The 107,830-nt window shown below is 46.5% G+C and overlaps 2 protein-coding genes and 2 non-coding genes across 9 annotated transcripts; 2 read left to right on the top strand and 2 right to left on the bottom strand.

Annotated features, from left to right (window-relative positions):
• Nucleotides 1–850: 850 nt before the first annotated feature.
• RIPOR1 (RHO family interacting cell polarization regulator 1) lies at nt 851–26,691 on the top strand. Of its 4 annotated transcripts, none has more exons than XM_066242318.1 (22): nt 851–1,041; nt 18,447–18,561; nt 18,680–18,823; nt 18,991–19,069; nt 19,815–19,838; nt 19,934–19,987; nt 20,118–20,270; nt 20,372–20,435; nt 20,527–20,570; nt 20,649–20,774; nt 21,203–21,351; nt 21,426–21,555; nt 21,637–23,199; nt 23,284–23,405; nt 24,237–24,369; nt 24,624–24,759; nt 24,867–25,028; nt 25,288–25,446; nt 25,586–25,782; nt 25,873–25,956; nt 26,049–26,139; nt 26,282–26,691. In XM_066242318.1, exons 2-22 carry the CDS (start codon nt 18,470–18,472, stop codon nt 26,377–26,379), a joined length of 3,804 nt encoding a protein of 1,267 aa, XP_066098415.1. In that variant the 5' UTR covers nt 851–1,041; nt 18,447–18,469; the 3' UTR covers nt 26,380–26,691. The 4 variants fall into 4 exon arrangements, with proteins under 4 accessions (XP_066098415.1, XP_066098414.1, XP_066098413.1 ...); XM_066242317.1 differs by lacking the exon at nt 851–1,041 and adding an exon at nt 10,027–10,155; XM_066242316.1 differs by lacking the exon at nt 851–1,041 and adding an exon at nt 17,375–17,581 and having other exon boundaries at nt 23,287–23,405.
• Nucleotides 26,692–38,372: 11,681 nt separating this feature from the next.
• TRNAA-UGC (transfer RNA alanine (anticodon UGC)) lies at nt 38,373–38,448 on the bottom strand. The gene has a single exon. It is a non-coding gene; the product is annotated as a tRNA-Ala (tRNA).
• Nucleotides 38,449–43,446: 4,998 nt separating this feature from the next.
• CTCF (CCCTC-binding factor) lies at nt 43,447–99,780 on the top strand. 3 transcript variants are annotated; one of them, XM_066242500.1, is made up of 13 exons: nt 43,447–43,653; nt 48,280–48,396; nt 49,924–50,036; nt 74,382–75,171; nt 75,464–75,634; nt 78,852–78,985; nt 84,275–84,395; nt 84,988–85,137; nt 90,018–90,178; nt 91,091–91,273; nt 92,022–92,157; nt 96,404–96,565; nt 98,292–99,780. In XM_066242500.1, exons 4-13 carry the CDS (start codon nt 74,391–74,393, stop codon nt 98,468–98,470), a joined length of 2,178 nt encoding a protein of 725 aa, XP_066098597.1. In that variant the 5' UTR covers nt 43,447–43,653; nt 48,280–48,396; nt 49,924–50,036; nt 74,382–74,390; the 3' UTR covers nt 98,471–99,780. The 3 variants fall into 3 exon arrangements, with proteins under 3 accessions (XP_066098597.1, XP_066098595.1, XP_066098596.1); XM_066242498.1 differs by having other exon boundaries at nt 43,449–43,653; nt 98,286–99,780; XM_066242499.1 differs by lacking the exon at nt 49,924–50,036 and having other exon boundaries at nt 43,449–43,653; nt 98,286–99,780.
• TRNAG-ACC (transfer RNA glycine (anticodon ACC)) lies at nt 53,127–53,202 on the bottom strand. The gene has a single exon. It is a non-coding gene; the product is annotated as a tRNA-Gly (tRNA).
• Nucleotides 99,781–107,830: the final 8,050 nt, after the last annotated feature.

Raw genomic sequence — 107,830 nt, forward strand, 5'->3', positions numbered from 1 at the left:
GATTGAGGCGCCATGGTCCCTGGCCCTACAGTGCTCACAGCCATTGAGCAAGTCATCTCACTTTGCTAAGTGACAAGAAAGAAGTTGGGAGGTGGGGAGTGAGACCACTGGAGGGATCCCAGAGGAGTTCTTGATACATAGGGTGGCATTGTCCAGACACAAAGAAGTACAGGCTAAATTTCAGGCCTGGAACAGAGGAAGCAAAGCTGTTTGGAAGACGCGAGAAGGGTGCAGTTTTGGGAACAGAAGCACAGGAAAAAGCCGGATGAGTTCTTTCTCCTCTCCCACTTGGGGTGATTTGTTTGCTTGGCGAATTTGAGGAGGTGCATCTCCCAAGTGTCAGGCAGCCTGTTTGGTGCTTTCTGTTTATTTACAGAGCAATTCAATTCCCCAGTGTTTACTGGGCTCCCCGAGCAAATGAACTGGACCCAAGTATGGAGCAGGCTCTAGAGGGCATAGCGAGAGCTAAGGCCCAAAGGTGGGACCCCGCTAAGCAGTCTCAGGGAAGAGTCAGGAGTCCCCTAGGGCTGGAGCAGGGCGAGATAGCTGAGGCCTGAAGGAACACCAAGCTTCTCTTCAGATTTCTGTCTGATGGGGAGCAGGCTAAGTCCTGCCGAGATCTGTGCTCTGAGAAGCGGAGGCCGGATGGGGGAGGTCCCACCTCAGCACATTCTCTTCTGTGTGATGTTGAAGATAATTAACCTGGGGACCCTAACAGCTGTCACCACCACCCTTTAGGAATTCTGGCCCTCCCTGCATGCACACTCCTGCTGCACAGCTCTGTGGGAGAAAAGGAATCTCAGTAATCCTTTCAACAGATGTGCTGGCCTGAGTCACCTGCATACCAGTCCCCTTTCTGAGAGAGTCTCTACCAGCATCCTAGGTTCTCAAGAGCCTGGGCTCATGGGGGCCTTCCCTACAGACCAAGAGCCTGCCAAAGAGCCTGCCAACGCTCTGCCAGTCAAGGTCCTTCAGGCTCTCAAGGATCCTGACTCAACTCACAATGGCATCTGAGGGAACAGGTGAACCCTGGAGGGGAAGGTAAGAGTCTTGGGCCCCACCCCAGCCTGGCCGCTGGTTCACTGAGGGCACGGCCTTGCTCTCTCTACACCCAGTAACTTTTGAGATCCAGGATACCTGAGCCTAGGAATCAGGCACAGAGTGACTCAGCCTGGATCTGGCCTTGAGGTGTGGAACCCTGAACAGGAGCAGGTGGCCCTTGCAGAAGGCCAAGCAGACAAAGTCTGTGACGAGAGAAGCATAGGGTATTATGAGAGTGAAGAAGAGGTTTCTGCCCTACGCTGGGGTCCAGGGAAGGTATCCCACAGAAGTGGTGTCTGAGCTAATACCTAAGTGGTAGGCAGGAGTTAGCCAGGTGAAGGAAAAAAGAAAAAGATGCACCAAACAGCCTGTGCAAAGACGTGAAGGCTTGGGAAAGCAGAGTGTATTCCGGGAACAAAGAAGTTCAGTCTGGCTGGAGGTGGGACCTCCTAGGGGAGAACTGGCCAGAGATGAAGGGCCAAGGGGAAAGTGAGAAGGGACAGAGGCCACCCAGCTGCCTATGGGCAATGGACCAGGCCAGGTGAAACCCAGAACTCTAAGAGGCCAGACAGAAGGTACAGGTAGTACCCTGGCCAAGGGTAGGATGGCAGGGCTAAGGAGGAAAGAGACGACCTGGTGGCTGATGGGGTTTCAGCAGAAAAGCCACTCAGACTAACATGAAGCTTCTGGAGAGAAAGCAGTTCTAAGGAGAGAAATAGGGTCAACTTTACACAATGAGTTTGGGTGCCCAAGGGTCATCTTCAGGGGGGAATGGAGGGAGAGATAGTGGGCGGAGACTCAAGTATCCCAGTGTGGACAGAAACAAGGCCCTGGAAGTTGTCAACATGGCCTGGAGAAAAGTATCAAGGTTGGGGGAAGGGGGCCCAACATCCTGAGGAGCCCACAAGGGGCATGAAGAGAGCCAGAGAAGCAGCCCAAATCCAAGGGGAGCAGTCAGAGAAGCCAGAGGGAGTTTCAGAAGAAGGACTGTTCTGCCTCTGTGTCCCACAGTTCTGGAACAGGTCAAAGGAGGGGAGGACTGAGAAGTGGAGGGTCCTGGAGCATTTACAAAGAGGCTTCCGAGTGTGGAGGAGGTTTTACTGGTGGTGATAGGGTTCCCAGAGACCATGATCCGCAACCAAGTATGAATTTAGGCAGGGCTGTCACACAGGGCTGAACAGGATGTGCACGCTTCAGTGACCATCCATTAAGGGAAAAATCCTAGGAAAGCAGCTCATCCCACTACTTGGGGTCAGGGAGCACCCCCTGGAGCTGGAGGTATTTTGTGAAGCCTGTAACTGCAGTGTGGACACTTCCCACACGGTGGCGCCAAAGACCAGTGCTGTACTTGGGCCTGGTTGGGGCAAAGCTGGGGTCAATTTGGGAATCCCCTGCCCTGGAGTCACAGCCCGATGGGTGGAGGATATTGACAGGTGCCCGTGGATAGGACCCTCCCCGCCATGAGGCCCTCCAAATCTCTGCCAGAACAGTTCTCCAAGCGGTAGGAACTCAGAAAAAAACGCCACACCACACACTGCAGCCTTTGTCAGAGGGCCCCCTCCCTCCTGCCTGAAAGAATCCCAGGAGAGCAGCTCATCCCATGATCTGGGAGGGACGTCCATGTCCCTCCCACTTGTCCCTTAGGAGAAGGGAGTCAGGAAGGAAGGAAGGACGCCTGGCCCAGCCGGCGGGACACAGTCACCCCACCCGAGCACCGCCTGCTCACAGGTTCCCCTGGAGGCTGAAGCCGGATCAGCGTGGCCAATGACCAACACAACCCAGCCTGGGGCAGAGTCCCTAGGGAAGTCACCTGCTTAGTCTGGCAACCCTGGACTAGAAACACACCTACCAGGTGCAGGGGTCAGCCTGGAAATGCCTGCATAAGTAATGGCAACATTATCTTTGGAAACGGTGACATGTTCATTGCAAACCATTCCCTGTATAAGTAAATACAAAGAAGAAAATAAAACCGGGTGAAATTACAATGCCCAGAGATGGTGGCCAATGCCAGGCAGGGAGGAGCCTCCTGACAGCTCTCAGGGCCAATGGGTGCAGGTTTGACCTGAGAAGACTCCTGCTACCGAGCAGGCAGCTGTTCTGGCATGCTCTCCACTCCTCTGTGTCTGCTGTCTTTCTCTACTCAGATATAAAGCCCCACACACCTCTATCTTACCTAACCTGACCCTGCCACCTCTCAGACCTCCTTTCTTTCTACTGCAGCCCACGTGACTCAAATAGAGCAAGCTCAACTTTGAGGTATTGGCCCTGCTGTTCCCTTTCTCTGGGTTATTCGATGACTGTTTCCTTCTTGTAATTCAGGTCTCAGCTCCAATGTCACTGTCTCAAAGAGGCCTTCCCTGACCACCGTGACTAAAGTAGCTCCTTAGCCCCATTACTCCACATCTCATCACCTGTTAAATTTTCTGGACAACTCTTCCTCTCCCTAAAGTCATCTTACTAATTTTTTTTTTTTTTCATTTTTCTGAAGCTGGAAACAGGGAGAGACAGTCAGACAGACTCCCGCATGCGCCCGACCGGGATCCACCCGGCACGCCCACCATGGGGCGAGGCTCTGCCTACCAGGGGGCGATGCTCTGCCCATCCTGGGCGTCGCCATGTTGCGACCAGAGCCACTCTAGCGCCTGAGGCAGAGGCCACAGAGCCATCCCCAGCGCCCGGGCCATCTTTGCTCCAATGGAGCCTTGGCTGCGGGAGGGGAAGAGAGAGACAGAGAGGAAAGCGCGGCGGAGGGGTGGAGAAGCAAATGGGCGCTTCTCCTGTGTGCCCTGGCCGGGAATCGAACCCAGGTCCTCCGCACGCTAGGCCGACGCTCTACCGCTGAGCCAACCGGCCAGGGCATCTTACTAATATTTTAACTTGATTATTATCTGTCTCCTTTGGCTGGGGTGTAAACTCCTGAAGAGCAGACACCTTGCCCGTCTGGTTTACCTCTGTGACCCCCAGCATGCACAATGATGTCTGGCACATAGTAGGTGCTCAGTCCATGCCTGACATTCATTTTCATTACCCATAGAGCATCTCAGAATATACACAAAACTCCTTCAGCCCTCCAACTCCCATTGATGATCACAAGGACTGTGTCATCCCTTGATCTCCGATTAAACAAGCCATTAATCAACATCCTCAGGTACAGATCTTTCCTTGCCTGTACAACTCTTTGGAATAAATTTCTTGTGAAGTGAAACTGAATGGTGAAAAGAGAGTTTACACTTGACCCTGAAAACACTACTCTTAAACACTCAAATCAATTCCCACTTTCTTGACAGTGTCCACTCACGTCCACCACTGTCTACCTCCGAGGCAAAAAAAAAATGTGTCTCCTATTGTTGTTACGTTTGCATTGTGTTGGTTATTAATGAGATGAGATGCCTCTTAAAATTGCAATTTTAATGAGTGAATGGATGGGTACAGTTAGTACATCCAAAAAAAGTGGCTCCAGGAACCACAAGGTGACAGTGGTAAAGCCAGGATGTGGGGCAGCATCCCTGGCCCTGGCCCTTTGACACATACACAATGGGAAGGAGAGTCCAGGCTGGGGTGGAAGGAGGGTGGAGGTTGGTGGCAGGCACAGACATACCCACATGTCCCATGCTCACCCCTCTTGCACTGCATCTACTTCCAGCACTCACTAAAGCGCTCTAGCAGGCATGACACTTTGGTCCTCTCTCACTGGACCTCTTGGTAAGCCAGTTGACCATTGCCCCCTCCAAAAGCTGTCTCTAACTTCTTCCCTCTACCCACATGTCCTGCTGCCTTCTGGACACTTCTTCTCAGATGGATGGTGCCCAGATCTCTCAGACACACCACTTGCCAAACCACGTCACCTGCCCACGTCACCTGCCCCTAACTTGATTCTCAAGCGCCAGCATCCACCCACCACCCAGGCCCTAAACCCTGGCATTGTCTGGGTTGCCTTCTTCTCCCGATCTCATACCCTATCAGTCACTCAGCCCTCTATTCTGCCTCCTGAGCATTTCTAGAATGTCTCCTTCTCTCCATCCCCTCTCCAAGGCCACCAGAACCTCAGCTGGAAAATGATAGTGGCCTCCTTTCTGCCTCTACCTGTCCCCTCTGTGCACTGCTTGAGTGACCCTTGCAAAGCACAGATATGACCACAAAACTGCCCAGCTTAAAGCCCAGGCTCCCCATCACCGAGGGTAAAATCCATGTTGCCCAGCCAATTCCCAGGGCCTCTCACAACTGGGCACCACCCCCAGCACAGATTCACACAATTCTCCAGCCATATTAAGCTTCTGCTTCTGCCGGCAAGCAAGGCTGCTTCTCCTCCGTGCTTTGAACTCTGCTGCACGCTCTGCCCCAGACACTCCTCCAAGAACCTACCCTCTGCCTGCCTAGGTAGCCCCAACAACTGCCATGTTAAGGGCCTCTGCTTATAAAACCCTTCCTAACCAGCATAGGTTCACGCTCTCTCACACACACAAACACACACACACAGTCATGATCACACACACACTCACATGGGTGACACAGGAGGTGCAGAGACTCCGGGGTGTACCTGCCCTTACTGACAGTAAGCCCCCATGGGCAGGGACTAGGTGGCCTCACCTCTGTCCCCTGACCCCTGACCCCCAGGACCAAGCACACAGCAGGTTCTTCAAATGCTTGTGAATACCTGGTGAGGAATGAATGCTGCACACTCTGTAGGAGGCATGAGGCTTCATTTGTCCCCTCACAGAAAGCTGGGGGGTGAAGTCGCATATCAGAAGGCTATAGCCATGGGGCCTGTGGGGTAGGGTGAGAAAGGCCTCCATTTTTCTGGGATTTGGGACTTGAACTGCATTACTTCCCAAACTAGAACTAGCTGTGCCCTATGTGAGGGCCTGGGCTTCGCTGGGGTTCTCACCACCCCCTGCCATCCAATAGAGGAATTTTTCTCAGGCCAGAGCCTATCCCTTCAGGAACATGAACTGCTAGAGGTAGGAATGGCGATGCCTGGGGGTCTGCCCCAGCTCCCAGCCCAGCACCAAGCAGAGCACGTGTTGTTCAGGGAACGATGCAGAGCCCAACTGTTCAGGGCTCGGTGAGCTGAGGATTTCAGACACCACCCCTTCCTAATGACAAGACCATGGAAAGGCCCTGCCTTCTCAGAGCCTCGGGTGACTGTTCTGTGAAACGGGTTTCAGCGGCGTCCTTACTCACTTGGCTCACTGATTGGTGGGGAGAGGCCTGAAAGGCTTCCAGCACCCTGTGGCCTTCAGATACTGTCCCTCATTCAAGGGAAGGCAGAGAGGGCCAGGTGAGGGCTCAGGTGTTCCATCTGCTTACTGCAGCCACATCCATGTCTGGCCCTGGTGGTCAGAGGTTAGGGAGCCAGGCCTGGTCACAGAGAAGGACAATAGACAGGTATGGGTGCTCAGAGGGGGTGAGTGGGAAGCCAGAGGACACAGGTTTCTTGGAGGAGGTGACATTTGAACTGTTTTCCAAAAAGATAAGGGAGAGGGTGGTGCCAGGCTGAGAGGAGGCTAGGAGAAGAGGCAGAGGCCAGAGAGTGGGGCCCAGGTCCATGTTGGTGTTGTGGAACCACGCACCCAAGGCTGACAGCGTGGGTGGAAGATGAGGAGCTGAGATAATTGTAGGCCAGATCTCCTGGCCCAGTACAGAACCTGGACTATCCTGAGGGGGCGCTGGGGAGTCAATGTGAACTGATATATAGTTTAAAAGAGAGGTAGTCAACCTTTTTATACCTACCGCCCACTTTTGTATCTCTGTTAGTAGGAAAATTTTCTAACCGCCTACCAGTTCCACAGTAATGGTGATTTATAAAGTAGGGAAGTAACTTTACTTTATAAAATTTATAAAGCAGAGTTATAGCAAGTTAAAGCATATAATAATAATTACTTACCAAGTACTTTATGTCAGATTTTCGCTAAGTTTGGCAGAATAAGTCTTTATAAAACAACTTACTATAGTTAAATCTATCTTTTTATTTATATTTTGGTTACTCCACTACCGCCCTGAAAGCTGGGATGCCCACTAGTGGGTGGTAGGGACCAGGTTGACTACCACTGGTTTAAAAGATCACTCGAGCCTGACCAGGCAGTGGCACAGTGGATAGAGCATCGGACTGGGATGTGGAAGGACCTAGGTTTGAGACCCCAAGGTCACCAACTTGAGCGCGGGCTCATCTGGCTTAAGCAAAAAGCTCACCAGCTTGGACCCAAGGTCTCTGGCTCGAGCAAGGGGTTACTCGGACTGCTAAAGGCCCGCCGGGGTCATGGCACAATATGAGAAAGCAATCAATGAACAACTAAGGTGTCGCCACGAAAAACTAATGATTGATGCTTCTCATCTCTCTGTTCCTGTCTGTCTGTCCCTGTCTATCCCTCTCTCTGACTCTCTCTCTGTCCCTGTAAAAACAAACAAACAAAAAAAAACAACAAGATCACTCAAGCTGTTTGTTGGGCAGAGAACAACTGTAGAACACAAAGAAGGAAGAAGGGAGACCAGAAAAGATGGTGGCCCAGGCCCAGGTACTAGTTGTGACAATCCAGAGACGTGGCCAGACACAGGACAGAGTGACCAATTGACTATGAAAGGTGAGAGAATCATCCATTAAAAATAGGAATTTTCGGGAAGTGGAATTCCGGAATTCCAGGCTGAGAAAGAGTTCCTCAGACAGTGCCTTGGTGCATCATCACAATCAGTGCTCCCTCATCAGAGCCCTGAGCAATGGCTGGGGACAGCTATGCCACTGCCACCCCAGGGACCAGCATACTGCACAGTCCTGCAAGCTCAGTTGGTGTTTGGTAAATGAATTAGTAAACAACAGAGTACTGGGAGTGGGAGTGGGGGGCAGGAAACTGAAACATTAAGGAGGTAGAATCAACAGGACTACGAGGCTGAAGGAACATGGGGGTTGGAGAGGAGGACATCAAGGGTTCATGCATTTATTCATTCAACTCGCTCATTCAAAAAATATTTCTTTTTTTTTTTTTTGTATTTTTCTGAAGCTGGAAACGGGGAGAGACAGTCAGACAGACTCCCGCATGCGCCTGACCGGGATCCACCCGGCACGCCCACCAGGGGCGATGCTCTGCCCACCAGGGGGCGATGCTCTGCCCCTCCGGGGTGTCGCTCTGCCGTGACCAGAGCCACTCTAGCGCCTGGGGCAGAGGCCAAGGAGCCATCCCCAGCACCCGGGCCATCTTTTGCTCCAATGGAGCCTCAGCTGCGGGAGGGGAAGAGAGAGACAGAGAGGAAGGAGAGGGGGAGGGGTGAAGAAGCAAACGGGCGCTTCTCTTGTGTGCCCTGGCCGGGAATCGAACCCCGGTCCCCCGCATGCCAGGCCGACGCTCTACCGCTGAGCCAACCGGCCAAGGCCTCAAAAAATATTTCTTGAACTCTCACTATGAGCCAGAAACAGTGGTGACAAGGACTTCAATGGCTCTTTCCCTCACAGAGCTTAGAGATCCACAGTGAGGTAGGTTTAGGCACAGGAGCACACCTGGCATGCACGCTGCCTGGTGGTGATGAGTGACATGAAGACATGAGTCCACAAGACATGGGGTAACAAAGAGAGGCTGTCTTCAGAGAAGGTGGTCAGATGATGCCCTTGCTGAGATGACTTTAGCAATGGGCAGGGACCAATGGGCGTCAGTTTTGAGAGCTCAGGAGAGGTCCAGCGTGTGGCTCAGGTGGAAACTTGGGTGGACAGCAGTGCTTTGTAGAGACAAAGGAAAAAGAGTGCCTCAGGGGAAGGTCCTGAGATCTGGAGGTTCAGCCAGGAGCTCTGGAGCAGGAGAAGGCTCTGGGCACACAAGAAGGCTTTGGATGGTCAGCAGTGGATGGATGAAAGAAAGTCCCGAGACTGAGTTATATCTTAGGGTGGGGGTGATAAAGAACCCAGGCCCTGGAAGCAATCCCCAAGCTTAAGGACAACAGAGAAGGGATTGCTGCCAAGGGAGACAAAGACAGCTGGGAGAAAGGGAGGTGTGTCTTTGGTGAGGAAGAGGATGTTCAGGACTGGGGGCCGCTGTGCCCCCTTTCCAACCTCTCAGGAGTATACTCAGGAACTTCTTCAAGTCCCTCACACCACTTCTGGGTATGTCTGTACTACCACTAAAGGTGAAGGACTACAGTAGTAAAGCCTGAAGGGTCCAGGGGCCCAGAGCTTTTGGGGTTGAAGAGAGCCAGTGGTGTTTTATTGATGGGAGGGGTGGGGGAGTGGAGCTGGCCTTTTACACCAGTGTGGGGTCAGCTCTCAGCCCACCTCAGCCCACTCTAGTGGAGGGTCAGTCAGTGTTCCAGACCCCTCACTGGAAACAACTGGACTCTGGCCCCCTTGGCCAACATGTGACCCAAGCCCAGATAACTCACCCATGCTAAGAGTAAGACCTAAGACTCCCCAGAAGTCATACCCAGTGAGTGGTCCATGCATGGCCTGGATAAGAACCCAGACGATAGCAGGAAGTGCATCCTGCCCCCACAGCAGGGAAACCGAGGTTGGCCCGGAAGGCAAGACTGAGGGGCAGCATCTGGACGCAGAAGGGGTCCGATGTCTGGGATTCAGGCTTCCGTGTTCTCTTCCCAGAAACTGGCCCTTATTTCTTCCTCCAACCCACCCAACCCAGCAGTAGCCACTCTTGCAGGACCTGTTTCAGGCTGTCACAGATTGGACGGGGTGGGAGGGTTAAAGGTCTTTAGAGGCCATGGAATCTGAGGAGAGGTCCGGGAAGCGAGGCTCTCCGACGAACCTGATTTTGGAGTCTGGGTGGGAAGTAATGGGTCTGCCTTTGCAACGTTCCCAGAAAGCCACCCTGTTCCTGCCGATCCCGAGCGCTCCCGCCGCCCTTGCGTCCTCCAGGGTCCCGCCTACCAGCAAGCTGGTGGACTCCGCGGGCCACCAGCTGCCCCGTTACCCAAGAGGGCGGGGCGAGCCGTGGGCGCCTCCAGGGGTGCTGGAGCTGCGGGAGCGCAGGGGGTGGGGCCCAGCGGGCCGGGGGAGGAGCGGGTCGGCTGGGCACTGGGAGGGTCCGGCGCCGGCGGCGGCGACAGCGGCAGCTGCGGCACAACCAGGCCGGGAAGGGAAGAGCGCACCGAGAGCGCGAGGTCCGCGAAGCCCAGCTCAGCCATGTGAGTGTCCCCGCCGTTTCCGGGAGCCCCGGGCCGGGAGCGGGGCTGGAGCGGCGATTCTGATACCTTCCCCGCCAGCGCCGCCCCGTACGTCCCGGATCTGTTGCCCTGGTTGCGGCCCTGTCCCACATCACCCCATACCCAAGACCCGGGCCGCGCGGGGTCATTCCTCCCTCCCCCTGGGCTCGGAGGACGCAGCTTCGCCCCACAAAAGCCGCCGCCTCCGGGTCTGCCGCGCCCAGCGCTGCCTCCTTCCAACCCACAGCAAGGCCCAGGCGGCCGGTGCCCCGGGGCTCTGGAGTGGGCCAGGCCTGAGGGCGGGCCCTCGGCGCCAGCCTGGGCCCTGGCACAGTCGCTTTCCCGGAGCCCCCGCTGCCTTCGCCTCTGGGGAGGCTGAGCCAGGAGTGGGGAGGGGGCAACAAGCGGTGCAAGTTGGCCTCCGAGATGAGCTCATCTTCCCGGCCCCACCAGCTGGCCTAATCTGCTTTGGGGCCCTGCCCGAGGTGTCCGAGCCTGGCCTGGGGGCCCGGCTCTTCACCCGAATCTGGTGCGGCTGAAGCCGGAGGGGATCGCTTTTGCGCGCGCGGGGGTGGTGGTGGTGGTGGGGGAGAACAGACCCTGTCTCTAGAATTGGGAAGCTGGTGTAAAGTCTCTGCAAGCAGCCAGGCCTGGACACCCTGCAGAACTGGTTTGGGGAAGAGGCTGCTCACCGGGGCTAAGTGGTCTCAGCACCCTCGGTCCTTCTCTCCCCAGTGAGACAGTGGAACGTCTGGGATTGACCCTTCCCCGCCAGTTCTACTGGGTTGCTCTCAGTGGGGTGTCCAGGCTGGCCAGCCGAGCACCTATTCTGTACAGCCTAATATAACAATAATGGTGCCATGGGCGCCGTTGGCAGGGGCCTGCAGCTTCCACCACCGGCACAGCCTTCTAAGGAGGGTTCTAACAAGCTGGCAGTTGCAGAAACAGGCACAGAGAGTTTAACTAATATTCTCAAGGTCACACAGCTGGTTTGGGGAGAGATGGGAATTAGACCCAGATCTGAATTCTTGCCAGTGCACTATCCACCTCTGTTGCATGGTGGGGGGCTGAGAATCAGAGAGTGAGGTACAAAGTACTACAGCAAGACACTAGGAAACCAGACTTAGCGCTCACTTTAACCCTCAGTCTGGGTCCTAGGTCCTGGTAAGACAACAGTCAGGGATTTGAGTGGGGGTGGGGAGAACACTCAAGGCGCCAGGATGGTTCCTCTGGGGTGGGAAAGCAGGCGGGAAGGGTGCGGCTGAGTCAAGGCAACCCTTCGCAGTGGCTGGGACTCACGCCCCTGGCCTGGCGCAGGGGAGACTGCTAGTCTTCCAGCTCAAGCCTGCCGGCTGGAGAATGTGACCAGCTGACTAGGGAGGGGGCCGGCAGGAAGTGAGGCCACCCAACTGCCTCCGCCTGGTTCCGGGGTGGGGGTGGGGGTCCCAGGCCACGCTGGGGCCCCCTCCCTCCCTGCTCCAGCAGTTTAGCATGACGTCAGCAAAATGGTTTGGGGCATTGCTATGGAGACAGGGACAGGCTTAGGAAGGACCCCATTCTCCCTTGCAGCCCCCCTTACCCTGGTTATTTTTAGCTTCTGTTTACTTCAATCTGGGCTGCCCAGGCTGGGCAGTGGGGTGGAGCTGGACTGGGACTCCCAGCCAGGCGATTGGCTTGGCATACCATTGAGCTGGGCTGTGCAGGTGGTGGGACCTCCTGCCTCACAACTGCACCAGTTTTGATGTGTAGAGGATAGTGGGAGCTGCAGGGTCTGGAGTCATGGTGGTGGCCAGAGTTGCACTGCACCAAGCTGGCTGTGCAGCAGGCCCCAGTCACCTCTGGGACCTGGGATCTTACCCGTGCCCAGAACAGACCTCAGGGCTGGCAAGTCCAGAGTCCACTGGCTCTTTTGCACCAGCCCCCACCAGTTCAGGTGGGCCCTCTCCCAAAGTTCAAGCGGTTCAGTTCGTTCCTCCCCTACAGCAGGTGAGATACTGCCTCTTCATCCCCTGAAATGGTCACTCAGATGGATATTCCAATGATCACTTGGGAGGAACATGGGCCAACAGTAATACATCCTGGTCCCTGTGGGACTGGAGGGTTGGTGGCAGCAAAGCCCCAGTCAGAGAGAGAAAATTGATGGAACAGTCAGCTTACTCTGAGTCCAGCTCACCCACTCAGTTCCAGAATTCGAGGGAATCCCCACCTTGCCCTATCCCCAGGGAGCAGAATCTTGCTGATATAATCCAAGTGGGGAAGGGACAGGGAACCTTGTATGTGAGGCAGCAGAGTTAGGGTGGACCAGACTTGAAATCTACCCCTGCAACAGCTCAGGACCTGTCTGGACAGCCCAGTTCACTCAGCTCCCTACCTCCTTCATCGCCCTGGTGCAGGCCCAGAGGGTACAGCAGTGAGCCAAGCAAGCAGGCTCCAGCCCCCAGAGTTCACAGTCTGGTTGGAAGACAGACCCTAAAGAAGAACTGATAACCTAGTTATGTGGCCTCAGGAATAGATCAGAAGGAGGAAGCTCTGAGACACCAAAAAGAGGGAACTAACCCTGGGGAAGGCTTCCTGGAGGAAGATGTTATAGGGTAAGATTTGAAAAAGGAGAGGGAGCTGGTCAGGATGAGAGTAGTCAGAAGAGGGTATAGGAGCAATGGGGGCTGTTGCTCTAATGCTGAAGAGACTTGCAGGTATTTAGAGAGGGTCAGTAGCTGGAACAGAAAGACCATGGAGGGAGGAGGGATTGGAGGTATATGAGGGAAGGGACAGAGTCTTCTTGGTCATGTTAGAGAGTCTTGACTTTATCTTTGGGGCAGGAGGTTTACTCATGGATGTTTCACAAAGTCAGAATAGGGATATTAAAGATTTAGAGTCCTGCGGTCGGCCTCCTAGCTCTGAATCCTGGCTCTGCCATTTACCAGCTGTGTAATTTTGGGCAGATTAATAACTGTCGATAACAGCAGTTAATATTTGTTCTATGTTTACAGTACAGTAGTGTGTCCACCCCAACTTTCCTACCCCACATACAATTCTCCCTTGCCCAAACACTCTCTGTAGACTAGAGGGAAGTATCTCATTTTATTCTTCCAACAGGAATGTTATTATTATTATCCTTATTTAACAGGTGAGTATCTGAAGACCAAAAAGATGAAGGACTGTCTTGACCAAGGTCACACAGCCAGTTAGCCTCAGTTTTCTCATCTGTGAAATGGGGCTAATAGGACTTACCCCATAGAGTTGTTCCCAGAATCAAATGAAATGATGTCTGTTAATTAAGCAGAGTGTCTGAACTATAGAAAGCACTCAAAAAAGCACAGTTTGGGGCATTGTCAGGTGACTGGAATTTTAAGAAGAGCAGTATTGTTGTTGAATAAAGAATGAATCACTGTGGGGTAAGAGTGGAGACAGGGAGCTGCAGTAGGATTCTAGGTGAGAGTTGGATGGTAACGGCTTGGACCTGAATTCTACCTGTCGGGGGTGGAAGAGAGGGGACAGGATCCAGAGATGGCAGGAGTGGGTGGCTTGGTGGGTGTGTAGGGTAACAGAAACTGAGGCTTTTAGGATAACTCCTAGTTTCTGTCTCAGAGAACGTGGGGCTGACATGGAGAGGTTAAGACTGGGGAGAGTCTGGTAGATTAAGACTGGGGAGAGTCTGGTTTGAAGAGGAAAGTGGTAAATTCATTTTGAGGACTACCAAGTCAGCATGCCTAACAGCCCATTCTGCATTGTCATTCAGCTTCTGGGAGGCAATAGGCAGGCAGTTGGATATACAGGCCTAGTGCTCAGAAGAGCACTTTGGGCAAGGACGAGATAAGGAAGATGGCAACTTTTGGATAGCATTGAACTATGAGACATGTATACCACCTATAGGCGGGGAGAATGAGCTCCATTTGAGAATGGGGAGAAAGACAGATCCTCTGAAAGTAAGATGTGCAGCCAGAGAGATAGGTGGTAAATTAGGGTCATGTTGCCTCTTAAAATTCAAGGGAAGGAAGGGCTTAAGGAAGAGGAAGATTCACAAAGTGAAAAGCCTTACGGAGATCAAGTAGGATAAGGACTAAATATTGGACCCTAGATTCAGCAGCAGGGAGGCACTGGTGACCTCGTCCGGACCAGTGAGGGGACTGGTGGGTGCAGAAGGTGCTCAGGGATGGGAAGAGGAGTGGGTGGGTGTGAGGAGGAAATGGAGATACACATCTCTTCCAGGAACTTGGCTCTGAAAGGGGGTGAGAGGTGGGGTCACTAGAAAGAGACACAGGGTCCACAGAGGGGTTCATTTCTTTTTGTAGTTATTTATTTAAAGTCAAATTTAATCTGCATACCTAAAGGGCATGTGTCCTCAGGGGTACAGCTCGATATATTTTTACAAAGGAGCACAACCATATAGGGTTAAGAAATAGAACCCAGACTAGGAAATAGAACATCACCAACACTCTGGAAGCCCCCTTGTGTCCCTTCACAGTCATTATTCCCAAGGGTAACTACTATTCTGATTTCTATCACCATAGATGAATTTTGCTCCATTTTTGAACTTTGCCTCAAAGCAATCACACACATATCCTCTCTTGTGATCTTGCTTTTTTCACTCAACATTACATCATGCCTGTAAGATTCATCCCTATTGCTGCCTGTAGTTTGTATGTTTATTCTTTTTGCTGTAGAGCATCCCATTATCAACTGATGGACATTTGGGTTGTTTCCAGGATTGTTGTCATGTTTTATGTGGGAGTGACTTGCAATTGTCTGAAGCTTGTGAAGAAAGTCTGAAACACTCATTTTCTTTTCTTTCTTTTTTTTGTGGCAGACACAGAGAGAGTCAGAGAGAGGGACAGATAGGGACAGACAGACAGGAAGGGAGAGAGATGAGAAACATCTGTTCTTCATTGCAGTTCCTTAGTTGTTCATTGATTTATTTCTCATATGTGCCTTGACCATGGGGCTACAGCAGACTGAGTGACCCCTTGCTCGAGCCAGCGACCTTGGGCTCAAGCTGGTGAGCCTTGTTCAAACCAGATGAGCCCGCGCTCAAGCTGGCGACCTTGGGGTCTCAAACCTGGGTCCTCCACATCCCAGTCCGATGCTCTACCCACTGTGCCACAGCCTGGTCAGGTGAAAAACTCATTTTCTATGCGAAGGGAGAGAGATGACTAGGATTTCCCCAGTGGGAAAGGAGAGCCCAGCTGAGGTTGAGAATTGCTCTGTCGTTCCAGCCCAGCTGCTAGGCCAAGCCCTCTGGCAGCTTCTGCCAGTCTGTGTGCAGGTGCAGAGAAAGCAGGGAGTTAGGTTGCCCCGGATTGGTTTCTGCCAGGTAGGAGAGAAGCACAGAGTGCTGGGGATATTCACAGCAGGCCAGTGAGGGAGTCATGGCTGTGGCTTCAGGCTGGGGGGAAGGGAATGCAGGGAAGGTAGGGGAGAGAAGGTAGGAGGGAGCTGGCAGAGAGAAAGGAAGCAGAGGCAGATTGTGAGATCTGTGCAGGGTGGTGTCTGTGCAATTCTGTGCTGCATCTCCAGGGACTGGCACATGATAAAGTCATGTGAGTCTTCTTCCTGGGATGGGGGGGAGCACCCAGAGTTGTCACTCAATGAATAGTTGAGTAAATGAGCTGAGAGCCCAAGAAGTCTCAGGTAGAAGGCAGTTGAGGTGGGGGTGATGGAGAGAGCCTGAAGGTTGTAGTCAATGTGGTTGTGATTTAGGAAAGGGGCATTCCAGAGTCAGGTGATAAGGCTGGGGTGTTCCCATGGAGGGGGTAGCTGAAGAATGCAGAGAGGCCAATGTTGGGCAGGCAATTCACTGAATGCATATTTGCTGGTGTAGGGTGCATAGCACCCAGTTTTCAAGGAGGAAGGAGAGGACAGCATTTCTTAAACTGGGGTCTTTGGACATCTGGCTTCTTAATCTATAGGGAGGCTGGTGGGCTTGTTGGAAATGCAGACCTTGGGGTCCACTCCCAGCATCTTGGGGAGAGGAAGCCCACTGCAAAAGAACTGAGCTTCAAGGAGGCAGAGTGTTTATGAGGAGAGAGAGCACCCAGCCAGCGCCTCCAAAGGCATGGATGTCCAGTGGACCCTAGGCATGGTGGACTCTATCCTGGCTGGAGGTGGAAAGGAAAGGGCTGACACCAAGGGATTCATCCCATGGGAGCTGGAGACCAGAAGGATGGAACTTGGCACTAGGATGCAGCTTCTATTAGAAAGGAGGCTCGGCCCTGGCCGGTTGGCTCAGCGGTAGAGCGTCGGCCTAGCGTGCGGAGGACCCGGGTTCGATTCCCGGCCAGGGCACACAGGAGAAGCGCCCATTTGCTTCTCCACCCCTCCGCCGCGCTTTCCTCTCTGTCTCTCTCTTCCCCTCCCGCAGCCAAGGCTCCATTGGAGCAAAGATGGCCCGGGCGCTGGGGATGGCTCTGTGGCCTCTGCCTCAGGCGCTGGAGTGGCTCTGGTCGCAACATGGCGACGCCCAGGATGGGCAGAGCATCGCCCCCTGGTGGGCAGAGCGTCGCCCCTGGTGGGCGTGCCGGGTGGATCCCGGTCGGGCGCATGCGGGAGTCTGTCTGACTGTCTCTCCCTGTTTCCAGCTTCAGAAAAATGAAAAAAAAAAAAAAAAAAAAAAGAAAAAAAAGAAAGGAGGCTCTAGCTGGGCAGCAAGTGCTCTTCCCTGGGGCCTGAGTGGGAGGGAGCGTGCCCAGAATGAGTATGCCCTCTGTGGATGTAGGGCTGAGGGCCACATGCATAGGGCTGTGGGACTCTCTTCACTCAGTTCTTTCTCTGCTTCCTTTTCGGGGCAGCAACACAGCCTTATCCCACACTCTTAGTTCCATTCCCTTCTCAGCCTCTCAGATCCCTCATGCTCAGGGCCTGACTCTATGCCCTCCATTGGAATAGCCCCTCCGCCCAGCACCCATTCTCTAACCCTCACACTCAGAACTCCAACTCACAGCCTTCTGTGTGCCCAGCCCTTTTGCAGCACTCCTCAACAGCCACTCTATGAGCAGCACCCTATGCGAAACTGCACCCAGTCTAGCCTCCACTCAGTGTCTTCATTCTTTTCATCCCTCTATATTCACGGCTCAACTCCCTTTACCTACACTCCTAATCCCAGCCGAGAAGATCTCCATCAATCTCTTTTCGGAGGGGAACCCCCAGTCACCCCTCCCAGAGGCGGGGTAGGCCGAGTCCCCCGCGCCCCCCTGGTCCGCCCGTCCCGCCCCATCCCGGCGGGCTGAGTCAGGCGGCAGGAACTGGGCGGGGGGCGGCGCCGGGAGGAGCTGAAGCCCGAGCCAGAGTCGCTGGGAGGGAGCGCGGAGCCCAGCCAGGAGGGCACCGAGTGGCCCTGGGCCGGCTGGGACACGAGTGGGCAAGCGAGGGGGTAGAGGATTGTCCGGACCTACCATGAACACCAAGAAGAAAGGTAGGACCCTGCCTGGGGCTGCGAAGGCTCCGGGCTGGCTCCAGGGGCTGCGGACTGGATTCTCGGGGCCAGGGACGCGTGTTTCTCCGGAGCGGGGTGGGGGGGTCAGTAGAGAATCTCTTCCTGGGGTAGGGATCTGTGGAGTGGAGACTCTCTTCCCGCTGAGGGCGCGGGCGAAGGCGTCTGTGACTCAGTTTCCAAGTCGGAGTCGCAGGAAAATATAGGGGGCGGGGCACTTCTCGGCACTGCCCCCCACTCTGGGAATCCCCCGGCTCTGGGCGCCGGGAGAGCTCCGGCGTCTGGGCGCCTGGGAACCGGTGGGGGCTGGAAGGGAGCAGCTCATCCGGAGCGGGCGGGTCGCGGGAACCAAACCCGCTCCGGCCTGGCCTGTCGGGCAGCTCCGCTGGGCTCACAGCGCGCACCCCGCCCCACCAGGTGACCTCCAGCGGCCCGACAGGGTGCGGGTGCGGAGCTCCTGGTCCACTTTTGGGGGGAGCTCAGGGGCAGGACTGGGGAGCCTGCCCCGCCCCCGGGTAAACAGGGGCTTCCGCACATTCTTCGCGCGCCCCGCCCCTTTCCTGCCCCTTCCCAGCCCCGGGAGGGTCCCCCGCGCGACCCCCCCTTCCTGCCCCGTGAGGCAGGCGGAGCCTGCACCTCTGCAGGAAATGGGGGCCGAGCCGAGGCCACGCTGAGTCCGAGGCCAAGACGCCCGCAGCAGCCCTGTCATTAGCGCCGTGGCCAGCGAGGCTGTCGGACTCCCCGGCGTCAGGCTGTGTCCGGCGGGGCTATGATACGGAGGACGGGCCGTGGGGAGGGGGCTTCAAGGGCCTGACTGGCGCTGGACACCCGCCCTCGCCACCCCCAGGGAGCCCCGCGCGGACTCATTCCATGATGTCCCTGTCCGTGCGGCCGCAGCGCCGCCTGCTCAGCGCCCGGGTCAATAGGAGCCAGTCCTTCGGCAACCACGAGCGGGGGCCCAGGTACGCAGAAGAGGGAGGCTGATGAGGTTAAAACAGTCTGACTGGTTTGGAGCTGGGTGTGCAGTGAGGGTTTGGGGAACTCCTTCTAGCCCCTTTCTGAGTGCAGCCTCTTCTTCAGAAGCTTCCCGGCCTTCAGCCCCCGGGGCCCCCCCTGGAAGCCTCCAGCGCTCTCCCGAGTGCCCGGGATGTTTTCCGTGGCTCCCAAGGCCCCTCAGCCAGAGCGGCTGGACCTGGTGTACGCTGCACTCAAGCGGGGCCTGACGTAAGCAACTCCCTCCCAACGCCTTGTCCCCGATCCCTCCCCTAAACCCCATCCTCTTTCGGCTGCTGGAGCCCTTCCCCAGCCTACACCCTCTCCACACTGTCTGTACCCTGGGCGGCTGGAGGCTGTAGAAGTAAGCTAATTCATGTTGTCACCCCTTTTCTCAGGGCCTATTTGGAAGTACACCAGCAGGAGCAGGAGAAACTCCAAGGGCAGATAAAGGAATCTAAGAGGAATTCCCGCCTGGTGAGTGAAAGGTTGGCAAGGATGGCCTGGACTACTGATGCTTTTTGCCCTTGTGATGTGTGTGTGTGTGTGTGTGTGTGTGTGTGTGTGTGTGTGTGTGTGTGTAGGCAGGGACAACCTTGAGTGACAGTTTGACAGTTTTCTGGGGTGATTTAGTCCAATTGTGACTAGAAAAGTGGTATCAGGAAAGGCTGGGGAGGTTTCTATCCCCACACTCCCCAGGCTGTGTAAACTTTCTGCCTCTGACCCTGAGCCTGCCCTTGGGAGCTTCCAGTGGGATGGGTGGACCCCACAGACATGAACAGGAGCTTGTATCTTAGTGATACTGAGGGAGAGCCATGGGTCTTCCTGGGTTTCCCAAAGGAGGAAACATTTCTTCTGGTTCTTGAAGTATGAGTATTAGTTCCCTGGTAGAGGGAACCATGCATAAGAAGGCACAGAGCTCTCTTCCAAGGGGTTGCAAGGTTGCAAAAAAAGGAGTGGGTTAGGGGAGGGAGGGACCCCAGGTAAAAGGTGGGAGGAGGGGTACTGGAGGTGTGTTAGGGACCAGATCTATGTCACCAATACCCACCAAAGCCCAGGCATGTGGGAAGGTAGGTCAATTGCTTTGACTGGAGTAGCTGTGGACTGGTGTGAGGCTGAGGAAGGCTTAAATGAGAGAGGAGCTAGATGTGTCTGGGTGAGCAAGTGCCTTGCTGGAATACTTCCCATACCTCCTAAGTACCCCCCTCATCTTCCCCTGCAGGGCTTCCTGTATGATTTAGACAAGGTGAGTGTATAGAGAATGGTGTTGGAAGAGGTTGGCTCATGGGGAGGGTAGAGTTCCCTGAGCCTCAGGCTCCTCCTGACACACCTCTCCCCCAGCAAGTCAAGTCCATTGAACGCTTCCTGCGACGGCTGGAATTCCATGCCAGCAAGGTACATATGCAGCATGTGGTGTGGGTACTGGGATTGGATGTCTTAGGGAGATTGGGGGGATGCTAGGCCCTGGGTGGGCAACCCCAGTAGTGAGTCTCAATCGTCCACTGCCACCCACTTACCTGCCCAGATCGATGAACTGTATGAGGCATACTGTGTCCAGCGGCGTCTCCGGGATGGTGCCTACAACATGGTCCGTGCTTACAGCTCTGGGTCCCCAGGGAGCCGTGAGGCCCGGGACAGCCTGGCTGAGGCCACTCGGGGGCATCGAGAGTACACAGAGGTGAGGGATGGGTGCCCAGGAGGCAGAGGCTCAGGGTATGGCAGAGCTAGTGAGGAGGGACTGATTGTTGACCACCTCCTGTCCCCGACCATCCCTCCCAGAGCATGTGTCTGCTGGAGAGTGAGCTGGAGGCGCAGCTGGGCGAGTTCCATCTCCGGATGAAAGGTACGAGTGGTAGGGGGAAGACCTGTAGTGGGGAGAGGGAAGTGCCTGAGGCCCCTCTCTCAATATGGCTCCTCTTTTCCTCCACTTCCAGGGCTGGCTGGCTTCGCTAGGCTGTGTGTGGGTGATCAGTATGAGGTATGAGGATGTGCAGGGAAGAGCTGGGGTGGCAGGGTCACAACACCAAGGGCTGTCTCATCCTGCCTGTTCACCTAGATCTGCATGAAATATGGGCGTCAGCGCTGGAAACTACGGGGCCGCATTGAGGGTAGTGGAAAGCAGGTGTGGGACAGTGAGGAAACCGTCTTTCTTCCTCTGCTCACGGAATACCTGTCCATCAAGGTGATGCCTCTGCTCAGGACCACAGGACACATGACCCTGTGACCCCATGACTCCGTGAACCTCTTATGATCCTTACCCCTGTGATCCCCTCCTGGCTCCATCCATGGCCCTGGGAGTGTGTAATCCCATAATCTTATAACCCTGTGATTTTCTCATAACCTTCTGACCTTGTGCTTTTTGGTCCCCTAAACCCCCATGAGGCTGTGACCCCCATGACCTCAATGACTCTACAAACTTAGACCTCTGTGATCCCTATGCTCCTAGGGTGTTTCAAACCTCTATGGTCCCATTACTCTGAGAACTCCAATCCTTGCAGCCCTATGAACCTGTGACCATTGCAAAACCTCTATGAAAATTCAGACCTTTGTTCTCCCATGATCTCATGAACCCTACACTCTTGTGACCCTTTGATGCATTCTTGGCTATAGGTGACAGAGCTGAAGAGTCTAGCCAACCATGCGGTTGTAGGCAGCGTCCTCTGCGAAACCAAGGACTTGTTTGCTGCCCTGACCCAGGTTGTGGCTGTGGACATCAATGATCTAGGCACCATCAAGCTCAGCCTGGAAGTCACGTGGAGGTTGGTAGGACTGAGGAGCTTGGGGACAGGCCTGGGGGTCAATAGCAGCTGCTAAGAGTCTCTTTCCTCCCCAGCCCCTTTGACAAAGATGACCAGCCTTCAGCTGCTTCTACTGTCAACAAGGCCTCCACAGTCACCAAGCGCTTCTCAACGTATAGCCAGAGCCCACCAGACACACCCTCACTTCGGGAGCAGGCCTTCTATGTAAGTCATAACCCCAGCTCAGGCCCCACATTCACCCAGGGACCTGAAGGTGGTCCTGAAATGCCCTTTCCTCTCTCCCAGAATATGCTGAGGCGGCAGGAGGAGCTAGAGAATGGGACGGCATGGTCCCTGTCATCTGAATCTTCAGACGATTCATCCAGCCCACAGCTCTCGGGCACTGCTCGCCACTCCTCAGCCCCCAGGCCCCTGGTGCAGCAGCCTGAGCCTCTGCCCATCCAAGTTGCCTTCCGTAGGCCTGAGACCCCCACCTCTGGGCCCACGGATAAGGAAGGAGCCATGGCCCCAGCCCTGGCCAATGGGCATGCTCCCTATAGCCGGACTCTGAGCCACATCAGTGAGGCCAGTGTGGATGCTGCCTTGGCTGAGGCTTCAGTAGAGGTTGAGGGCCTAGAAAACCAGGGACCTAACCTGCCTGCACACCCAAATCCCACCCATGGGGAGCACCGTGGTCCTGTCCCTCCTGCCCTGGACCCTGACCATTCTGCCACAAGCCCCACTCTCAGTACAACAGTCCCTGCCCACACATCTACAGACCCTACTGCATCTGTACATCTAAACTCTGTTCACAAGGCCACAGACCCTAGCTCTCCTGACCTGCCAGGAAGGACCACTACCAACAGCAGTGCCGTAAGCCCTACCAGCTGTGCTCCAAGCCTCACTCACACTGCCATGGGCTCTACCCACAAGCCCAAGCCCTCTACCCTCACTGCTACAGACCCTACCCCTAGTGCCATGGGCCCAACCCAGACCACTACAAGTCCCACCCACAGGCCAATGCTTTCTACCCTCACTACTGCAGAGCCTACCCCAGACGCTACAAGCCCAGTCCAGGCGGCCACAATCCCCAGCCACACTGTCACAAACCTGACAAGGATGGTCACAAGCCCCACTGTCAAGCCCATGCTCTCTATCCCTACTACTACAGGTCCTATGCCAAGTGCCCAGGACCCAGCCCAGCCTACCACAGCTCCCACCCACACCACAGCAAGCCCCACCCATACTACCACAAGCCCCACCCATACTACAAGCCCCACCCACACTACCACAAGCCCCACCCACACCACTACAAGCCCTCTTCACACCACTATAAGTTCAGCTACCAATGCTAATGACCCAGTCCAGACCACCAGAAGCCCCACCCACCCTGTCACAAGCCCCACCCTAATAACTGGAAGCCCTTCCACTTTTCCAGACATTGCCACTCTCCCTAGCCCCTCTGCACACACAGACCCCAACCTCCAAGGCCCTGACCCAATGTCCTGTAGCCATCTAGCTTCCTCTCCCTGCACTCAGGCAGACCCCATAGCCCCAAGCACCTCCTACCCAAGTCCTGCCTGCTCCAGTTGGGAACCCCTTACAAGTCCTTCCCCAGACCTCCCAGAACCCATCCATCAGAGCCCAAGCCCCCCTCCCTCACCCTTAGCCCCTGTGCCCCAGCATTCAGACTTTAGCCTGGCCATGGCTGCCCAGGCCCCAGTTCCAGGAACAACTGGAGCAGCTGGAGATAGGAGGCTGGAGGAGGCGCTGGCAGCCCTCATGGCTGCCCTGGATGACTACCGTGGCCAGTTCCCAGAGCTGCAGGGCTTAGAGCAGGAGGTGACCCGACTGGAGAGTCTGCTCATGGTAAGGGGGGCCAGGCTGGGTCGTGGCAGCACAGGAAGGGCAGCCAGGCAATGGCAACAGCTCTGACTCCCTTCACCACCCCAGCAGAGACAAGGCCTGACTCGCAGCCGGGCCTCCAGTCTTAGCATCACTATAGAGCATGCCCTGGAGAGCTTCAGCTTCCTCAACGAGGATGAAGATGAAGACAATGATGGTTCTGGAGACAGGTGAGGGGTCTAAGTGAGATGGGGGCTAGGCGAGTGGGAAGAGGTGAGGGGAGTGCCAGGTGAAAGTAAGGCAGAGGGGAGCAGATGAAGCGGGGCCTGGTGGAGCACATGGAGTGCAGCGAGACTGGAGGTGGGCGGAAGTGGACTCGCTTGTGGGTGCATTTGTGTTCACCCCTCCCATGTATTCCTCATGTGTCCTTGATGTCCATGTTTCTAACCCCATCTATATCCCCAGTGCTTCTGACCCTCCTCCTCCTCCTCCTCCTCCTCCTCCTCCTCCTCCTCCTCCTCCTCCTCCTCATCCCTGCAACATCTGCTTCCCTCGCCAGTCCCCATCAGCTTGTGAACCCTTTCAGGGACTCCCCATTCATCCTGGGCCCTCCAGCATCAACCCTGACCATCCCGAAGAGTTTGGCCCCTCAGCTCTCTGTCCCGGAGCAGCCTTTGCCAATTCCGAGCTGACAGTCATGCTTGGCTCCTCATCCCTCTGCTGCTGTCGGGTCACAGTCCTGTGCCCTGAGCCCCACGGGCCACAACCCCTTGCACTGCACGTTGCACAGACTGTCCCACCTGCAAACCTGTTCCCGCCCATCCCAGCCCCCAGTGGTCCTAGCTGGATGCGGCACAGCGCAGATGGACTCTGAAGACCCCTGCTACCACCTGCTATCCCAGCCCCTTCCTCTTCTGGAAGTTTCCCATGAACTTACCCATTGTCTGTTGTCTGTGCATCGTCTGTTCTTCCCTTTTGGGATGGGGGAACTTAATAAAAATACACTGGTGACCAGATGGTGATGTGTGCTCCTAAGGTGGTTGACCCCATTTTTCTCTCAGGCCCCCAAGCAGCCTGGAGCCTGGGGCTGAGGACAGCCTCGACTCACCCAGTGCCCGTCCCCTCAGCACAGAGTGTCCAGCTCTGGACACTGCCTTGGTCCAGCACCTGTACTACTGCAGCCGCCTCCTACTGGTGAGGCTAATGGCACCCCCCACACACACCTTCCCTTTATATCCTTTTACCTCAGGAAGCCCTCCATTTCCACACCTGCTGAGTTCCACTCCCCAGTGCCCCAGGTCCCTGGCTTCTGGCTCTTACTGATCATCTCGCATACTCTGGCTTCCTCCAATCTCTCCTAATGCATGCTGGGACTTGTAGTCCCTGGGCTCTACCCTCCCCAAGCTCTACCTTTAGGTCTGAGCTACTTGGCCACCCCTATCCTCCAGAAACTGGGCACATTTGGGCCCCTGCGCTGCCAGGAGGCATGGGCCCTGGAGCGGCTGCTGCGGGAGGCCCGAGTGCTTGAGGCAGTATGTGAGCTTAGCAGGCGATGGGAAATCCCTGCTACCTCTGCCCAGGAAGGTAAAGGCCCTGTGGGCTCTGGCTTGGTGTCTGCCCTGAAATTCCTTCCTTGCTCTATCTCACCTACTCCTGGTCTGTTGCTAACAGTTTCCTGCACCTCCTCACAGTGGTGCAGTTCTCGGCCTCTCGGCCAGGCTTCCTGACCTTCTGGGACCAGTGCACAGAGGGACTTAGCCCCTTCATCTGCCCTGTGAAGCGGGTGCTCCTCACCTTCTGCAATCAGTATGGTGCCCGTCTCTCCCTGCGCCAGCCAGGCTTAGCTGAGGCTGGTGAGTGGGCTGCCCGTCCTACCCTTCCTTCTCAGATGCCCAGTGATGGGACCATAGGAAAAGCTAGGTCAGACCACACAGACATTGCTGAACTGAGCATTGGGAAGAAACAGCGAAGGTTTGTGCCTTGGTGCAAGAGGACCCAAATGGGTAGGGTGTGTAGAGGGGGCCCCTGGACCTGTGCCTGGGGTGGGAGCACTCTTCCCTCTAAGGGCCTGGCTCCATCCAAGCCTGAAGCCTGCGGCACTGCTTCCCACAGTGTGTGTCAAGTTCCTGGAGGATGCACTGGGACAAAAGCTGCCCAGGAGGCCTCAGCCAGGCCCTGGAGAGCAGATCACTGTCTTCCAGTTCTGGAGTTATGTGGAAACCTTGGACAGCCCCTCTATGGAGGCCTATGTGACCGAGACTGCTGAGGAGGGTAAGACAGTGATCACAAAGTGGCCGGACACTATGGGTGGGTGTTAAGGTATGGATGAGGACAAAAGTATACAGAAGCCCTCACCCATGGAGGCTCCTTGCCCTGCTACATTGTTCCAAGCCCTTCTTCCTTATTTCAGTGTTACTGGTGCAGAATCTGAACTCAGATGACCAAGCTGTTGTGCTCAAAGCTCTGAGGTTGGCACCTGAGGGCCGGCTGCGAAGGGATGGGCTTCGGGCCCTCAGCTCCCTGCTTGTCCATGGCAACAACAAGGTCATGGCTGCTGTCAGCACCCAGCTCCGGAGCTTGTCGCTGGGCCCTGCCTTCCGGGAAAGGGTGAGAGCTGGGCAGGGCTCCTTTGAAAGCAAAGGCTGGGATCCCAGGTTCCCAGTGTCTGGCTAAGCCTGCCTTCCCACCCTTACCCAGGCCCTACTGTGCTTCCTGGACCAACTCGAGGACGAGGATGTGCAGATGAGAGTAGCTGGCTGCCTGGCCCTAGGCTGCATCAAGGTGATCCCTGCCAACCCACCCACCCACCCGCCCTTTCTCTGGGCTTTTCCCATTGCTCCAGTGGGCCCACCTCATGCTCCCTCCTCTGGTAGGCTCCTGAGGGCATTGAACCCCTGGTATACCTGTGCCAAACGGACACAGAGGTCGTGAGGGAAGCCGCTCGGCAGAGCCTGCAACAGTGTGGTGAGGCTGGGGGATGGGACATCTGGGTCAAGCAGAGTTCTGGGACATTTTGGCTGATGGGAGTAGGGGTGAGATGGCATCAAGGGTGGTAGGACCAGGGTGGGGCTAGGGCCACTCCTGACTTCATCCTTACCCGTTACAGGGGAAGAGGGACAGTCTGCCCATCGACGGCTAGAGGAGTCACTGGACGCCCTGCCCCGAATCTTTGGGCCCAGCAGCATGGCCAGCACAGCATTTTAAACTCCCCTCCCACCAGTTCCCAGTGCGCCTTCCCCCCACTTTCAGGGCTCACCAGGCACTGGCAGGGAGGGTGAGGGCTGGCTCGACACCCCTCCCCACAGATTCCTATCAATGAAAATCTAATATATTCTTCTGTTGCCCATGGGGTTGGTAGTGTCAGTGCCTGCAGTCAAGTGCCTCCCAGCCTCAGCTCAGCACACTTGCCACAGATCAGTGTCCCGGGCCTGGCCATCCTGCCTCCATCACATCCCTTGGTTTTGTATTTTATTTACAGAGTTTTACAGAAAATAAAAAAGCAAAATGCCTTTCCTACATAGCCTGGCCTAGTGTACTCCTGACCCTCTGGCTCCAGCACCCTTTGGCTGTGGCCCTTCCTGACACTAGTGTGCCCACAATCCAACTGTGACAGTGGCATGTGCTTTTGCCCTGGAAATCTGGGTGGATGAGAGCCCAGAGGCTGGAAATGGGCTTGGAAAAGAGGGAGGAAGAAAAGGATGGTGGCATGCTGCTGAGGAAGCCCAGTGTGCTGGCTGGGCATGTCCTGGGCCTGGAAGCTAGGGGCCCAGGGAGAAGCCAAACCGTGGAGCTGGCCTAGAGAAGGCTCAAAGGATGCCAGGCCTGGGAATGGCTCCTTAGCTAACACCCTGCTGCCAGAAGGTAAAGAGGAAGAAGCAACAGGGGAAAAAAAGGCATGGTGGTGGCTGGAGCCCCCGGCCACCAGGGGGCAGCAGAACTCTGTCAGAGAATGCCCGACTTCTAAATCTTTCCTCAGCCCTGGCAGCTTCCTCCAGGGGGCTGAGCACAAGCAGCTCCTTGAGAGCTGGGTACTAACAGAAGAGATCCTTGCAGAGGGGAAGAGCTAGGGGTCGAGGAGGCAGGCAACCCAGATAGGTGCCCTGTGACCATAAGCAGCAAGTCCTTTCTCTCCCTGAGCTGCTTCCTCTCTGTAGTAACAAACCTGACTGAACCCTGTGGTCATGTGTCCCGTCCCGTCCCTGTTTTGCTTTGGGAAGCAGGGCTCCAGGGAGAGGTTTCATCTCCCCCAATGGCTGCCAGGCACTTTAAGTGTATTAATCCTAGAAGGCTAAGAGTTCTGTGGGAGGAATTTGAGGGTGGGGTGGGATTTCAGGATGACAGGCCTGTTCTAAGGAGGACCCAAGGCTGAAGAAGTGGGCCCTCCACCCTTCCTCTCTCCCTCCATGGCTTTCATTACCCAGGGGCAAGAGAGACCGTGCACAAGTAGGGTGGTCCCCACTCTGAGTTCACTCCAGTGACCCAGTGTCTATGGTGGTAGCACAGCAATGTGACACACTGGGGAAAGTGTGCAGCTGCACACCAGCAGAGGCAACGAGGTGCCAACAGTCCCGGGGGTGGGGGTGGGGTTAACCCAGATCCCCAGGGAGACCTGCCCCACAGTTTTAGAGCTGTGTATAAAGAGGTTTGGCGGGCCCTTAACCACCTGCTAGGGAAGCTGGGGGGGGGGGGGACACGACATGGCAACAGGAAGGAACTCAGGAAACACCTGTGTGGATGCAGGTGGCTCATTCCAGAAGGGTGGGGCTGTGGGCAGGCAGACAGCCAGCACACTGGCACAGCTCTGTGCTCCCTCTGTAACTGTGAAGGGTACTGTGGTACGGGTGGTGTACAGTTCAGCTTTTTGGGTGGTAGGCTGGGGTGGCAGAGGGTGGAGAAGGCAAGCAAGTGAAAGAGACCACGCCAGCACCCAAAGCTGGCCACAGCTTGGGCCTACCCCAAGTTCCCTGGCAGGAGGGTTGTATTTTAAGAACCACCTCTAGAAGCCCCTGGGGCCTAAGAGGCCCACTGGTGGGTCAGGACTTGCATCCTGAGCGCAGCCTGTGTGGCGGGGAAAGAGGAAGTAAACACTGGCTGACCAGGTCCTGGGAAAGTGCAGACGGGTGACGGGGCCGGCACAAACTCACACAGCTCAATCCACAGGAGAGGGCAGCCTAGGCAAGAAATGGAGGATGGAAAAATCATCCCAATTGGGGGTCAACTGGGACTGGCACTGAGAATCTGAGTGGCACTACATCACTGCTTGCAAATGCTGGAAATGGATAGGGCCCCTAACTTTCTGCCCCCTCTAAAGAAGGTCCTAAGGCAGGGGTCCCCAAAATCCCTGAGGCCATTTATCTGGCTCCCGCTGCACTTCCAGAAGGGCACCTCTTTCATTGGTGGTCAGTGAGAGGAGCATAATTCCCCTTGAAATACTGGTCAGTTTGTTGATTTAAATTTACTTGTTCTTTATTTTAAATACTGTATTTGTTCCTGTTTTGTTTATTTTACTTTAAAATAAGATATGTGCAGTGTGCATAGAGATTTGTTCATAGTTTTTTTTTTATAGTCTGGCCCTCCAATGGTCTGAGGGACAGTGAACTGGCCCCCTGTGTAAAAAGTTTGGGGACCCCTGTCCTAAGGCCACAACCTAGTATTCAGCCCTAGCCAAAGGTGAGTGTGAGGGTCAGGGTGGGCACTGTGAGCACAGCCAGGTACAGGTAAAGGACTCTCAAAGACAACACAAAGAACCTTAGTCCTTTGCCCCACCAAGCCTATCTAGCTTAGAGCAGTGTGGATCAGCAGTGTGGAGAGGGCAACTCAAGCCCTTTGCATCAGTGACCGGAAGTCAGGCTGGATGGCCTCCTATACCCAGACCTATGCCCAAGTCTGTGAGATGTTCGATGGCAGGGAGAGCCCTTGTCTACCTTCCTGTACAGCCTCCTCTCCCCCAACACAGACTCACAGGTACCCCCCACAGGTCTTCCCACAGGGCAAAGCTGCTCCCAGCACTCCCCCACCTTCTACTCTGCTGTCATGCAGATTCAGGGAGGCATTCATTCCTGCTGTCCCAAACTCCACAGACAGGAGCCTGGTAGCCCGCCCCACTAATGGGAGGATGACGATACACCATCAGAATCAAAGGAAGCAGGGCAGAGAAAGCCTGTGCCCACCTGTCCTGTGTGGCCTATGCAAACCTCTGTGGGGGCAAGAGAAGAAAGTGGGCCTCCAAGGTCTCTGACACACTGAGAAGTGCTCCATCAATCAAGTCCATCAAGGCCACAGCCATCATCGCTGGGGTTCTTCCTGGGAGGAAACTGATAAGCGCGCACTGCCAAAAAAGGAGCCAGACAGACAGTCTAGGAGCCGATTTATTGTGCTGTTTGGTCACTGGAGAATCCCGCACTCTCCTTTTCTCTTGCCCTCTTCCAACCTTACCTTTCCTCCTGTCTCCCACTCTTCTTCCTCGTGTGTTCAAAGCTGCAAACACTGAGAAAAAAAATAACGAAAAAAGGGCATGTTTGTGAAGGCAAAAAAGGCAGATGGGTTGACACATGGGAAGAGGACTGCTTCTTTGTCTCACCCACAGAGCGGGGGTGCTTTTCTCGTGTGTTTCTATGCCTGGTGTGTGGGTACAATTTGCTGAACCTTATGCATACATGGGTTTCCTCCTTTCCTGCCATATACCCCCCACCCCCAACAGCCCTATTCAGGCCATACAGAAGCCTTGATTGCTGGACCTGGTTCTTTTGGGCCTGGGTAACACAGAAGGGTGACCTTGGGAAGGATCCAGAGCCTGTAACACTGCTAAGGAAGAACAATCTATTGTTAAGGAAATAAGACTGTCAGTGGCCTATAAGAAAAGGGCCTCTTCTTTCAGAAGGTTGTAATGAGGTGATAGCCAAGGTTTAAGTTTGATGTCAGCAGTCAAGTCTCACTTGTCTCTGAATACACCCAGGACATATGGACCCTCAATATAGGCTGACTTATAGCAGCTGAATAAGCAGATGAATTGCTATAGCTAACACCTACATTTCTAGCTATTTCCTCTGAATCTCTTTAAAACCTCCTCCACGTCCTACTCAAGCATCATCTTACAAACATCACTCCACAGGACTCCATTCTAAACCCTTTCCTCTATGCTCCTGAAACACTCTCCCATTCCTCATCCATTCCTCTCTCTTCCATCTGTATGCTGAGATTGCATGCAGTGATTTGCATGGCACCCTCCTCTCTGCCAGACCCCCACATCCAACCATAAGGTGACCAATCATTCTCCTTTAGGGAGGACAGTCCTTTTGTAAGATCTATCCTCCCTCAACAAGTGTCCTCCTTTTTGATGCCAGAAGACTAATCTGTAAATGTCCGTATTTGATTGATGTATAGTCGATCCATTGCATGTGATGTGACGTATTTGTATCTAAATTAGTACTTTTTTCTTACAATTATTAAAAATTAGCCTGGCAGGTGCTGTGGCGCAGTGAATAGAGCATCAGACTGCGATGCAGAGGACCCAGGTTTGAGACCCCGAGGTCACCAGCTTAAGCATGGGCTCATCTGGTTTGAGCAAAACTCACCAGCTTGGACCCAAGGTTGCTGGCTCGAGCAATGGGTTACTTGGTCTGCTGTAGCCCCACGGTCAAGGCACATATGAGAAAGCAATCAATGAACAACTAAAGTGCCACAATGAAAAAACTGATGATTGATGCTTCTCATCTCTCTCCGTTCCTGTCTCTCTGTCCCTATCTATCCCTCTCTCTGACTCTCGCTGTCTCTAAAAAAAAAAAAAGGCATGTAAGCATAATTACAATATAAAATATTATAAATGTTTTTATTATGCATTTATATTATAGTGTATTGTTGCAATGAATAAAATGTTTCTTTTATTTACAATATTGTTTTCTTCAATTTATTTTTGTCCTCCTTTTCATTGTAAAAACGTTGGTCACCTTAAATCGCTGACTGACTAGATGCCTCCTTTTGAACAGCATACTCCCAATCACACTCAGCATCTCAAAATCTACTTCTCCTCCAGGGCTCTTGGGGTTATCAACTACCCAGGTACCCAAGCCACACAACTGAGCCTCATTCTTTTTTTTTTTTTTGCATTTTTCTGAAGCTGGAAACAGGGAGAGACAGTCAGACAGACTCCCGCATGCGCCCTACCGGGATCCACCCGGCACGCCCACCAGGGGCGATGCTCTGCCCACCAGGGGGCGATGCTCTGCCCATCCTGGGCGTTGCCATGTTGCGACCAGAGCCACTCTAGCGCCTGGGGCAGAGGCCACAGAGCCATCCCCAGCGCCCGGGCCATCTTTGCTCCAACGGAGCCTTGGCTGCGGGAGGGGAAGAGAGAGACAGAGAGGAAGGCGCGGCGGAGGGGTGGAGAAGCAAATAGGCGCTTCTCCTGTGTGCCCTGGCCGGGAATCGAACCTGGGTCCTCCGCACGCTAGGCCGACGCTCTACCGCTGAGCCAACCGGCCAGGGCCTGAGCCTCATTCTTGACTTTTTCTTCTGCCCTTCATCCAAGCTATCACAATCCTCTCACATAAATAACCTAATTATTTCTGAATTCAGTCCACTTTTCTTTCTTTCTTTTTTTTTTAATTTTATTTATTCATTTTTAGAGAGGAGAGAGAGAGGGAGAAAGAGAGAGAGAGAGGAGGGGGGAGGAGCTGGAAGCATCAACTCCCATATGTGCCTTGACCAGGCAAGCCCAGGGTTTCGAACCGGCAACCTCAGCATTTCCAGGTCGACGCCTTATCCACTGCACCGCCACAGGTCAGGCCAGTCCACTTTTCTTTATCCCCATTGACACCATTCAGATTCAGGACACACTGACCTCTCATGTAGACACTAAAATTTCCCCCTCACAGGATTTCTGCCTCTTTTCCATCCATTCTCCACAGTGCAGAGTGATTTTTTTTTTTAATTATTGATTGGTTTTTAGAGAGGGAGGGAGAAAGAGAAACACTGATTTGTTGTTCCACTTGTTCATATTGTTAGTGGTTGATTCCTGTACCTGCTCTGACTGGGGATCAAACCCACAACCTCAGCATGTCGGGATGACACTAACCAACTGAGCAATCCGGCCAGGGCCTCAGAGTGATTTGTGAAACATAAACCCACCATTACAGTCTCTCTATTGGGAAAATTCCAACCCCCTCAATCAGTTCACAAAGCCCTTGAGTCTGTTCCCTTCAGCCTCACTTCTGCCATCTAACCTCTTGCTCTGTACTGAAGCCTCACTAAGTGCTTGCAGGGCTTGCTTGTCCGATTGTGGTACATTCTACCTCTCATCTTGCCTTGCTAACAATGCCTGTTCATCTGATATACTTCGACCTAGACATCACAGGTTTCCTCTGGAGGCTGCCCCTCCACTCTGCTCTTGTCAAGGGAGCCTGCACTTCTCTAGTATAGTACTAATCACACCCCCCACTGCAATTACTCATTTACTTTGTATCCTCCAATGTACAGGGTGGGGCAAAAGGATTACAGTTGTGAGTACATGAAGCACAGTTTATTCTTATACTATTATTTATTAATTATTATATAATTTTCCATACAAACAACTATAAACCTACTTTTGCCCCACTCTGTATATATCCATAAGTATTTGCTAACTATTCTACTAGGTAACAGGTACCACCAAGTCCCTTATGGAGGCTGGTCCAAGTTTTTTGTTTTACTTGTTTTAAAACAGCTTTATTGAAATTCAGTCCACATACCATGCAATTTATCCATTTAAATCATAGAGTTGAATGATTTTTAGTGTATTCACAGAATTGAGCCATCATCATCACAATCAATTTTAGAGCATTTTCATCAACCCCAAAAGAAATTGCACCACTGCCTGACCTGTGGTGGTGCAGTGGATAAAGTGTTGATTTGAAATGTGAAGTTGCTGGTTTGAAACCCGGGGCTTGCCTGGTCAAGGCACATATGAGAAGCAACTACTACCGAGTTGCTGCTTCCCGCCCTCCCTTCCATCTTTCTCTCTCTAGTTCCTCTCTCTAAAACCAATAAATATCTTTATTTTTAAAATTCCCTTGGCCTCAAAAAAATTAAGTAAATAAAAATTAAAAAAAAAAAAAAGAAAAAGATCCTGCACCACTTAGCTATCGTCCCTGGGCCTTCACAACCTCCTAGCCCCATACTCACACTGAGGTAACCACTAATCTACCTTCTGTCACAGTAGATTCTATTCTGAATATTTCTTTCTTTTTTTTTTTTTGGAATGGCCCTCTTTCAGCATCAGGGTTTTATTTATTTATTTATTTTTATTTTATTTATTCATTTTAGAGAGGAGAGAGAGAGGGAGAGAGAGAGACAGAGAGAGAGAGGAGAGAAAGACGGGGGAGGAGCTGGAAGCATCAACTCCCATATGTGCCTTGGCCAGGCAAGCCCAGGGTTTCGAACTGGCGACCTCAGCATTTCCAGGTCGACACTTTATCCACTGTGCCACCACAGGTCAGACCTAAATATTTCTTATAAATGAAATAAGATTAGGTCTTTCTAACTTACCCAGTTCTAAGATTTACCTGAGAATTGTCCTGGAGATTCAAATTCAGAGCTCTGGGGTGGAGCCAAGAAATCTGTATTTTCTTTTTTTTTTTTAAGTGAGAGGAGGGGTGATAATGAGACAGGCTCCTGCATCCACCCTGGCCAGGAGCCACCCGGTGATCCGTATTGGGCCGATGCTTGAATCAACCGAGCTATTTTTAGTGCTGAGGCTGACACTTAGACCAACTGAGCTATCCTCAGTGCCCAGCTGATGCTCGAACTGATCAAGTCACTGGCTGTGGGAAGGTAAAAGACAGAGAAGGGGGAGAGAGAGAGAGAAGCAGATGATCATTTCAAACCAGGGACATCCATATGCCAGGCCAATTCTCTATCCACTGAGCCAACTGGCCAGGGTAATTTTTTTTTCTTTCTTCTTTTGGAGAGAGCGAGACAGAGAGATAAGAAGGGAAAGAGATGAGAAGCATCGACTCATAATTATGCCACTTTAGTTGTTCATTGATTGCTTCTCATGCATGCCTTGACTGCAGGCTCAAGCCAAGCCAGTGACCCCTTGCTCAAGCTAGCAACCCTGTAATCATTTCAAGGATCCCATGCTCAAGTCAGGAACCCTTGAGCCTATGCTAAAGCTGGATGAGCCTGCACTGAAGCTGGCAACCTTGGGGTTTCAACCCTGGGACTTCAATCCTAGGCTGATGCTCTATTCACTGCGCCACCACTGGTCAGGTGGGAATCTGTTGTTTTTTTTAATGTTAGTATTTATTTATTTATTATTTTTATTTTATTTTTTTACAGAGACAGAGAGAGAGTCAGAGAGAGGGATAGATAGGAACAGACAGACAGGAACGGAGAGATGAGAAGCATCAATCATTAGTTTTTCGTTGCGCATTGAGACACCTTAGTTGTTGATTGATTGCTTTCTCATATGTGCCTTGACTATGGGGCTGCAACAGACCGAGTAACCCCTTGCTCAAGCCAGCGACCTTGGGTCCAAGCTGGTGAGCTTTTGCTCAAACCAGATGAGCCCGCGCTCAAGCTAGCGATCTTGGGGTCTCGAACCTGGGTCCTTGGCATCCCAGTCCGACGCTCTATCCACTGCGCCACCACCTGGTCAGGCGGGAATCTGCTTTTTTTTTGGGGGGGTTGTTTTTGTTTTTTTTGTTTTTTTCTTAAGTTGGAAATGGGGAGGCAGTCAGACAGACTCCCACATGCGCCTGACCGGGATCCATCCGGCACGCCCACCAGGGGGCCATGCTCTGCCCATCCGGGCCGTCGCTCTGTCATGACCAGAGCCATTCTAGCGCCTGGGGCAGAGGCCAAGGAGCCATCCCCAGCGCCCGGGCCATCTTTTGCTCCAATGGAGCCTCAGCTGCGGGAGGGGAAGAGAGAGACAGAGAGGAAGGAGAGGGGGAGGGGTGGAGAAGCAGATGGGCGCCTCTCCTGTGTGCCCTGGCCAGAAATCGAACCCGGGACTTCCACACGCCAGGCTGACGCTCTACCACTGAGCAAACTGGCCAGGGCCAAGCACAGCTCTTTAGAATGCACTTTCACCACCAGGATCCCAGTAAGGAATGGAAGGAAAGCCTGATCAGGAGATAATACAGAGAGGGAGAGCTGTCTGATTGGTGGAGGAGGTAAGTAAACTGAATATACAGGAGTCAGAGGGGACAGTTAGAAAAGAAGCTAAAGGGGCTTGGTCAAGGGGAGGCCTTCTGGAGTAGATGAGGAGTTTGGAATTTACCCCCAGGGCACTGGGAGCCATACTTGGACTTGAAGTTGGGAAATTTTGAGATCACATCTCTACTTTGGAAAGGTCACTTAGGCAGTAGTGTGGAGGCAAGAAGTTGTGATGACTCCAAAGCTGTGATCAGAAGAAGTGATAGGGACCTAGGCCAGGGTAGAGGCAGCGGGGATGGAAAGGTTAGCATGAAGAGATAGATGTTCTGATGCCAGAAAAGACAGGATTTGGTGATTGACAGAATGTGGGAGATAAGAGTGAACCCTAGGTTCTGACCTGGGTAATGAATGGATGGTACCTTTTCTTTCTATTATAACCTTGTTTTTTTAGATTTTTTAAATTTATTAATTTTGGAGAGAGGGGGAAGAGAAAGAGTGGGAGAGTGAGAAAGAGGGGGGAGAAGCAGGAAGCACCTACACATAGTAATTGCTTCTCTCATGTGCCTTGACTGGCAAGCCCAGGGCTCTGAACCGGCAAGTGCAGCATTCCAGGTCTACGCTTTATCCACTACACCACCTCAGGTCAGGCAGATGGTACCTTTTCATCGAAAAGGAGGAGACCTGGAGAAACCAGTTGGGAGGAGACTCATAAGGCCCTTAAGGGTGGCCTGGGAGCAATCCAGGAGAATCTCCAGAAAGAAGCTAGATTATAGCTAGCTGGGGCAAAAAGAGAAGGCTGTAAGCTAGAGGTAGAAGTTTTCTGATAGTCATCCTCGCTTTACTGTGAAGTCTCATATGACTACTGGGATGTCCAGTAACCAATTTGTTCCTTCCACATCTGTAGTCCATTCCTTTTACTTGCCTCTTCATCCTTGACTTTTACCTACTAATGCTCATGAAGTTTAGTGTGGCCTCCCCAGACTAATATAAGACAAAATATAAGGCACTTCAGGGCCAAGGAGATCATCTCTCTCCAATATTATCTATCCTCAAGCACAGACCTGGACTGCAGGTTTTTAGGACATACTCATAGATTGATGTCATCATTCCAAATACCTCTAATATCTGCCTTCCAAGTGCCTGAAATTTCCACCATTAAAGAACTTACTTTGGGTTAAGGCAGTATTGTCCAACTTGTTTCAGGAGCAGAAAACTTTTTTTCTCCCTGAACAAATCACATAAAATATGGAGCAGTAGGGAAGGGTAGGGGAGTAGAGGCTTAGAGCCTATCTGCTGGACTTCCCTTCCCCTCCCCTTCTAAAGCAGTCCCTGAGCTAAAGAATCATCTCCAACCTGACCAGGTGCTGACGCAGTGGATAGGGTGTTGACCTGGGACTCTGAGGACCCAAGTTCGAAACCTTGAGGTCGCCGGTTTGAGTATAGGCTCACCAGCTTGAGTGCGGGGTAGCTGGTTTGAGCATGGGATCATAGACATGACCCCATGGTTGCTGGCTTGAGCCCAAGGTTGCTGGTTTGAGCAAGGGGTGGGTCACTGGCTCGGCTGGAGCCCCCAGTCAAGACATGTATGAGAAAGAATCAATGAACAACTAAAAGAGCCACTACTATGAGTTTATGCTTCTCATCTCTTTCCGTTCCTGTCTGTCTCTCTCGTTTAAAAAGAAAAAAAGAAAAGAAAAAAAAAAGATCTCCAGAGGATGGCTAGAACTCTGACATCTGACAGAGTAAGGACCTCTGAGCAGCCAGTGAAAGAACAGGGAGAAGGTAGGACTAGCAGGTCTGAAACTCACTCCAGCTTTGCCAATAAGTTGTTGGATGACACTGAGCAAGTATTCATTTTCTGAATTTGAGACAAAATTGTGTCCAGCTCTTTCAAATAAAGCCCTGGACATAAAAGGGCAGGCATGAAAAGGTGTTTTGCAAAATGAGATAATTAAAGAATGATCAATGCATGTCTGACAAATGCAGGTAAGTGCACAGACAACAAAAGTAAACTACTTCCCAAATGCAAGATATAAATCTAAGTAAAGTCATTTAACCTTTAGAAAGCAGTAATTTGAGCTAAGAAGTAAAAAATAAATATGGTTTTTATAGGGGTCTGAAGAAAGCAGACATCAATAAGGAAGAAAATTCCTGTGGTCTGGGTAGGAGATGATGTATCAATAGAAGGTCAAGTCTTGACTTTTTTATTATTTTTTAAGATTTTACTTATTGCTTTTAGAGAAATAAAGAGAGAATGGTGGGGAGGAGTGGGAAGCATTAACTCATAGTAGTAGTTGCTTCCCATATGTGCCCTGACCAAGCAAGGCTGGGGTTTCAAACCAGGGATCTTCGCAGTCCTGGTTGACACTTGGTCCACTGCACTACCACAGGTCAGGCAGAAGGGCAGGTCTTTAAAATGTAAGGAGAAAGTGTTGGTTGGCATTGGCAGTTTACATTGAAAGCTTTTCAAATGTCTTAAAAGGTTTAGCATCACTACTCTATACCCGAACCAAATGGTGTGGGATGACTTGCTCTCCCAACACCCTTGGGCCCTTTTATGCCTTGGTTATGAGTGTTTCATCTTATATGCCTTTGCCTTGCTTGTAACACCCAGGTGAAGTGACTTCCTGGGGCATGATTTCCTCCCTTATCTATGAGTCCATTTCTTCCCATTATAACAATTACTGCGTTGATTTTTGTTGTTGTTTTCTAACCAGTCTGATCAGGAAACACATCTTGGGTCTTTTTTTTTTTTTTTGTATTTTTCCGAAGCTGGAAACGGGGAGAGACAGTCAGACTCCAGCATGCGGCCAACCGGGATCCACCCGGCACGCCCACCAGGGGGCGACGCTCTGCCCACCAGGGGGCGATGCTCTGCCCCTCCAGGGCATTGCTCGGTCGCGACCAGAGCCACTCTAGCGCCTGGGGCAGAGGCCAAGGAGCCATCCCCAGTGCCCGGGCCATCCTTGCTCCAATGGAGCCTTGGCTGTGGGAGGGGAAGAGAGAGACAGAGAGGAAGGAGAGGGGGAGGAGTGGAGAAGCAGATGGGCGCTTCTCCTGTGTGCCCTGGCCGGGAATCAAACCCAGGACTTCTGCACGCAAGGCCGACGCTCTACCACTGAGCCAACCAGCCAGGGCCTCTTGGGTCATCTTTGTAGCTCCAGGGCCTACAACAGGGAGTTGAACACAGTAGGTGCTCAATAAATGCTTGCTGAATTGGATTATATCTCACATATCCCCAACAGATACAAAGGCTTTGGGACTATTCAGGTGTAACCTGGGTCTTATCCCCAAAGTGGGCAAGAAGATTCTTGATCATTAATTCATTTCTCCTTAATTTGATTCTCTTGCTTAAATAGTTCCAAAAACCAAAACCAAACACAAAAGATTTTGATTATTGCAAGCTTTAAGGGGCAACTTGTAGGAGCTAAGAAAGATCTTGGAAACAGAATTGTTCTCCTGAGAATTATAGCAGAAAGTACACTTTCTCTAGAAAGAATGGCTCCCAGACCAAGGAAAGCCTAGTCAGTAACTGAGTCTATTAATGAATCTAGAAAGATCATGTATATTAGAAGCAGATTTGGGAGTGAGAGTAGGTAACAAGAAGCATAAAAATAAAAGAAATAATAACAATAATGTACATTTATTGTAAGATTACTGGTGCCTAGGGCTATACAAAAAGCTTTACTTGAGTTGTCTTATTTAATTTCTACCATTGTGTAAAGTACAATTATCATCCTACCTTATAGAGAAGAATACTGCAGTTGAGTTGGTACTAATTCACCTAAGATCATACAGATAATTAGGAGCCAACACAAGACTCTATGCCAGACAATCTGATTCCAGCATCCAGAGAAGGTGATATTAAACATTTAACTAACATCTCTTAATCCAATTAACCATTCATCAAAGCTTTCCAGTAATTTGGCTTCCTAGGAGCCTCTCCAGCCTTCTGCCAGCACAAAAGCTCTGGTCCACTTGCCACTTAGTAAAACAGCACTCTGCTCATCCAAGTTTCTGTGAACCAGCTAAGTCCCTAAGAAAGGAATCCACTCTCAGGATACAGGCTACATTTTTCGTCCTATCTGTGAGACTGAGGGCCAGATCTTGGAATATGGTGACTTCACCAATGCCATGTGGTAAGCTGAGAGCCTTCTACTGATAATGCCCCAAACCCTATGAACCACAAATCTAAGAGACAGTCCATGGTAAAAACACTTCCTTAAATCCCCGAGTGGTTTTCACCAAGTAGTCTGGTGTAGTACTGCAAGGAACAAACCTGTCCTTATTTTTATCATCCTGTTTCACAGGTTCTTAATTGTATTATTTTTCCCTTACAGTTCGTTTCTATCCAGCCTGAACCATCCTTTTGGTGTGGCTTTCTGTTCCTTGGTGATTCCATGAAGTAGGACACATCATAATTTCCTACAAGGTGAAGAAAACATTTCCTGTTGTCCCTTCCTAGTGATCCTCAGCATTTTCTCAGCCATGTATCAGAGGAGCACATGGGATTTTTGTCTTTTCTTTCTTTCTTTCTTTTTGTGGCAGATAGGGAGAGTCTGAGAAAGGGACAGACAGACAGGAAGGAAGATGAAAAACATCAATTTTTCATTACGGTTCCTTAGTTGTTCATTGATTTCTCATATGTGCCTTGACCAGGGGGCTACAGCAGACCAAGTGACCCCTTGCTCGAGCCAGCGACCTTGGGCTCAAGCTGGTGACCTCGGGGTCTTGAACCTGGGTCCTCCACATCCCAATCCGATGCTCTACCCACTGTGCCACCGCCTAGTCAGGCAGGATCTTTGTCTTCAGAAAGCAGGCTCCAAGGCCACTCACACCCCATTCCTGACTTCTAAGTTATGACTCACAAGTCATATAGTTGTAATTATAGTTGATAATAATAAAAATATAGTTTTTTAGTTGCTATCACAAAAATACTATGGCTATGACAAAATACCATGATTGGGCGCTTTATAAACAGCAGAAACTTATTGCTTACAGTTCTGGAGGCTGGGAAGATCAAGGTCAAAGCACCAACAAAGATTAAATCCTGGTGAAGGACCTTTTCCTAGTTTACGGTCAGTGCCTTCTCATGACTTCACATGATGGAAGAGGCTAGGGATCTGTATGAAAACTCTCTTAAAAGGCACTAATCATATTTATGAGGGTTCCTCCCTCATGATTTAAGCACTTACCAAAGGTCCCACCTACTTATATCATCACATCTGGCATTAGAATTTCAACACATGAACTTTGGAGGGACTACAAATATACTGACCATAGCAGTTATAAATATCATAGTAAATAAAGTTGAAGTTTTATTCCACCTAAATACATTGCCTTATATCTGTCCACATTAAAGCCTTAGAGGATGTTCTTTTACTTTAATCTTAAACATAAGAAAGACAGTTTGAAATAAAATCTTAGAAAGTTAATCAGATTATTAAAGGTACTAGAAAGATAAAGAAGCTAAGGATTTATGTGCAAGTCAGCTTTGTTTCTTTTAGTACACCATGCCAAGGAGCTACTTGGGGTAGAAGGCTGAAGAAAATGCAAACATTCCAGAGGTAATTTTCCGCTAAGTTTGTCTTTTCTTTATATTTGAGTCTTAAGGTGTATACATCAGAGACAATAGGATCATTTGGTTCCTAGAAAAGTAGTCACATGTAAATTTTCCCAAGACTTCACACATTTCTAGAATAGTAGCTAATTACATAAGGCAAGTGCCCAAGATGCAGAATCAGACAATTGGGGTCTTGGTGTTTAGAAAGTAAATTCTCTCTTTATGTCTGTACCCAAGTAACTGAATGTTGCTAGAGAAAAACCACACTCTGGGCCAACTGGTTTAGCTTTAAACTCATGATCATAAACTTCAAATGGGTACTCAATGCTGCCAAGGCAGTCCCACTAGGAAAGCTGTGAATTTGCTTTCCCACTCGCCTGCATTTGCATCATCTTCACCTTAGTTACCATTATCACAGTGGAAGCATCCTGTTCCTATTCAAGGTCAATCCTCCCAATTTCTTTATGCCCTCCCTTGGATTTCTATATAGGACTCCTATATAGGTCAAGTAGGCCTTCTCTCTTTTGTATCACTCCCAATGGCAAAAAAACATGCTCTAGAATCCTACCATCTTTTATAACATTTCCTCTTGATCCCATATCCTTCTAATTATCCCTAAACTTCTTTGCTCCCTTCACAGTAAAACTTTTCCCATGTTGTCTGTGTACACTCTCTATTTCCTCACTTTCCCGTTCACTCTTCAACCTATTATAGTCATGTCCATATTTCTTTCTTTTTGTGTGTGTGACAGGGACAGGGAGAGAGATAGAGAAAGGGATAGTGACAGTAGGAAGGAGAGATGAGAAGCATCAATTCTTTGTTGTGGCACTTCAGTTGTTCATTGATTGCTTTCTCATATGTGCCCTAAAGGGGGGTAGGCTACAGCAGAGCAAGTGACCCCTTGCTCAAGCCAGTGACCTTGGGCTTCAAGCCAGCGACTTTGGGCTATGCCAGCAACCACGGGGTCATTTCTATGAGCCCACACTCAAGCCAGCGACCCCATGCTCACGCTGGTGAGCCCGTGCTCAAGCCAGCGACCTTGGGGTCTCAAACCTGGGTCCTCCGCATCACAATCCAATCCTGGTCAGGCTCCACATTTCTGATTTACCAACAGGAATCAGGCCACCACCAATGACATTCTCACGTGATCTCCAACGTGACCAACTCAAACCGTATCTGTAGCTGAAGTATACCTCTAGACACAATTGATCATTCGCCTCCTACCTGAATCCTTCTCTGCTCTTAGATCTCACAAATAAACACTGTGGATTTTCTTCTGCCGTCCTGGCTGCTCCCTCTCTATCCCCATTACCCTATCTCTAAATGCTGGAGTGGCTTGTATTTGGCACCGGAACTTTTCACTCCTTTCTTCAAGTCCGATTAAACCACTAACTTAACTTAAAAGCATCTGGTTTACTTGCCAACATCTAAATATCTAGAGATTTTTACATATTAAAAGTCCAAATTTCTGATTCCCTTTTTAAAAAAAAAATTACAAAAACAGATCTGTCAACATTGGGGAGGCATTCTCATAACGGAACAAATGGAGCAGAAGCTGTTTACTTAACGCTAGGTACGTTTGTTATCCATGTATAAAGGAATTGAAAATTCAATCCTGAGTCAGAGTCCCAAAAGTACCAAAGGCTTTCCTCCGAAGCCACCAGAATATCCAGTCTTCGGTCAACTTGACAGCTGATTAGGTCAAGTCCGCAGGTGCATCCTGGGGAGGGGGAGGGGCGACCATACTGAGCGGCTGAAGGACTCCGCCCACAGAGAATTGTAACAGCCCTCAGGGCAAAGACAAGAAATGCACATTTTGAAACACAGAATTACACCGCGCCAAAAACAGAAAGTCCTTTTCGGCAAAAGACGATTGTTACGATCTTGTAAAAGTATCAAGTCTGGTCTTCCGCTAGCTTCTCCGGGGTGAGGAGGCCAGGGGATTAACAGGAAGCCCTTTTCTAGGGCGGAAAGAGCCCCAAAAGTTGCTGGAAAAAGACAGCTCTTCTCGCTGTCGCTCGCCAGCGCTGAATTGTTTCTGAAATGAAAATACGCAGGGACCAGGCGGGCCTTACTCTTTGGCGGGATGCGGTGCGGCGCGCGGAGGGCGGGTCGGGCCAGGCTAGGGTGGAGACTGGGGCGGGGTCTGGTCCAAGAACCGCCTCAGCCACACCACCTAGCCCCGCACCGGCTTCCTCCGAACACCCTCTACCGCCTTTCCGGGTTCAGGGCGGGAGACTGCGGCTAAGGAACCAGGTTAAGCGGACACAAGATCCCAGGCCTCCCAGGCAGTGACTTCCGCCCACGAAGCCCCACCCAGAAGGAGCCCGGACTTCGCGGCACCCGCGCAGCCCACGCGCGACCGGGCGAGAGCGCGGGAGGGCGCGTGCGACGTGACGTGACTCGAGGCGCATCCCGTTACGCCATCGCGCCCGCTTTTGAAAGTTGGCGCCCGGGGCCGCCTCCCATGCTGCCCTGCGCCAACCCCTCCCCTCACCTTTCCTCCCCCGCCCTCCACTCGTCGCCCGACTGCCCCCCCACCCGTCCCTTCCCTTATCAGCACCCGCGGCCCCGGCAGCGCCGACGCAGGCGCACTGCACCTCGCTGCCGCCATTTTGTGTCCGAGCCTGTGGAGCGATTAAACCGTGCGCGGAGCTGCTTCTTTGGCGGCAGCGGCGGCGCGGTAGCCGGTGCGGGTGCGCAGAGCTGGCCGGGGACGCCTGGTGGCCGGAGCGGTGGAGCGGCGGCGGAGCGGGCGCTGCGGGGGGTGTGGCGCGGAGGTAAGGGGGCCCCGGGTGGAGGAGGTTTCGCGGGCCGCCTCTAGGTGTCACGATGGGGCCGCTCCGGTCGGCGCTGGCTGCAGCCCGGCGCCAGCGCCGCCGCCGGGGGGTGTTTGTCTCCCTCTACCGTCCCTGCTGCGGCGCGGCCGCCGCCATTGCCCGTCGCCACCATGGCCCCGGCCGGCCCCCCCCAACACACACCCGCCCGCTAGGCCTCTCTCTTGGCGGCGCGCTAGGCCTCCGGCGGCGACGGCGACAGAGGCCCGCGCGCCGGCGACTCCATTTTCCTTCCTTTGTCTCTGCCCTCGAGACCGGCTCTTGGCCCGACCGATCGCCCGGCCGCGGCCCGCCCTCTGACCTCCGCCCTTCCCAAGCCGGGTGGCTTCAGCCGAGAGGCGATCTCCGCGCCTCGGCTTCCGCGCTCGTTTTCCTCAAGGGTACCTACTCTGCCTCCGCGTGCGCTGCCGGGTCTCCGTGCAATATGGGTGTCGGGCCCTGGCCAACGCCTCTCGGGCTGCCCATCCTCCAGCTCGCCCGGTCCCCGGAACCTACCCGGCCGCCTTGCGAGGCTGCTCGGCAGTCGCTCCTAGTCCGCGCGCCGCCGCCGCTGGTCTCCGTCTCCACCGAGTGGCGCAGGCGGCGCTGCTGCGAGCAGAGGGACCCCAGAGCTGCCGAGAGCTCCCTCTGCAAGGCTGGCTGAGCTGCTCGCGCCTCGACGCCGCCCGAGCGGGCGGGGGGACGCGCGCTCGCCACCCCCGCCGGGCCCTGCTGCGCCCCTAAACTAGCGCCGGGCTCTTTGCCGGACCCTACCGGTGCGGCCCCCCACGGTGGACTGAAAAGACATGAGTTCTGCACCAAGTAGTTTTTCTGGAGCCAGGGTCGGACACTCCTTGCAGTGAGTGATAGCCTGACATTGTGCGCTGAGAGATCTCAAAGAGAGCAAAACTTAATTTCACACTGATCTCAACTAGCGTGACAGATTGCTGAATTCAGGATTATAGGATGGCCAAGTTAGGGAGACCCTCGAGTTCCCTACTGCTTTAAAATATCCTGACGCTAATATAGCACAGTACTTAGTGTCTGATGCTCTAGGGTTAGGCAAAGGCAGTTCTCCGGGATTCTGCAACCCGATCTAAAGCTCTAGTAGGGCAGAATGAATTTATTCTTGACTCCACTGGTAATTTGCCCATACAGTGAAATCTGAGGGTTGATGTTGTAACTGAATCTTGGGTCACTAGCTGCAGTTGGTTTATAAATATCTACGCCTAATGTAACTACTCTTTGGTAGCAGACTTCCTGTAGCCCTGAGTTCAGAATTAAGTAAACATTCGCGTTGTAATCTTCATGCTTTGAGTTTAGAAGTTAACTCCACATGCCCTATAGGCTGCAAAAGAAGTGAAATAGGGCATGTATATTAAATTTACTCTGTCCTTTAAGCCTTCTGCATCGTTAAAAAGCTTCTGTTGAATTGTCTTTGCCCTTTCCTCAAATAGTCTAGTACCTTAAGATAGTATAGTGCGGCAAGTTACATTAAGTTTATGAGGAAATTAAAACAAACTGATTCTAAGCAGAGTTGTTGGTCCACTGTGTAATCTTAGTCTGTAGGTTTTTGCAGCAATCTGCCTACATAGGAGAGTCTTTCAACATCTGTTTTTGAACTTCGCAAAATGTTCCTTCTCTCCCTCCACAATAAAATGGCACTAGGTGACTAAGTGCAGTAGCATTGATGGGAGTGTCAGGTTTGGGAAAAGAACTACACTTAATTGTCTAATATATTAGTTCATTTGTGTAATTTTTTTGCATTCTTATGATTTTCACTATTTTCCTTTTGAAATTGTGGATGGCAGGTGATATGTTTTACTTAAGTTCCACATGGGTTAAAAATTAAAATCCAGCAGGTCTATAATTGAGCCAGGAGTAAAGCTTGTTTTCCTAGTTAGCATTGTGTTCCACAGTCCATATTTTGCTTCTTGATTCAGTTGTGCCTTATGCAGTCATTAACTTCTTAGTCTTATACATCACTTAATGCTTTTTTGATAGACCTTATCCACTGAGTTGCTATCCTTTGACATTTCCTATATGCTAGGATTCATACTTTGTTTTTATTGGAAAACTAAATCTACATAGAGAATACATTGAGGATATAGGGTTACCCAAAGGAACTTATTATTCAAATCAGTATTACAAGGAAGATTACAACAGAACTGTTTGTCTACATAGGAAAATGCTGCTTATTTAAGAGTAGCTGTAAAAGTTAATTTAGGGATTTGTTCAACATAAAATTTAGGAGCTGTAAAAATTATCCTTAAGATACATTCAGATTCTAAGGTCTTTAGGATTTTGCTTTAAAGAGCACAGAAAAATGAGGGCACCCGCCTCAGACTTCTGGGTGGCTTGGGGGATTCCTTGGGAGTGGTGATGGCCACCTGTGGCTGACAGATGCCCTGAAGAGGAATCCTGTGGCAGACTTGCACCATGGTGCCTGCTGACAGAAATTCACCTCTAGAGACTGGTTTTTTGCTTCAGGGTTGCTGGCTTGCAGTTCACTCCATAACATCTACTTCATTGGCTCTCTACCTTACTTATCTTGGTTCTAGATGACTTCAGCTCTTTTGCCAAAAATCAGGTCCCTCTTCAGACAGCTAAGAATTGTCATAATTTAGTATTTGAGAGAGAACATACAGGTTTAAAAGGAATAATAATGGCAAGTTATGTATAACTTTGAAGATCGTGGTTCATAATTATATATATAGATTTGGCATACCATATATTTTTAAACATCCCTAAACATTCTCTAGTCATTATCTCAGATCTTCCCTGGCAGTGTCTAATTGCATTTTCTCAGAGATTAGTATTTTGTGTGCAGAGGTGTGGCATTGCATATATAGATTGCTGACATATACCTCAAGAATAGTGATTTTTCCACACTTGATCTTCATTTTTAGTTATTCTTAGAATTTTCAGGGGCATAAATTCTTACTCCCTTTGAGGGTGTTAGTGACGGTATATGGACTCCACTGCAAGTGTTTCTTGAACTAAATACACTAGTTCTCTTTGTTATAAGTTGCCTCTCAACAAAGAAGACTTTTCTTCAGCTTCACCTAAAAAAGTATTAGATCATCTTAGTTTTGTGGGCTTTAGTTAATTATGCATTAGAGTCCCTCTTAGTTGTACCTCTTATGCCAAATTCTTTGAAAACTCTTAATTCAAATTTAGCTCTTTCATTTCACTTGAAAGGTACTCCTCCCTTTTCCCTCCCTTGGAGATAAGTTCCACTCTGCCATTGCCTGACAGTTCGTTCATTTGTAATTTAGGAAGAAAATTGTTTTTACTTTTTTTTTTTTTTTTTGTATTTTTCTGAAGTTGGAAACGGGAAGACAGTCAGACTCCCGCGTGCGCCCAACCGGGATCCACCCGGCATGCCCACCAAGGGGCGATGCTCTGCCCATCTGGAGCATTGCTCCGTTATGGCTGGAGCCATTGTAGTGCCTGAGGCAGAGGCCATAGAGTCATCCTCAGTGCCCGGGCCAAATTTGCTGCAATGGAGCCTTGGCTGCGGGAGGGGAAGAGAGAGACAGAGAGGAAGGAGAGGGGGAGGGGTGGAGAAGCAGATGGGCGCTTCTCCTATGTGCCCTGGCTGGGAATCGAACCCAGGATTCCTGCATGCCAGGTCGACACTCTACCACGGAGCCAACCGGCCAGGGCCTGTTTTTACTTTTTAAGAAAGAAAAACTATTTCATTATTTAACTAAAAAGGAAGTGTTTCAATGCTGTGCTTTTGGAATTTTTAGTGGTCAGTGAAAGGCGCCCCCCCCCCATCATTATCGTATTAAATTGAAAATAGTCTTGGCCCTGGCGGGTTGGCTCAGTAGTAGAGCGTTGGCCCGGCCTGTGAAAGTCCTGGGTTGGATTCCCGGCCAGGGCACACAGGAGAAGCTCCCATCTGCTTCTCCACCCTTTCCCCTTTCCTTTCTCTCTGTCTCTCTCTTCCCTTCCTGCAGCCAAGGCTCCGTTGGAGCAAAGTTGGCCCAGGCGCTGAGGATGGCTTCATGGCCTCAGCCTCAGGCGCTAGAATGGCTCCAGCCACAATGGAGCAATGCTCCAGATAGAGCATCACCCCTTGGTGAGTATGCTGGGTGGATTCCAGTCAGGCGCATGCAGGAGTCTGTCTGACTGCCTCCCCACTTCTGACTTCGGAAAAATACAAAGAAAAAAAAGAAAATAATCTTTACTCATGATGTAATCAGTAAAACCACTGCTTGTTAAACATAAGGAATTAAACTGTTAAAGAACTATTACTAATTCTTATTCTATAAGAATTAATTTTTTGGTAGTTAGGATATATATACATGTGCCATTACTTGGTTGCAAGGTCTCAGTGGGGTGCTATTTTGATAATCATGAATCTTTAGCCCTTGATATATTTAGCAAATGTCTAAAAAAAAATAACTGGATGTTTTATTATTGGCTTGATAGATATTTATGGAATAGCCCAATTAGTAAGATGACATATTTTATTTATTCTTAATTTTATCAGTCTTCATCTTGCTCTTAGTTTATTTTTCTTACTATATGTGAATTTGTGTGTATTTAATTTTCATAAAATGATTTGTGCTTTTATTTTAGAATGCTTACGGACCTGGGGCCAAAGAACAAGATGCGCTAGTGGACAGATTGCTGGCCAAGGGCTTGAGAGCTGAGCTCTGTTTTTCCTTTTCAAACTGACTTTGCAGCCACGGAGAGGTAAATACTGTTTCCATATTTTGGTGTTAAATATAGGAGTAATGAAACCTTCTTGGGGTTGGAGGATTTGCTGTACCATTCTTGATTCTAGGAGATGGCAAGAGGGTGGGTGGTTGAAGGTATATGGGTTTTATGGTCGAGAGTCCTCAGTTTGAAACTTTGCACTACCATATGTTAGCTGGATGACACTGAGCAAATTATGTAACCTTTCTGTTCCTACATCCCGTATTTGTGAGAGAGTAACATCAATTACAAAGGCTATTCTCAGGGTTGAGAATGTGGGCAAAGCATTTTGAGCTTGTAAGTAGAAAAACCCCAGGAAATTGTGGTAGCTTCTCTGTAGAAGCCTTTGGAATGTACAGGGTGGGGCAAAAGTAAGTAGATTTACTGTTGTGAATATGCAAAACACAGAATTTATTCTTGTATTATTATTTTATTTATTTTTTAGTGAGAGAGGAAGGGTGAGAGAGAGAGAAACAGGAACATCAAGCTGTTCCTGTATGTACCCTAAGGATTGAACCGGCAACCTCTATGCTTCAGGACAATGCTCTAACCAACTGAGCTATCTGGCCAGGGCTATTGTTTTATTATTTATTAATTATTGTATTACAGTTCATACAAACATCTGTAAACTACTTTTGCCCCACCTTGTATGTTTTGAGTTTTGGTAGATGACCTCAAAAGTGCATTGTGGCAGTTTGTAATTTTGAAGAGGAACAAACAGATGGGATCCTGTTCTTGGGGAATCTGATATCTTGGATAGAAATTGTCTTGAGTTAGCCTAGCTAATGACCCATGTTTGCATCAGAGTGTTAGTTACAGTCTTATCAATAATTTTTTCTTTTAACATTTGAAAGGGTCACTTAAAATTTACTTTAGCCTACAAGTTCTATAAAATATCACAGGGAACTTGAAATAGGCTTTTCATAAATGTCACGGTCTACTAGGCTCTGGGATCTCATAAACAGCAAAGTAGGGTTCTAATTGTAAAAATTATATCTTTTCAGACTACCAGAAAGCACTTCTTTCTTACCTCCTAAAAAACGTGAAAATTGTTTAATTGCTCTTGTGTAATGTCAAAAATGAATGTAGAGGTGGAAATTACAAAAGTTAAGATTACATAAATTTGTGAATAAATCATCTAAGTAACTATTGAGATTTTTCTTATAAGCCATTCCTGAGGCAAATGTAGAGGAGAAAGGGAACAGGAATGAAAGCTCTACACTATTTTAAGTCTCTGTTTTCCAAGTGGGTATCTTAGTACCTCCAAGAAGGAAAGGACAAGGTCTTTGTCCTGGTTTTCTGTCGTTCTAGAAATAATTTGTGCTCTACAGTCCTTTTAGAGGTGTTGATATAAAGTACATACAAATGAACATCTGAAAAGAGAAACAATACTGATTTGAAAAGCTATCGAGAAAACTAAATTTAAGAATTTGGGAAATGGGGTTGTAGAAACATGTTGGTCACTTTTAACTGTTGTGGCTAGTGTAATCCCTGTTTCTCAAACTGGGATATGAATACCCTTAGGGTACAAAGTGATATGATTCCGGGTACTTGAAGCCACAAGAATAAGCATGACCCATCTCATTGGAGCTTCAATTGTGCTTATTGAGGGGGCGGTGAGTTAAGTAATTTAACTGGTAAGTAATTTAAAATTTCTTACATTGAAACAAATACATATTTTAGGAACAGAATGCACTCTATGTGACTGAGATTAATCTCACAGGTTGTCAACAGAATGGGGCATGAGTGCTTGGTAGTGGGAAGTGTTCTTTGTATAGATACTACAGTGAAAACATTTGAGAAACAATTCTTTGAGCTGTAGAACAACTGTACAACCCAGCTTCTTATTTTGTTCTCTGTAACATCCTACTGTGGAATATAGAAGTTAAATTGTATTAAATGTGCTTGTTTGCTTTTATGCATGTTTCTACACAGTTGGTAGGCAGTTCTAAATAGCTGGACCACATCAGAAATATTGTCACAAGAAAAGAGGAAACAATGAACAAAGTCAGTCTAAAACTATAAAGTAAATTCTATAAAACAGTTTTCAAAATGTATCATACTAACTCAAGCATAATCAACAATTTATACTCAGTTTTTGCTACCAGCACCCCTCTCATACTTTGTTAAGTAGTCAGAGTCATAATAAAATGGCCAAATTCTAAGCTATGGACTTTGCAGCTCCTAAGATTATTTAAAAGCATCTGTTCTTAACTTTTGTGTGTTTTACAATTATTAAGTGTTGTTGCTAATGTATTTATTCCTCTTAATATATGGCACTTAAAAATTACATGTTCTGTATTGATAATGACTGCTCTTTGAATACAGGTTCTGTATTTGAACCTAATTGGTTCTAGATATACCAAAGTGTGACTTTCTCTGGGATGATGTGAATTGGATCCACCCAGATATTTAGATATCTGCAATATTTATAGAACACTTGTAATGTGCTCGTTTCATTTTTTGAACATTTACCTTTCTACTTTGTGCTAGGCACTGCATTAGGTACTGGGGATTCAAAGATGAATAAAAAAGGGATCCTGCGCCTGACCTGTGGTGGCGCAGTGGATAAAGCGTCGACCTGGAAATGCTGAGGTCGCCGGTTCGAAACCCTGGGCTTGCCTGGTTAGGGCACATATGGGAGTTGATGCTTCCTGCTCCTCCCCCCTTCTCTCTCTGTCTCTCTCTCCTCTCTCTCTCCCTCTCTATCTCTCTCTCTCCCTCTCTCTCTCTCTCCTCTCTAGAAATGAATATAAAAAAAAAAGGGATCCTGCCTGACTAGGCAGAGGCACAGTGGATAGAGCTTTGGACTGAGATGCAGAGGACCTGGGTTCAAAACCCTGAGGTCACCAGCTTCAGTGTGGGCACATTTGGTTTGAGCGAGGCTCACCAACTTGAGCCCGGCTCACCAACTTGAGCCCAAGGTCGCTGACTTGAGTAAGGGGTCACTTGGTCTGCTCTAGCCCCCTGGTCAAGGCACATATGAGAAAGCAATCACTGAACAACTAAGGTGCTGCAACAAAGAATTGATGCTTCTCATCTCTCTCTGTTCCTGTCTGTCCCTCTCTCTGACTCTCTCTGTCACAAAAAGGGGGGGGATTCTTTTCCTAAGGGTCATAAGTAGAATATAAGCGATCTGTAAATACTGTAAGTGTTGTTGATGTTCTAATAAAAGTGTGTTCGGGGAGCAGGGAGGGATGGTCAGTTACAGGAGCTGGTGAAAGATGTTTGGAAAGGCTTTCAGGAGGAGAGATCCTCATCTAGATGTATTAGGAAATACAATAAAAACATAAAATTTTTTTTTTATCTTGGTAGGACACCAGAACTGAACTGTGTAGCTCAAATAGCCATATGTCCTTGAGCCAGTCTGTTAAAGGTGACTTCCTTTTCTCATTTGTAAAATAACTTACCTACCGTGATGCGGTCTTAGGCAGTTATTGAAATGTTGTTAGGGAGAAATACATACAGTTGACCCTTTATATCCAGATTCTACCAGCTGTGGATCAAGAAGTATTTTTGCATTCCCGACTGTAGATTGAAAATACTGCTTTTGATGCGCACGTGGGAAGGACTATAGAGTCAAAAGTCAGATTTTCTGCTGTGTAGAGATCAGTCCCTCTAATTGCCATGTTGTTCAAGGATCAGCTGTGTTTTTGTAACTCTTAACTATAATGTGCTATACAGAGGTAAAACAGTGATCTTTAAACTTAAGCAGTAATTGATGATTGTATATATTCTGCATTAAACTAAACAGTGATGACCACTAGACAATACAAAAGTTGAGTGAATTAAATTGGGATTTGACAGATGAGGAAATTCGATTAATCAGATAAACACACAGAAAAGGCAGTATAACCACAGAGGCAGAGACTTGAGTGACACAGCTGCCATCCTGGGAATGCTGGCAGCTACCAGAAACTGAATTAGGCAAGGAACAATTCTCCCCTAGAGCATATTTTTTAAAAAAAGGAAAAAGAAAATCTGTTAATTAGTAGAAAAATAGATAAGTAAACATATTGGAAGTAACATTCAGCAACCACTTAGAAAAGCTGATTGGCAAAACTTAAATCAGCAAAATGTTTATGAGAGGTTTTTAAAAAAAATACAGTACAAATAAATCGTTACGTAATAAAAGTAGAGAAAACCCAAACAAAAACCTGGCACATATCAAGAGCTTGATAAGTTTGAATGAATGCATGCATGCATGCCAAGAGAGGAGAAGTTAAACAGACATAAGAACAATAGTTAAGCCCTGGCCTAAATAGTTCAGTTGGTTAGAGCATCATCCCAATATGCAAAAGTTGCTGGTTTGAACCCGGGTCAGGGCATATACAGAAACAGATTGATGTTCCTGTCTCAAATCAATCAATAAATTAAAAAACACTAGTTAAAAAACTAGCATTTTTTTTTTTTTTTTTTTCCTTTTTCTGAAGCTGGAAACAGGGAGAGACAGTCAGACAGACTCCCGCATGCGCCCGACCGGGATCCACCCGGCACGCCCACCATGGGGTGACGCTCTGCCCACCAGGGGGCGATGCTCTGCCCATCCTGGGCGTCACCATGTTGCGACCAGAGCCACTCTAGCGCCTGAGGCAGAGGCCACAGAGCCATGCCCAGCGCCCAGGCCATCTTTGCTCCAATGGAGCCTCGGCTGCGGGAGGGGAAGAGAGAGACAGAGAGGAAAGCGCGGCGGAGGGGTGGAGAAGCAAATGGGCGCTTCTCCTGTGTGCCCTGGCCGGGAATCGAATCCGGGTCCTCCACACGGTAGGCCGACGCTCTACCGCTGAGCCAACCAGCCAGGGCAAAAAACTAGCATTTGAAGGATGGTTAGGTTTGGGGTGATTTTTCATTTTCTGTACTTTGTATAACATGGTTATTTTATAAATGCAAATAAACTTCCTCTCCTTTTTAAAATTAGATAAAGCAGAATTACCAAAAATTGAGAATAACTAGTAGTCAATCATAGGGGACTGATTAAATTGATACAGCTATATAATAGGATGTTATGCAACTATTATATTATGCATAAATATATTGCATGCAAAAATACATAAAGCAGATTATCAAATAGTATGTACAATGTGATCACTTGTGTGAGAGAGAGAGAGAGAGAGTGTGTGTGTGTGTGTGTAGGGGACTATGGATATAAACCAGAATGTTTTTGTAAAAACCTATATGTTTATATTTTTATTTATTTGCATTTTCTTCTATTACCTCTATTGTATAATTATTTTTCTGGTTTTTTGGGATGATGATTATAGCTGAGAACCAAGAACTAGCATTGCTATCTGAATTAACCTATAAACTTTTAGCTGAAGCAATATTATTGAAAGCCTGGATTTTCATTGGAAGAGCCAAGCTTTTGATTTTGTAGTTGTTCTTGGTGTTAGGGTACAGATTAACTCAGTAGATTAAGTAGGGAATACTACATGCAGAAAGGGAAGTTCAAGTACAAAAGCCAAAAATATAGCAAAATGTGACCATATCAAAAGCGCTAGACCTTGTTTCCTTTGTCTTTGATACATCACAAAAGAAGGGCTCAAGATACTTTTTTTTTACTTTTCCCCCTATTCATCATCTATTTGCTATTTGCTCGGTTCCAGTATACATGAATAGTAGTGGTATCAGAATTGTAAACCTGAACTCCGTGGGAAATAACTTTTTAACCTCAGTACAGTGCTTTATATATATAGTTGTTTAGTCCTTAGTCTTATAGCGTCTGCTCTTTTCCTAAGTTACTTAGGTAAAATTTCCTCCACTCCCTTCAATAAAGTTATACCATATATACATCTGTAACACAGATTCTTTTTTTTTAAACATTCTGATGGAGACAATCCATTTTTTATTTTATTTATTTTTTAATTTTTTACAGAGACAGTGAGTCAGAGAGAGGGATAGGGACAGACAGACAGAAACGGAGAGATGAGAAGCATCTATCATTAGTTTTTCATTGCGCGTTGCAACACCTTAGTTGTTCATTGATTGCTTTCTCATGTGCCTTGACCGCGGGCCTTCAGCAGACTGAGTAACCCCCTGCCGGAGCCAGCGACCCCGGGCTCAAGCTGGTGGAATTTTGCTCAAACCAGATGAGCCCGCGCTCAAGCTGGCGATCTCAGGGTCTTGAACCTGGGTCCTTTGCATCCCAGTCCGATGCTCTATCCACTGCGCCACCACCTGGTCAGGCCAGATTCTTTTTAAAAAAAATGAATTTACCTCCTTCACCTATTTCTCCCACACCCCACCTCTGGCAACTACCAATTTGTTCTTCTGTACAATCTGTACTATATAATTTTTAAAGGGAAAAAGGAATCCAATACAATAGGAAGAAGTACCCTTAACTTCAAATTACTAGGAAGGTAATTCCTTATTTCTGGATGTTAACTATTTCTTTGAGGACAAAAATTCCTTATTGTTGGCCTTAGCGTTTTTGCCTCTAATACTTCATTTCTCCTTCTAGTCCCTATTGTTTAAACTATTTCTAACATAAGAGTAAATTGACTTTAAGTGAGAGCCAAATTAATTATAAATTTGAGGGCATAGATTATGAAATGTCTGTTTTATCTATTCAGAATCTTTTTCCTTTTTTTTTTCATTTTTCCGAAGCTGGAAACGGGGAGGCAGTCGGTCAGACTCCCGCATGCGCCCGACCGGGATCCACCCGGCATGCCCACCAGGGGGCGATGTTCTGCCCCTCTGGGGCATCGCTTTGTTGCATCCAGAGCCATTCTAGCGCCTGAGACAGAGGCCACAGAGCCACCCCCAGCGCCCAGGCCATCTTTGCTCCAATGGAGCCTTGGCTGCGGGAGGGGAAGAGAGAGACAGAGAGGAAGGAGAGGGGGAGGGGTGGAGAAGCAGATGGGCGCTTCTCCTATGTGCCCTGGCCGGGAATTGAACCTGGGACTCCTGCACGCCAGGCTGACACTCTACCGCTGAGCCAACTGGCCAGGGCCTATTCAGAATCTTTTTAAAAATCTTTTTCTTGACTGTTCTCAGTAGTCGATATTTGCTGATATAGTGACACCTATTATAGATAAGTGTACATCATAGCTAATGGCCAAGTAGGTTATCCTAGCAAGTATATAGTGATATCTCTAAGCACGTGTTATTCTGAAATTAAATCCTCTGTTTCTTGTTTTGAAAGAGTTAGATAATAAACTAGCTTTCCCAACAAGGAAGAATAGAGTCCTAAAATGTTCTAGATAGGTGAGGGCTTTTGAAAAATAATAATAATAATAATAATAATAAGTAGATATCTTGATGCTCTTTGTGCAGTAAGGAGGGAGGGGTGTTATATAAATGATTATACCCCGACTTTGAGAAGTCTTTCTAGTTCACAACATACTCTAATGGAGGGAGGCAAGAACCAGTCTGGTAGATTGTAACTAATGTTTGTGGCACAGGGACTCCTCTTTAAAATCTTAAACTTCATATTCATATGTAAATGCCTCTCAGTAGAGTGTGTGCTTTAACCATTTTCATCTAAATAGGTTTCTGGGTTAAAGACAAGGAGACTGCAAAGCTAGAGAACCACCTTTTGCTCTATTGGGTGTAGCTTCAATTTACTGTATGCAGTTGATGAAATGTCCTGTCTGGTTTTTTTCAGCTGGAAAGTGATGGTACTTGTTCCCTTCTTACCTATAATGGTGAATCTAATTGATAACCTTAAAAAAGAGTAGGATGTTAAAAAAAAAGAGAGAGAGAGAGAGTAGGATGTTAAAGCCAGGGAGAAATTTTAAGAAATCTGGCAACCCCCTCATTTCACCAATAACAAAAACAAAACTAAGAGGCAAAGTGATTTACCCAAGGTTTTTAGATATAAGCCAGGGCTGTGTAGCTAATTATTTGATATGCATTCAGTTTTTTAGGTCTTTTGAGAGAAACATATGTCAATGTTTATTCTAGGAAAAGCTGTGGAGATTGTACCTTACTGCTTTCAGGTGTACTACATCTGTTCACTGGTACATACTACATTTTCTGTATGTATTTGTCCGTTTTTTTGTGTGTGGTTTATTTTGTTTTGTTTTGTTTGTTTGTTTGTTTGTTTTGAGAGAGTCAGACAAACAGGAACATTGAGCTGTTTCTGTATGTACCATGACCAGGAATTAAACCAGCAACCTCTGCACTTCCAGATGACACTCCAACAAACTGAGCTATCGGCCAGGGCTTAATTTTTTTATTGACTGATTGATTTTAAAAAAAAATTTATTATGAGATACAGGAGAGAGGGAAGGGGAAGGGAAACATTCATTTGTTCCATTCAGTTGTGCATTCATTGGTTGCTTCCCCGGAATTTTTCTTTTTTAATACCATCACCTAAAGTTTATCCAGATGTACAATGCATTAGTAGACTCTGGCTGTTGCTAATATTATAGCTTGGTATCTAATACCAAGGTGTTGGGATTTTGAGTTTATTCATCTCTTTCTAGATAACCCAGAATCCTTTAGTTATTTCCCTGGGATAAGAACAGACCATCTTTGGAGGGGCTGGTGTTGTTTAGCACCTCTTATTTTTAGTATAGTCCAGTTGGACCACTGAAATTTCCTAATTATTTTATCCCACTACTTTTTTTATTTGTTTAAATAAGTTCTGGTATAACAAAAACTCTGAAATAGCATAGTGACTATTATATATCGTAAAGCAGGGACAAGGTATTTTATATTCACAGAGCTATGGTACAGACTATTCAATAATAGGAAACACTGATTGTTTTTAGTGTTTCTTGTGTCAAGGTATTTTATATTCACAAAGCTATGGTACAGACTTTTCAATAGTAGGAAACTGATTGTTTTTAGTGTTTCTTGTGTTTCTGTTATATTTGTATCTTGTAATTTTCTCCTATTAAAAATTTTTTTTGCCTGACCTGTGGTGGCGCAGTGGATAAAGCATTGACCTGGAATGCTGAGGTTGCCGGTTCAAAACCCTGGGCTTGCCTGGTCAAGGCACATATGGGAGTTGATGCTTCCTGCTCCTCCCTTCTTTCTCGCTCTCTCTCTCTCTCTCTTTCCTGTCTAAAATGAATAAAGTCTTTAAAAAAAAAGAGGTTTTAAAAAAAAAAATTTTTTTTTGCAAGTATATGTCGAGACTATGAAGTATAGACAGTCCCAGGTTACAAAGAGATATGTTCTATAAGTTTGAAAATGTTTAAATATTTATATGCATAGAAAAATAAAAATAAGTACTATGTTAAGGCAAACTTCTATCTAAGTTGCATTTAATAGGTAAATGTACCTGTTCCAACTTATATACAAATTTAACTTAAGAACAAACCTGCAGAATCTAACTTGTTCATAACCCTGGGACTTCCTATAATAGTGGTTTCTTCTTAGGAATAAATTTTTTTTTCTTTCATTTTTCCGAAGCTGGAAACGGGGAGGCAGTCGGTCAGACTCCCGCATGCGCCTGACCGGGATCCACCCGGCATGCCCACCAGGGGGCGATGCTCTGCCCATCTGGGGCGTCGCTCTGCTGCATCCGAAGCCATTCTAGCGCCTGAGGCAGAGGCCACAGAGCCATCCTCAGCGCCTGGGTAAACACTGCTCCAATGGAGCCTTGGCTGCTGGAGGGGAAGAGAGAGACAGAGAGGAAGGAGAGGGGGAGGGATGGAGAAGCAGATGGGCCCTTCTCCTGTGTGCCCTGGCTGGGAATCGAACCTGGGACTCCTGCACACCAAGCCAACGCTCTACCGCTGAGCCAACCGGCCAGGGCCTTAGGAATAAATTTTTAAAATTTTTTTCTTCCTGGTCCCTGTCAGACAGGATTTTTTCTGCTCCTTTTCTCCTTGAGTCTTTTAGATATTTATAAAATAAATAATTTCTTCTCAATTTCTTGGTTAAGCTGTTGCCGGTATTTTCTTTTTTTCTATATTTGTTTTGATATTTCTAAGGAGCAACTAAGTTTACAGACTTTTCATATATAGGTCTTCATTCAGAAGCATTATATTGTCATTTATTATTACCCTTATTAGGCCTTTGTTACATGTGTGCATTGTTGAATTTAAGCTGTTAGCTTCTAATATAACATTGACCTAATATAACATTACCAAATAAAAATGGTCTTGGTTCTACCAGGTACCCTTCATGAAGGAGTACTGGGTTATGGAGACACAAGGGGGTGACCACATGATCACTGATACACACTGTAAACCATGAGTTCACTTGGTTATTATGTATCTCCATTTCTTTTTTTTTGCTGCTTTTTACCTTCTGTCGTGCATTGTGCTGTCCCATGCAACCTAGAGAGATTACTTATTTATTTATTTATTTATTTTTCTGAAGTGGGGGGGGGGTCAGACAGACATACTACTGCATGCACCTGACTGGGATCCACTGGGCATGCCCACCAGGGACAATGTTCTGACCATCTGGGGCATTGCTTCTCTGCTGAGGCGGAGGCCATGGAGCCATCCTCAGTGCCTGGACGAACTTTGCACCAGTGGAGCCTTGGCTGCAAGAGAAGAAAAGAGATAGAGAGAAAGGAGAGGGGGAAGGGTGGAGAAGCACATGGGTGTTTCTCTTATATGCCCTGACTAGGAATCAAACCCAGGACTTCCACACGCCAGTCCCACACTGTACTACTGAGCCAACCAGTCAGGGCTAGAGAGATCTTTTAATAAATTGATGGTACCCGTAATAGAAGTTAAACCTTAAAACTTCCTTCTTGAATTACACATTCCATTGTGCTTATATGGGAATCATATTGTTTTGAGGTGGGCTTTGTAGATTTTTTAATCTAAATAAAACAATTTTTTATATTAAAGAATGAACCAGCCTGACTAGGTGGTGGTACAGTGGATAGAGCGTCGGACTGGGATGCGGAAGATCCAGGTTCGAGACCTGGAGGTAGCCAGCTTGAGCGCAGGCTCATCTGGTTTGAGCAAAGCTCACCAGCTTGGACCCAAGGTCGCTGGCTCGAGAAGGGGTTACTCGGTCTGCTGTAGCCCCACAGTCAAGGCATGTATGAGAAAGCAATTAATGAACAACTAAGATGCCACAGCGAAAAACTAATGATTGATGCTTCTCATCTCTCTCCGTTCCTGTCTGGCTGTCCCTATCTATCCCTCTCTCTGACTCTCTGTCTGTCTCTGTAAAAAAAAAAAAAAAGAATGAACCAAGCATTCTCATAGTAGAAAGAAAACTGTGTGTATCCAGGTAGCTTGGATTTTTGTAGACCTGTATTTAGAATAAATAAGTATTGTATTCTAGGTTAGTCATCTCAAAGCCATAGTCAGCAGAGATTCACTATCAGAATAATTTGCCCTGGCCGGATGTTCAGTGGATAGAGCATCATCCTAGCATGCCAAAGTCACAGGTTTGATCTCCCGTCAGACCACATAGAGGAAGCAATCAAGGAGTGCAAAACTAAATGGAACAACTGAGTGGAATAAGTTCATGCTTCTCTCTCATCCTCCTTCCTCTCTTTCTCAAATCAATGGGGAAAAATTGTTTTTAATTTAAAGGGAAAAAAAGAATCACTTGAGGACCCTTTGAAAGAATGTCTTTTCCACCCGGGAGTTACTGAATGAATCAGAATCTCTGGGGCCTGTGTATTTTAAAGCTCTCCAGGTGATTCTGGCACCAGCCAGGTTTGGGAACTACTGCTCAGGTAGAATGTGCCCCCAAACCCATAGATGTGCCTGTTAGGTATTCTATAAATTGTGTGTGTGTGGTTTCTATTTTATAACATTTATTTAAGGTGATAGATTTGCCACAGATTCCAGCCTTTCTCTCTTATTTCCAGTGATGGAAAACTGGAGCTGCTCCAAAGACAGTATGACTCTGAGATGCTTTTGGGGGGTATGGTCCTGGAGCAGGGCAGGGAAGGATTTGGTGGTCACCCTTGGGAGAGCAAAAAGGAGTGAGGCATGAAGTTACTGTATGCCAGCAAAAGTGTCACATGGGCTGCAGAAAGCAGAGAAACAGCCTATGCTTGGGAGGCAGCCTCCAACTGGTGGTGTGGCACTAGCATGTTGACTTCCAGATAAGTTTTGTCTTCTGTTTTATGTATGAATAAATGTTCAATAAGTAAAATCAACAGGCTACCCTTAGTGAGGGGCTAGAATGTAGCCTCTCTATCTAAGGATAGAATAGATTTGGCTTGACCTGTGGTGGCACAGTGGATAGGACATTGACCTGGAATGCTGAGATCACAGGTTTGAAACCCGGGGCTTGCCAGGTCAGGGTACATACAAGAAGCAACTACTCTGAGTTGATGCTTCTCACTACTCCCCCTCTTCTTTCCTCCCTATAAAATGAAACATAAAGAACTTTTTAAATAAGAATAATAAATTTGAGATGGTTTCATATATTTCCATTCCATTATGTTGCATATTTTTCCACAAAATTTGTCTTAATTCCTAACATATTCAAGTTTTTCCCAGACACTTTTTCTCTGGTCAAATGCTTTCTTTTTTTTATATATATATTTTTCTGAAGTTGGAAATGGGGAGGCAGTCAGACTCCGGCATGCCCGACCAGGATCCACCCGGCATGCCCACCAGGGGGCGATGCTCCGCCCATCTGGGGCATTGCTCTGTTGCAACCAGAGCCATTCTAGCGCCTGAGGCAGAGGCCACAGAGCCATCCTCAGCGCCCAGGCCAACTTTGCTCCAATGGAGCCTTGGCTGCGGGAGGGTAAGAGAGAAACAAAGAGGAAGGAGAGGGGGAGGGGTGGAGAAGCAGATGGGCGCTTATCCTGTGTGCCCTGGCCAGGAATCGAACCCAGGACTCCTGCATGCCAGGCCGATGCTCTACCACTGAACCAACCGGCCAGGGCAAATGCTACTTTCTTACTGTATTTTGCTGGCAGGATTCATCTCACCCTTGAAGATCCCAGCTTTAACAATTCCTCTCCTTGTAGCCCTTCTTCATGCACTTAAGCAGTTTTCTGCCTGGGTGGTGGGAAGTATGTTAACTCCTGTTACAGCAGTCATCACACTGTATAGCTGCTATTTGTTTTATCTGTCTCCATGCCAGATGACAAGCTTCCTGAGAATCAAGCCCTGTGCAGTTAGATTTTTTTTTTTTTCAAGTAACTAAAAGGGAAATTCATCTCTGTTTACCCAGCATCAGCCACCTTCTGGTTTGGTTTTTTTTTTTTTTAGATTTTTTTAATTCACTTTTAATAGAGGAGAGAGAGAAAGGGAGGAGCAAGAAGCATCAATCTCCATTATGTGCCTTGACCAGGCAAGCCCAGGGTTTTAAACTGGGGACCTCAGTATTCCAGTCCAGGTTGATGCTTTATCTAAACAGTGCGCCACCACAAATCAGGTCTGGTTTAGCATTTCTTATTCCTTATAGCAAAAGACCTCTTTCACCTCCTATGATAGTATCACTGTTACCATCATAATTATTTTATCAGTGTGTATTTCCTAGATTCATAACTTCTTAATTATATTTTCCAAGTAGCTGTTAGAATAATTGTTTTTGTTTTGACTACCTTTTAATATTAACAGATGGGGAGAGGGGTTGTTAATAAAGCTGGGAGCCCCTTACGTTTTCTTAACTTGGAAGATATTTTATTTCCCTTTTAATTATCTCCCCCCCCAAAAAAGCCCTGGCAGGGTGGTTCAATGGATAGGGCTTTGTCCTGGCACCAAGGTCATGGGTTCGATATCCATCAGGGCACATACGAGAGGCAACCAATGAGTGCACAACTATGTGGGACAGCAAGTTGATGCTTCTTTTTCAAATCAATGGAAAAAAATAAAACAAAACTCCCAACTGTTCTTTTTTTCTTCTTCCCAACTGTTCTTTTTAAAGTTAATGGCACAGAACAGGAAAGAGAGAAGTGTACATGTGACTGAGTTGGTGAGTGCTACTTCAGATAAAGGCTGTTTCTGTTTCCCATCACCCTTAAATAAATGGTCACCAATATTTTTCTGCTCATACTGAGTCATCCTCTACCTGGTTCTCCCCATTCTTTGTTGTATTCTGCAACTTTCCTGATACTCATATACAGCTATTAATGGTTGTGATACTTTTCTTTGATGTATCATGAGCTCTCAGATAAGATGATGATGTATATATAATTATATATTCAAGAATAGCAGAGTAAAATGCTTACTTTATTTGACTTTTGTAACCTAACTTGTTCCAGAACCTAACTTGTTCTGAATTTTTATTCTTTTTGACTAGTGCCTGCATTGAATAAAAGCCACTTAGTTTTTTCTTTCATTCTCAGGAGAAACTGATTATCTTTCCTTTTTTTCCCCCCTTATCATAATGGCACTTAATGTTCCCTACAGTCTATAATGAACTAGGTTTTTCAGTCTTTTGGGTAAAACCATTCTTCTAATTTAAAAAGCTCAAAGAGAATGCTTCTCTTCTTTCTAATAATGTTTGACAGTTTATGTTGAGCAGTGTAAATCGGGCAAGTTGCTAGATGACCTTTATGTTAGACTGTTTCAGAATAGCTGTGAGTTGTGGAAGCTCATCAGGACTTGGGGCTACTATTTGTTGCCAGGAGTGTAGTTCTGATCTGCTCCAGAAATAAGTTGGGATTTTTAGTAGTATATTAAAAAAAAGTTGTGGTGGTTATCTATAAAATGAACTCCTGGAAATTGTTTTTCTCTACTCTCTTATTGTCAATGCATATGTATTATTCTTAGTATATGTATATCTTATAATAACCAGTCTCTCCAAATGACTAAATTCTACAGTGGTATTAACAGTTGTTTTCCTTTGGGAAATACCTGACACATTTACTATACAGTCATATTATGTGATACATTACTAAGGCTTAACATCTTCAAAAATTAGTGTATTCAGGCTCTGGCCAATTGGCTCAATGGTAGAGTGTTGGCCTGGCGTGTGGAAGTCCTGGGTTCTATTCCCAGTCAGGGCACAGAGGAGAAGTGACCATCTGCTTCTCCACCCCTCCCCCTCTCCTTCCTCTCTGTCTCTCTCTTCCTCTCCCGCAGCCAAGACTCCATTGGAGCAAAGTTGGCCCAGGCGCTGAGGGTGGCTCTGTGGCCTCCGCCTCAGGCACTACAATAGCTCTGGCCGCAGTGGAGCAATCAATGCTCCAGATAGAGCATCACCCCTTGGTGATCCCGGTCAGGTGCATGCGGAGTCTGTCTGACTGCCTCCCTGCTTCTAACTTCAGAAAAATACAAAAAAAGAAAAATATTAGTGTATTCACTATTAACTCACAATTAATTAGCTTTTATTTTTACATGGCAGGATTTTTAAATCTAATCTATAATTATGTTAGAATTTATTTTTCTGTTTAAGAACTGACATAAGCAGCAATAAAGAAAATAAACTCACAGTTAGGCTTCCACTTACTTAGCACACAATGTTTGTTTTTCCCTGTCTTCTTCCTGCTCTTGTCGTGTGCAGGAACCATTTGTACATGTTTCACACTGGCACCAATATTGAGTGTCTGCTCTTTACTTAACACTGTTTTATATCCATTGCTGCAGAAATAAAAGGCACAGTTTCTGCCCTTACCATTAAGCTAATAGTCTATTTGGGGGGAAAGACACACAGAAAATAATTGATTACAGTGAAAACAAAACAAACTTGCTTTCAGTCTGCACTGGTCAAGGTTGAGAAGACTTTAATTTTAGGGCAGCGATTTTTAACCTTTTTTTATCTCATGGCATACATAGACTAATTACTAAAATTCTGCAGCACACCAAAAATGTATTTTTTTTGCCAATTTGACCAAAATAATAGTTATAATTTTGATTCCTTCACACCAGAAGGCTGTGTTGTATTGGCTATTGTCATTATTTTATTTGACAATTTAAAGGGAAAGAGGTCGGAGGTCAGTGCCCCTGACAAAACAGTCAGGTATTGCGTGTTTTAAAAATACTTGCGGCACACCAGTTGAAAATCACTGATTTAACGGGATGCCTTGAGCTGGGAAGGTGGGTGACAAGGTAGTAAGCATGTGGAAGATGCCCCAAAGGTGAGTATGGGTGGGTGGAAAGGATGGGAACAAATTGTTCAGAGTGGGAGTGAAACCAAGGAGTTTGGTGTTGCTTCGGTAAGCCTCAACCATCACGTGTTTTCAATGCACCTCATCTCGGGAAGATTTACTCTGGCAGCAATATGCTGGACAGACTAGTAAGAGAGACCAGCCTGGGAAGCTGTTCTGTTTTTTGTTGTTGTTGCCCACCCCCCTTTTATTTTTCTCTTTTATTCCTGGATTTGATCATCACCAGGTTCTGTCAACTGGTTGCTGCCTTCATTCTACAGAAATTCAGTAGTTTATCAGAGAAGTCATTTTTGTGGGGAAAACTTATCTAGGGCTTGTAATAAGTAAAATTCTAAGAAACTGAAATGTCATATATTTGTTGAGCTAACATGTAGTCATTGCCTTCCAGGGCAGTGGGGGGACTGTAAGGATACAGAGGAGCATAGTATAGCGAGGCTGTGTGTGTGTATTGTTTTTAATGACAGCCTACAAAGTGGATACCCTTTTTCCTGTTTTGTAGGGAAGGGAATGGAGGCACAGCAGGGTACCTGCTAGTAAGTAAAATAACCAAAATTGGGATGCAGGTTTGTGGCAGAAGAGCCTAAGCTCTTGACTATAACATTCTTCTCCTGCCTTCTAAAAAATATATATTACTCGCTTTTTGTTCTTTGTGTTTTTAATTTTCTTCATATTATTACATTAAAACATAATTTTTAACATCTGTATAATATTCCATTTTGTGGATATATCATCACTTACTAGGTTTAAGGTTTTTCATCATTATTCACTTTGATTAATAATGTCTTTATCATTTTAGTGTTCATCTCTGATTATTTCTAAGAATAAGGTTTGATGTGGAACCAGTGAATCACAATTTAAATTATATTTTGAAAATTCTTGACTCATGTTACCAGTTACCTCTACTGGTTTCACTGCACCATAACCAACATTGGAGGATTATCATTTAAAACAGCCTTAGCAGTTTAGTAGAGATAAAATGCTGTCATGTTATTTTAATATGTATTCCTTTTAATGTTAAGGACATACACTTGTGTTTTGTTTTATTTTTTAGCAAGAGAGACAGAGACAGGAAGAGAGAAAGGTGAGAAGTATCAACTCATAGTTGTGGCACCTTAGTTGTTCATTGATTGCTTCTCGTATGTGCCCTGATGGAGGGGTAGTGGGGGGGGGGGGCTCCAGCAGAGCCAGTGACTGTTGGCTGAAGCCAACGACGGTAAGGTCATATTTATGATCCCATGCTCAAGTCAGCAACCTCTGGGTTTTGAACCTGGGACCTCAGCATCCTAGGTCAATGCTCTATGCACTGTACCACCTCCTGATCAGGCATACAGTTATGTGTTTTTTCCTTTGTTTTTATTTATTTATTTATCTGTCATTTGTATTTCTGCATGTCATCTATTTATGTCCTTTGTCCGTTCTTTTTTGTTATTCATTTTTGTATTATAAGTTTTTTAATTATTTATATAATAATGATATTAATCATTTGTCAAATATACTATAAATACTTTTTTCTTATTGACTGTTCTTAATTTTGTTTGATGTGTTTTGTCATGTTTTTGTTTGTTTGTTTGTTTTACCTTAAGGTTGTCAAATTTCCAATAATTTCCTCTGGTTTCTTGAACTATTTTCTATGCACCTAAACCCAAAACCTTCCTCATTCTGAGGTCAGAAAGCTGTTTCCCTCTTATCTTTTTTGTGTGTTTGTTTACATAGAGAAAGAGGAGAGAGAAGAATTGCTTTGTTGCTGTACCTATTGGTGATTCTTGTATGGGCCCTGATTGGGTATTGAACTCTCAACCTTGGGGTATTGGGAGGATGCTCTAACCATCTGAGGAAACTGGCCAGGGCCTCTTTTCAATGGTGGTTTTTTTTGTTTGTTGTTTGTTTGTTTTTTGGTTTGGTTGTTATCTCATACGACAATAGAATATATTCCTGATGGATTAAAGATAGAACTCAAACCTGACCAGTGGTGGCACAGTGGCTAGAGCATTGACCTGGGACTCTGAGGACTCAGGTTCAAACCCCGAAGTCACTGGCTTGAGGCGCATATGAGAAGCAGTCAGTGAACAACTAAAGTGACACAATTACAAGCTGATATTTCTCATCTCTCTCCCTTACTGTCTGTCTGTCTGTCTCTCTCTCTCAAAAAAAAAAAAAAAGTGTGTGTGTGTGTGTGTGTGTGTGTGTATATCACCCCGTAGTTTCCAGTTTTTCAGGCACCTTTTATATGCTGGGAGTTATTTCTGGGCTTTCTCTTCTGTTTACATTGTGACAGTGATAGTACTACCTTACATTAATTATTGTGGCTTCATAATGTGTTAGCATTTGGAAGTAGAGGATTGTCTTCATTTTTCAGAAATTTTATTGCTAGTCTCAATATCTTGTTTATTTCAGACAGACTTTGAAAATTGCTTTATATAAAAAGTAGAAAGAATTAACATCTTTACAATGTTTAGCCTTTCTGATCATGGATATGGATAGTAGTGTCCCTATATAGTAAGAGGTTTTTTATGCTTTCTAGAAGAGTTTTGTAATCTTTAGGTAATGACTGTACACTTTGAGTTGAGGTGATTTTTATTTTGATGTTTGTTAAGAATGGTATAACTTCGCCTGACCAGGCGGTGGCGCAGTGGATAGAGCGTCGGACTGGGATGCGGAGGACCCAAGTTCAAGACCCTGAGGTCGCCAGCTTGAGCGTGGGCTCAACTGGCTTGAGCAAGGGGTTACTTGATCTGCTGTAGCCCCATGGTCAAGGCAGATATGAAAAAGCACTCAATAAACAACTAAGTGCCACAACAAAAAAACTGATGATTGATGCTTCTCATCTCTGCATTCCTGTCTGTCTGTCCCTATCTATCCCTCTCTCTGACTCTCGCTCTGTCTCTGTAAACACACATACAGAAAATCCATCTTGTCCATCTTGATAACTTAAAATGCTAGAATCTACTTGTAAATAACCATGTCCAACCTAAAACACACACAATGGTATAACTTTCACCTGACCTGTGGTGGCACAGTGGATAAAGCAACGACCTGAAATGCTGAGGTCGCCAGTTCAAACCACAGGCTTGCTAGTCAAAGTACATACAAAAAGCAGCTACTAACAAGTTGATGCTTCATGCTCCTCCCTCCTCCTCTACCTTTCTCTCTCTCTAAAATCAATAAATAAAATTTTAAAAGAGAGACTGGTGTAATTTTCTATATTTGTTTTTTTTCTGTTTTCTATTTTTTGAATATATATGCTCTACATTTTCATTTATAGTCCATCTTTGAAAAATAACTTTAAGAAACGTAGAGAAAATATAAATAATAAATGGTATAAAGTCAAAACTGCAGAAAATACCAATTAGAATAGAAACATTACTACATATTTTGAGAGGAAAATAATTGATCAATGTGTGGCCAATTAATAAAAATAGTAACATGATCCCTTTATGTGAATCTCGTGATAAGAGGGGGAGAACTCTTTTATTTATTTTTATTTAATTTTATTTTTTTGACAGAGACACAGTCAAAGAGAGGGACAGAGAGAGACAGACAGGAAGGTAGAGAGATGAGAAGTATCAATTCTTCGTTTCGGCACCTTAGTTGTTCTTTGATTGCTTTCTGATATGTGCCTTGACCGGGGGGTGAGGGGGACTACAGCAGACCAAGTGAGCCTACGCGCACTCAAGCTGGCGACCTCGGTGTCTTGAACCTGGGTCTTCTGCGCCCCAATCTGACGCTCTATCCACTGCGCCACCTTCTGGTCAGCCCTCCCTCCCCACTTTATCCACTGTGCCACCACAGGTCAGACCAGACATTTTTTATTTGTAGGCAAATTATAAAACATGACAAATGTTCCTTGATCCTCACTTTCTGCAGTAATGTTTTGTTATATTTGTCCCCACTTTTAATGGAACAGCTAGTAAGATTTTTTAGATTTTACAGAGAGGAAGGAGTTGGAAGAGCCAGAAGTATAGTTGCTTCCCTTTAGTTCATTGCTTGCTTGTTGCTTGTCATCTGTGCTTGGACTGGGCAAGCCTAGGGTTTTGAGCTGGCAACCTCAGTGTTCCAAGTAGATACTCTCCACTGTGCCACCACAGGCCAAGCTATGTGCTTCATTTTTCAGATTTCTATAAATAAGCTAACATACTTTGATAATCTGAAAATAAAGTTGTGTCCTATAAGTAAATATAAACCCCCTTTTAGTGGTGTTGGTTCACAAAAGGTTTTTATAAAACCTGGAAAGCATGACAGGCTTAAGCAAGGGTAGTGGCAAAGAATATTCAAGAGAAAAAGTCCTATCTCCTCTCCGCCCCTTCCCCCAGTGGGCAGAGCTGAGTCCATAAATGGAGGAAATGGGTTAGAACTGTGGGGCGGGGGGGGGGGGGCAGTTAAGAGAGCACAGTCCCCAGGGAGTGGGGAGAGAAACTTGGTCCAGCCTATTAGGTTAGTTATTGATTCAGAGAGACTCCCTTCTGTAGGAAGTTAGGTAAAAGGATCCACTGCTTAAGGGGATTCACTGAGATTTCTAAGCAGTGTATGAGAGAGACCGGTGGCTTGCTACTTTGTGCCTGGTTTTTCTCTTGTCAAAATAAAAGCTATTACTTTTAAGAGCCCGAGTAGATGCTGATGTTCATGGACGTAGCTTGACTCCCTTCCTAGCAACACAATTGGTTTCAATTTGTACTCCTTTATACCAATTATTTTTCTACCTGGCTTATAATTCCATGACCTCTTTTAGGTTGGACATGGTTATTTACAAGTAGATACTAGCATTTTAAGTTATCAAGATGGACAAGATGGATTTTCTGTATTCTTCAAAGTATTGTATGATACAAAACCCTACAAAGCTCAGAGATTGAATGCTTTTCCTCCACCAGTTTTATTACAGAATATCTAAATACCCTGGGATTATGTAGTGATTTTCTGGCAGGGCCTGCACTAGTATTTACAGCTTGTAAATTTTTGTCCTTTGTCCTTTGTTATATTTCTCAAGATTGTTGCCAAGATGGGTGGGGCTTGTTCTCTGTTCTCTAAATCCAGCATTTGGAGTTTCCATCTTTGCTGGGGGTCCTAATTTTAAGACCTTCCTGGTCTAGAAAAGTTTTTATTTTCATTTAAATTTTTATTTATTTATTTATTTTCTATTTTTCTGAAGTAAGAAGTAGGAAGGTGGGGGAGGGAGGCAGACGGACAGACTCTTGCATGCGCCCGACCGGGATCCACCCGGCATGCCTATCAGGGGGTGATGCTCAGCCCTTCTGGGGCATTGCTCCCCTGCAATCAGAGCCATTCTAGACTTGGAGGTGGGGGCCATGGAGCCATCCTCAGCGCCCAGGCCAACTTTGTTCCAATGGAGCTTTGGCTGCAGAAGGGGAAGAGAGAGAGAGAGAAAAGAGATAGGGAAGGGTGGAGAAGCAAATGGGCGCTTCTCCTGTGTGCCCTGGCTGGGAATCAAACCCAGGACTTCCACACACCAGGCCGATGCTCTACTGCTGAGCCAACTGGCCAGGACCTGAAGGTGATTATTTAAAAATAAATATAAATAAATAAATATAAAATTTAAAATTAAAAAAATATGTATATAAAATATCTTGTTAACTTTTATATTGGTTACATCTTGAAGTGATAGTATTTGGGACATACTAGGTTAAATAAAATGGATTAAAATTACTAAGAAATTAATTTTACCTATTTATTTTTTCAGTATGACAACTAGAAAATTACACATATGTGACTCATATTTGTGGCTCCCATTATATTTCTTGTATAGAGCATTCCTATCCCAAGAATAAGCAATCTGAACAATAGTGGTTATGTAAAAGAAATTAGTTAGGATCATGCTTAAAGTAGTCTTTTTTGTTCAGAAATGGAGATGAAATCTTTTTTATAAGTGAAAGGAAGGGAGATAGACTTTTTTTTTGACAGAGTCAGAGAGAGGGACAGAAAGGAAGGGAGAGAAATGAGAAGCATCAATTCTTCATTGCAGCTCTTTAGTTGTTGATTGATTGCGTTCTCATATGTGTCTTGATCAGGGGGCTACAGCAGAGCGAGTGACCCCTTGCTCAAGCCAGCAACCATGGGGTCATGTCTATGATCCCATGCTCAAACTGATTACTGCTCAAGCAGTATTTTTTTCTTAATTGTTGAGAACAAGGGACTAACAAAAATAGGTAATGGCAGAACAAATCAAACTGACAATTAGCAACCAATGAGGTTTTCCATCAGCCTCAGTTTTGTTCCATGCAGACAAGGGGTGGGGGGTTGCTGAGTCTAGGTTCTATTTTAAAAAATGTAGTTTTGCTTCAAGCCTGGCATTTGCCCTCAAAGAGATTTCACAAGCTAGCTGGGGAAATGGATCATTTTGAGGAAAATTTAAGTGCAAAATAGTGTGGTTATTTTATCAGCAGACACAGAGAAAAGTAATGGCTAAAGAGCAACAAGTTATAAATCTGAATAGGTTATCTGGGGTTAGATAATGAGGAGCCTTGAAAGCCATGCATCTCTCCCTTTTGCCAATAAAGGGACACACTTTGTTGTAGAAATCAAGCACTGTCTTTTTGTACTGAGTAAATCTTAACTTCTCCTGCCCAGAAAGTATATGTGGTTTCCCAGTGCCACCCATATGCATGTAGCCATTGTATTTTGTCAAGCAAGACCATCCAAAGGATGGCCACAACCAACACATCTTTCTCTTGTCTCTTTCTACCCTTTCCTCTGTCCTATGCTTTAAGCCAACTTATTTTTTTATAACCAATTTCCTCATATATTTATTCTATTTAAGAATACAACCCCTTCCCCTGCAACATACACACAGACTCTGCCTCTAAATGTCCCACCCATGTTTTCAGAGTTGCTTTCAAATTCCACATTTATGAAGTATCTTAATCTCACATCTGCTTAGGCAGGGTTTTCCAAAACTTCCTAATTTAAATAGAGCTATTGTACCTATTCTGCCCCTTATGTTAGACATTAACTTTTTTTTTTTTTTTTTTTTTTTGCATTTTTCTGAAGCTGGAAACGGGGAGGCAGTCAGACAGACTCCCGCATGCGCCCAACCTGGATCCACCCGGCATGCCCACCAGGGGCGATGCTCTGCCCCTCTGGGGCGTCGCTCTGCTGCATCCAGAGCCATCCTAGTGCCTGAGGCAGAGGCAACAGAGCCATCCTCAGCGCCCAGGCCATCTTTGCTCCAATGGAGCCTTGGCTGCGGGAGGGGAAGAGAGAGACAGAGAGGAAGGAGAGGGGGAGAGGTGAAGAAGCAGATGGGCGCTTCTCCTGTGTGCCCTGGCCGGGAATCGAACCCAGGACTCCTGCACGCCAGGCCGATGCTCTACCACTGAGCCAACCGGCCAGGGCTGACATTAACTTCTAGAATGCAGAACCAGGTCTTGCCCATCCTTCTGTAGTCTTTGTACTGCCTTGCAGGTGATCCTAACCTAAGAGCCATCTCTGAAGCCCTGATTGTGTAGCTCAGTTGGTTAGATCATCGTACCTATATGCCAAGGTTGCCCAGTTCAGTCCCAGTCAGGTCACACAAAAGAAGCAACCAATGAATGCATAAATAAGTGGAACAACAAATTGATGTTTTTCTCTCTCTCTCCTTTCCTCGCCACCCTCAAATCAATAATAATAATAATAATAATAATAATGAAAGAACCTTCTCTGAATCTTAGACTCGATACATTGTTAAGGTGCCAGGACAAAGAATTAAAGAAATTTTGCCTCTAACAGAAGTAACAAAAGCTTTGTTTGCCAGTAAGGTAAGAATCCAAAAACACTTTTAATTTTAAATTTGCCTTGTATATATACTTGCAGATTTTAAGTCATATTATTGCCCTCAGATGATTCTGTATACTCGTTTTACTCTTAGATATTGGGGTACTCTCAGTACTACTTACAAGACTTAACTGGAAGCTATGGATTGGCTGATTTTTTTTTTTCCTATTGGAAAAAAGTTTTTTTTGCTCACAAAAATTAGATTAGGAATCGTGCAGGTACTTCAGTACTTTCAGCCTTTTGTATAGTGCATTTTTACCAATGAAATAAAAGTTGGTTTTGTGTCTCATTTGCATAATTGAACAACTTTGACTTGTTTGCTTTTCTGATGTTCTTGTTTAATAAAAATATCAAATGCTTTTTTTTATCATTTCATATTCATTTCGAAATATCCCCTAATTTTTGTGAGCAGTATATATATTTCACATTTATCAAGTACAACCTAGGCACAGTGCTAAAAAAGAAAAACCAGTTGTTATGCATGGTCCCTGCCCTCAAGGCACTCATGGTCTCATAAAAGAGAGAGATAACATGAATATTGGTATGACAGAAGAGATGATATTGGTAATAGCTACAAGCATGGCCATTGGAGTCGGTATCCAAGTTCTGATTTTGACTCCCCCCAAAAAGGGTAAAAAAACACTAACAGGGCAAGTTTTCTCACATAGAATTCAGCTTAAAAAAGCAAGGCCCTCTGCCTGACCAGGCAGTGGCACAGTGGATAGTGTGTCAGACTGGGACACAGAGGACCCTGGTTCGAAACCCTGAGGTTGCCGGCTTGAGTGCAGGCTCACCAGCTTGAGGGCAGGGTGGCTGGCTTGAACATGGGATCATAGACATGCTTGGGATCATACCTCTTACTTGAAGCTAAAGATTGCTGCCTTGAGCCCAAGGTCGCTAACTTGAGCAAAGGGTCATTCGCTCTGCTGTAGCCCCCCAGTTAAGGCACATGTGAGAAAGCAATCAATGAACAACTAAGATGCTGCAACAAATAATTGATGCTTCTCGACTCTCTCCCTTCCTGTCTGTCTGTCCCTATCTGTCCCTCTCTCTGACTCTCTGTCTCTATCAAAAAAAAAAAAGCAAGACTCTCTGCCAGTTTTTCAAATAGTTACAGGAAATATATAAGATATGAGCTGGTTTTGTTAATTCTTTAATGTAAAATAACCAGATTTGAATTTGTCTTGTATTTTTTTTGAACCATTTGTTGGTTTGAATCAGGATCTAAGGAAGATTTCTATGCTGTGATTGATTGCTGCATTTGTGGAGGGGTTGTTTGTTTTAATTTTTTTATTCACTTTTTAGAGAGGAGAGTGACAGGGGGGGGGGGGAGCAGGAAGCATCAACTCCCATATGTGCCTTGACCAGACAAGGTTTTGAACCGGCGACCTTAGTGTTCCAGGTCGACACTTTATCCACTGCACCATCACAGGTCAGGCTGATTGCTGCATTTGTTAATAAGCCCCTTTGTTTTATCAGGGTTTCCTCAGCACTATTGACATTTGGATCCTAATAATTCTTTGTTGTGGGGGACTGACCTGTTCATACAGCAAGATGTTTAGTAATATCTCTGACCTCTGCCCTCTGGATGCTAGTAGCACACCCACCCCAGTAATGACGACAAAAATGGCTCCTGGGATCTAACTTGTGGTGGCGCAGTGGATAAAGCATTGACCTGAATTGCTGAGGTTACCAGCAGTTCAAGACTCCGGGCTTGCCTGTTCAAGGCACATATAGGAGTTGATGCTTTCTGCTCTTTCTCTCTCACTCTCTCTCTCTGTCTCTCTCTCCCTCCCTCTTTCTAAAATGAAGAAATAAAAAATCTTAAAAAATAATGGTTCTCGGCCTTGCTAAATGTCCACTGGAGGCAAAGTCACCCCAGATTAAAAACCACTGATCTGTAGGTTCTCCCTCTATCTTTCTCGTTTTTCTTGTGGTTTATTTACAAAAGAAACTGAGTGGTTGATCCTGCAGAGTTTACTTCAGTGTGGATTTCACTGATTTCATCCCTGTAGTGTAACTGAACGTCTTCTGTCACCAATTTCCTATTAATTGGTAGTTGGATTTAGAGACTGTCTTCGTTTCGGATTTTTTTGTTTTGTTTGATAAGAATACTTCTTCATAGGTAATGTTTTGTTCTTCCATCAGGAGGCGTATAATATGTGTGTCTTTTGTAATATTAACAACCATTGATGCTTAATTCATTCCTCAGGGGTCTTTTTTTGTTTTAAAATTATTTATTTTAAATAACAATCTGTGTTCTCCCTTAATAAAGGAAGGGGAGATGGAAGGTGAGGCGGTTGAAGCCATTGTGGAGGAGTCTGAAACTTTTATTAAAGGAAAGGAGAGAAAGACTTACCAGAGACGCCGGGAAGGGGGTCAAGAAGAGGACGCTTGTCACCTACCCCAGAACCAGACTGATGGGGGTGAGGTGGTCCAGGATGTCAATAACAGTGTACAGATGGTAATGATGGAACAGCTGGATCCTACCCTTCTTCAGATGAAGACTGAAGTAATGGAGGGTACAGTTGCTCCAGAAGCAGAAGCTGCTGTGGACGATACCCAGATCATAACTTTGCAAGTTGTAAATATGGAGGAACAGCCCATAAACATAGGAGAGCTTCAGCTTGTTGAAGTACCCGTTCCCGTGACTGTACCTGTTGCTACCACTTCGGTAGATGAACTCCAGGGGGCTTATGAGAATGAAGTGTCTAAGGAGGGCCTTGCAGAAAGTGAACCCATGATATGTCACACCTTACCTTTGCCTGAAGGGTTTCAAGTGGTGAAAGTGGGGGCCAATGGAGAGGTGGAGACGTTAGAGCAAGGGGAACTTCCACCTCAGGAAGATCCTAGTTGGCAAAAAGACCCAGACTATCAGCCACCAGCCAAAAAAGCAAAGAAAACCAAAAAGAGCAAACTCCGTTACACAGAGGAGGGCAAGGATGTGGATGTGTCTGTCTACGACTTTGAGGAAGAGCAACAGGAGGGTCTGCTGTCAGAGGTTAATGCAGAGAAAGTAGTTGGTAACATGAAGCCTCCAAAACCAACAAAAATTAAAAAGAAAGGTAAAATGATTTTATGTAGTACACTTTCATAAAACTGATTTGGAATAAAGTACATAATACAGTGCATATCTGGGTTATTTTACATTAAAAAAATTTTTTTAAGATTATGATGTGAGTGCTAGTCTTTTTGGCCAGTCTGAAAATTTTCCCAGATTGACTACTTTTTAAATCCTGAAGAGAATGAAGTAAATGTATTAGTGGCATGAGATAATTATGATATTTGTAGAAATTTAAGATTGGGATTAATCAACACTTTTTAACCCTATAAGTAAGTGTTTTATTTTGCATATAGGTGTGAAAAAGACATTCCAGTGTGAGCTTTGCAGTTACACGTGTCCACGGCGTTCAAATTTGGATCGTCACATGAAAAGTCACACTGATGAGAGACCACATAAGTGCCATCTTTGTGGCAGGGCATTCAGGACAGTCACCCTCCTGAGGAATCACCTTAACACACACACAGGTACTGGATAAGAATGTTGGGGGGGGGGAGTGTTGGGAACTAGAACATAGCAAAGGGTACAACTTTGGTGTTAAGTATCATCTCAGCTTGTTCCAGGGAGAAGTTAAAGAAAAGATTTTTGTTCATTCTTATGGCACTCTTTTTATAATACAGTTTTTTGTTAGCAGCTGGACTTAGCTATAAGCAAATGTAAAGAAAACTCAGTGGAAAATAATTCAAATTATATAAGGGTAGTGATCCAGAAAAAGATTATCTATGGTAGTGAACGTGTCGTGTTTCCTGAAGACATCACCATTGTGTTTAAGGTTTTAACAATAACAAAAAATGACACCAAACATTTCTGGGCAAAAATTGCCAGGTACAATGCTGAGAAACATGAGAAATAGAGGTGAAATTCTACCTTTGTAAAAACCATGGTTTCTGGTTATTTTACCTGAAGGAAGATAGGTAATTCACAATCTCAGAATAGAAGGTTTAAGGCATTATTCTGGCAATTCAAATAATTGTTTATTCATACTCCATACATATTTCAGTATTCTAATACTAGCTTCACCTTGGCTGTGGTCAGTCCTTGGGGTTACTAAAGTGGAGGGATCTTGCACTGGAGCTCTCTTTAGGCTCTCTTCTGGGCTCTGCACTTTCAGTGTTGGCACTTGGCTCTTAAGTGCTAATAATGAAACTTCTTTCATCCAGTTCTTTCTGCAGAATAGCTTTCCTCTATCCAGATTCTCCACCTTATTTTATATGGTGACTCTTGTTTTTGATTGGATGTGTTGGTTGTCCATTGAACATGATTAAGTGGGTGTTGACATATTAGCAGTATGCTGTGTATTTGTATATTTTTTGCTAATGGAACTTAATCACTTCGTCTTTCATCTTCCTAGTTTCTACCCAGACACTTGATATGTTTGATTCCATAGTTTGAAGATGCTATAAAAGCAGCATATGACTAGATAAAAAACAGCTGGCCCCATGATAGGACTTCCCAAAATGTAGTAGTGCCTTGGTGTGGACACTGTGTCATGGTCTGATCTTCAGCTTTGAAAGTAAGAAATTCAGTCTGTCCAGTTACTCAGAGCTGATTTGGCAGGACTAATTCATACTAACCAAACCCTCAAAGGGTCGGATTACATCAGGACATCAGTTTATGGTGAGGAATATACCTTTTAATTTTCTAGATGTAGTTATATTGCATTCTAGGGGGCACTCGTACCTATTTCAAGATGCTGTTGCCTGACCAGGCAGTGGCGCAGTGGTTAGAGCGTCAGACGGGATGCCGAGGATCTAGGTTCGAGACCTTGAGGTCGCCAGCTTGAGCGTGGGCTCATCTGGTTTGAATAAAAGCTCACAAGCTTGGACCCAAGGTCGCTGGCTCAAGCAAGGGCCCGCAGTCAAGGCACATATGAGAAAGCAATCAATGAACAACTAAGGTGTCGCAATGTGCAACGAAAAACTAATGATTGATGCTTCTCATCTCTCCATTCCTGTGTCTGTCTTTGTCTATCCCTCTCTCTGACTCTCTTTGTCTCTGTAAATAAATATATATATAAAAAAAAAATTCTTTGAGAAAAAAGATGCTGTTGCAACTGAAGCGTGACTTGGTAAGCATGGATCTTGAGCAGAGGGACATTCATGGTCATGTGGTGCAACCCAATGAAAATCTCTGTCCCACAGCAGAGTACGCTTCTTTCACCAGACTACGTTATTCATAGACAAGGACTCTATCCTTCATTCCTACTTCTGCAATGGTACTAAAGGAACAAATTGAGCAAATGTAAATTCCTTGGAATTTCTTAGTTATGCTTATACTCCAGTCATACTTCCCTCTCCCTGGTTCCTTCAGGCTCTGGGGGAATCATTTCTGTAGATGGTTTCCTTCATTCATTACATTGTAACTCTTCCTAATGCCATTCTCAGAGGTAGCCTTCCTTTGTTGTTGGTGTTGGTGTTTGGATTACCTTGCTATCTATATCACCCCTTTACCTGCAGCCCACAATATAAAGTTGACCTCTGGCTTCTGAATAATAGTCTATAAAAAGAGCTCTCTGTTCTTCTGCCAGCTTTTATCTCCTTATTGTCATTATTACCTGGGCACGATGTTTCCAGTGTAGTATTCAGAATACAAAGTGGCTAGAAAGAAAAAAATTTCACTGAAGTAATATGGAACATATTGAAAACAGTAAGATTCTTTCAGATTATAGAATTTTATTTTATTATTATTTTTTTTTCATTTTTCTGAAGCTGGAAACAGGGAGAGACAGTCAGACAGACTCCCGCATGCACCCGACCGGGATCCACCCGGCACACCCACCAGGGGCGACGCTCTGCCCACCAGGGGGCGATGCTCTGCCCATCCTGGGCATCGCCATGTTGCGACCTGGGCATCGCCATGTTGCGACCAGAGCCACTCTAGCGCCTGAGGCAGAGGCCACAGAGCCATGCCCAGCGCCCGGGCCATCCTTGCTCCAGAGGAGCCTTGGCTGCGGGAGGGGAAGAGAGAGACAGAGAGGAAAGCACGGCGGAGGGGTGGAGAAGCAAATGGGCGCTTCTCCTGTGTGCCCTGGCCGGGAATCGAACCTGGGTCCTCCGCACGCTAGATTATAGAATTTTAGACATGGATGTTGGAAAATGTTGAAAGTGATCTCTTTAAATAAGGTAATATTGTACTACTTTATAAAGTCTTTGATAAATTCTTTAGAATTCTTTATCAAAACATTTATATAGAAAACAAACTTATATTTGTATTTCTTTAAAAAGAAAATATCAGAATATAGACATCCCGATGACTCTATGTGTATAATTATAATACAGGAAGATTTGATATGCAAAAAGATCTCAAGTCAATTAATTATTCTGTGACCTGTACTGGATACAACTTTGAGGTTTAAAGGATGTTCTTTATAATCTTTAGCTAGGGTTGAAACAGAGTGGTGTTTCTATTAACTTTAATTTGTAGTGACAGAATATTTACAAAATAAGGATAAAAAATAATTTTGTATTCAAAGGCAGGCTCAAACGGGTAATTAAGAGAAACTAAATGTTTAGCACATGTTTCTAATATCCTGACATTAGTGTTGTCAAGTCAGTCAGTCTCTCTCATATCTTGGAGATAGTCGCGAACTAATGCAGAGTTGATGACATAACCAGGGTCCATTCTAATGCAGCAATTGACTATGCTCTTGATCTTGTCTTCCTGATAAACCCTCCTTTCTCTTAGGTACCCGTCCTCACAAGTGCCCAGACTGTGACATGGCCTTCGTGACTAGTGGAGAATTAGTGCGACATCGTCGTTACAAACACACCCATGAGAAGCCATTTAAGTGTTCCATGTGCGATTACGCCAGTGTAGAAGTGAGTGTTGAGCTTTTTGTTGATTCCTGTCTTAAGAAGATCATAATTCCAGTATAAAGATGTCAACTGCCCAAACTGATTTAAGATGTGATAGAAAATCTTATTAGATTATTAACCCATTAAAAAAGAGCACTAGTTCCAAGTGTCATTACAGGTAATTTCTATCACACTTCACAGAAATAAATAACTATACCCAGAGCATTTAAAAATGAAAGAGTTATTACCTTTATTATTTGAGACTACCTGTTATCAAAACTAAGGATACTACCAAAAAAGGTAACTGTCTTATTCTCACAGAAAAGCAAAAATTCTAGCCCTAGCCAGGTAACTTAGTTGATTAAAACATTGCCCTAATATGCCATGGTGGCCTCACCTGTGGTGGCACAGTGGATAAAGCATTGACTTAGAACCCTGAGGTCGTCAGTTTGACACGCTGGACATATGGAGATGATGCTTCCTGCTGCTCCCTTCTCTCTCTATCTCTCTCTCTCTTTCTTTCTCTCTCTCTCAAAATGAATAAATAAAATCTAAAAATACATATATATATATGCCAAGGTTGTGGATTTGATTCCCAATCAAGGCACAAACAAGAATTAACCAATGACCTGACCAGTAATGGCACAGTGTATAGAATATTGATCTAGGATGCTGAGGTCCCAGATTTGAAACCCTAAGGTCACCAGCTTGAGTGTGAGATCATCAGCATGATCCCATGGTCACTGGCTTGAGCCCAAAGGTTGCTGGCTTAAAGCCCCAGGTCACTGGCTTGGCTGGAGCCACACACACACCCTTTTCCCTGTCAAGGCACGTATGAGAAGCAATCAGTGAACAGCTAAAGTGCAGCAACTGTGAGTTGATACTTCTCATCGCTCACCCTTCCTGTCTCTGTCCCCCTTCCCTTTTTCTCTCATGTGCAAAAAGCATAAAATAAAAATTAAAAGAAGAATTAACCGCCTGACCTGTGGTGGAGCAGTGGATAAAGCGTGAATGGCGTATTGAGGTCGCTACTTCAAAACCCCGACATGCTGGGTCAAGGCACATACAAGAAGCAACTACTACAAGTTGATGCTTCCTGCTCCTCCCCCAATCTTTATCCCCCCCCCAAAAAAAATCAATAAAATCTTTTTTTTAAGGTGAGAGGAGGAGAGATAGTGAGGCAGACTTCTACATGCATTGCAAGCCGGATCAACCCAGCAACTCCATCTTGGGCCAGTGCTCAAGAACCATTGGAAACTATTTTTAGCTCCTGAGGCTGATACACTCTGCTTCAGGGGAGCTGTCCTCAGAGCCCAGGGCTGTGCTTGAAAGAATCAAATCGAGCCACTGGCTGTGGGAGGGGAATAGAGAAAGAAGGGAAGAGGGAGGCAGGAACAAGCAGATAGTTGCTTTTCCTATATGCCTTGACTGGGAATTGAGCCTGGGATGTTCATATGTCAGGCCAATGCTCTATCCACTGAACCACCAGCCAGGGCCAAATAAAAGCTTTTTAAAAAAACAATGAATGGCCTGACCTGTGGTGGCGCAGTGGATAAAGCGTCGACCTGGAAATGCTGAGGTCGCCGGTTCAAAACCCTGGGCTTGCCTGGTCAAGGCACATATGGGAGTTGATGCTTCCAGCTCCTCCCCCCTTCTCTCTGTCTCTCCTCTCTTTCTCTCTCTCTCTCTCTTTCTCTTTCCCTCTCCTCTCTAAAATGAATAAATAAAATTAAAAAAAAAAAACAACAATGAATGGACCCTGGCTGGTTGGCTCAGTGGTAGAGCGTTGGCCTGGCATGCAGGAGTCTAGGTTTAATTCCCGGCCAGGGCACACAGGAGAAGCGCCCATCTGCTTCTCAACCCGCTTCCCTTCTCCTTCCTCTCTGTCTCTCTCTTCCCCTCCCGCAGCCAAGGCTCCATTAGAGCAAAGATGGCCCGGGCGCTGAGGATGGTTCCATGGCCTCTGCCTCAGGCACTAGAATGATTCTGGTTACAACAGAGCATCGCCCCCTGGTGGGCATGCCGGGTGGATCCCAGTCGGGCACATGCCGGGAGTCTGTCTGACTGCCTCCCCCTTTCCAACTTCAGAAAAATACAAAAAAAAGAAAAGAAAAAAAATAAAACAATGAATCAATGAATGCATGAATGGGTAGAGCAACAAATCAGTGTTTTCCTCTGACTCTTTTATTATTGAGGTTTCATAACATTTTAAATTTTTTGTTATTGATTTTAGAGAGAGGAGAGGGAGAGAGAGAAAGGGGGATAAAAGCAGAAGTATCAACTCGTAGTAGTTGCTTCTCGGTATATGCCTTGATCGGGCAAGCCCGGGGTTTCGAACCTGCGACCTCAGCGTTCCAGGTCAACACTTTATCTGCTGTACCACCACAGGTCAGGCTCCCTCTCTCTCCCCCTTCCACTTTCTCTCTCTAAAATCAATAAAAATTTGCCCTGGCCAAATAGTTCAGTTGGTTAGAGCATCATCTGGATATACAGAGGTTGCCAGTTAAATCCCCAGTCAGGACACATACAAAAACAGATTGATGTTTCTATCTCTCTTTCTCTCTCCCTCTTCCTCTCTCTAAACTCAGTAAATAAATGTAAATTTAAAACAATTTTTTTTAAAATTTTAAGTAAAATTATTTTAAAAATCAAAATTAGTAATATATTTTTTAAATAACTGATTATTAAATGGAGTGTATCTAAAATGCAAGGGTAGTTCAACAAAGGAATATATTGGTGTGTACGACATTGAGAGATTTAAAAAAATATATATGGCCCTGGCCAGGTAGTTTAGTTGGTTAGAGCATCGTCCTAAAATGCTAAGGTTGTAGGTTCGATCCCCTGTCAGGGCACATACAGGAACAGATCAATGTTTCTTTTTTCCCCCCTTCCTTTGCCCTCCCTCCTGCCTACCCTCCCTTCTTCTCTTTCTAAAATTAATAAATTAAAAAAAGAGGCCTGACCTGTGGTGGCGCAGTGGGATAAAGCGTCGACCTGGAACACTGAGGTCGCCGGTTCGAAACCTTGGGCTTGCCTGGTCAAGGCACATATGGGAGTTGATGCTTCCTGCTCCTCCCCCTTCTCTCTCTCTCTCTCTCTCTCTCTCTCTCTCTCTCCTCTATCTAAAAAAAAATCAATAAATAAAAAAAAATAAATTAAAAAAAGAAAAAGAACTGTCTCTGGCCAGTTGGCTCAGTAGATAGAGCATTGGCCCTGTGTATGGACGCTCCAGGTTCAATTCTCAGTTAAGGCACACAGGAGAAGTGACCATCTGCTTCTGTCCCCCTCCCTTTCCCCTGTCTCCCTCCTCCCCTCCTACAGCCTGTGGCTTGATTAGTTAGAGCATCAACCCTGGTGCTGAGGATAGCTCTTTGGTTGGCACATAAGCCTCAGGCACTAAAGATAGCTCGGTTGATTCAAGCATCGACCCAAGACAGGGTTGCTCGGTGGATCCCCGTTGGGGCACATGTGGGAATCTATCTCACTATCTCCCCTTTTCTCACTTAAAAAAAAAACAAAAAAAGGCCTGACCAGGCAGTGGCGCAGTGGATAGAGCATGGGACTGGGATGCGGAAGACCCAGGTTCGAGACCCCGAGGTCGCCAGCTTGAGCGTGATCTGGTTTGAGCAAAAGCTCTCCAGCTTGGACCCAAGGTCGCTGGCTCTAGCAAGGGGTTATTTGGTCTGCTGAAGGCCCGCGGTCAAGGCACATATGATGAAGCAATCAATGAACAACTAAGGTGTCGCAACGAAAAACTGATGATTGATGCTTCTCTCTCTCTCCGTTCCTGTCTCTATCTATCCCTCTCTCTGACTCTCTCTCTGTCCCTGTAAAAAAAAAATAAGATTTAGAGGTGAACAGAACAATAGAAAGCATCTTATATGTGAAGAAAACAATTTTTTTAAAAGGCAAACAACACAACTTGATTCTAAATTTCAACCGGAATAGTAAATATGAATAATTAAGAAAAATATGAAAAAAGAATGAGGGGGTTGTGCTATTGAATATTGTAAATCCATGTAGTAAATTAAAATAGTTTGATATTGGAGCAGAAATAAACAAATAACTTGTTGGGACAGAATAGTATTATGCATATACAAATTTAATGTGTAATAATTAGGCACATCCTGGAAAGAGAATTATTCAGTAATGCAGTTGGAACCATTGTTGAACTACTTAGTGTGTGAAAATGTGCTATGTAGCACTTAGGAGTGTAAGGATTTTTTATTGTTAAAATTGAAATACTTTTTCAATTTTTCAAGTCATACATTAGTGAGTGTTCAAAACACTTTGTAGTATCAAGTTTGAAAGTCACTGTTTTGTTGGAAAGGTACTCATAGAAGATGGAAAGTATAGTCAGTAGTGAGGAAGGTTAAATGAGAGGCCCCTGAAGCCTGGCCCACCTGGGAAGTGCTGATGATGGGAAAGAGGCAGGGGCTGCTGGTTCGAAACCCTGGGTTTGCACAGTCAGGGCACATAGGCAAGCAACTATAAGTTGATACTTCTCACTCCCCACCCCCTCTGTAAATTCAATAGATAAAATCTTTTTTAAAAAACATATGCTTGGCCCTGGCCTGTTGGCTCAGTGGTAGAGCATCGGCCTGGCTTGCAGGAGTCCCAGGTTCGATTCCCGGCCAGGGCACACAGGAGAAGCGCCCATCTGCTTCTCCACCCCTCCCCCTCTCCTTCCTCTCTGTCTCTCTCTTCCCCTCCCGCAGCTGAGGCTCCATTGGAGCAGAGTTGGCCCAGGCACTGGGGATGGCTCTGGTTGCAACAGAGCAATGCCCCAGATGGGCAAAGCATCGCAGCCTGGTGGGCGTTTCGGGTGGATCCCGGTCGGGCGCATGCGGGAGTCTGTCTGACTGACTCCCCTTTCCAACTTCAGAAAAATACAAAAATTTAAAAAATAAAAAAAAACATATGCTTATTCATTTAGATTCAAAATTTGGAAGAAAATTGATCTGTAAATAAGCATGTATTATTTTTAAACTATTACGGAAAAATTCAAACATAAAAGTAGATAGAATAGTACCTGTATAATACACCCCCATGTTCCTATCATCCAGCTTTCACAGTTATTAATGACCAGTTCTTGACTCAGGTTTATGGCCTTGAACGTTTACCCTCTTCCCTTAGGTTATGATGTGAATTTGAGAAGCAAAGATTACAAATGAGGAAGAAATACTCTCTTTTAGACTTTCTTTATTCTGAATCTCAGTGCCCAAAAGCTAAGCTTTTGTGCCTAATCCACAGCACTCACAGTACAGTCTGTGCTAATTGAAGTCTAAGGGGTTTGGTTGCTTTGTGTTTCAGGTCAGCAAATTAAAACGTCACATTCGTTCTCATACTGGAGAACGTCCGTTCCAGTGCAGCTTGTGCAGTTATGCCAGCAGGGACACGTACAAGCTGAAAAGGCATATGAGAACCCATTCAGGTAGGACTTCTGCCCTCCTTGATGTATCAATGAACTGCTTTTCAGTGGGTCCCATGGCACTCTGTGAACCACCACATGCCCATGTTGCTTACCGGAATCGAAGCTGGCATGAAAGTATATAACTGATGAGTGCTTCTCTGGCATATCTTCTGATTTCATTGCTCTGAATAAACATTAGAGAATGGAAAGTTTTTACTGTTGAAGTCTGGGTAGACTACCTAACCCAGCTCGCTCAGTTTTTCTAAGAACTCCTTTCTTAAAAGAAAAACCTACCTATATAGGTCCACCATTCTTCCCATCGCTCTCCCCCAAAGGTAAGCATTGCTGTAGGAACTAGTTCTCTTTCTAATATATACGACTCAGTGGCAGAGCTGGGCAGAGCAAAAGTGGCAGCAGCAGTTTAGGACTTGTTTGCCATCTCTGAATATAGGTATGAGCCAGTCAGTGGGCCTGAGCTTTGGCCTTTCTCAGTAAGACCTGTCGATTCTCTGTGGCTTTGCCTTATGAATTACTGCCATCTGAATTACCGTCCAATTAAATGACAGTATTTAGTCATTTCATCTGATTTATTCACTCTGTATTTGCTTTTAAGGGGAAAAACCTTATGAATGTTATATTTGTCATGCTCGATTTACCCAAAGTGGTACCATGAAGATGCACATTTTACAGAAGCACACAGAAAATGTGGCCAAATTTCACTGTCCCCACTGTGACACTGTCATAGCCCGAAAAAGTGATTTGGGTAAGTAAATTAGTGACAAAAAATACTTTGAAGGATTTCTGAAAATATGAAGATCTTAAGAAAAACTTTTTCTGACTTATATAAGTTTGTGTGTGTGAATGGCCTGCCACTTAATAAAGGCCATTGCTTAGCTGCTTTTTTTTTTCCTCTTTTTTTCTTTTACTACAGTCAGGCCACAAGATTGTTTCCTGAATGTAGCTTATTTATAAGTTAACGGGAGCCGATGAGAGGAAACAGTAATGTACTTTTAATTAGTAGCCATAATGTTAAAGTCCGTAGATAGGCAAGTGACATGGTAGAATTCAAACTAAGGTCAGTCCGCTTTGCATTTTTTAGAACATTTGTACTTTCTCTAGGTAATTAGGCCGGTTTTTTGGTAACATAACTACATTTCTGCACATAATTAAATGAGACTTTATATAAATATAGAGGCAAAATTTAGCAGTAGAAATTTTAGTATGACTTACACTTAAAGATATGATCACCTGGATTTCTCCCTTTGTTTTTCTTATTTAAAAGATTTTAAAACTATTGCCCCAGTCTGCTCTTTGTCCTTGAAAATAATTCTTACATTTTGATATTTAGATAAATTATGGTACTTTACAAACTGTCTATTACTTTATAAATTGCCTAGGAGCTGGCAAACAGTAGTAGTTTGACTTCTTTACTCTTTTGATCTTCACAACGACCATACACATGTATTCTAGCTTTACAGCTGATAAACCCAAGGCTCAGACAAGCATCTTGATCAAAAGCTACACAGCATAGCTTATGAGTAGCAAAGCTGGGCTTGAGTCCTCACAAGTTATTTCTTGTATTGGGGGGGAATTATAAGTACCTAGGTCAAATCAGGAACATAGATTTAAAGGCATTGTCCTTTGAGAAATAAACGTTAATTAGTCACTTTGTTACATAGGAAAGCCTAGGCTTTGGAGACAGACCTACTCGAGTCAAGATTCACTTCCAAATACTTACTGCTCTGAGCCATTTTTTTCCCTCAGTTGAATCAGGAATAATACCTACCTTACAGGACTGTTATTACAAGTATTTAATAAGAATACTATATATGAAAGAAAGTCTTTTACGTATTGGTTAGATCTCTATCAGAGGACCAGAGGGGAAAGTTGAGGCTTTATAATTATTTGAAATATATGTGTATATAAAAGGTCTTCAAACAGTGAACATGGGTAGTTAGTTAAAAAGTCAATCAACCATTCCTTCCCTTACCTCATTTCTATTACCTAGAGTTGGACATCTTTTTTTTTTTTTTAGAGTTGGACATCTTTAAGTTTGATATATTACCTTCGTTGAATCAGATTGGTAGCACCATAAATTCATGATCCTAAATGCAGTTGGGCTCCCATTGCTCCTAGCCAGTCTTAACTTTTTTTTTTTTTTTTTTTTTTTTTTTTTCTGAAGCTGGAAACGGAGAGACAGTCAGACAGACTCCCGCATGCGCCCGACCGGGATCCACCCGGCACGCCCACCAGGGGCGACGCTCTGCCCACCCTGGGTGTCGCCATGTTGCGACCAGAGCCACTCTAGCGCCTGAGGCAGAGGCCACAGAGCCATCCCCAGCGCCCAGGCCATCTTTGCTCCAATGGAGCCTTGGCTTCGGGAGGGGAAGAGAGAGACAGAGAGGAAAGCGCGGCGGAGGGGTGGAGAAGCAAGTGGGCGCTTCTCCTGTGTGCCCTGGCCGGGAATCGAACCCGGGTCCTCCGCACGCTAAGCCGACGCTCTACCGCTGAGCCAACCGGCCAGGGCTAGTCTAACTCTTTATCCTTGTCAAACTCTCCTCAGTGAGTTTGTTCATTGATTCATATACTATATATATGTTTGGGTGACTGCTGTGTGTGGGAGGGACCATGACAATTAGGTAAATCACCCTTATTTTCTTTAAACCTCTAATCTTTCTCCCCTTTTCTCTGTCTCTCTGGTCTCAGCAAGTGACCTCTTTGCCTGCTTAACAAAGTTAAGGCAGCAGGTTGAAACTTCAAATTATCAAACCTACCTGCATCTACATTTATCCGCTTTCCCTCCTGCTACTAGAGAGTTGGTGTCATTCTTCTTGTCCTTGGTCTTTCCCTTTGCTTGGTCTCTCTCCCTTTGCATTTGCCTTGATCCCACTCTCTCGTCTTCTCGGCAGCCTTTACACCATCAGTATTGTCTTTGTACCTTCATCTTTACATTCTCACGCCTTGATCTTTCACTGTACCTCTAAGCATGCTTACATCTCTCTTGTCTTGAAGAAAATGACTTCCCCTTCTAGGTTTAATTACAACCTCCTTCCTAACCAACCCTCACACCCTCTGTTTCACAGCTCCTAATTTCCCTCCCATCTGGCTTATTCCCCATCACTCTGTAAAGTGGCTCTTGCTAAGATCACTAATGACACCACATTGCAGAATGTAGGTAACATTGCACGTATCTCCCTTGATCTCTTAGCATAGGGTTTGGGAACCTATGGCTCATGAGCCAAATGTGGTTCTTTCAATGGCTGCATCTGGCTCGCAGATAAATCTTTAATTTAAAAAAATAACTTTAAAAATATAAAACATTCTCATGTATTACAATCCGTTCATTTCCTACTGCTCATGTTTATGGTTGTGGGTGGCTGGAGCCAATCACAGCTGTCCTCCAGGACAACACCAAATTTTTATTGGATAATGTGTAATGTATATGGGTCATTGTATGGCTCTCATGGAATTACATTTTAAAATATGTGGCGTTCATGGCTCTCTCAGCCTAAAAGGTTTCTGACCTGTCTTAGCACCATTCTTTGTAGTGGACTGTGCCCTCCTCCTTAAAACACTTTTTCCCGGCCCTGGCCGGTTGGCTCAGTGGTAGAGCGTCGGCCTAGCGTGCGGAGGACCCGGGTTCGATTCCCGGCCAGGGCACACAGGAGAAGCGCCCATTTGCTTCTCCACCCCTCCGCCGCGCTTTCCTCTCTGTCTCTCTCTTCCCCTCCCGCAGCCAAGGCTCCATTGGAGCAAAGATGGCCTGGGCGCTGGGGATGGCTCTGTGGCCTCTGCCTCAGGCGCTAGAGTGGCTCTGGTCGCAACATGGCGACGCCCAGGATGGGCAGATCATCGCCCCCTGGTGGGCAGAGCGTCGCCCCTGGTGGGCGTGCCGGGTGGATCCCGGTCGGGCGCATGCGGGAGTCTGTCTGACTGTCTCTCCGTTTCCAGCTTCAGAAAAATGAAAAAAAAAAACAACAAAAAAAAACACTTTTTCCCCTTAGCTTCCATGACACTACTTCCTGTTAGCTTTCTTATTTCTCTGACTATTGCTTCTCAACTTTCCTCTTATTTTAGTAACTTTTTCCTCTCACTGGCCTTAACTGTTAGATTTCTTAAAACATAACCCGTAGGCCCTGGCTGGTTTGCTCAGTGGTAGAGCGTCAGCCTGGCATGCAGAAGTCCCGGGTTCGATTCTCGGCCAGGGCACACAGGAGAAGCACCCATCTGCTTCTCCACCCCTCCCCCTCTCCTTCCTCTCTGTCTCTCTTCCCCTCCCGCAGCGAGGCTCCATTGGAGCAAAGATGGTCCAGGCGCTGGGGACCTTGGCCTCTGCCCCAGGCGCTAGAGTGGCTCTGGTCACAACAGAGCGACGCCCCCTGGTGGGCTTGCCGGGTGGATCCCGGTCGGGCGCATGCGGGAGTCTGTTGACTGTCTCTCCCCGTTTCCAGCTTCAGAAAAAAAAAAAAAATACAAAAAAAAAACATGACCCGTAATCATCCATTCTTTAAAAAAAAAAGATTGATTTTGGAGAGGAGAGGAGAGACAGACAGACAGAAACATTGATCTGTTCCTGTATGTGCCCCAACCAGGGATTAAAACCACAACTTTTGCCTGTCAGGATGCTCCAGCCAACCAAGACATCCAGCCAAGGCCATTCTTTACTTTTTGCTTAGTGATTTCATCAGCTCCCATGATCTCACTCAAATTCTAACTCCTAAATTTATGTTCCTTCAAGTTAGGCTTATATTACTGTTCCTTGCCATCCTTTGCCCTACTTTAATATCATTGGCATTCCAAATTCAATATGTCCAAAACTGAATCTTTTTTTTTTTTTGTATTTTTCTTAAGTTGGAAACCAGGAGACAGACAGACTCCCGCATGCGCCCAACCTGGCATGCCCACCAGGGGGCAATGCTCTGCACATCTGGGGCGTCACTCTGTTGCGACCAGAGCTACTCTAGCGCCTGAGGCAGAGGCTATGGAGCCATCCCCAGCACCCGGGCCATCCCTGCTCCAATGGAGCCTTGGCTGCGGAAGGGGAAGAGAGAGACAGAGAGGAAGGAGAGGGGGAGGGGTGGAGAAGCAGATGGGCGCTTCTCCTGTGTGCCCTGGCCAGGAATCGAACCTGGGACTCCTGCACGCCAGGCCGATGCTCTACCACTGAGCCAACTGGCCAGGGCCTCAAAACTGAATCTTTAAATCCCCTTGACCACCCCTCATCCCAAAAACACACACAGCTTGGGCTTCAGCCTTCATCTACTGTTCCTTGTCTCAGTAAATGGCCCCCTATCTGCTTGGTTTTCTAAGCCAGAAACCAGGCTATTATCCCTGACACCCACCTTACTTTTTGCACTCTGTATGTATCACTAAATCCTGCTGATTCAATTTTGTAGATCTCTCATCAGTTCTCTCCCTTCCTTCCATTTCCATTGCCATTACCCTTGTTCAAACCACCATATTCTCTCACCTGTCCTGTTTTAGCATCTTAACTGTTCTCCCCACATCTGTTGTTGTTCCTCCTTTTAATCCATTTTCTGTATAGCAGTAATTATTTTAAGAATTAAAAGGAAATGTGTTAACTTGTTGAAATGCTTGTTTGTGTTTTCACAAATTAGACTGGGATTTATATTTTGCTTTCAGGTGTCCACTTGCGAAAGCAGCATTCCTATATTGAGCAAGGCAAGAAGTGTCGATACTGCGATGCTGTGTTTCATGAGCGCTATGCCCTCATCCAGCATCAGAAGTCACACAAGAATGAGAAGCGCTTTAAGTGTGACCAGTGCGATTATGCTTGCAGACAGGTAGAGACTCAGAGTTTGAAAGCAGTTGATGCCACATGGATGTCAGGTTTCAACAGAGGACTCTTACATACTTTATATGTTGGCTATTTTTAAGAATAATATTTTCAAACTATGATTTACGAGGGATGTCACCAAAAATCCTGTTGATTGTATCTCAGTCTCCAGCTGATGTTTTATTCAGTCACAACTTACCCATTCCACCCCCACCTCAGGCAGACAACTCACTTCTTTCTCATAACTGGGAATTAAGTTTAGGACTGAGAGAAGGGAAGAATCTGGTCCTAGAGCCGAACACTTGGGAATGAGCTAGAACAGGGGTCCCCAAACTACAGCCCTTGGGCCGCATGTGGCCCCCTGAGGCCGTTTATCCAGCCCCCGCCACACTTCCAGAAGGGGCACCTCTTTCATTGGTGGTCAGTGAGAGGAGCACAAATGCGGATGCTGTGCTCCTGGAGTACTGTATGTGGCGGCGGCACAAAGCCAAAAGCAGGCCCATAGTTCCTATTGAAATACTGGTCAGTTTGTTGATTTAAATTTACTTCTTTATTTTAAATATTGTATTTGTCCCCATTTTGGTTTTTTAGTTTAAAATAAGGCATGTGCAGTGTGCATAGGGATTTGTTCATTTTTTTTTTTTATAGTCCGGACCTCTAATGGTCTGAGGGACAGTGAACTGGCCCCCTGTGTAAAAAGTTTGGGGACCCTGAGCTAGAGAATCAGCACCCCCAAGATTGCACATTGTCTGCTTGGGATTCATGGAAGCAGTTTCGCACCCCAGTAAAGAGCAGCGTGTGCTTCCAACAAGCCTAGATCCCAGGGAAAGAAAACCCTGTTGGCCACATTGGCACAGGTGGTAGTTGGGGTTGCCCGGTGACAGGCTCTGAAGCCTCTTTTCCACCCACTCTCTTTCAGGAGAGGCACATGATCATGCACAAGCGCACCCACACCGGGGAGAAGCCTTACGCCTGCAGCCACTGCGACAAGACCTTCCGTCAGAAACAGCTCCTCGACATGCACTTCAAACGCTATCACGACCCCAACTTTGTTCCTGCGGCCTTTGTCTGTTCTAAGTGTGGAAAAACGTTCACACGCCGGGTAAGAGTCGGCTTTATATCCTCTTATGGTTCTTAATATCGTGTTCGCCTGACCTGTGGTGGCTCAGTGGATAAAGCGTCGACCTGGAAATACTGAGGGCGCCAGTTCAAAACCCTGGGCTTGCCTGGTCAAGGCACATATGGGAGTTAATGCTTCCTGCTCCTCCTTTCTGTCTGTCTGTCTCTCTCTCTCTCTCTCTCTCTAAAATAAGTAAATAAAAAATATTTTAATATCGTGTTCTTGGTCTGCTGCTGCTAAGCAGGGCAGGTCTTCCCACTGCGGTAATAAACGTAGTGGTGCTCTGTCCTTTGGGAAGGGGCGGTCATCCCCACTTCAAGGTGTTGTGTCCATGTGTGACCCCATCGCTGATGGGGAATGCCCTAAGAGGTTTGTTCTCTGTCTTCCTTCGGGACCGTGTTGGTTGGTCAGGTCTGCACAGGCCAGGGAGCTGGGCTCTTCCTGCTTACAGGCTGCTAAGCCCTCCACTCGGGGCTAGCCTCGTCTTCAGAGGGACTCTTCCTTCTATCTCTCCCTCCTCTCTCCCTCACTTCCCCTTCCAAAGCCTCCCCATCCAGAGGGAGTCCATTTCTCCTGAATGAGAAGAGCATGTTTAGGACATACTGTAGCAGACATTTAGACTTACTATAGATACTTCATTTTGTATTTTATTATACTAAAATAAAGAGAACTGCCAATGCTGATACCTATTTTTTTAGTAATGTGAAAGAGGGTTTGTTCCTTTTGTTAGAATACCATGGCGAGACATGCTGATAACTGCGCCGGCCCGGATGGCGTAGAAGGAGAAAATGGAGGAGAAACAAAGAAGAGTAAACGTGGAAGGAAAAGAAAGATGCGCTCTAAAAAAGAAGACTCCTCCGACAGTGGTGAGTGACTTGTTTGTTGGTTCAGTTGCACGTGGCGGATTTTGTTGCCTGGTTTGTGTACAGATATGCTGGGACATAGAAGTAGGCAGTCACTCTTCCTTGAAACTGCTAATCTTCCTAATGTGTATATATATGTGTATATATATAACAGCAGTCAGTTTGTTTCGGGGCAATTTTTTTTCTTTTTTTCTCATAGCATTCTAGAAATTGCTTAATAATACCGTATATGTTGTGTTTATTTAAAGGCAAAGCAAAATTAATGTCTTGATTCAGTTGACCCAGATTAGTGATATTTTAAGGCCAGCAGAGTTTCTTTTCTATGTTCATAACTTTTACATTTAGGAAGCTGGTCTAGATTTGAGCAATGAATCTAATGGACATGAAGAAGGTTGCTTAAGCATCTTGACCAACTTCTGGTTTGACTGCCTCTGTCAGCCTAGCCTTGAGATGTGTTGATCAAATTCGTGAAGGTCAGCCTTTCTCTTCCTTCCTTAATATCTCCATTTATGATTTAAAACTTGCCTGACCTGTGGTGGTGCAGTGGATAAAACATCAACCTGGAACGCTAAAGTTGCCAGTTCGAAACCCTGTGTTTGCCTGGTCAAGGCACATGTGGGAGTTGATGTTTCCTGCTCCTCCCCCTTTCTCTCTCTCTCTCTCTCTCTCTCTCTAAAATGAATAAAATCTTTAAAAATTTAAAAATATATAAAATAAATAAAACTTTGTCTATTTTCCTACCATTGTTGCTCTCTGGGGTATTTTTGCCTTTCTAATCATGAAATCCAAGCAGAAGGTATGCTTTGAGGTGTTAGACTCATGAAGAAGGAGGGAGAACAGCAGTGTTGGTAATGTGGGAGTCACATTTGAGGATATAAATTTGTTCCGAAGTGTCAGGTTCTATAGTTTTGGTACTTGGGCTGCTGGCACCCAGTTGAAAAGGCACATCCGTGACTTTTTTGGAGAAGAATGACAGGTGTTTTATTTGGGAGCACGCAGTTCTCCAAAAGCAGCATCAGACTGAGGGTTACAGATCGTGCCTCATGTATTTCTAAGGATTCCTCATTTTGTCTCCTCTGTTACTTGTAGTAGAAACAGTGGGAAGGCAAATGAAATTTTTGAAAATTGAGTATATTAAAGAACTTTAGTCACATTATTGGTTTTATTTTAAAACTTGTTCATAAAAGCACTAGGTTTTTTATATTTAGATCTGTAAGAAGGTTCCTTTAATTTTTGTTTATTTTAGCAAAACCTTCATTTTTCTATTCAGAACTTGAGCTTTTTCTTGGAGGGGCATCCAGTAAGCATAAGAGTAATTTATTTTTGCTGCAAAGTGTATTTTAAGCAGTATCTTTTTCAGTCTCTAAGTGAATAACCTCTAAAATATCAATGTGCTTAATTTTTATAAAAGCACACACCACTCTCTACTAAGAAACTACCTGTGTGGGACCCCCTTGTTGGTCTAAGAGAGTGTGTACACTGCTGGGAGGTGCCCAGGAATGTCCGAAGGCCCAAGTGTCCCTAGAGGACCACAGAGAGCCTTGAGCTTGACGGTTCCCGCAGTGCCCTTAGTTGCAGGGCTTTGTTCTGTCACAGATGTTGTCCCTTCTTTCCCATGGCACTGCTCCATGGGTCAGTCCCTGATTGTACTTCACTAGAAGCAGCTTTTAGCTGAAGAGTCCCTAATATATGTTTCTTCTATAATTCCCCCTTTTGTCTTCTACACTGCTGGTTTGTAGAGCAGTTTGGCTCTGGGTCTCATGCCTAGTACAAGTGTTCCCTGCCACCCCCAAAGTCTGGGCTTTCTGTCTCTGCTTTCAAAGGCCAGTCATTTGTTCCCTCCCGGTAGTTTCGCCTGTTGGCCATCTTCAGAGTCTGACCAGCAGAGTCTACCTCTGTTTTCAAGGTTTTTGCCAAAATTTCTCCAAGCCAATAAACTTTTAACCCTATTAACCTTTTTGTGCACTTTCTCCCCCAAGTTCTAACCTAATTTATTTAGTTTTCTAGGCATTGGGCCAACTTAGGCAATAGGGGTTCAAATAAGTTCAGTAGGAAGTTCTGGACACACTGCCTTGTTCCAGTGTGTTCCCCACATTTCACCTAGGAGTTTATTCACTTCATAATAAGGCATTTTTGTCCTGAAGATTAGGCATTTACCCTCAGATTGCTAAATTTAATCATTTGGTTCCAGAAAAAAGGAGTGTGCTTGTCCCCTGTGCTTCCTGGAGGAAGGCAGGCAGGGTGTTTTGTGCAGTGGCGGTGAGGGGGCGGTAACAAGAGCTCTTGAGGCTGCCTGCAGGGCTGGGCAAGCAGAACAGCCCCAAATTGGGGTCAGAGGTTTGATTGCCACTTGCTGTGCCTTAACTGTGCCTTACAAATCACTTAGCTTCTCACTTTTTCTATAAAATGAGGGTAACAACCCTTACTAAATAAGTAATGAAGCCTAAACGGTTTAATGAAGAAATCTTCAATTGTGGTATACGGTGGGCAATACAGCTGTGTTATGTAGTAGAGTGTCACAAAGCATGATTACTTGGGTTATCTCAGCTTTTTTGACCTTCAGATCACTAGTAAATAGGTTGGGAGCTTTAAAAATTATATAAGGACACAGGTCCAGTGTGGTCATTGTCATAGGTCTCAGAGAGAGTAAGAGATCTGGGGCTCAAAGCTGTGTATCAGTCCCCTCACCAATATTTCTTCTTCAGTAGTCTCCTCTCTCTTTGTGTGATTATGGCATTAGGGACAAAGTAAGGGAGTTAAGAATGACCCTTTGGATCTGGTATTTAAATTAAGCTGGGAATTAGATTAAGTACACGAACTTGGTCTTTAAAAAGTCCATAGCCCTGGCTAGATTGCTTCGTTGGTTAGAGTGTCGCCCTGAAGTGCAGAGGTTGCCAGTTTGATCCCCGATCAGAATAAACTGATATTCTCTGTCTCTCTCTCTCTCTTTCTCTCTCTCTCCCTCCCTCTCTCTCTCTCCCCCTCTCCTCTCTTCCTTCTTCTCTCATTAAAATCAATGAATTTTTTTAAAAACCTCGTCAATAATAGTCATCAAGGAATTCTTTGCTGTTCATCCTAGTGAACAGGACCTCACAATGCATCAGGACCTTCTGTCTTGCCCCTTGGCACACACCCATACCCACTCAGCCTTCCACCCACTCAGAGACAACAGGACCACATCTTCAAGAGTCCATCTCAGGCTTAATGTCTTGCTTTATTCTTGTATAGTGGATAGAGAGAATATTTATTTTATTTATTTTTTTGCGAGAGAGACAGGAAGGGAGAGAGATGAGAAGTATCAACTCGTGATTGCGACACTTTAGTTATTCATTGATTGCTTTCTCATATGTGCCTTGATGCGGGGGGGGATTCTACCAAACCAGTGACCCCTTGCTCAAGACAGTGACCTTGGCCTCAAGACGGCAACCATGGGGTCATATCTGACCCCACGTTCAAGACAGCGACCCCACACTCAAGCTGGTGACCTTGGGGTTTCAAACCTGGGTCCTTCATGTCCTAGAGTGACGCTCTAGCCGCCGTGCCACTCCCTGGTCAGGCTGTTTTATTTTCAACTTAAACAGTGTGTGTGTGTGTGTGTGTGTGTGTGTGTGTGTGTGTGAGAGAGAGAGAGAGAGAGAGAGACAGATAAGGACAAACAGACAGGAAGAGAGAGAGATGAGAAGCATCAATTCTTTGTTGCGGAACCTTATTTGTTTATTGATTGCTTTCTCATATGTGCCTTGACTGGGAGCTACAGCAGACTGAATGACCCCTTGCTCAAGCCAGCGACCTTAGACTCAGTCTGGGTCTTGCTCAAACCAGATGAGCCCGTGCTCAACCCGGCAACCTTGGGGTTTCGAACTTGGGTCCTCCGTATCCCAGTCTGACGCTCTATCCACTGTGCCACCGCCTGGTCAGGCTAAACACTATTTTTGTGGTTTTGTTATATGATTGGCATAGGTGGTGTTACCTTTAAGAATTTGAAACTCAATATTCTGATGTCTAAAGCTAAATAAAAAATACTCAATCTGCATAAAATATGTTTAACAGTAGTCAAGTTCATTTACTTATTCATTCTGCTGCAATACCAAGTTATTCTGTTATGGCTGATAGCAAAAATTTCAGCAAAAGCATTTTTAAAATAAGCTTTTAACAATGAAAACAAATACATACCTAATCTTCACAGAGTTTGTGATTATTTGTGTTATTTTTTTCTTCCCCCACCTGTTCTCCCTGATTTCATGAGAAGAAAATGCTGAGCCAGACCTGGATGACAATGAGGATGAGGAGGAACCTGCTGTGGAAATTGAACCTGAGCCAGAGCCTCAGCCTGTGACCCCGGCCCCACCACCCGCCAAGAAAAGAAGAGGACGCCCCCCTGGCAGAACCAACCAACCCAAACAGAACCAGCGTAGGTTACTTGTCTCAGCTCAGTACCTGGCTAGCATCCTCTCCCAGCATGTGAGGAAGCCAGGCAGGTCCTGTTCTTTGAGAAGATGGGAATGAAGCCATTAGAACAAGTTATGGTTGTACCAGGAACCAGCTCTTAGGAAAGCAAATTTTTTAATTTTTACTGGGGAATATCTGAGGCCTGAAATATCTGGGAACTTATTTTAGTAAAAGGTTAGCATAGAAGAGTACTTAGGTTCTACAAGATGGGTACTATTAATGTGGGAGGATTTTACAAAACAACTGAAGTCACAGTCAGCTGGCAGAACTGATGTGGTAACGAATGTAAAAGAGCCAAACTTTAAAGGATGGAGAGAGAAAGCAGTTTTTCTGTGCTGAACTTGTTCCTCGTCTAAGAAATCCAGGCCTGTGGATTTAGTTGCTAGACTTCTGATTAATGAGTGGACACAAAGGAGGTGTTGACCCTCCACCTCGTACTGCATATGACTGTGGGCTACAGTATTTATTGTACTAGACATAGCCCTGTGACAGCAGACTGGGGAACTCAGGTCTCTAGTCTTGTCATGTTTTGCTCCAGATCTCCTGAAAGCTGGCATGTTTTGTTTTGTCATTTAATTTAGGCTTTAATCTTTTTTTTTTTTTTTTTTTAAGAGGGATATATAGGGACAGACAGACAGGAACAGAGAGAGAGATGAGAAGCATCAATCATCAGTTTTTTTGTTGTGACACCTTAGTTGTTCATTGATTGCTTTCTCATATGTGTCTTGACCGCGGGCCTTCAGCAGACCGAGTAACCCCTTGCTCAAGCCAGCGACCTTGGGTCCAAGCTGGTGAGCTTTTTGCTCAAACCAGATGAGCCCATGCTCAAGCTGGCGACCTCGGGGTCTCGAACCTGGGTTCTCCACATCCCAGTTCGATGCTCTATTCACTGCGCCACCGCCTGGTCAAGCTTTAATCTACCTTTTTAATGTGTCTACTGAGCCTCATGTATAGATGTCTTATCAAAGTGGGATGGTTCACGGCCTGACCTGTGGTGGCGCAGTGGATAAAGCATCTACCTGGAAATGCTGAGATCGCCAGTTCAAAACCCTGGGCTTGCCTGGTAAAGGCACATATGGGAGTTGATGCTTCCAGCTCCTCCCCCCTCCTCTCTCTCTGTCTCTCTCTCCTCTCTCTCCCTTTGTTTCTCCTCTCTAATAATGAATAAATAAATTAATTAATTTAAAGTGGGATGGTTCACTCTAGATCCTGGGAACTTTTCATCTACACGCTGAGTGAACAAGCCGGAGAGCCCTGGGTGTGGGAGGGCTCCAGAGTCAAAATGTCAGGTTCTTGCTGTAGGTACATCCTCTAAAACAGACCTTCATCACACATTCTGTGATCCTAGTGACACTGTCTGCTACTTTCACCTCTCAGACTATTTGTAAAGGCCAAATTTACATCTGACATTAAGGAAAACTAAGGCTTTTAATACATATGTAATTTGGGAGGCAAATGAAGACAAATGCCAGCATTTTCTTCTTTGATAGTTCCTAGAGTATTGGGGCTTTGTATAGCCACATTTTAGATCATTGAGTCTTCTGATTGACATACTCAGAATCACTACTACCTGCGGCTCTCCTACATTGCTGATACTCATTTAGTGTCAAGACCGAGAGGACCTTTGCAATTATTGGGGGCTTTAATGGAACATTTGTTTTTTTCGTGCTCTTTTTTGCCAGCAACAGCTATCATTCAGGTGGAAGACCAGAATACAGGTGCAATTGAGAACATTATAGTTGAAGTAAAAAAAGAGCCAGATGCAGAGCCCGTGGAAGGGGAGGAAGAGGAGGCCCAGCCAGCTGCCACAGATGCCCCCAATGGAGACCTCACCCCCGAGATGATCCTCAGCATGATGGACCGGTGATGGCAGGGCCTTGTCATTGCCAGGACTGCTCTGGGCTGTGTTTAAACGGCCTGCATCTTAATTTTTCTCTTTTTTCTTTTTTGGCTTTGGGAAAAGCACCATTTTACACCATTTTACCAAACATACTGAGAACTAAAACTTCAAGGATGATGTTAGAAAAATGTGATTTAACTAGAACTTGCATTTGATGGTAGCAAATCATGGAACGTTCTGAGTCCCTGAGGGTTTACTGTGAAGTGCTGAGACAGTGTTGATGCCTAACTGGTTTTCTTAGTTGGAAACAGAGACATTGAACCCTCTCTCTTGCTATGTAAACCACTCCAGAATGGCCACCGGGTTTCCCAGAGTTCTATGGTCTTCTTCCCAGGAGCGTTTTTAATTGTAAATGCAGACTTGGGAAGGGCTTAGACTTTTAAACTGGTTTTTGCTTTTGCTTTTTCCCTGACTCCCTTTGCTTGGAGTCGGCTGCACACCAATAATATGGCATGCTATGATCGGTTTTTGTCCTGAAGGCTTTGCCTCTTTCTTGGCAAAGTTTCTGGTATGGTCAAGCTTGTAAATAACTTTTTTTACATTTTAATCTTTTCCATTAATTAAGAGGTTGAAAAAGAAGTGCAGTGTGAGAAAACCCAGCATTTTAATTACTTGCAAATTAAGTTACCACAGATGCTGTAGTGTGTAAATGTTGACGAGAAATTGGATCACAATCATGTAGCAGAACAGCACACAGACTGCTGCCCGTTAGCACCGGACACCCACGTGGAAGACCGGGATTTCCAGCCCATGGAGCCAGCATTTGAACCTTGTACAATTAACTTTCAGTTATGATTTCCCATCCACATTTTCTTTGCTCTGTCTGTAGCTCAATTTTGTGTTTTATACATCCTCTGTTAAAGCAGAGGGTGATTATGAGTGGGTCACAGCAGCCCTTAAACACTGGGCCAGAAAATTTCACTAGGTCAGTAATTTAAACTTCGGGTCTTCAAAAAAAAAAGTAATGTGAAGCAAAACCAACTAAAAAGATTCTTCTTGCACATGAACTGTCACATGTTTAAAATGTTTTTTAGAGAGCCTCAGTCTTGTTGATTTCAAACACTTTTTCTTCTGTGTATTGCTTTTAAGAGCCATCAGTTAGCTATCAGACTCTAGGTTGATGCATTTTGTACTTAGCTGTACTGTGTGATATTTTCCATTATTTTAGGACACCAACATGAAGCCTGTAATAAAATATGTGATGGGGTTGAAAGCTGGGGAGGAGGATCTACTGCTGTACAGCTAATAAATCATAACGGATTAACAAGTGCTCCAAACATTCTGTGTTGCGTGATTCCTGCCATGTGTGGCCTCAGGTGGTACAGGCAGGCTGTGTGGCCACTTCCTTTCTAGCAGATGGGAAATGATCTTGGCAGATGATACAAGACTAAATGCATCCTGCTGCAAGTTTTAACTCCCTGAAAGTGTGTGTGTGAGTGGATGGACATCTACCAGCCTCCATGATCCACTTTAGGGAGTGGATTCCCCATGGCAGAGGGGTTGGGCCACAGAGCTTAGACTAGAAGGGGCTGAATGGGAAGCTCTGTTCTCTGGATATCAGCTCAGAAAGTGTTGGGATCAGTACCTCAAGCTCTGCCAAGCGCTGCAGGCAGGCCAGAAAAGCTGGGCCCAGTCTGCCCTAGAGAAGTTGACTTGAGAGGGGAGACAGATGTAGGATCACTAGGAGACTCCTGGACAGCATAGCTGCTTGTTACCACAGGAAGCTAGATGCAAAGGGAGTTGTGTTAGGAAGTTGACACATTATTGAAACGACATCTTGCTGCTGCTGGCCGTTTCTAGGCAGAGGGCTTTGGCAAACCCCTTTTAGGTGAAAGCTTCAGCCACTAATTTTAGGGTTTTTTAACTAGAATTCCAATTTACCAGTTGTCAGTGAAAGATAAAAAAGGACAAGACGGGCCTGACCTGTGGTGGCACAGTGGATAAAGCGTCAACCTGGAAATGCTGAGGTCGCCGATTCGAAACCCTGGGCTTGCCTGGTCAAGGCACATATGGGAGTTGATGCTTCCAGCTCCTCCCCCCTTCTCTCTCTGTCTCTCTCTAAAAATGAATAAAGATTTAAAAAAAAAAAAAAAAAAAAGGACAAGATGGGCCCTGGCCAGTTGGCTCAGTGGTAGAGCGTCAGCCTGGTGTGCAGGAGTCCTGGGTTCGATTCCCAGCCAGGGCACACAGGAGAAGCGCCCATCTGCTTCTCCACCCCTCCCCCTCTCCTTCCTCTCTCTCTCTTCCCCTCCCGCAGCCAAGGCTCCATTGGAGCAAAGTTGGCCTGGTCGCTGAGATGGCTCCATGGCCTCTGCCTCAGGCGCTAGAATGGCTCTGGTTGCAACAGAGCATTGCCCCCTGGTGGGCATGCCGGGTGGATCCCGGTCGGGCTCATGTGGGAGTCTGTCTGATTGCCTCCCTGTTTCCAACTTCAGAAAAAAGAAAAAAAATTAAAAAAAAAAATAATATAGAACATTATCATTAAAAAAAAAAGAACAAGATGTACAATGTGACCGTAAAGTCATGGTGCACTTTTGATTTTTTTTTTTTTTATTCATTTTAGAGAGGAGAGGGAGAGAGAGAGAGAGAGAGAGAGAGGAGAGAGAGAGAAGGGGGAGGAGCTGGAAGCATCAACTCCCATATGTGCCTTGACCAGGCAAGCCCAGGGTTTCGAACCGGCGACCTCAGCATTTCCAGGTTGACGCTTTATCCACTGCGCCACCACAGGTCAGGCCAATGGTGCACTTTTGACCGGTCACAGGAAAGCAACAAAAGAAGATAGAAATGTGAAATCTGCACCAAATGAAAGGAAAACCCTCCCAGTTTCTGTAGGATGATGTGGCAGCATGTGCACATGTGCAGATGATGACGTAACACCGTCTATACAGTGGAGCAGCCCACGGCCATGCCAGTCGAGATGTGGACGGTACAGAGGAAAGTTCAGTGTGTTTTGTGGCTTGCTAAATTCAAATCCGTGACCAAAGTGCAACGTGAATATCGGCGCGTTTATAATGAAGCGCCACCACATAGGAATAACATCACTCAGGATAAGCAGTTGAAGGAAACCGGCAGTTTGGTGGAGAAACCCCGTTCTGGTAGGCCGTCAGTCAGTGACAAGTCTGGAGTGTCTATACGGGATACCTACCTAACGAGCCCTAAGAAATCTGTGCGTGATCCCACATTGAACTGCCCTGAATAGGTATGAAACTGGGAGAGTTTTCCTTTTATTTGGTGCAGATTTCACATTTCTATCGTCTTTTGTTGCTTTCCTGTGACTGGTCAAAAAGTGCACCATGACTTTACGGACACACTTATATAACCTTAGGCTGCCCGTGCAGTCAGGTCTCCAGGAAAACGTTATCTGGGGCAGTCAGAGCATTCAGTCTCTGTCCCATCCATGGGTTAGCCCCTTACAGGAGCCATAGTAGCCCCTACCAGAATTGTCTCACTGGGCATATAGCTTTTATCAGTTGGTAGGTATTTAACATAGCCTCTTTGCATAACACATTTATCTTCAGCAGAGTTTTTTTTTTATTTTTTTAGAGAAGGGGTTTGGGGAGTAAAAGTAGGAAGCACCAATTGATAGTAGTTGCTTCTCGGGCCTTGACCAGGCAAGGCCAAGGTTTTGAACTGGCTGCCTCAGCATTCCATGTCGACACTTTATCTACTACACCACCATAGGTCAGGCTTGGCAGAGCTTTTCATTTCTCATTGTATTCACTCAAATGTTTGAAAGTTTAAGCATGGAACCTGACCAGGCAGTGGCGCAGTGGATACAGCATCAGACTGGGATGCAGAGGATCTGGGTTCAAAACCCCAAAGTCACCGCGGGGTCCCTAGCTTGAGTGTCAGGTCATAAAGACCCCATGGTCGCTGGCTTGAGCCCAAAGGTTGCTCATTTTGCTGTAGCCCCCCCCCCCCCCCAGTCAAGGCACAGAAGAGAAAGCTATCAATGAACAACTAAGGTGCCTCAACAAAGAATTGATGCAGGCCCTGTAGTAGAGCATTGGTCCAGCGTGTGGAAGTCCCAGGTTCGATTCCCGGCCAGGACACACAGAAGTACCCATCTGCTTCTCCACCCTTCCCCCTCTCCTTTCTCTCTCTTCCCCTCCTGCAGCCGAGGCTCCATTGGAGCAGAGTTGGCTCAGGCACTGAGGATGGCTCCATGGCCTCTCCCCTCAGGAGCTAGAATGGCTCCTGTTGCAATGGAGCAAAGCCCCAGATGGGCCAAGCATTGCCCCCTAGTGGGCTTGCTGGGTGGATCCCGGTCGGGCGCACGCAGGAGTCTGTCTGCCTCCCCACTTCTCACTTCAGAAAAATACAAAAGAAAAAGAAAAAGAATTGCTACTTCCCTTCCTGTCTGTCCCTATTAGTCATGTTCTCATCCTCATTAGATCATTGAAGTAGACCTATCTCACACAAAAAAAAAAAGAGAAGAAAAAGATTAAACATGGATTTCTTTTGGATAGTCTGGGCAAGAAAAGTGACATGCTCATGGAAGTTAAGGCTGCAAAGGGACCTCCCACTGCATAGCCCTATGATAATCCTGTGTGACTTCATTCAAAATAAAATCTTTTTTTACCCTGGCTGGCTAGTTTGTTTATTTATTTATTTATTTATATTTTATAAATAAATTTTTATTTTAATGGGGTGACATCAATAAATCAGGGTACATATATTCAAAGAAAACATGTCTAGGGGTTGTCATTCAATTCTGTTGCATACCCATTACCCAAACTGGCTGGCTAGTTTAGTTGGTTAGAGCACTGGTCAGCAAACTCATTAGTCAACAGAGCCAAATATCAACAGTACAACGATTGAAATTTCTTTTGAGAGCCAAATTTTTTAAACTTAAACTATATAGGTAGGTACATTGTTATAACTTAATTAGGGTACTCCTAAACTGGCCAAAGAGCCACACTTAAGGGGCCAAACAGCTGCATGTGGCTCATGAGCCACGGTTTGCCAACCACTGGTAGAACATAATCCCGATATGCCAAGGTAGGGGTTTAACCCCCAGTCAAGGCACATAGAAGAATCAAACAATGAATGCATAAGTAGGTGGAACAACAAATCAATGTTTCTTTCTTTTCCTCTCTCTAAATTCAAAAAAAATTATTTTATTATTATTTATTTATTTATTTATTTATTTTTTGTATTTTTCTGAAGCTGGAAACCGGGAGAGACAGTCAGACAGACTCCCGCATGCGCCCGACCGGGATCCACCCGGCACGCCCACCAGGGGGCGACACTCTGCCCACCAGGGGGCGATGCTCTGCCCCTCCGGGGCATTGCTCTGCCACGACCAGAGCCATTCTAGCGCCTGGGGCAGAGGCCAAGGAGCCATCCCCAGCGCCCAGGCCATCTTTGCTCCAATGGAGCCTCAGCTGCAGGAGGGGAAGAGAGAGACAGAGAGGAAGGAGAGGGGGGAGGGGTGGAGAAGCAGATAGGCGCTTCTCTTGTGTGTCCTGGCCAGGAATCAAACCCGGGACTTCTGCACGCCAGGCCGACGCTCTACCTCTGAGCCAACCGGCCAGGGCCAAAAAAAATTTTTTTATATAAGGTCTACCGGAAAGTTCTGTCCGTTTTTGGAATAAAACAAAATACAAATTTTTCTTATCGTCAATAAACTTTATTAAATAATATATTTCCACACCAATCCTATCTTCTGAATATGGTCCGAAATGGTTTGCTGAGCTGAATTAAACCTTTCTGTGATCTCCGATGTTGTCAGAAAAGGATCTTGCTCCAACATGGTCTTAACAACATTGTCATCAATCAAAGATGATGGCCCAGAACGTGGCTTATCAGAGAGGTCGAAATCACCTGTTTCGAATTTTTCGAACCATCTTCTGCATGTCCTATCAGAAACTGTACCTTCACCAAACACTTTCAATAAATTTCTACATGCTTCTGTAGCATTTCTTCCTTGTTGAAATTTGTATTCAATACAGTGGCGTAAATGAACTTTATCAGTAGCCATGGGTACACTATCGCTTCATACATAAGACTAACGTGAATTAACATTGTTTTAATTTGCTACATCAGTATACATTAAGTGATAAAAATAGAGAGGCACACATGTGCCAAATAAACATGTGCTTATGTGTCGAAACTTGTTGTGATAGAAACAGACAAAACTTTCCGGTAGACCTTATATATACTACTTACAGAAATATAAAGTTGTTCTTAAAAAATAAAAAATAAAAATAAAAAAGGCCCTGGCTAGTTGGCTCAGTGGTAGAGCATCGGCCTGGCATGCGGGAGTCCCAGGTTCGATTCCCAGCCAGGGCACACAGGAGAAGCGCCCATCTGCTTCTCCACCCCTCCCCCTCTCCTTCCTCTCTGTCTCTCTCTTCCCCTCCCATAGCCAAGGCTCCATTGGAGCAAAGTTTGCCCGGGCGCTGAGGATGGCTCTGTGGCCTCTGCCTCAGGCACTAGAATGGCTCTGGTTGCAACAGAGCGACGCCCAGATAGGCAGAGCATTGCCCCCTGGTGGGCATGCTGGGTGGATCCCGGTTGGGCACATGCGGGAGTCTGTCTGACTGCCTCCCTGTTTCCAACTTAAGAAAAATACAAAAAAAAAAAAAAAAAAAAAAAAGAAGAAGAAGAAGAAGAAAAATAAATAAATAAATTTTCAGCAAAATCCAGTTCTCATTATTACTTCACACACACCTAAGAACTTATAGGGAAGTTCACTGGTCTCTCTGCATGCTCTTCCCCATTGTTGATTGTAGTGGGTTCAGGAGTAAAGAAATAGTCACACCTAAGTGATATTGCCCATCCACTGCTGCCCAGCTCAGCAAGCCCTGAGCCCTCTCTTGCTTTTGGTCACGATCTTGTCTTTTTATTTATTTATTTTTCAATTTATGGATTTTAGCAAGAGAAGGAGAGAGAGAGACAAGAACATCAAGCTGCTCCTGTATGTGCCCTGACCAGGGATTAAACCAGCAACCTCTACACTTCAATACAATGCTAACCAACCAAGCGATCTGGCCAGGGCTGGATTTTTGTCTTTTTATTTTTTTAAGACTTAATTCATTTTAGAGAGAAGAGAGAGAGAAGGGGATAGGAGCAGGAAGCATCAACTCCTATATATGTCTTGACCAGGCAAGCCCAGGGTTTCAAACTGGTGACAGCGTTCCAGGTGAACGCTGTATCCACTGTGCCACCACAGGTCAGGCAATTCTGTCTTTCAAAACCAGCTGGGGGCCTGACTTGTACTGGCGCAGCGGATAAATCATCAACCTGGAATATTGAGATCTCCAGTTCAAAACCTTGGGCTTGCCTGGTCCAGGCACATGTGAGAAGCAACTGCTATGAATTGATGCTTCCCTCTCTTCCCCCTGCCTTTTTCTCTGTCCTCTCTAAAATCAATAAATCTTAGGGGGAAAAAAAATCATTGTAGGGAGCCTTGTGGCAGCGCTTGGGAGGCGCAGCTGGCCTGGCCTCGCTCAGCCTGTGCCATTGGAGCAGGCGGGGCTTATTCCTCATTATGAGCTTTTAGCATTTCCTGAGCGCCCACGGGGTGTCATGCGGTCTGGAACACAAAGAACAAGCTGAAGGCCTCTCCCTGTCTCACTGAGTCACCGTTACTCCTTGTTAGAGCTGAATCGCGTGTGTTTACTCGGTCTCTGATACCAGTTCAGTGTTGTCACTGCCGTCCTGACCACCATCAGCATAAGGAGGGGTTTGTGGCTAGCCCAGCACCCCTGTCCTGATCTCCATGGTGATCCTGGTTTTCTCCAACGTAGCCCACTGCCTGTCCTCACAGCACTCAGTGGACATAGGAACTGACACCACCAGTGTAGCTTCTGGCCTCAAGAGTCCCTCTGCCTGGGGAACAGCTTGAGCCCTTTGGCAGTCATTGCCTCTTTCATTTCTCACCCTTGTTATTTTAAACAGAAAAATCCCAGTAAGGTGGGTTTTCTGTGGTTCTGTTTTGGAATCCTAGGGTTGCCACGATAGACTTGGCAAATGTGTTTACTGAGTGCCAGGCACTGTTGTAAACACTTCTCTTAATATTCAATCCTTATAGCAATACAGTACTTTGAGGTAAGTTAATGGCTCCAGCTGGAACTGGAACTGGAAGCCCAGAAAGGTTAAGTAATTTACTCAGTGTCAGACAGCTGATAAGTAGTGGAGGCAGGACTTGTATTCAGGCAGTCTGCCTTCAGAACCTACATTCTTTTTTTTTTTTTAATGAATGCTCTTTTATTATTTTATTCATTCATTTTAGAGAGGAGAGAGAAGGAGGGGAGGAGCAGGAAGCATCAACTCCCATATGTACCTTGACCAGGTGAGCTCAGGGTTTCAAACCAGCGACCTCAGCATTCCAAGTTGATTCTTTATCCACTGCGCCACCACAGGTCAGACAGAACCTACATTCTTGACCTCTTAGCCAATAGTGAGTGAGACCTATTGAATTCTCACCCTAAAATGGCACTTTGTGGGTTCTATGTGGTCTTCGAAAGAGTCTTAGATCTTAACCCAATCTTGACTCCTTTCAAATTGGGAGGCAACAGAGCAAGACCTCCTCTTGCCTCTGTTCGAAGGAACTCATAGCTCCCTCTCGCTCAGGATCCTCCCCTGTCATCCCTCAGCTATCACATGGGCCTGTTGCTTGAGGGGAGATGGCTGCTCCCAAGCTGTTAATATTCAGTGTTTCTACTTTCCACTTTGTCCTAACCTTTGGTTCTAACCATCAACTCATAGCAGCTGCTTCTCACATGTGCCTGGATCTCAAAAAACAGAGGTGAGACCTTGTTGGGGATGGAAGCGGTGACTGGATGGCGGAGTGTTCCCGCTGTCTCTTAAGCCCCAAGGAGGGTAGGGCTAGCTGGAGGTGGGAAAGAAACCAAGGGACTGCCCAGTACCTCTCACCCACTCTGCCTGGCTGAGCTCTGGACAGGGCAGAGGCTCTTTCTTATCTCCTAAGTAGAATTTAATTAGATTGTAAAGGAAGAAAAAAAAATTAATCCCCTCCTGTGAACCTTCCAGAATCTAGGTCCCTGGTCTTTGAAAAGGCAGCATGTTTTTCAGGCCCCCATCCCATGACCTCTGACCCCTCCCAGCCCTGAAGACAGTAGCCTTACTCTGTCCTAGTGGTTCCTCCTTCCCAAAGTCCAGGTCACGGAGAATGCATGCTCAGGGGAGGACCCTTATGTACCTGGTCCTTGCTCACGAATCATTCCATCCCTCCCTGAAGCCCTTATGGTTCAGGCTTTAGCCCGAGGCTGCCCCCTGAGCCTACAGGCCTACCTTCTGGCCCTGACCCAGCCTGAACCTGATGAAAGCTGAGGAGAAGGATGTCTGGGCCTCTCTGGT

This window comes from Saccopteryx bilineata, chromosome 9 (assembly GCF_036850765.1).
Source record: "Saccopteryx bilineata isolate mSacBil1 chromosome 9, mSacBil1_pri_phased_curated, whole genome shotgun sequence".
Lineage (NCBI taxonomy): Eukaryota > Metazoa > Chordata > Mammalia > Chiroptera > Emballonuridae > Saccopteryx > Saccopteryx bilineata.

Coding starts and splice junctions, on each gene's coding strand:
- RIPOR1 (XM_066242315.1), top strand. Junction 18,562..18,679: donor AACCACGAGCGGGGGCCCAG/GTACGCAGAAGA, acceptor CCTCTTCTTCAG/AAGCTTCCCGGCCTTCAGCC. Junction 20,436..20,526: donor GTTCCATCTCCGGATGAAAG/GTACGAGTGGTA, acceptor CTCCACTTCCAG/GGCTGGCTGGCTTCGCTAGG.
- CTCF (XM_066242498.1), top strand. CDS start 74,391: ATGGAAGGTGAGGCGGTTGAAGCCATTGTGGAGGAGTCTGAAACTTTT. Junction 75,635..78,851: donor TCACCTTAACACACACACAG/GTACTGGATAAG, acceptor CCTTTCTCTTAG/GTACCCGTCCTCACAAGTGC. Junction 78,986..84,274: donor GCGATTACGCCAGTGTAGAA/GTGAGTGTTGAG, acceptor TTTGTGTTTCAG/GTCAGCAAATTAAAACGTCA.